Source organism: Balaenoptera physalus, assembly GCF_965194825.1.
Source record: "Balaenoptera physalus genome assembly, chromosome: 12".
NCBI classification, from domain to species: Eukaryota; Metazoa; Chordata; class Mammalia; order Artiodactyla; family Balaenopteridae; genus Balaenoptera; species Balaenoptera physalus.
In genome coordinates, this window is record NC_138897.1 from 49,886,138 (window position 1) to 50,030,316 (window position 144,179).

The 144,179-nt window shown below is 40.8% G+C and overlaps 3 protein-coding genes and 1 pseudogene across 14 annotated transcripts in view; 1 reads left to right on the plus strand and 3 right to left on the minus strand.

The window, feature by feature from the left end:
• Nucleotides 1–15,957: 15,957 nt before the first annotated feature.
• Nucleotides 15,958–23,511, minus strand: LOC309640308 (gamma-secretase subunit APH-1B pseudogene; annotated as a pseudogene). The gene is made up of 2 exons: nt 23,442–23,511; nt 15,958–16,503 (listed from the first exon to the last, which is right to left on the minus strand). The product of its transcript is annotated as a gamma-secretase subunit APH-1B pseudogene (transcript).
• Nucleotides 23,512–48,298: 24,787 nt separating this feature from the next.
• LOC309639190 (uncharacterized protein) lies at nt 48,299–54,063 on the minus strand (the record flags this gene model as incomplete). Of its 3 annotated transcripts, XM_082416224.1 has the most annotated exons (3): nt 48,299–51,206; nt 51,468–51,674; nt 52,674–54,063. In XM_082416224.1, the coding sequence occupies one exon, from the start codon at nt 54,061–54,063 to the stop codon at nt 53,278–53,280; it is 786 nt and encodes a 261-aa protein (XP_082272350.1). In that variant the 3' UTR covers nt 48,299–51,206; nt 51,468–51,674; nt 52,674–53,277. The 3 variants fall into 3 exon arrangements, with proteins under 3 accessions (XP_082272350.1, XP_082272351.1, XP_082272349.1); XM_082416225.1 differs by having other exon boundaries at nt 48,299–51,674; nt 53,178–54,063; XM_082416223.1 differs by having other exon boundaries at nt 48,299–51,674.
• On the plus strand, nt 53,611–121,248 carry B4GALT6 (beta-1,4-galactosyltransferase 6). 6 transcript variants are annotated; one of them, XM_082416183.1, is made up of 9 exons: nt 53,622–54,842; nt 72,773–72,889; nt 79,908–80,021; nt 97,140–97,264; nt 105,525–105,641; nt 112,060–112,247; nt 115,440–115,562; nt 115,854–115,955; nt 116,480–121,248. In XM_082416183.1, exons 1-9 carry the CDS (start codon nt 54,728–54,730, stop codon nt 116,625–116,627), a joined length of 1,149 nt encoding a protein of 382 aa, XP_082272309.1. In that variant the 5' UTR covers nt 53,622–54,727; the 3' UTR covers nt 116,628–121,248. The 6 variants fall into 6 exon arrangements, with proteins under 6 accessions (XP_082272310.1, XP_082272309.1, XP_082272311.1 ...); XM_082416182.1 differs by lacking the exon at nt 53,622–54,842 and adding an exon at nt 54,901–59,028; XM_082416184.1 differs by lacking the exon at nt 72,773–72,889 and having other exon boundaries at nt 53,611–54,842.
• A 12,828-nt stretch (nt 121,249–134,076) lies between these two features.
• The window catches only part of TTR (transthyretin), an 18,924-nt gene continuing 8,821 nt past the window's right edge, over nt 134,077–144,179 (minus strand). Inside the window, exons 1-4 of one of the 4 annotated variants that reach the window (XM_082416242.1) lie at nt 142,202–144,179; nt 141,053–141,183; nt 135,611–135,746; nt 134,077–134,341 (exon numbers count right to left, since the gene is read on the minus strand). The exon at nt 142,202–144,179 is cut by the window's right edge and continues 8,821 nt beyond it. In XM_082416242.1, the coding sequence (XP_082272368.1) occupies nt 134,234–134,341; nt 135,611–135,746; nt 141,053–141,183; nt 142,202–142,270 (444 nt within the window). In that variant the 5' untranslated portion in view covers nt 142,271–144,179 and the 3' untranslated portion in view covers nt 134,077–134,233. The other 3 variants (XM_082416241.1, XM_082416240.1, XM_082416239.1) reach the window with 3 other exon arrangements.

A 144,179-nucleotide genomic window follows, 5' to 3' on the forward strand; every position in this document is an offset into this window, starting at 1 on the left:
AAAGTGCTTCAATCATACAATCCGAATTAGTGTAAAAAAGGACTACACAGATTCCTCTGCTAAGAGGAAGTAAAGTGGTGAAGAAATTGGGGTAAGAATGCAGATCAGAAAATATTAATTTGAGGACATGTTGTGAGGCTCTGTAGGGGAAATGAGGGGAAGAGATGCGTAAGAGGGCAAAAACTACAAGGATCCAGGCAAATTGGTAAAGTTCTCTGTGTTAAAGGAAATAAGTGACGAAGAGGCAGAGGAGGCCACTACCCGAGGGAAATAAGACAATATGTCCTAATGGGAGTTTGCATGGAATGAGGGGCAGGTTTGAGAAGTAAAGAGAGTCAGCAAAATGGTCAGGAGGCTCAAGGGACAGCCAGGGCCATTGAGACGTTGGAGTAGCCTCCAGGGCGGGCACCAGGAAGCTGCTCTTGCTGGACCGGAGGGTAAACCCACGGGAACACAGGGCTCTGCTCCCCACGATGAAGCCTGAGCAGTCCCGTGCAATGAGCTGACCTAAGCTATCAGCTACACAGCTTCTGTAGCAATGGTCATTGTCAATGCCAGCTTGAATTCTCATGCTCCACCAACTTTGTCTCCCTTGAAAATATCCCTTCCCACTTCTGTGACCAGACATACCCAATACCATGGCTCAAGTTCCCCACCAAAGAGTGGCAGCTAATCTGTCATTATTCCTTGAGCTGCAGATGGCTTTGATAGAGGGTGTGGAGTCCAAATCTTGGAGGCGGAGGGGGTAAAGAGACTTTGGTGTGATATAGGGGGAGAAACGTCAGTAAACTCCCAAGCTTTTAGGTCAGCAGGTAATCTGCAGAATATCAGTTCTCAGGCCCTAGCGCTGAGCCTCAAACCTTTGCTAATTTGTATCCGTGGGGTGATAAAGAGTGATGGGGTGAGGACTGAGGTGGCTCCTGGTGGAAGTAGAGGAGGTGTTCCAGATACTGATAATCTGGAGAGGGAATAAGGGCCACAGCTGGGGTGTGACTCTGATCCCAACTGGTTGAGGGTTGGGAAGGGACGAGGGTCAGCAGCGTTTGCTAAAGTTCTGTACTTGATATGAAGCAGTTCTTTAAAGAGGTGATTTTATGCTTTGCCAGGAACCTTTGATTTGGCAAAATGGCAAAATGTATCCTCTGTCAAAATATCTGCAGCAAAGTTATGTTTTAGGAGCAAATCTTGTGGCAGTTTCAAGAGAAACTGAAGACGGGAAAAGACAGACTTGTTAGAATAATCTAGATATGAAGTGACTGGGGCTTGCATTGGAGATCCAGCAGATGGCATGATAACAGCTTATCTGAACAAATCATGGAGGATATATGAGAGGAGAAGTGGAAATCCATTCTGGCGCCTCCCAGATGCTCGTCCAGGGCTCAGCTGGATCATTGAGCCATACAGATTTGTGGGCTCCATGCCAGAAATTCTGATTCGGGAGGTCTGCGAGGGGCCTCGTGGGTGATTCTGCTGTAGACTCAAGGTAGGAGCCGTTTACTACCAGTTCAGAGGTCTCAACCTTGTCTTCCCATTAGAACATCCTGATGAACTTTAAACAAATGCTGCTATTCACAGCCCACCCTGTACCATCTACACGAGTCTTTGGGAGGGGCTCACGCATAAGTACGCAAAAAGAATCTCCCAGGTGATTTTAATGTGCAGCCAAGATTGAGAACCATTGCTCAAGACCATAACATGGTTGTTAGACTTCAGACTTAATGTTCTCAGAGCTTAGACAAGGGGCAGGGAGGAGCAACCCCCTTGCCCCCCACAAAAGAAATATCTGGCTAATGATAATCTAAGGTCAAATATTTGGCATTTGTTACTATCATTTTTAGGAAGAACATAAAACAGATTGGGGGGAAAATGGTTGAATACCTAATTCAGAATATTAGGATAGTGACATCTAGTGTTGAATTTAGATGCTTACTCAGAATTTCAGTGCTCTGCCCCCACCCCGCCCCTTGGTGAATATTATTTAAAGTAAAATGCAGAGAAATAATTTCCAGTAGTCTTTTAATTCAGAGTCTTCAAGGCTGTAGAGTGGATGATTTGGAGATCCGCGTGAGGGAGTTAGTGAGTGGGCGTGTCCCAACTCAAGAAATATAATTATTCCTCTTCTTGCTTTCTAGTAAATTTGGAAAAAAAAAAAAGAAAAAAAGAAAAACCAGAAACCTGACACAGTAATTAACTGAGCCTTCCAAAACAACATCAAATAATTATCTCAAACAATTACCTGGTGTGCTGAGTTGGAGTAGAGCTTTTTACACTCCTGTCTGACCCCAAATCTAGAGCTTTTTCACCCACTCCCCTGATCAGAGGTGTAGACGCTCATCTTTCCAGGAAGACAGAGAATCCCAGCCTGCCTCAGCCCCAGCCATACAGACCAGAGCGTTCTGGGCCCCCAGGTTCCCCTTTCTCCCCGGTACGTCCATTGCTGGCTGTTCCCGGCTCACGGTGAACTGAAGGAGAAATGGAGACCCCGCAGGAAGACCGAGAAAGAACCACACGGGAGCCCGTTCTTTGCCTCCACTGTCTCCAGACAGGTGAGTCCATCCTTGCTTCCAGGCAAGCAGGCGGGGAGGAGGGGCGGGACGCATCTTCAGTACCCTTCCTTCCTCTCTATGGAAATGAGAGCAGGAAGAAGATAAGCACCCCCTTCCCCCAGCGGCACACAGATACTTTTCTGAGTAAAAGTGTCATTTTCTGCAAATTAATCTCTTTTGAATTTAAATAATGAGATAATGAGAAGATAATAAACCTTCTTCAGCATTTTTTTGGAATCTCAAAAACTGATGCAAGTAGTGGACAAGTGTATAGAGAATATACAATATAAAGTCTTAATGCAAATCTAACCTATTACACAGGAAGGAAGGATCAGCACCATTTTCAGTAAGATGTGGGGCCCATATTAGAGAGAGAGCATGGGGACCGCATGGAAATCACAGCTTGCAGTTTCAAACTATGTCCAAATGGTCTTTATTTTTAACAATGGTTTTTTAGTTTGTGATCAATAGAGTCTCCATTTCATTTAACTTGTAACTGGGGTAAGCCATCATGCAGTAACTTGGATCTTAATTTTTCACACTGAGGAACAAGCCATTTTGCTAATTCCATAATCATATCAACAAACAAATTAGTGTTTATTCAATTTGTGAGAAAATTGGGGATCTCACTTGAGCAGCTGGCAGTCTTGGCTTGACAAATTAATTGTAGTGAACGACCTAATTTCTTAAGTAAATGAATTTGAAAAAAATCTCAGATCAAATAGGTTTGTCACTAAGAGGCAGAGCTGTTAGGTTACCGTGTTTCCAGTACCAGAGAAGTCCCATTTTTTTTTTTTAAATTTATTTATTTATTTATTTATGGCTGTGTTGGGTCTTCGTTTCTGTGCGAGGGCTTTCTCTAGTTGCGGCAAGTGGGGGCCACTCTTCATCGCGGTGCGCGGGCCTCTCACTATCGCAGCCTCTCTTGTTGCGGAGCAGAGGCTCCAGACGCGCAGGCTCAGTAGCTGTGGCTCACGGGCCTAGTTGCTCCGCGGCATGTGGGATCTTCCCAGACCAGGGCTCGAACCCCAGGGCTCGAACCCGTGTCCCTGCACTGGCAGGCAGACTCTCAACCACTGCGCCACCAGGGAAACCCAAGAAGTCCCATTTTTGGGTCTGAAGCTCTATTAACAAATGACATTTTCTAACGAGACCTTTTTTTTTTTTAAGATTATTTTGATGTGGACCATTTTTTAAAGGCTTTATTGAATTTGTTACAATATTGCTTTTATTTATTTATTTATTTATTTATTTATTTATTTATTTATTTATTTATTTATTTATTTATTTATTTATTTATGGCTGTGCTGGGTCTTCGTTCCTGTGCGAGGGCTAGTTGTGGCAAGCGGGGGCCACTCTTCATCGCGGTGCGCGGGCCTCTCACTATCGTGGCCTCTCTTGTTGGGGAGCACAAGCTCCAGACGCGCAGGCTCAGTAATTGTGGCTCACCTGCCTAGTTGCTCCGCGGCATGTGGGATCTTCCCAGACCAGGGCTCGAACTCGTGTCCCCTGCATTGGCAGGCAGATTCTCAACCACTGCGCCACCAGGGAAGCCTTGCTTCTGTTTTATGCTTTGTTTTTTTGGCCGCGAGGCTCGTGGCATCTTAGCTCCCGGACCAGAGATCAAGTCTTTTTTTTTTTTTGGCCGCGTTGGGTCTTCGTTGCTGGGACTACTCTTCGTTCCCGTGCACGGGCTTCTCATTGCAGTGGCTTCTCTTGTTGCAGAGCACGGGCTCTAGGCGCGCGGGCTTCAGCAGTTGTGGCTCGCGGGCTCTAGAGCGCAGGCTCAGTAGTGTGACGCGCGGGCTTAGTTGCTCCGCCGCATGTGGGATCTTCGCGGACCAGGGCTCGAACCCGTGTCCCCTGCATTGGCAGGCGGATTCTTAACCACTGCACCACCAGGGAAGTGCCTCTAATGAGACCCTCTTTGGTCATCAGTCTGCTCCCAAAAATAGCTGGATGAAGCAAGCTGAGAATAATACAGCAGTGTGAATTTGAGGGCCAATGCTACATTTGATAAGTAAACATGGGACTGGATTTTCAGTTCCTATTTTTAAAGGATTGGAAAGTTAGACATGTCCTGGCAGCTCAGGCCCTGAATGCCTGGCCTGTCTACTTCTGATCACATCCAGCTGTCCCCATAAAGAAAGAAAGCTCAGTGGCTTGTCTTTCTGGGACAGCCTGTGGTAATAAGACATGGCCCTAGTATGTGCTGTCTTCAGATCTTACCTTTTGAAGAACCTGAGCCTGCTTATAAGCAAAACAGAAAAAGAGATCAAAGGGCTATTTTTAATAATGATGTTATGAACAAGACTATCTGTTGTCAGTAATGAACAGAATCTAAGCCCTCTTTTTGAGGCCGAATTCACTAACAGTTTCAAATCCGCCTGTCCCACGACTTTCACTAGCTTGCACTGCCCCCAGGCAGCGTTTGCAGGCACGAGCCCTCCCATGTGAATTCCAGGTTTGGGGATATAAGCCTTTCCCAGGCTCGAACACGCTCAGGTGGTCTGCAGCGTGCCTTCTGACCCAAGGCCTCTCTATGCCTTCCAGGGCAGCTCCTTCCAGAAGTTCTCAAGGTGTATGAAAATGAAGCCTGAACATTTCTTTCCTGCTCTGGCCAGTAACTAGTTCTTTGAATTGAGAATGAATCACTAGCAATGAAACTATCTGATCAGGAGACTTTATCTTCGAAAAACTGCTCTCTGGGGAAAAATGGCCGTGTTAATACACAAGCAAACAAACGTCTTCCCCACCATCACTGAAAATACCCCAAAGAGGCAATAACAGAGCAGAAAATTATAGCAGGGCTGAAGCTAACAAAGACTCAACTGCAGACGATAAACTACAAAGAGGGTCTTCCAGGTGAAGCACAATTTGAACTAAAATGAACGAAGACTCTGGGGGTACATTGCTGTGTGATAGACGGTAAGTGGGTGTAATACAGAAGCACCAGCTGATTCCTCACAGCCTAGAGAGCAAGGGCTGGATGCATGGATGGGTTTCAGCAAAGATGGGAAATTCCCTGAAGTCTTCTTCATGAAGGGTTGCCAGGAGTGGCAGAGCTGGAGGGTAAAAAATTTCCCTCAGTTTTACTGAGGCATAATTGACAAATAAAATTGCAATATATTCAGTGTGTACCATGTGATGATTTGACATACATATACATTGTTAAATGATTTGGAGGACACATTTGTTCACCAAACAGTGTTGGCAGTAACAAGGGCCAAGCAGGGTCAAATTTTTTCTCCTTTCAACCAAGAGAGCAGATAGAAAGAAATGCCCAAAACTTCAGGAATACCAACCAAGGCTTATCGGGTACACGCAGCACAGAGAACTCTTGGGGGCAATTCTCTACAGAGGAGAGATGGAGGGAGAATAGGAAGGAGCAAGGCTTCGTGCAGGGAACTCTGATGTATGTGATGTCTGAGCAACGCCTGACCAGCTTCCAATTCCCATGGTCCTCTTTTGGTGGCTCTCAAATTCTGCGGCACAGAAGAATCATCTGGAGAAACTGTTTAAATACATGTTCCTGGCCCCCATCCCAAGAGGATCTTGAAAAAGCCTTAAAAATATGCTTTTTTAAAAAACCTAGTGCCTGATATTCCACCAGCCACATTTGGGAAACGCTCGATTGCTATTTATTCAATTGGGCAATAAATGAAAAATAATGAGGTACTTGAGCCAGACTAGCAATCAGAGAGCCAGAAAATTAGAGCAAATGACCACCAAAGAACCAATTTCAGAATCTAGCAAATGAACAACAACCCCAAACCACTAAAAAGTACATTTTGAATGGTAAGTAAAAATTTATTAACTAAGAAGCAAAGCTCTGTGCATGTGAGCGTATGCCTGAAAACACACACACATACCATAGAACTATAAAACCATGGGCTTAATGATATTTAAGCAATAGGCAGACACCATACTAAGAGCTTTATATGCATTAACTCATTTAATTGTCATCACATCCTATGAGGAAAATTCTTTTGTTACCTCAATATTATAGATGAGGAGTGGAGATTTGAGAGGTGAGATAATTTGTTCAAGGTTATAAGGCTAGAAAGTGCTGGGGCCAGAATTCCAAGCAGATTCAGGGCCTGTTCTAACCACTGCATTATGCTTTGCACCACCATGTCCTTTGAAGAGATCAATTAGACAGTCTAACAAATCTGACTAAGAAAAGAGAGAAGACATCATATTAAGAATGGCAAACTAATTCGTTCATTCCTTGAAATCATATATTTATTGTTCTAACAAATCTGACTAAGAAAAGAGAGAAGACATCATATTAAGAATGGCAAACTAATTCGTTCATTCCTTGAAATCATATATTTATTGTTCTGTGTCTCCTATGCATCTACCATGTGCCACGCCGGGCACCTTGGGTTTCAGCAGGGAAGATGAGGAACAAATCCCTTGCCCCTGTGAGTCTTACATTCTAGTTGAAGAAGCAGAAAAGAAGCAAACAAACATATCTTTCAGGTAAATATATATTTTAAAGAAAAATAAAGCAGAGCAAGGGTGTTGGATGGGAGCCTATTTGAAGCTGGGTTCTCAGCTATGGTGTCATAGGGAGAGGACAAATGTAGCTGTGGGGAGAGTCAAGCAGAAATCTTGGGAAGCGTATTCCGGACAATGGGGGCACACAAAGGTGGACCTGACCTTGGTGTTTTCAAGAAACGCGGTCAGGCTGGAGCAAAGGGGCAAGAGGAGTAACATTAGAAACCGACTTTGGATACAGATCATTGTCTACACTATTCCAATTCTAAGTCTGACCTCAGTGTACCCGATTCCAGGAAAATGGCCCCTCCTGCAAACAGCTGAAAATACACATATTAGTGAAGATGGATATTATATAATAGTTCAAGTGTGCATTGCCTCCAATGGATTTTTAAACATTAACATGATTCATTTATTTGGGCTCAACTATCAGCTGATTACACTCCAAGTGTTCCTTTCTAAATCAGTTAAGCATGCATTTTCCAACAGCCACAGTGCTTATGTAGTAGTGTAATTTTCTAGAATGACCCTTAAAGTCCTATTTAGCACCTCTGTACTTAATTACGGTATTAATAATAGTACATAGCCGGGATGATAGCATTATTTCTGTGAGGAAGTCAATTCTGAGTTCCACTCAGTGGGGTCAGTTCACATCTCCCCACTCTCCAGTTCCCATACAGCCCACTCTGGTTCTGCTGCTTTATAGCCTCAGAAGCAGCGGTTAGCAGTGAGGTTTCTAGGATTCTTGTGGCATCAGAGGGAGTCCTGGGCCATTAAAGAGGGCTCTGATGATCAAAGTGGCAGTAGGGAATCACACAGGCATCCCGAGAAGCAACAGGAGGGGCGAAGATCGCACTTGTCCTCAGCAGTGGAAGGAAATGGGAAGTAAAGGTGATGGGAAAGCAGGCAGCAGAGAAGAGGCTAGAATCCCCGGTGATTCCAGCGCAATAGGGAGAAGACATCCAGTTAGTACCGCTCTGTTGCCAACACTAGGGGGCGCCGTTGTCATTGAAGGGGTGCCCCTCACACTGACTTCAATAACCTTGGAGTTGTACAATGGGGAGGCTCTGTTTTCAGCAGGATATTGGAGGAAGTGAACTCCTGAATGAGACACCCGTGTCTAGGTAAGAGATGGTTATATGTCAGGCATTTGTAAGTCGAAAACGACCTTACAAACTTTTATTTATATGTTATAAAGTTCTCCATATATTAGAAAAGTATAAATTTAATAAACCAGGAGATACAGTAGGATTATATGGCTTCATGCTTTTTCATAGACCAAGTTGTGTGACCTCAACTGATAATTTCTCTCCAGAAGTGCATTTCGAACGCATCCTTCCGACAGCATTGTGGATGAATGCAGAGAAAGCTAAGAATGAATACAGGCAGGATAATTAGGAAGTGATTGAAACAATGCAGGTAAGAGATGTTCAGAGCCCGATCTTGGGCAGGAGATTGAGAACACTTAGGCTGTAAAATTGGACAGGCTTGAGAAATCTGACATGAAGGCAAGGAGGGAGAATAGCAAAGGGTGCTCAGTGGGTCCTGATTGACTAAGCAGGTGCCAGTGAACGCTGATGAAGGAACAGTTTTGGGGGAACGACGGTGAGTTCACTATTAGACACATTGAGTTAGATGCACCCGGGGAATATACGTATGGAAAGATCCAGCAAGCCTGGATCAATGGGGAGTCCAGTGTTGGAGATAGTGATCCAGGTGTCACCAGCCTGCAAGTGACAAGTAAACCAGGAGAATGCAAGGAACTGGTGCTAAGAGCTTATAGAGGACACACGTCCAGGAAAGAATCTTGAGGATCAACAGCATTTAATGGTCAGAGAGAGGAGAGGTCCTAGCAAGAGTTTATATTCTGGAAAATCAAAGGGTGTATCTTTAACTGGGTTTACAAAGCACCTAAACCAACCTATCTGCTCCCTGGCTACTTAATACTGTTCAATGATGATTGTTAAGAACACGTACCATGAACATAAAATAGGTGGCTCCTTCCTCCTTTAAACTCTTACTGAAATATATCATGTAATAATTTGCAAAGAATTTAACATTGATTAAAACAGGGTTAAATAAACAGTCTTTGGTGATCTTTTATTTTTTATTTTTATTTATTTATTTATTTATTTATTTTTGGCTGTGTTGGGTCTTCGTTTCTGTGTGAGGGCTTTCTCTAGTTGCGGCAAGCGGGGGCCACTCTTCATCGCGGTGCGCGGGCCTCTCACTATCGTGGCCTCTCTTGTTGTGGAGCACAGTCTCCAGACGCGCAGGCTCAGTAGTTGTGGCTCACAGGCCTAGTTGCTCCACGGCATGTGGGATCTTCCCAGACCAGGGCTCGAACCCGTGTCCCCTGCATTAGCAGGCAGATTCTCAACCACTGCGCCACCAGGGAAGCCCTTTGGTGATCTTTTAGAGGAGACTTTTACAGGTTATAAATATGTGCGTTGACTTGAAAATTTTTATTACAGAACAATAAACTTATTTCTGCCAATTTCATATTGGTTTGGTTAGCCCTAATAACATCGTTAAAGTTTTCATATTTTAACACTGTCAGTAATGATTATGTCATCATTTTCTAATTGGAAAATACATCTTAGGTTTTTTTAGGAAGAAATTAGAAGCAAATATGAAAAATATTAACAATGACTGTGTGATGGTAGAAGTATATTGTTGTTATAATACATATTGAAACTTCAAAAGATTAAATAGTTTAAAAAAACTGTTTATTTTCCATACTTTCCAGCTGCAGCCTGCAGTGAGAACATGTGATTACAAAGTTCTTTTTATACATGTTGAGTGTGCCAGGATTTAAAATCTGACCTCACGATTTATTATGTAAGTCATTTTTTATGTAAAAGGCTACATTCATAAATAGAAAAGTCATTCTACAGTTTTATTTTCTAGTTTTATATTTTTAACTATAATAAAGAAGTATCAGTATTTCATTAGTGACTGAAGACCTGCCCTCATTTCTGTTTCAACATGTGTGATTCTAAGAGATTTCAGTAGAGCTATGGTTTTAATCAAGTTCTGATTCCTTCCACTCTAATAGCCATTGACACCACCATTACAGGCACCACTGCTGCCAGCTGAAATGAAGGCATTGCAGCCAGAGGAAAACCATCCTGTAAGCAGCCATTGCAGGCCTGTGCCCACAGACTAACTGGAGGCCGGCTGATGAGAGGTCCACAGTAACGGTTTTGTCAAGTTCTTCTCAAGGCAGCCTCTAGAGGGCAGAGAAATCACAAGCCCGTGAGCAGTTCTGTGCAGCTACCCAGTATTCTGCACCCCTTCTTTAACAATGTTATGTGGTGTGCTTTTTAAATTTCATTTCAAATTGATTTGTTTTCGTAATATATTTGACCAAATTTCAAAGTTATGAGAGAATATTCTTGTTCCCCAGAAACAACCAATACTACCCAACATCACCAATTCCTTATATGTCTTTTCAGAGACAGTGGGGTGTGTGTGTGTGTGTGTGTGTGTGTGTGTGTGTGTATCACCCTATCTTCTCCCTTATTTTTATACAAATGGTAGCAGCCATACACCTTATTCCATGTCTTGCTTTTTTCACTTAATATTGCCTTGGGTAAAATTCAATGTAAGGATATAGAGAGCTTTCTTGTTTATGGTTGCAAATTCTAGCTATGGGTGTGCCATAATTTTCCAACTAATAGTTCAGTGAAGGGCATTTAGTTGTTTCTGCAGTACTACTGAGCATTGGACATGCATAATTTCATTTACACATTGAGTACATCTGTAGCTTAAAAACAGGGAATTGCTTCACACAATTATGGGGGCTGGCAAGTCTGGTATCTGTAAGGTAGGCTAGCAGGCTGGAAACTCAGGCAACAGGTGATGTTGTAGTCTTGAGTCTGAGCTTCGTAGAGCAGGCCAGCAGGCTGGGAACTCAGAAAGGATTTTTTTGTTTTTTAATTTATATGGTTAATTCATTCATACCTTCGCTTTGAATTCAGCCAACGAATATTTAATATGTTCCATGCTCTGCACTAGGCATAGGGTACATAATGTGAGCAAACACCATTCTTGAGGTGTTTTCACATGCTTGTGACAAATCTGTCACATTTCTGGCAGTCGCCATATTTTCCCTGCCAGAACCAAGAAGACACTTGCTTCCTCTCTCTTCATCCTCCCCCAGATTGTTTCCCACTGCCCTGCTCCTGCCTGCCAACCTGTTTTGAATGGCTTAGGTGTATCTGTCCCCCTCCACCCCCAAAACACACACACAGACACACACACACATACTTTCATAGATGGGCAGAGCTGCTGGCCAGAATCTCTGCCCAGGCTCTTCTGCAAGCAGGAACACAGTCTGCGTAGATCTGAGCTTGTTGTAAGTCCTCTTCTTCTTCTCCATCTCTATCTGATACCCAGTGGTTGAGGCCCACAGATTTCCCCCTGTGATCTCCATGAGGAGAGACCCAAGTGGGCCTCCTGAGAAGTGTCTGAAATGCTGGGGAAGCTGGAGGTCCACCTTGGGCTCTCTTTTTCCCCCTGGGGAAACCATAGACCAAGGGGCGGACCTCTTGGTGCAGTGCTGTGCTGGCCTAGGGGAGGGGCAACAAGCTCCAAGTGAAACTTCTCTTACCCGTCAAATGTGGTCCTTCTCCATCTCTGTGGTCCAGGGTGAGGCTTAAGCCTCAACTCCTTTCTCCACCCCGGGTTCTGGGATTTTCACAATGGTGTCTCCTCTCTGGATAGCTGCTAGCTGGTCTTCCTTTGAGGGGGCTGAAGTCAGGAATGACCTATGGTGCCATCTTCATGACGTCACCCTCCAGAATGGATTTCTATTTCACAATATTGGAGCAGAACTCCTTTTATTCTTTCTCTCTCTCTCTTTTTTTTTTTTTTTTGCTCTTAAGGTCTTCAACTGATTGGATTGGCTGCACCCACATCACTGAGGGTCATCTCCTTTACTCCTTTAAAGTCAACCAATTGTAGTTGTTAATCATGTCTATAAAATCCTTCACAGCAACATCTAGACTAGTGTTTGATCAGACAAATGGGCACCATAGCCTAACCAAGTTAACACAAAACATTTAACCGTCATATCTAGTTGCTCTCCACAGAGGCTGTACCGATTTACTCTCTTACCTAGAACATTTGAGAAGGGCATGCCCAAGGTAGCATTAGAGGATAGTTATCAAAGCGTTTTGAAAGAGGTTCCTGTTTGCCTCTGTAAACCATCTTATACTATTACACTAGTAATAGCAATAACTCCACTTGAATTATCTCTTACAATGTTTTGGAGGCTGTTCTTAATTTTGCTGGGGAAGGTGGGGAAAATGATATTGAACTGGATTTTTAAAAAATTCTCCTTTAATCTTTAAATTCCCTCTGTAAACAAAGTCTTTCCGAAGAAAATCTCTCTCTCCCCCTAGGACACTGCTTCCTCTGCAGGCTTCTCAAAAAGAGTGCTGAGAATCATCCTTGCTCTTGTGTGTCTCTTCCAGGTCATTTCATCTCCTCCCCAAAGCACCCACTCTTGAATCTCAAGTCACCAGGCTTTTCAACCCCTTCTCTTCATTGCTGGTATTCTCCACCAACTCCCAGATCACATTCCTTCGTTTCTCTCTCTCTTTTTTCTTTTAGTTCCTGGATCACTGTTATTCTCTTCAACTCTATTTCTGTTCCAATGATTGTCTATTTGAGTATCTACACAGGTGAAGCTTTCACATTCTGCTCTGGTTGAACTGGATTTTTAAGGATGAGTAAAGATCTAGGCAAACAAGGTGCGAAAGGGCTAAAATTAAGGTTTTGTGAATAGGGAACTACAGAGTGAGATTCAAATTAAGTTGGGGCAAGATCATGGCCATATATAATTTTCTTTCTTTCCTCCCTCCCTCCCTCCCTTCCTTCCTTTCTTCCTTCCTTCCTTTCAACTGAAGTATAATCGACATACCTTATGTTAGTTTGGGGTGTACAACATAATGATTTGGCATTTGTATACATTGCAAAATAATTTATTTAGACTCTAGTGAGTATATGATGAAAGTCATGAATATTTTAATTGTAGGAGTAACAGGCTAAAATTTGTGTATGTAAAGATAACTTGGATTGTAATGTAGAAGATCAGTTGGAGAGAATTGTTGCCAGGGATTCTACCAGGCTAAAGAGGTGTGTCTCTTGGTGTCATATTATTTCTTAGGTGATATTTTTGTTCATTGTGCCACATCCTGGATTTCGGAGGCCAAGGTAAATATATCCTGATTGGCAATGTCACCCCGTCACCCGGGCTAGAGTTGGGCTCACTGGTGAAACATCTCCAGGGTACCCAAAAGAAGTTAGGTACTTGGGATACCATAGCCTTATTGGTCCTGTCCTTTAAGCTGAGTAGGACAAGGGGGGGATTTTACTTTAATTTCTCTGAAGATGGATGGGAGTAGAAAAATGTAATTTAGTGGATAAGTGTGTAATTTTGGAGCCAGGAAACCTGGGGTCGAATCTAAGGTCTGTTTTGCAATTGGTTATGTGATCTAGAGAGGCCACTTAATCCCTAAATGCCCTTTTCCTTACATAAAATGTAGCAATGAAAATAAAAATAGTACCTTTGCCACAGAATTATCATCCAAAGTACACATAGGGCAGTGCCTAGCACATACTAAATCTTAATAAATGTTAGCTATTATTGTATTTGTTTATATTACTTTGTAGCAAGCTAACTCTTTGGGAAAAGTCCTTTATTTAGTGTTTCAAACTCCCATTTGCAAAGCAGGGGTAAAGAAATAATCTTAGTAGGTTAGAGACATATAGAATATAATGTTGCAATTAAATAATCATAAAATCACATTTATATTAGCTTTGTTGCTTTTTAACTTTATCATATGGAGTAAGGGTATTACTTGATAAAATATTTTTTTGTGTCAATATGTGTGTTGTGTGTGTGTGTGTACTGGATCACCATGTAAAATGTATTTTTACTCTAGCTCACAATAAAAATATTTTTAACAGTTTGAAAAGAAGCAGTGAGGCTAGAGCCCTGAGGCACTGTCAAGACCTGAGACCCCCAAATGTTGCAATTGTTCTACCCTAGGAAGAGGAAAATTCAAAACACCTAAGCTTCTACCATGTTCCTGTAGGACCTTCCTGGGATCCTTGGTCGGTAAGAGAATGCAAAGGGGAGATCCTTAGCTTATTTACTGTCTGCCCTTCTAGACACGCCTGGATTCCCAAGATCCAGCAGAGGTCCAAGTTGCACTATTAAACAAAACAAAAACAAAAACAGAAGCACAAAATGAAAAAAAGCCCTATATAATATATCCTTCACTCTAGTCAGTGTTTGCCTCTTTTCTTCTGGGTCCCTGGGAAGCCTGAGAACTTCCTGAAAGGGTGGTCAACCTCCTGGTATATAAATGGGTGGGAAGTAGCACCAGGCTACTGTGAAAAGGCACCAGAAACCTGCTATCTATTGAATATCTATTGAGAACTATTGAGAAGTTCAATGCCACCAGGAGGCATGTGGCATGGTAGAAATTCCATACCATAATAAAGTGTGAATAATGGATAAGACTTTCTAGAAAATTGTCTTGTGGCCCAAAAATAATGTAGGAGGCTGAGAAGAAAATTTCCATTCTCTCCTTTTAGCACTTTGACCCTTTCTTCTGCTGCATGCCCCTGTTTTTTCAACTTTGCCATATAAAGATGGAATAAAAGATTTGGGGGAAGAGTATAAAAATTAAGAATTTAAATAAATAAGTCTAATAGATATTATGACAATAAATAAAAATTTAAAATAGATTTAAAAGCTGAAAGCCTAACAGGTAAAAGATAAAAGGTAGAACTAGAAAGATAAATTTTAAGATGAAAGCACAGCCTGTGAGATTATAAAGTTAAAAAAGTAAGGCAACCAAAGTTAAGAACAGGAAAAAAGAAAAGAAATACAGGACAAGAATTTTTTTTTTTATCATAGTAAGTCAGTGCAATTTATTACTGTAGTTAGAAGCACAGCCTACCATGTTCTCATAATACAGAGTACTAGTGAAGTACGAGAAAACAGTTCACAGAGATGATAGCCCTTTAGCCTTTTGTGACTTTAGAACTTAAAAATACAAAGGCCAACTAGACTTCTATTTGACATTCAGATAGTTACTTGCTCAACACAAACTGAGTTAGGAGATAGCTAAACATCTCATTCTTATTTACTTATGGTGTTCTCAGAAAGTTCCTATTTGGACATGGATAGTTCTCAACTGGCTGCACATCGGAGTTTTATCTAAGAAGCTTTAAAAAATTACCAAATGCCCAGACCAATTAAATCTGGAGGGTGGAGCCCAGAACATTAGTCTTTTTTTTTTTTTTAAATAAATTTATTTTATTTATTTATTGTTGGCTGTGTTGAGTCTTCATTTCTGTGCATGGACTTTCTCTAGTTGCGGAAAGCGGGGGCTACTCTTCGTTGCAATGCGCAGGCTTCTCATTGCAGTGGCTTCTCTTGTTGCAGAGCACGGGCTCTAGGCATGCAGGCTTCAGTAGTTGTGGCTCGTGGGCTCTAGAGCGCAGGCTCAGTAGTTGTGGCACACAGGCTTAGTTGCTCCGTGGCATGTGGGATCTTCCCGGACCAGGGCTCGAACCCGTGTCCCCTGCATTGGCAGGCGGATTCTTAACCACTGCGCCACCAGGGAAGCCCCAGAACATTAGTCTTTATGTTTTCCCAGGTGATTCCAACTTGCAGCCAGGCTGCACACCACTGATGTATCCCTTTCAGAAAGCCGTTGCATGAAAGCCATATCGTATCTAGATAGTACTGTTTATTCTAAATTTCACCAGGAAAATGGACTTTCAGAAGAAGACCCAGCTGCGCTTCTACTAAAGGCGCAGCTTCCTGTTTCAGAAGCGCTGTCCTTGGAGGTTATCTGGAGCGCTGCTTGAAGAGGAGGGAGCCCTAGTCTTGGCAGAGGAGGCAGACTTTCAGGCTCCGGCAGAAACGAAGAATGTCCAGACACCCATGAGCACCAGGATGATGTATGCAGACACCAGCTTTAATCCACAACGAGGATTTATGAAGCTCAGGGCTGACACCAGCAGACAGGGGAGAAGAACTACAAGGAGGGCGGACCACTTTGTCTTCTCACAGGCATCCAAACACACAGTGCCCCAGAACACGTGCAGCAATATGATCACCAGCGTCATGAAAGCTGAATTTAGGAAGCACTGGGGAGGGTCTCCATGAATGCCCACCGCGCCCGGCCCCAAAGAGTCAGACAGGGTATTTACAAAGGAAAATACTCCACTCATGATTCCAAAGCTCAAACCAGAAACATAAGCCATTAATCCCACAGAGGGTGCTGTCCCACCTGGGTTTATACTCTTCAAGCCCACACGGGCTTTAAAAAAAAAAAAAGTTTATAATATGCAAAACGGCACATTTCTTGGATAAGTACTGAGACTAACTCTCCAAAGATGAGCAGATATTTCTGTATTGGTCCATCTTAGGACAAGAGTTTTTCATTGGTAAGATTTTGTGTGTTTTTTTTTAATTAAAACATTTTCTAGAGTTGTTTTATTCCTTGCAAACTAACCATTTTAAAACAAAAGCTTTAATTGTGTGTGTGTGTGTGTGTGTGTGTACATGCGTGTGAGTGTATAAAACAAAAGAAAGACACGGGGGATGAGCTCTACCAGCTCCCTCCTCTGGCTTCTGGCTGAAGTCAGAGTTACTCCTTCCGACAAAGCCCAGACACAAGTGGGGACATCTCACTCTGATTCAGTTTCTGAGGAAACCCCGAAAAGGTGCAACACATTTACAAACCACTGCTCAGATATGGAAGCAAACGTAGGCTTCTCAAATATTCAATCACGGACTTAACGGAAAGTGGGCAGGGGGACACACTCATGTCAGCTCACTGATTTCAGTCCTTTTCAATTCAAATAGTCTCTTTCAACTCCATCTTCAAATTTCTTCTTCTCTCCCCATCTCCAAGATGGCATCTATGGGGTTGGGTTGGGGGAGCTTTAAGGGTTCTCATGGTGACAAGGAATTGAGGGACTTCTTATCCACATAGGAGAGGAACAGTCCTTCTGAGCCCTCTCTGGTTCCTGCTCTGGGGTTTGGTGTCCTCTGAAGGGTTAGTGGCTGGTGATACCTGGTGGTGTTTGGTACTGTGATGGTGTCCATAGCCAAAACCCACCATTTGCCCATCAGTTTTGAAATGCTTGACATCTCTCTATCCCGGGCCTCAGAAAGGCCACTGGTCATCTCAGTGTTTCTTTGCGACTTCCTAGGGCACACACTAGTGTCTGGAGGCACTGCACCCCCCACTCAGGCATGGGCAACCAGGCGTGGTATTTCAGCTTCATCTACCTGTTCTCTTCCTGTCACATATGATACAACCTCTTCTTGGAGGTTCTCAGCTTTCCCAGGTTCTGTATGGTGAAGGAAGCAACTAGCTCCAAGTTTCCCTCATATTTGTCTAGATACATCTACTTCTTTGTTCCCTCTGGAATTTGGTCTGGAGCAAGTTGCCAGAACACATATATCATTTGCTCCCCTTTTCTCCTTTCCCTTTCCACCTTCTCTGGGAATGAAAAGTATAGTCTTTAACCTTCCTTTTCCCATGGCAGGGATCCCCCTTACAGCGTAGCCTTGCTTCTCCCTATCCCTGGCTTAATGGTAAAGTCGGCCAAGTTTGAATCTTGATGTACTAACTGAAGCTTAAAGAATTTAGAAAACCATTTCTCTTCCAATAAACCTTATCTTAGTAATCTCTTGCTAGGGACTCAAAAAAAGGTACTTTGGTCATCAAAAGCCCAACATCTAGCTCTATCTTCTGGGAAGCCATTGGTTATGAGGGTCCACAGGGAGGTTAGAACTGATCTCCCCCATAAGCAGTGCCTTCCCACAGGCAGGAATGGAGAGGAGCAGAGTGGAAGGTCACACCCACCCTCCTGGCCATTCACCTCTATCTAGGAGGATTCTGCCTGTACAGCTGTCCTCTCCTGACTTGGAAGTTAGGGTTGCCTCTCAGTGGTTTTGCAAGGCTGATTCTACAAGCATCACCCTTCCAGCTCTGTGGAGGCCACGGGGTTAGGTGCAGTACGATGCTGGTTCCCACAGGGATATATGGAGATGTGAATGTGAGGCAACTTCCGAACAGTTTGAAATAGTTCCTTGAGATTTCTGATGTGGGCTAATCATAAGACATTAAGTCAACACAGCATCTTTTCACTACTTCTTTCTTACAAATAGGTCCTGTCTTATTTCCATCTAGGTCAGAGTTTCTCAGTCTCAGCACTATTAACATTTTAGGTCAGATGGTTCTTTTCTGTGAGGGGCTGTCCTGTGCGTTGTAAGATATTAAGCAGCGTCTCTGGCCTCTATCCACTGTTTGCCAATATCAGTTCTTACTAGTTGTGACGACCAGGAATGTCTGCAGACATTGCTGAATGTGCCCTGGGGAAGCAAAGCAGCCCTGTTGAGAAAGATTAATTTAAACCTTGGTGTTATTTTGATGTTGTTGTGATGTTTTAATTGTGTGCTTTTAAAAAATGTAGAAATATTTTACTTATTTCTGATTCCTGAAGTAGTAAAACTCATCATAAAATATTTTCCACATAAGTTTTAACATTCTGACAGTTTCATCCATGCGTGGCTTTTCCCCCCAGTTTGTACCCATACAAATGTTTAAATAATTTTCTTTATAAAAATGGCATTTGCCATTCTGTTTTGAATTTTTCTTTTTTATTTAGTAATACTTGTGTTTCTTATTTTTGACTTGTCTGTTCATATCCTTTGACTTTTTTATGTTGAGGTGTTATATGTTTCTTATTAACTTGTAAAATATATGTGTGTGTGACTAAAGAATATCAACTTTTGTTTGTTATGTATGTTTCAAATGTTTCCCAGAATTTAATTTATGTTTTTCTCATATACATAAATTTTAATTTTAATATAATCAAATTCATTGATATTTTCCTTATTGTTTTAACTTTTTTGGGGACATGTTTAGGAAAACCTTTCTGATCCCAAGATTCTAAAAATATTCACCTATATTTTCCTCTCTCTCCATTTTAGTGTGTTTAAATTTTTTTGATTATTATTTTATTCTCCTTTAAATTTTTCTTCATTTCTGTAAATTTTTTGTCTTCTGTTTCTTCTAGCTCATTTTTTATTAAATTAAGGTAATTAATTTATTTATTAAATTATTTTACATCTCTGAGCTTTTGCAGTTTCTGCTTTGTAGTGTTTCTTCATAGAGGCACTTCTCTAAGTTTAAAAATTCATGTTAAATGTTTGGTCACAAATTTCAAGTGCTTCATAGTCATAGTTTTCTGACAAGTGCACTCATCTATTATTGTTTTGTTGTTGTTTTTCACAATTTTTTTCCTGTATTAGCTTTGTGTCAATGCTGTGCCCATCCTTCACCCAATAAAAATGGGCTATTTTAGGGCTTCCCTGGTGGCGCAGTGGTTAAAAATCCGCCTGCCAACGCAGGGAACACGCGTTCGAGCCCTGGTCCGGGAGGATGCCACATGCCGCAGAGCAACCGAGCCTGTGCGCCACAACTACTGAGCCTGCGCTCTAGAGCCCATGAGCCACAACTACTGAAGCCCGCGCACCTAGAGCTCGTGCTCCACAAAAGGAGAAGCCACCGCAATGAGAAGCCCGTGCACCACAAGGAAGAGTAGCCTCTGCTTGCTGCAACTAGAGAAAGTCCGCGTGCAGCAACGAAGACCCAACGCAGCCAAAAATAAATAAATAAATAAATTAAATTTATTACAAAACAAACAAAACAAAACAAAAAAAGGTTTATTTTATGACCCATCAGTAAATGATTTGAGTTTTCCTAGAAAAGAAGTTCCTGGGGGTAGAGATTGGGCAGAAAGATCAGGCTAGTTGAAGGACTTTTTTGCAACCTCAGAGAGAGTCCACCTCCTGTAGAGGGGGCCTGTGTGCCCCCATTTGCTGTGCAGCCCTACCCCCTTTCCTTCTTTGGACAAGACATGGTTCAGGGAGACTCGGCTGCCCCCTTACCCCATCCTCCCCCTTTCTCAACCCATTTCCTCCGCTTGTTGATGCAAACAAGGGACATGGGCTTTTGCCTCTAAGAGGGGCTCCCCATTTTCAAGAAATGTGTTTTTGCTACGCCCTGTAGCATTCTCCATGCTCTCTTCCCCAACACAGGCATGAGTTCTGACTGATCTCTGCTGATTTTGGCAGATCTTATATGTTTTAGAGTCTGCATAGTATATCTGACTCCTGGTTTTGCTGAAAATAGAGTTTGTGGAATTTTATTCATTCTCCTTTTTGCTTTTATGTGACTTCCACAAAGTGAACAGGGAAAAATCCTAACTTAGGTAGCTATGTTTATCCTGGAAGTCCTGAGTTTAGTTTCTGGCAATTTTAAAAAGCTGTTGTTCAGTCTAGTAGTTGTTAGTACTACTTCCAGATTTTGGAGGAAGCAGTATGTCATCTGCAAATAAAGATAATTTTTTTTAATCAGAATGTTTTTTTTGGAGTATAGTTGCTTTACAATGTTGTGTTAGTTTCTGCTGTACTGCAAAAAACTTTTGTCACTGCCTCTTCAATGTTTATAGCACTTAATTCTTTTCCTTGGTCTGTTGTTTGGCCAAAACATTTTGGAAAATATTGAGCACCACTGGTGATAATTTCCTTCTTTTTCTTATTCCTCACTATAAAAAGAATGCCTTGGGATTTCACCATTAAGTGCATGTTATGTACTAGATGCTTTGTTAGCTTCATGTTTGACCTTATTCTGCGTTCCAGCTCTCTCCCCTCCACACCCATGACAGAGGCACTCATCCATCATGACGCTCGTTCCTGCTGAGCCTGATGGGACTTCATGTGTGCCATCCTTGTTCTAAACAATAAAGCATTTGCATTTCATTTGAAGTAGGTCACCTGACTAAGACAAGGTTCATGATTCTAGAAGAAATAACAGTTGGCGAGAAGACTATTACAGCCAATCCCAACATGTATTTTCTTCTTCATCAGCGTAGAGTTGGTATCATGACAGTAGACAAAATCACACTGGGCAGTGATTTTTATAAAGAGAGAAGTAAGTATTAAAGCTTGGGAGAAAATAAGTAAGCATGAGTTGTGCCAACCTAAAGACTAGCATTTATCTCCAGCAAATATTGGGGCATCTATGCCCAGAGGTTTCTTAGAAGCCCTCCCTCCTTGCCCTTCTGCCTCAGTTCCTGATGCCTACCTCCCATGGCGGGCTATGTCCTCTGTCAGTCCTGTAGGTCTGACCTCTCGCCTGCCTGAGCACACGCTCTGTTACCTGGCAGCTTCGACTGCCACCCCTGAGACTAGCTGGTGATCAGTCGTCATCATCATTATTATTCTTGGCACAATATCAGAATGGACCTAGAGGGAAATTGTCCTCAAAAGAGATAACACATTCGTTATTTTCTTTCATCTCCCGTTTATGCTGATTTAGCGGTAGGAACACATATTTGTTGTTTAAATGTTTTATTTTGGTAAGTGTACATTTGCTCATGTAATATGGATCTGGAAATGAGTCTGGAAATAACTTCTGAAGCTATCTGATCTCTAACCCTTTGATTTCCATGGGAGACTACTGTTAAATCAACTAGCACATAAGCTCATGGACCTATTTTTACCAACTCTGATGGCTTATTAAAAGCAAGAGCATGATGTTTTAAGCCTCAGTCAAAACAGAGAAAATAAGTTTTAGGTTGTTTTCACTGTTTTTGGAGGAGGTCATTGAGAGGACATGACCGTCGGTTGACCTACAAGCTGGACCTGGGCAATCAGAGGCCCCTCACCCCCTCCCCATCTTTGGAATGAATGTTCAGCCCACTGTTCCCACAGGGGTAGCTGTTCCAAGGGCACAGATGTGAGAGAGGAAGGTGTTGTTGAGACCATGTGGATGGTATACAGCACAGAACCCCATTAAGCCCGCTACATAAACCTCTAAGATTCTGGTGGGCAGTTGTGGAGATCTACTCATCTTGCAGTGCCCAAGACAAGCCACATCAGTAAGTTCCCTTGCTTATGAAACCTGCCACCTGCCAGTCTGGATGGTCTGTCTCTCCTTGCCCTCTGTGTACGGAGGCCAGTTTGCAAGCCAACACTTGTCAGGTGCAGAAAACGATGCTTTTAGGCTTCTTGTGCCTCAAACTCTTGGCATGCTTAGAAATTCTCAATCTCATCACCGTGAGGGAGTGAAAAAGAAAGCTGATTGCAAATCTAAGTATGTGGTGCCTTTTGCCGTGCGCAGTATCCATAGTATTATATATAATTCAGGAGCACTGTTTGAGTGCTTTGGAGGTTAATAGAGAAAGGCACTTCCAAAATGATTCTATGTCTGAGCTTTCCTCATGAGGGTCGCATGTCTATAATATTAACTCATTCACTCTGCTACAACCTAATAAGGATGAATTGTTTAGTTATTAAGAATATTAATTGAGTTACAACATGGTGCTGAGCGTATGATCTCATCCCATGCTTGGTGTACTGATAGAGCACAATATCCAGCCTTATGTGTCTGTAGTGGGGACCTTTCAATCAAGTGTCAGTATTCAGGGATATTACAAGATTCAGTATATTAATAGCTCATAGAAAAGATTGAACACGAGGCATGTACTAAAATGGATAGATGCTGCTTCAACTCCTCTAATTCTTTTGGAAGTTCACTTTACCAATTGTATTTCTTAGAACTGAATGGATCTCTTCTGGTAGCACATTAATGTTGGATGTCATTGTGGATGTGTGATGACTTGCGGTACCTCCAAGGAATCGCTCTCAACGGCAGAGAGCTCAAGGAGATGCTCTGGAAGCAGCTCAGTTTCCGCCATCCCCTCCGCGCATTTATTGGGGATGGGGCAGTTATCTCTCCTATGTTGCCTAAGAGCCTAGGTTCATGGTGTCTCTCTACTTCCTCTCCTTCCCCAGTGGTAACCCCTCTCTGACCCTGTTTATGGCAGTGCAGCCCATAGGGTCAGATCAGGTGCAGAGCTAATCATTATGTTACTGTGAGGAAATTCTAGGGTATGAACTAGGTGGCTGAGGTTAATTACAAGCTGAGTATCTCATTACTCAGTTCAACAATGGTACTGAGCATAAAACATTCTTTCAGGCATTCTCTGTAATCACTCTCATTACTAGTCCCAAAGCCAATTTCTAGACCATTTTGATTGTTTTACCCAGTTCTGAATTCTCTCTGAGACCCCTAGATTCCTGGAGACTTGGGACCTTTTGAACTCTGGGTCCCAGGTCTGCCCCTTCAGCCTCCTAGTTGACTGGTGGTTAAGAGAGCCGTGAGTTAACAGTGGTAACTGGTTAGTTAGCCATACTTTTGATGAAACATTTTCAGAAGCTTCTGTCTGAATTCCTCTCTCTCTCCGTGTCTTGTATTATTCCCACCCCCTTTCACTCACAGCACTGATGAGTTGAATGAGCGTTGAAATTGGAACCAGAAGACTTGAGGTTGGGTCCTAGGTTTGCCATTTACTAGCAGTTGTGCCTGGGAAATTTCTTTAAGTCTCTGAGCGTCAGTTTTCTCATTGACAAAATGGAGAAACTTTTGCCTTTCTTACTTTACAGGGCTGTTGTGAGGTCAGATTAGCATAATGAAGGCCACCGTCATGTGTAGTTTGATATTTCACCATAGGAGGCTGTGATTCCATTAAAAAGACAGTTCTAAACATGACAGGGATTTGACTAAGAAATGAAACACTACTGAGAGTCAAGTGAATTGACTATGATTAATGGTTCCTATATCTGAGTGACTTAGAATTAGTGGGGTCAGAAAAACAGTATTTTTATAAGAGCGCCATAGGATTTCCAGATAAAACACGCAATGCATGGCACATGGGACATCCTTATACTAAAAAGTTGGTCATTGTTTATCTGAATCTCAATTTAACTGGGGATCTTGTATTTTACTTGCTAAAGCTGGTGATGCTACACGGGTAATTCTCATGAGCGAGCTGCTTTTGAAACTACTGACCCACATCCTGCGTAGGGCTTGATTGAAAACGAGGGAAATGAGCTGACTGCTGTATGGAGGATTTCAGATGCTCCCGGGAGAAGACCATGGTCTTTTCTCATGAGAATAAAAAATCCTGCCTCACCACCTCCTCTAGGCTTGACATTTTATTCTTAGAATTGTGTACATTGCAAATGTAACTATCCGAGGGAAGGGGAGAAACTTCAGGTAAGTATCCATTATTTACATTTTACTGTAGTTGAACAACCTAAAAATAATTTTTGAGAGTAAGTGAAGAATATGAGGCCCTGAATCTCTCTGGAAAGGGGAGGATGGTGGCCTGATTTTAGTCCCAGAGCCGGGATGTGGGAAAGACTAAAGACACACATTGCCTAATCCCCAGGCCTGCCCTGGATCTGACTTGTTCTCAGTTACAGTGAAGCCCAGCCTCGTAGGTGGCCTGTGTGACCTCTCTCCGTTCAGGCGGAAGGCAAGTGGCAGGAATGGCCTTGGGGGAGCAGTAACTCAAGCATTGTAGTACCAGTGGGAAGATCCTGACAGCGGACAGAAAAACAGCTCGGGTTTTCTTCTTGCTCTAGTTCAGTGTTGTCCAATAGAACTTTCTGCAATGAGGAAAATGTTCTGCACTGTCCGTTACTGTAGGCACAAGCCACAGGTCACTACTGAACACCAGAAATGTTGCTAGTGTCACCTAAGAACTGGATTTGAAATTTTATTTAATTAAAATTAAAATAGTTGTAGGTGGCTAGTGGCTACCATATTGGACATGTGGTTTATGGGTCAATATCAGTCTACATTAGAGTCACTCCTTGGCCGGCAACTTGTGGGCTGTGTAGACACAGTTTGCACAGTTAGAAAAACAAACTAACCTGATTTAGTTGCCAACATTTAATAATTAGAACATTTCCAATGAAAAACTTAATTTCTGGCTTCTTTGGAAAATATCAGGATATCTGAAAACACCAAGCCAACAGTCCTTTAAGGCACCAATTAACTTGAGCTTATCAGCGTTATTTTGTTTTGCTTTGTTTTATTTTACACCCCACCTGTTTTCCTCTTTTATTTTATCTGCCTGGCTGCCACAGGAATTTGATTTGGGGATCCCTGTTTGAGAAACAACACTTCAGTTTCACTTTTATGAAAACGAGTTAATTAAACGCCTAATTTTGAGGTGCCTTTTACAAATATCAATTAGAAGCTGCCTCTCTCAGACTGACTAAAAAAGGGGCCCACGTACAGGAAAGCAGTAGCTTCAAGCTCCGTCAGAGCAGGATTGCAAGCTGGATTCATCATGTTCTAAGTGGACAACTTTGTGACAGTCCTTTTGCCTCTCAGAAACTCAGTTTCTCCCTCTATAACATGAAGCCAATAATGGTAGCTACCTCATAGTGTTGTTATGAGGATTTTCTGCAGTGAGGTGTATAAAGCACTTAATATCCATGATCAGTAATAAGCTTAAAATTTAGAAAGTAACATTTTCATTTGAGTTATAATTTTTATACTTAGATAACATCAATTTTGGAAGAAACTGGTGAGAACTAAACAGTGCTTGGAAAAAAATGCACTTTTTTGTTAATAAATGAAAAAATACAGTGCTGCAGCCTACACAGAGGAAATAAAATGTTCTTTTCATATGTTTCCTGGGTTAAACTCATTGTCATAATCTAATATATCCCACAAGAAAATAACTGCATTTTGAGCCTGTCAAGATAAAATTGGCTTATTAACACACTTTTCCTTGCTTAGTGGCATTGTTAATTTGGAATTTGAAAGGAACCAAAAAATAGAAAAAGAAATCAAATTCAGGTGGATTTCAACATCACCAAAAGCCCTTAAACATGGGACAATGAATATAAATGTGAGCACAACAAAGGAATTTAGGAAGGAAGAAGTGAAAATGGTCTTGCTGAAAGATACTATGTGAGGAAAGCAAAAGGAAAGAACATGTATCAATAGAAGAGCAAAAAACAATGACAACCACAAACTTTTGCAGAAATCCAGTGGTAAATAAGAAAAAGACTGTATGTTTTAGACTAGTGTCTACACCATCAGGAGAAGCAATGGCCAGCAGAACTTTTCAAACTTTTAAGGTTACTGATGTTTGGAAAGTGGCAGGAATCTAAACTTAAGTGACTATAATCCTCTTAGGATATTTGGTTATTAAAAATTACTTAGGAAACAAACATTTGAGCATGAGCTGAATGCAGGGTGGTGGGAACAACCAGTCAGGGCTCTGCTGTCAAGGAGTTACCATCAAGTTGGGAGAGGTAGGAGAGAACAGAGGCTAGTATATGGGAGATAGATGAGGGGCATTGCATAGTCTTTACTTTTTAATAATCCCATGTCTTTCATTTTGAAATGGGGTTTGAAAGATGAATAGATGAATAAGAGCTTACCAGGTGGACAATGGGAGAAAGTGATCCCAAGCATAGGGACCAGCATGTTCAAAGGCTCAGAGACTTAAAATACTGAATAAAACATGGAGAAAATTTTATTCTCCATAATATGGTGCACAGAGAAGGTTGGTGGGATGGCTTACATTACTAGCAAAATCGTGTGTAAGGATTTTGGGATTTTGGAAAGGAGAGGGGACCATGAAGGGAAAACTGAGCATGATGTTGAAATTGTGTGGTATGTGATGTAGTTTTTCCTCTGTGCTACCCCCAATCTAGTAATCCTAGTAGGCTTAAGAGATGCTTGATGTTTGGGAATTATTTGTGGATACCAGTCTTGGGAAAGAGCCAATGTCATGGGACCAGGGGCAAGAGGGCAGACACAAAGAACCACCAAGACCACTGCTGATGTTATGTCATTCTTGTACAAATGTTACAAAGAAACCTCTTTGGGACTGGGTGGTGGCTTTGTGCAAAAATGAGGCATTTGCAGCCCCACAGCAGGTGCACAGCTTTGAGGGAAAATTGCCAATGTATTGCAGTTCCCACTCATCTCCCTGGCTGCACACCCTTCTGCAGTGCACAGCCTGCTCAACCCTATGTGGCAACCCCATCATGAGAAAGTATGCATGGGGAAGGATTTTTGACCGTCACAGGTCATGGAAGTGGTGTTTAGGCCAAGATCACCTAATCCCTAAGGGATTCGGAGATTATATCACATGTGCATGTGTACAATTTGTTCAGGGAACTCTGAGCAGATCAGTATTTTTGGAAACTATGTTTTTAAAGGAGTGTATTTGTTTCTTGGGGCTGCCGTGACACGTTACCAAACCTGGATGGTTTAAAAAAACAAAAATTAATTCTGTCACAGTTCTGGAGGCCAGAAATCCAGAAGTCTGAAATCAAGGTATCAGCAGGGTTGGTTTCCCCCGTGTCTCTAAGGGAGTTTTCATTCCATGTCTCTCTCCTGGCTCTGGTGGGTACGGGCAATCCTTGGCGATCCTCAGCTTATAGACGCCATTCAATCTGTGCCTCTGTCTTCACATCATCTGTTCCTCTGTTATAAGGACACTTATCATTGGATTTAGGGCTACGCCTATTACATTTCCAAAGACCTTTTAGCACATTAGGTCACAATCACAAGTCCTGGGTGGACTTATCTTTTGGGGGCCACCATTCAACACACTACAAGGGGAGTCATGGGAAGCCATTAGGCCAGCAAACAGGCAGGAATCTCCCATCTGATATTGTGTGATCACCGCATTGCTTATTCATACAGTAAGTCCCCTACATATGAACGAGTACCTTTCCGAGAGCACATTCGTTAAGTCCAATTTGTTCGTTAAGTCCAGCAAAGTTAGCCTAGGTACCCAACTAACACAATCAGCTATGTAGTACTGTCTGTAATAGGTTTATAATACTTTTCACACAAATAATACATAAAAACAAACACAAAAAATAAAGAAAACATTTTTAATCTTACAGTACAGTACCTTGAAAAGTGCAGTAGTACAGTACAACAGCTGACATACAGGGGCACGTTTGCATCTTTGAAAGTTCTCAACTAGAAGGTTCATATGTAGGGGACTTACTGTATCAGCTTATGTCTCACTGATATTAAAATATTTGTCACTTACTTGATGTTTATTTCAGCCTAGACAGTCTTTCTTCATTTTATACTGTGTGGCTTGGTTTTACCCTGACAAGGCAATTGTTTCAATCAGAAAAACATAGTTTACATTTTTGCATTTCTTATTTCTGAAAGATGAAAACTCTCTGAGTTGTTGCTGGGTAGTCTGAGTTTAAACCTAAATTTTCTATTTGCCTAGATCTTGTTTTAAATTGTTGGTATCCTAGAGATATCATTTCCCTACTTATTAGTCTTTGTGGATTGATTTCCATTGAAGTATTAAAACTTTCCCACAATTGATGAATTCTCTTTGGCCCTCTGTGTTTCAGAATACTCATAGTCACATGAGCATTCTGAAACACAGAGGCCCATGGGTTTTAAAATTGGAATAAAGAAAAGGCTCTTTTTCTGAAATGGGTTTAATCGCAAAACATAATAAATTCCTCTCTCATGGAATTAAAGAACGTTAGAGGCAAAAGGTGCTTGTAGATTAATCTAATCTAGCTCACACATTTTACAGACAAAGAAACTGATGCAAGAGAGCTTGGCTTGTCAAAGATCACACAGCCAGAGGGTGAAAGAGAACCCATTTACTTTTACTGCTTACATTTGTAACAGTTGTGAAAACTGAATGCATAGGTAGATGCTCTAATGAAATGAAAACTAATTTGAAACAGGCATTTCTATTTCATAAGGATGCATCTAGAATAACCCACCTGGTCTCATGTTGTTTCAGTCACTTAATTCCAAAACCTGAAGGTGGTCTCTCTCCTATATTACGTCACTATTTTGCATCTTTCTAATTAAATATATCAGTTGAATTAATGAATGCTTTGCTTTTTTGACATTATTTTCTTTCCTTCTGACAATATCTTCCAGTATCTTCTGTTGAACTCCCCTTTATTTGTCCTAGCTTCCATCAGCTCTTTATTTTCTCCTAAAATCTACCTAATCTTTTACTATTTTTCCTTCCATGGAATAAATGGGAAGGTCAGAGGCCGGGGGTAGGGGGAAACAAGGAGGAAAGATGGAAGGGAATAAACGGAGGGAGAGAGAAATCAGATTCTTCCTAACTTTCTACTTCTTCTGTTTTCAGATGTCAATATTCTTACAATGTTATGAATTTAAAAAATGAAACTAAATGTCCACCAACAAGAAAGTTGTTAACTAAGTGGTTCTCAAATTTTGGTCTGTATTAGAATCTCCTCTGAACACTCTTAAAAATATGGATGTTTGAGCCAAACACTAGATCTTCTGAATCTAAATATGTATAGGTTTGGACACTGGCAGCAGGACAATCGCCAAACTTCACAGGTGATCCTGATGTAAACTGCAATTTGTTGATTAATACATTAAATTACTTCATGATACAGTCATGCAGAAGAATACTAGGCAGCCATCAAAAAAGATAATGTAGATCTATATGAATTGACAGTGATAAATGTCCATAATATGTGAGTGAAAAGGTCAGGTTAAAGAATAATACGTTTAAGATGATTTCATTTATTTTTGTAATATATATCATACGTGTAATATTTGCAATATATAGTATATTATGTAATATGTATGTATATAAGTATAATATCTAAAAAATATAGAGCCAGTGTTCTATGGTGGTATTAAGAGACTTCTACTCTTTGTTCAATATATTTCTGTTTTCAAATTTTTATAATGAGTCTATTATGGTCCATGGATAGTTGGGGGAGAATATCAAAATAAGAAACTGCCTAGAAGCTCCTGTCCTTAAATGACAATGTCAGGGAGCCTTCTGCAAAGGATTAAGTTACTTAATACCATTTAAATAATTTACTACTGTGAAAAATGTTTTATTCATCTCTTTCCCGGCTTACCCTTTTCAAATATTCTAAATCACGGATAGCACATGTTTAACTTATCCTGTAAATTAACCCTTTCATCTAGAACAGGGAAGAATACAAAATTCTCTGCCCATCTTACTCATTGTGGTAAAAGCAAAAACTCTTAATGAGGTCAGTTGATCAGCTTCTATGAGTGAGAAAACAATAAAATGGTCGTCTTTCAAGGCAGATACACTGGGTCACAGGCACTAGTGAAGTATTTTACCATGTACTAACACTATAGTCTCTTGGAACATGAGTGAATATTTTATTGAAGAGGGAGAAATAGATTCTGTTTTCCTAGGTGGCATTGAATGTTTAAAAAATTTTTTTAATAAATCAATTGATCATTTCTCATAGATAGATAGAGGTACAGTTAATCATTTTGGGTGCCTGAGTAAAAAGTTTAGGAAAAGTTGACTTACATATTTTTATTTGCAAAGTAAATAGCTTCCCAGACACTTTCCTGTGTTGCCACTCCTATGAAGAGAGAAAAAGTATGGACTAGTAGTGCTTATTTATGTTTCTCTGTGCTGTTTCCTCCTGCCTTTTATCCATTTCCCCTACACACACCAGGGCCACATGAATAAATGTCTGTTCAAGATGGAAGTTCATAAATAAGCGACTCTCGCAATTTACTCATGTCACATGGTTAGTATTTCTCACGGAGCAGTCAGTGAGCGCCTCTTACTGAATTAGTACAGTTCTCAGAGTTACCTTTATGGTACTGCTGTTGTTTCTGATTTGTTCTGTTTAAGCACTTTCAGCTCAGGGATATTAAGCCAAAGACAGGCTTGAGTATATTGTTATTGGTTATTAACATTAATATTTTCTAAAAAACATTAAAGTCAATTATAGGAATATGGAAATATGGAGGTTTCTTAAAAGTTATATAAGGTTCCTGATAGTAAATGTTTCATGTATATGATATATATAATAATATAATAGATGTATAGTATGGATGTATATATACACATACAACACATTTATACACACCATATGTATGTATATTTATTCCCTCTGTGAATAGTGTTACATTTTTCTTTTACAGGGTATGAAACTTAATAATATCTAATACTTATTGAGCACTTACTATGTTCTAGGTATGTTGTCTCATTTAACCATCATAAATAACTGTCTAAATATAATTTTCAAGAAGCTAAAGACATGATTATCATTCCAATATAGTATGAACACATGCTAAAAGATTTATTAGCTCATTAATGAGAGAGTCAGCAAGATAATAAAGCTGTTCAAGGAGTATTTTGAAGAACTAGGTATTTATAGGCATTTAAGAGGAATGTTAGAATAAGATTGATCAATAGGGCAATTTAAAAACCAAAAAAACCTTTGGGGCCATCTTTTCTACCCAACAGAAATTACTTGTGGTTCTGCTGTACCTACCTTCAAGTTAGCACTTATCTCCAAAGAGTCTAAGATCTTTTTTTTGGTTTGTTTGTTTACAATGACAGATAATTTATTATTTAACAAAAACTGAGGCATAAGGACTCAAGTAAAGAAATTAACAGAAAATATTTTACAAGGGACCTTGAAGACAGAGCCCAACCAAAACAAAATTAATGCTTTACCATATACTACAATAGGGATTGAAAAAACAAATTTTTCCATTCCACAAGGAGTCTAAGATCTTAATTCATGTAAAAATCATGCAAAAAGGGCTGTGCAAAAATCAAACAAAGGAATGTTACCGTAGATAATGAAATAATCCGTGAGTGGGCTGATTAAGCAGTGCCCCAGTATGACACTGAAAGCACATGCTGAACCCTTTGCCTTACAGACAAGTTTTAGATAATATCTTTTAACACACCCCGTTGTGTAAGTACTTTTATTATCCTCATTAATTTGGTAGAGTTAAGAAGATAAATCAGATTCAAATATGCTAAATCACATCTAATTTATAAGGCAGTAAAACAATCTGTTTGTTTTTTGGTTTTTTCTTTTGATTGCGTTGGGTCTTCGCTGCTGCACTCGGGCTTTCTCTAGTTGCAGCGAGTGGGGGCTACTCTTTGTTGCAGTGCACAGGCTTCTTCTTGCAGTGGCTTCTCTTGCTGCAGAGCATGGGCTCTGGGCACGGGCTTCAGTAGTTGTAGCGCTTGGGCTCAGTAGTTGTGGCACCTGTGCTTAGTTGCTCTGCAGCATGTGGGATCTTCCTGGACCAGGGTTCAAACCCGTGTCCCCTGCATTGGCAGGTGGCTTATTAACCACTGTGCCACCAGGGAAGCCCACAATCTGAGTCTGAGCAGGTCCGCTCTATTCTATATTCCCATCAATAAATTGAGAATAGCTATAGTCATAGAGTTTCATATTTATTATTTAGCTTTTGTCTTGTTTGAGTGATTTTGCATTGTTGTATCTGTGAGTTTTTTTAACAGAATTGCTTAAACAATGTCATTTATTTATTTATTTATTCATTCATTCATTCATTCATTTATTCATTCATTCATTTATTTATTTATTTATTTGCTGTGCCGCACAGCATGCGGGATCTTAGTTCCCTGACCAGGGATGGAACCTGTGCTCCCTGCAGCAGAAGCCTGGAGTTTTAACCACTGGACCGCCAGGGAAGTCCCTATCTGTGATTTTTAAATGACAGGCCATGCCAAATTCTTTTGGTGGTTAAACAGAATATTAATATAGAGTTATAGCTGTAAAGATTTAACTTTGTATGCCTATGTACATTTCTCTAAATATCTCTTTCAAATTGTAAATTAATTACAAATCATGGGGCTCTTTTCACTTCGCCAAAACCCTGGGTCACTTAGCCCAGTTGATTATTTAATGTATTGTATAAATGAGGTCGATATGGATTGCTTGACTTTAACATGAACAAACTCTTCAATGACCATTGCCTGTATCCCTAAACCGATTGGTTAATTCACAAATATGTATTAGTGGTGAGAAGAGAGCAAAAGCCTACGTATAATGTTTTCTAAAGATGCAACCCATTATCACTCTTAGAAAAACAAATCCAGATACCTGACTTTATCAGATTTTATATATTTGGGATAAGGCATGTCAAAAACTGTACTAAGGATGGATACAGGCCATTTTTGATATGAAAAAGCTCTCTTATGTCCCTTTATAAAAGATCTTGGTTATGCTTACGCACTTCTATGATTCCTATATATCTTAAAGTCCTCAGGGTTCTTCAGATTATTAATTAATTATAAAATTATTATTGATGATGACTATTATTTGTATTTGATGTTCTGATTTACCATTTACTGCAAAACTTGTAGGACTAGATTTTCACATTCAGTTTTCGTTGTCATTAATGTTGTTTTTGTTGAAAATAGAGAAATCAAAGAAGGATTAAAGTCCCAGGCCTGGGTACATGATTTATTATGACAGAAAAGTTTGATAGTTAGTTGTCCTGAATCATAAAGCACTGATTCTGAACTCTCAGAAGAGTATTTAAATCTCTTAACCCTGCTGATACACAAAAAAGCCAGTGCAAATTAGTTGCTCAGAGCTCTACATATTTCTCCATATGGATTCTTAGACATTTGCGGAACATACCTGAGTCAGGTCTGTCCTCAAATACATTTATTTGGCTCTTGTCTAATTCTATTTATATCACACAGCTTCCCCAGGTGTCCTCAGAGCTCTAGTTATTTAGACTCCCTCTTTTCTTAATACTGGCGTGATCTCCGACCTCAAATATGGCGAAAATCAGCATTCCTCCTACACCGCTGAAGACTTTCTAGGGGCTTATGCTTTTCAAAGTCAGGTTCTGTCCCAGTTTGTGGTTTAGGATGAAATTTGTTTTTTATGTCTGTCCAACTGTAACTCTTCTTTACTCTCAGGCCTATCAGGAAGCAGGAAGCAGAGCTCCCGCTCCTTTAATCTCTCCCACCCACTCTATCCAGTAGCATAAGCACGTTTTTCTGAAGGATTGGGGTAACACAGAACTGTGTGTACAGAGCCCATTCTTCAATTCTGTGTCGTCCTCGTCTTCTTTCTGCTCCAGGCTCAGTTACCCAGCCTTTTCTGGGCCCCTGTATCTCCTCAAATTCTTCACTTCTCCCCACTTTCTACCCATTCCTGGGTTCCCTCGCCCTCTCCATTATTCTTAGTTTGTTATGAAAACAATTTTTTCTTTTGCTTTAAATCCTTTTTCTTTCTTTATTGCTTTTCCAACCCCCTTTTCTTCAGCCAGGATGACCTACCAAGAGGCTTTGCTAAACAAGAGTTTTCTGCCTAAATTCTGCCACCAGCTAGTTTTTAAATAATTAAAAAAAAAATATATATATATATTCACACACATATATAGTTACAAAAATTTCAACAATAAATATATACATTTATAAATAAATTTATAAATTTATTTGTAAATTTATAAATAAAAATAAAAGAATAAATAAATAAAAATTAAAAATAAAATACATAAAAATAAAAATAAAATAAATAAAAATAAAAAGAATGCAGAGAAAGTATGATTTCCTTTTACCCCATACTTCAAAGACCCCTATTCTTATATGATTCTCTTTCCCAAAGGCCCCTCATGGCAGATTTTTGGGTGCTTAAGTATGTGTATAACCCCACTTTTCAAAAAATAGAGCGCTGTGTATCTTCCATTTTCTCCTCCAGATCTACTCTCTACTTTCGTTCTCTGATCAGAGCTCCGTAATGGATTTATCCCTGGACTCCCTCACCTCTGGCTTCATGTTGGAAGATCTAAGTGGGAGAAGAGAGAGGTGGGCCTTGGCCTGGCTTCCTAAGGTCATCCTGGTGTCTCTCTCCAACTACCCTCTCCTTCCAGTTCTGGTAACTGGGCCTTTCCTTCACCTCTTCAGGCCTATTTGTGGTTACTATGCCTTTGTAGTACTACCTCTAGAGGTTTCTCCACAACCCACCCAGAACTTATAAACAGTTTCCTTTGAAAACTCCTTAGATATTCAGTTTGAGTGTTGCCTCCTAGAATCCTAAAGATGTAAATGGGAGCACCAAATGCACAATTTTCTGGAGCTTTAGATGTCAGGCTGTATCAACTCATATGAAATTTATCTTAGGCCTTTACAAGCATAATTTTCAATTGCACTGATGTGATTTATCTACCCAATCCCTTATTGTTGGCAGTTAGGTTGTTTCCAGTCTTCCTATGTTTATAATGTTGCTGCAAACATATAGCCTTGTGTTTATATCTTTGCACATATGTACAAGTAGGATTTCAGGATAATTTTTTGAATTAGTAATTGCTGTACCAAAAACTATATGCATTTAAAACATTAATAAAATGCTGACAATTGCCCCTTTAGAGGTTTGTACAAGTTTATACTGCCACTGATAGTATCTTGCCAATGCAATTTATTCTTTGCCAAACCAGTAAGTGGAATATGGTATCTCATTGCCATTTTAATTCACATTTTTAAAATTTTGAGGAAAAGATAACAACTTTCTGTTTATTTAAAACTATTTTTTTCCATGAGAACTTCCTTTCCCTATATCTCTTATTGATATGTAAGTGCTTTTTAATATACTAATAGAATTAATCCTTTGTTTCTTTTGTGCATTTCAAATATTTGTTTTCAGATTGTCCTTGATTTTTAACTTTGCTTATGGAACATTCCAATGGACAAAATTGAAATTTTGTTTAGCAACATTTCTCAATCATTTCTTTTAAAGTCTTAGTTAGAAAGACCTTCCTCATTCTGTGACAATAAAAAATTCACCTGTTTTTCTTCTAGTATTTATTACCATTTCCCTTTTTATATTTTTATGTTTAAAACTTTAAACTCTGGAAATTTTTAGTGTAAAACATTAAGTGGGTCTAGTTTCTTCCAGATGTTAGCATTGTTCCTTCTCCATTTAATGACTAATCTTGTCCATTTTCCATGACTTGAAAAATGCTACTTTTATAGGTATTGAATTTCCACTTTCATTTGAGTCTAATTCTGAATTTCTATTTTGTTCCCTTGTTTTGTTAGCCTAAGTTATTAGTTGTAATAGTTTCTGTTATGTTGTAATATAAATTATTCTTGAAATATCAGTTGATTAATAAAACAAAGGTTCATTTCTTGCTCAGACTTCATGTCAGTGTGGTTCGATAGGTTCAGATGGGTGTGGGGTGGGACTTTACTCCACAAGGTGACTCAGAGATCAAGGCTGATGGATGCACCCCATCTTATGACACCAGAGATAATCTCTGGAGTGTAAAGTATGATCAGTTTTATAAATGTCCCATAAGCACTTGAAGCAAAACCATATTCTTTATTACAGAGTATGGAGTTTCATATATATACTTTAGTTAAACCTATATTATTAAGTATATCATTTTGTTCCTCTATATTTCTATTCATGTCTACATGACTATCTTAGGCTTAGAAGAGCAAATTAAAGTATTTTTCTTCTCTTCAATTTTTCTTATTTCTTTAGTTTTGGCTGAATAATTTTTTTTCAATACTTTTTAATTGACGTATCGTTGATTTACAATGTTGTGTTAACTTCTGCTGTACAGCAAAGTGATTCAGTAAAATAAGTTTTTAAACATAACTTCTTTAAATTAAAAAAACTATTGAGTTATGCATATTGTAAAGCACACACATATTAGGTGTAGAGACTGATGATTCTTTACGTATGTGACCACCAGGATCCCACAAGGCATTTTCTTGACCTCTCTTAATTAGTACCCTGCCAAAAGTAATCCCACAGAAACTAATTTTCCTGACAATCTATCACCAGATTAATTTTGCCTGTTTTAAAATCTTTATGTAAATGGGATTATATCATTTCTCTTTCTACTTTATCATCTGATTTTGTTTGGCTAAATTATTAATTATTTTAATGATTACCTCTTTTTTGATTATTTTATTTTATTTTTAAAATATTTTTATTGGAGTATAGTTGATTTACAATGTTGTGTTAGTTTCTGCTGTACAGCAAAGTGAATCTGTTATACATATACCTATATCCACTCTTTTTTAGATTCTTTTCCCATATAGGCCATTACAGAGTATTGAGTAGAGTTCCCTGTACTATACAGTAGGTCCTTATAAGTTATCCATTTTATATATAGTAGTGTGTATATGTTAATCTCAATCTCCCAATTTATCCCTTGCCCCCCCTTACCCCCGGTAACCATAAGTTTGTTTTCTACATCTGTAACTATTTCTGTTTTGTAGATAAGTTCATTGTACCTTTTTTTTAAGATTCCATATATAAGCAATATCATATGATATTTGTCTTTCTCTGTCTGACTTACTTCACTCAGTGTGACAATCTCTAGATCCATCCATGTTGCTGAAAAATATGGAATGCTTCATGAATTTGCATGTCATCCTTGCACAGGGGCCATGCTAATCTTCTCTGCATTGTTCCAATTTTAGTATATGTGCTGCTGAAGCGAGCACAATGATTACCTCTTTATTTTCAAACACATTGGATCTCTATTACTTGATTGAACAGATTTTTAAAAAAATTCCATTTCTTCCCACTGTGAAAGATGGAAAAATGAATATACTTATATAATTACTGCCCATCTTCTCCTTGCTTCCTCCTACCACTTTTATTTAGTTGAGTCATTACAGTATACATCCAGTGGCCATAGTTTCCACAATTGTTTAGCTTTTGTCCTACATTTATATTAATGGTCACATCATTCCTTCCCCAATCATTTCTTCATTCAGCTCTTTGATAGCTAAAGTTCCCTGTACAGCAAATTTTTCAAGAAAGGGCTCATGGGAAGTACATTTCTTGACTTCTTCCATATTTGAAGGTATCTCTGTGTTGCCTTTATGCTAAGCAATAATTTGTATGGGTATAAAATTAGTACATGGCATTTTCTTTCCCTGGTGACTTCTGAAAATTATTGAAGAAGTCAGTGTCCCTGTGGAGAAGCCTGGAGCCATTCTTTGAGCTCTTGTAGCTTTCTCTATTTATATTCCAGACGTGTGTGTGTGTGTGTGTATAAACATTCTTTTTAATTAAAAAAATCTATATTGATCTTTCATAGTATAATCTTTCTGGTATGTGGTTGTTATCTACCTTTCTCACGCCATGCTCTTTTACCTCCTGTTTCTGTTGTGTTTTATGCTGGTCCCTTCTTGATTAACCCTCTTTTGAGTGAAGTTACTCCCAGTCTAGTAGGGGTGAGGGGGCCAGGGCGCGCACCTGAGGAGGAGCTGCATGATGAGGTGCTGCCTTGTGAAAGCGTTCTTATGGGCACTTTGCCCTGTGGCGTGACTCTAACCCAGGTTAGGAGAAGTTGCGCTGCTTTTTCATGAATCTCCATATAATCTAAGTTCCCCGTATCCTTACTTTTGGCTTAGCTTTCACCACTCTTAAGCTTATAAAAATTGGCAGCTCGGGTCTGCAAGGCATCCAAGGTTTTATCTCCACAGGCCACACTGATAGCCTGCTTCTTAGAGAAATGGTGTGTTTGTACTTGGCTGGTTGAACGATTCCCCTGCCACGTTGTGAAAGGAGGTCAGAGAGGTTCTCCAGGCAGCTGGGACACCACCTCTCCTTCTGAAGGAGGCTGTTTTGCCCCTCAGGGCTTCAGGCCTCAGAGAACTCCGAGCTCTGACACCTCTGTCACAAATGTGCTGAGCAGGAATGCTCTACCAGCATTTTCTCTGACGGGGGATCATCTGCCCAGGCTTTCTTCATGTAGGCTTGTTCAGAGTTTTAGGGCTTTTCCAGCAACTGTGAAGATTTTTCTTGTACTCCTTGTTATTTTTGGTTGATTTCAGGCAGGAGAGGTGGCAGAGTGTTTTCATTTTATTGGTTTACACTGGAAACTACTTTCTGCCAACCTGGCCTTTAATAACAAGTTTTCTTCCTGCTACATGTGTAATGTTTTTATTGTTTCAGCCCCCTTTCTTTGTGGTAGTGGAGAAGGTTTTACCAGAATTTTTTTCTTAAAGATAGGAAAAAGTCGCCCCCTACCTCATTTTAATGAAATTTAAATTTCATAGTAGTAATATTCCTTCCCCCAAATATAGCATGGTTCTCGAGACTTGCCATACATGATAAAAGCTCCTAGGAGATTTTAATGTTATTTAAAACAGGGTTGAGTCAAGAACTCAATCAAAAGTGTTTAAAATTAAATGTCTATTTATTAATCACCATGAAATTCATACTGGTAAAATTATTCTACCATTTACAATCTAAAGATATATGAGGTCTGGGGATGACTGGATGTAAAATGTGGAGGGGTACAATTTATTTCAGTTGTTTCAGACTATGAATTTCACAGTTATGCATATTATTGTGGTAGTGTGGGATTTGGGGTTAAGCAAAAACAGGGAGATTTTTTTATTGAAATAAGTTATTCTAAAAAAAAACTTATATCAGGACCAGAACCTAAATCAGCTGTAACTCAGTAATAATGGCCAGTTGCTGTGCATATCAATGTGAACAAAAACCCTACAGATGCTTAACGTTTGACTAGGGAAGAAGATCTTACAGCAAAGGACTCTGAAGTCACTCAGGTCCTCTCCTTGGTACTTTGGCTCTTTCAACCCATTGGAAAGTTTGGCGAGACCCTGAGCAATCATTCTCTGCCTAGTACTCTATCCTCCTGAAGAGGTTGGTGTGTTTAAAGATGTCCAGTCTTGCTGGGGATGTATCTGTGCTCTGGGTAAGCAAAGGGGTGTTATGTTTAGTGCAAGCAATACTAATGCTTCCACCGAGGAAGGCAAAGTCTTGTTTACAAGTGCCGATCCTCTCCTCAGACACCTTAGCTGACTAATTTGGAAATGCTTCCTGTTTACCTTACATCTCCCTGGAGGAAAGACTTCATTTATTTAAAGATAGATTAATCGTCTTTCTCACCCTGACGATAACCATATTTTTCATGCCTTGTCAGATGAACAATACTAGAAACAATTGGTAGTGACTTTGAATATTGTTACATTACATCTAGAGAGTTGTCTCTTGCCTTGGAAGCCTGCTTACTGCTGTGTGTCCTGTCTTAAAGCATCTATTTTTGGATAAGTGATTGTAACTCTCTAAGAGCTTGGTCATTCTCTAACATTCATGGTCACATTTAGGGAAAATCCGTATCTTTATAATATTGAATTTCCCATCCTTTCCATTTTCAAGCCTTCTATTTGATCTCCATGTTTTGGGAAGTGAATTAATTTTAATAAAACATCTGATTTTTAACATGAATTAAACGTATTTTTAAATTGGCCCCTTATTTTAAAAGATTTGCTTTTTTTAAAATTGTTTTTTAAGAGCAATTTCAGGTTTGCAGACAAATTGAGATGAAGGTACAGAGACTTCCCCATGTACTTTCAGCTCCCACACGTTCACATCTTCCCCCATCATCAACATCCTCCACCAGAAGTGGTACAATCAATGAACCTCCACAATCATTATCACCCAAAGTCCATAGTTTATATTAGGGTTTACTCTTGGTGTTGTAGAGTCTGTGGGTTTGGACAAATGTATAATGACATGTATCCATCATTACAGTATCTTATAGAGTATCTTCACTGCCCTAAAAACCCTCTGTGCTCTGCCTATTCATTCCTTCGCCTCTCCCCACCCCTGGCAAGCACTGGTTTTTTCACTGTCTTCATAGTTTTGGAATCATACAGTTTGTAGCCTTTTCAGATTGACTTCTTTCATCTAGTAATATGCACTGAAGTTTCCTCCGTGTCTTTTCATGGTTTGATAACTCACTTCCTTTCAGCCTAGAATAATATTCCACTGTCTGGATGGATCACAGTTTATGTATCCATTCACCTATTGAAGGACATCTTAATTGCTTCTAAGTTTTGGCAATTATAAATAAAGCTGCTGTAAACAGCCGTGTGTTGGTTTTTGTGTTGACATAAGTTTTCAACTTCTTTGGGTAAATACCAAGGAGTGTGACTGCTGGATCGTATGGTAAAAGTGTGTTTAGTCTTATAAGAAACTGCCCAACTGTCTTCCAAAGTGGCTGTACCATTTTGCATTCCCACCAGCAATGAATTCGAGTTCCTGTTGCTCCACATCCTCATAGGCATTTGGCATTGTCAGTGTTCTGGATTTTGGACATTCTAATAGGTTTGTAGTATTATCTCATTGTTTTTTCAACTTGCATTTCCCTGATGACATATGATGTGGAGCATCTTTGCATATCCTTATTTGCTATCTGTAATCGTCTTTGGAGAGATGTCTGTTAAGGTCTTTGGCCCATTTTTAATTGAGTTGTTTGTTTTCTTATTATTGAGTGTTAAGAGTTCCTTATATAGTTTGGATAACAGTCCTCTATTAGATGTAATTTTGGCAAATATTTTCTCACTGTCTGTGGCTTGTCTTCTCATTCTCTTGACATTGTCTTTTGCAGAGCAGATTTTTTTTAACTTTAATGAAGTCCGGCTTATTATGTCTTTCATGGATCATGCTTTTGGTGTTGTATCTAAAAAGTCATCACCAAATCCAAGGGCATCTAGTTTTTTTCCCTATGTTATCTTCTAGGAGTTTCATAGTTTTGCATTTTAATTTTATTTATTTATTTATTTATGGCTGTGTTGGGTCTTCGTTTCTGTGCGAGGGCTTTCTCTAGTTGCGGCAAGCGGGGGCCACTCTTCATCGCGGTGCGCGGGCCTCTCACTATCGCGGCCTCTCTTGTTGCGGAGCACAGGCTCCAGACGCGCAGGCTCAGTAATTGTGGCTCACGGGCCCAGCTGCTCCGCGGCATGTGGGATCTTCCCAGACCAGGGCTCAAACCCGCGTCCCCTGCATTGGCAGGCAGATTCTTAACCACTGCGCCACACCAGGGAAGCCCCCAGTTTTGCATTTTACATTTAGGTCTCTGATCCATTTTGAGTTAATTTTTGTGAAGGGTGTAAGGTCTGTGTCTAGTTTCATTTTTTTTTTTTTTTCACGTGTATGTCTAGTTATTCCAGCATCATTTGTTGAAAAGACTATTTTTGCTCCATGTTATTGTCTTTGCTCCTTTGTCAAATGTCAGTTTGCCTATTCTTTGGCAATTCTTTTCCTATTCTTCGGCAATTTCAAATTGCCTATTCTTTGGCAATTTCAAACTGTCTTGATTATCATAGCTTTATAGCAAGTGTTGAAGTTGGGGAGTATCAGTTCTCCAATTTTGTTCTTCCCCTTCCATATTGTGTTGGCCATTCTGGGTCTTTTTTTTTTTTTATAATATTCTCTTACTATTTTTTTTTTTAATTTTTATTTATTTATTTATTTATGGCTGTGTTGGGTCTTCGTTTCTGTGCAAGGGCTTTCTCTAGTTGTGGCAAGCGGGGGCCACTCTTCATCGCGGTGCGCGGGCCTCTCACTATCGCGGCCTCTCCTGTTGCGGAGCACAGGCTCCAGACGCGCAGACTCAGTAATTGTGGCTCATGGGCCTAGTTGCTCCACGGCATGTGGGATCTTCCCAGACCAGGGCTCGAACCCATGTCCCCTGCATTGGCAGGCAGATTCTCAACCACTGCGCCACCAGGGAAGCCCCATTCTGGATCTTTTGCCTCTTCATATAAACATTAGAATCAGTTTGTTGATAACCACAAAATAACTTGCTGGGATTCTGATAGGCATTGCATTGAATCTATATATGAAGTTGGGAAGAACTGACATCATAATATTGAGTCTTCCAATCCATGAACAAGAAATATCTCTCCATTTATTTAGTTTTTATATTTCATTCATCAGAGTTTTGTAGTTTTCCTCATTCAGATCTTGTACATATTTTGTTAGATTTTATACCCAAGTATTTCATTTTTGGAGATGCTAATGTAAATAGTATTATGTTTTTAATTGCAAATTCGACTTGTTCATTGCTGATATACAGTAAAGTGATTGATTGACTTTTTTATATTAACCTTGTACCCTGCAAACTTGTTATAATTGCTGATTAGTTCCAGGAATTCTTTTTTTTTTTTTTTTTGGTAGATTCTCTCAGATTTTTTTACAACAATGATCACGTCATCTGTAAAAAAGACAGTTATATTTCTGCCTTCCAATCTGTATACGTTGTTTCCTTTTTTTGCCTTGTTGTGCTAGGTAGAACTTCCAGTATGATGCTGAAAATGGGTGGTGAGAGGGAACACCTTTGCCTTGTTCCTCATCTTAGTGGGAAAGCTTCGTGTTTCTCACCACTAAGTATGATGCTAGATGTAGGTTTTTTTGTAGATAATCTTTATGAAGTTGAGGAAGTTTTCCTCTATTCTTAGTTTACTATGAGGTTGTTTTTTATTTTTATCATTAATGGGTGTTGGATTTTGTCAAATGCTTTTTCTGTATCTATTGATATCATCAGTAATTTTTATTTTTTAGCCTGTTGATGAGATGGATTACATTAATTTGTTTTAAATATTGAACCAGCCTTGCATACCTGGGATAAATCCCTCTTGGTCATGGTGTATAATTCTCTTTAGACATTGTTGGATTTGATTTGCTAATACTTTGTTGAGGATTTTTGCATCTATGTATGTGAAAGATATTGGTCTGTAATTTTCTTGTTTTGTAATGTCTTTGGTTTTGGTATTAGTATAATGCTGGCCTCATTGTACGAGTTAAGAAGTATTTCCTCTGCTTCTACCCCTTGGAAAAAATTGTACAAAATTGGTGTCATTTCTCCCTTGAAACTTTGGTGGAATTCACCAGTGAACCTATCTGGGCCTGGTGCTTTTTGTTTTGGAAGGTTATTAATTATTAATTCAATTTATTTAATAGATATAAGCTTATTCAGATTGTCTATTTCTTCTTGTGTTTGTTTTGGTAGCAAGTGTCTTTCAAGAAAATGATCCCTTTAATCTAGGTAATCAAATTTGTGGGCATAAAGTTATTCATAGTATTCTTTTATTATCCTTTTAATGTCCATGTCATTTCTGATATTAGTAATTTGTGTTCACATTTTTTAATGGTTGCCTTATAATTTACCATATACATTTATAACTAATCCAAGTTCACTTTCAGATAACAATATACCACTTCACAGGTTGTGTGAGTACCTTAAAATAATAAAATAATCCTAATTTCTCCCTCCTGTCCCTTGTATCATTGTTGTCATTCATTTCACTTATATATAAGCAATGTAACCAAATACATTGTTGCTATTATTATTTTGAACAAATTTTTATGTGTTAGATCAATTAAGAATAAGAAAAACAAAAGTTTTTATTTTACCTTTACTTATTCCTTCTTTGGTGCTCTTCCTTTCTTTATGTATGTATGGGTTTCTGACCTTTATTATTTTTCTTCTTTCTGAAGAACTCCTTTTAACATTTCTTGCAAGGTAGGTCTACTGGAAACTAATTCCCTCAATTTTTGTTTGTCTGAGAAAGTCTATTTTTTCTTCACTTTGGAAAGATAATTTCACAGGGTAGAGAATTCTAAGTTGGTGGGTTTTTTTTTTTTTTCTCAACATTTTAAATATATCACTCCACTCTCTTCTTGCTTGCATGGTTTCTGAGCAGAAATCAAATGTGATTCTTAACTTTGTTCCTCTATAGGAAAGGTATTTTTTTCCTCTGGCTCCTTTCAGGATTTTTTCTTTGTCTTTGATCTTCTGTAGTTTGAAAATGATATGCTGAGGTGTATTTTTTTTTGGCATTTATCTTGCTTGGTGTTCTCTGAGCTTCCTGGATCTGTGGTTTGGTGTCTGACATTAATTTGGGACATATTCTCAGTCATTATTGTTTCAAATATTTCTTCTACTCCTTTCTCTTTTACTTTCCCTTCTGGTATTCTCATTATGTGTATGTTGTCCCACAGTCCTTGGATATTCTGGTTTTTTTCAGTCTTAGTTTTCTTTGCTTTTCAGTTTGGGGGGTTTCTATTGACATATCTTCAAGTCTAGAGATTCTTTCCTCAGCTGTGGCCATCCTACTAATAAGCCCATTAAAGGCATTCTTCATTTTTGTCAAAGTGTTTTTTATCTCTAGCATTTCCTTTTGCTTCTTTCTTAGGATTTCCATCTCTCTGCTGACATTGCCCATCTGTTCCTGCATGCCGTCTACTTTATTCAATAGAGCCCTTAGCATATTAATCATAGTTGTTTTAAATCCCCTGTCTGATCATTCCAACATCCCTGCCATGTCTGTCTCTGACGCTTGCTCTGTCTCTTTAAATTGTGTTTCTTACCTTTTAATATGCCTACTAATTTTTTCTTGATAGCTGGACATGATGTACTGCATAAAAGGAACTGCTATAAGTAGGTCTGTAGTAATGTGGTGGTGAGGTGTGGGGGAAGGAGAAGTGTTCTATAGTCCTATGATTAGCTCTCAGTCTTTTAGTGAGCCCATGCCTCTGGACTGTGAACTTCACAAGTGTTTCTCAGTTTTTTTCCTCCCCCTTAGGTGGGACCAGATGACTAGAGCTGACTGGAGTTGGATAGCTCCTTTCCCCAGGTCAGTTAGGCTCTGATAATGCCCCAACCAGTTAGGCTCTGGTTAACTAGTTTCTCCTGAGGGCAGGCCTTGTTAAGAACAGAATGCTCTCCTGGAATCATGAGGAGATTTTCCTCTGATATTTATTATGAGAACATGTTTGAGCTCCTGGAGATGAAATTCACAGAAGGGTGGGGTCCTCCATGACTGGGTCCCCTGAAGTTTTTAACTCTCAGACTTGTTCATACTGAGCCCCCAGCAATTTGTCAGTTATGGTTCAGGTTCTCCTACTCCAGCACTGATTCCCTTGGTGGTTTCTGTTCATCACTTTCTGCTCTGGGAAGCCGTGGCTGTTTCTCCAAACTTGGGGACAGCAGCTTGTCCTGTGTCCTCATCTCTCTTAAGGATCCAATAAGAGTTGTTGACTTTTTTCAGTCTGTTCAATGTTTTACTTGTCTTTGGGACAAGTTTTGTTTTGTTTTGTTTTTCTTTCATCTTGGTTTTGTGCATTTCCTTTTCAGTTTATTCATGGGTATTATTTATATATATTTGCTGCTGTTCTTGTGATCTTTTTGTTGTGGTTGTTTATTGTATAATCTCACAGGTTAATGTTTCTGCCAGGTAACTTTATCAAATTTTATCAATTTTATAATATAATCAGGTAATTTATATCTTCCATTTGCTATATGTCTTATATTTTATTTTATATTAATTAATTAATTGTTTTGGCTGCACCACACAGCTTGCGGGATCTTAGTTCCCTGACCAGGGATTGAACCAGGTCCCTGGCAGTGAAAGCGCCAAGTCCTAACCCCTGGATAGCCAAGGAATTCCCTATCTTTATATTTTAAAAGATAGCATATGCTATATGTATAACAATGAATTTATATATTGACTATTCTATCATATTACCCTATTACTAGGGTTATTCTCTATGCTCTGAGTGCCATCATATGTTCGACCCATGAGGTACCAGTGGAATATACTGCTACCAAACATAAACAGTGAGTAATGTCCTAGCCATCCAGAGATGAGTAATTCTATAATGTGTGTTGTTTTCTCTGCTCTAGTTTCTCCTGGGATTTATTTATTTTATAAATTTATTTATTTATTTATTTAATTTTGGCTGTGTTGGGTCTTTGTTGCTGTGCATGGGCTTTCTCTAGTTGCGGAGAGTGGGGGCTACTCTTCATTGTGGTGCACGGGCTTCTCATTGCAGTGGTTTCTCTTGTTGCAGAGCATGGGCTATAGGTGTGCGGGCTTCAGTAGTTGTGGCATGCAGGCTCAGTAGTTGTGGCTCAAGGGCTTAGTTGCTCCGTGGCATGTGGGATCTTCCCAGACCAGGGCTCAAACCCATGTCCCCTGCATTGGCAGGCGGATTCTTAACCACTGCGCCACCAGGGAAGTCCATCCTGGGATTTATTTTGAGTTCTGGTAAATAATTCTGACACGAATTGACTTCCAAAGTTATGGTACCATAGCACTTTACCTACTACAAAGGAAAAGGGTGAAGGACCAGGCACTAGGTTAGAATACAAATTTTCTGGCAACTTGTGATGTTTTTAAGGAAATGCTTTAGGAAGCAGAGGATAAAGAAGATTAGGAGATTGGTAGAAATCTTTTGACATTTTGAAGGACATCCTAAACATTGTTAGAAGCTGAGATGATTGGGCAATTGCTTAAGTACAATGCTTAAAATACTTCTCCATAGGAACTATAGGACTCTGTATAATTAAGTCCAGTTAGAGCTCTAATTTCTAGGAATGTATCTCCATGCTGAACTATGTATGTATATATATTTTTTTGAGTGGCTCTTTATTAATCTCTCCTATTAGATCTAATGTGTTTTCCAGTTAATGCTCTTTATGGTAATCATAAACTTATAAATAACAATAATTTTTTATCACTTTCTTTCCACTATTTTTACCCTTTAATTTTATTTTCCAAGTGCATTGGCTAATTCCTTCCAATCCATATCTTTTTCATGATTCTAATGAGTATGATTCTACATTAATCATACCGATGCAATTTGCTTGAGATAGCTCTTTACAAAATAGAACATATCCTCAACCCTATTTTATGAAGAGTTTCAACATCAGAAATTGTTTAATTGTATCAAGTGCTTTTCCAGCCTCTATGGGAGATACTGTATGCCAATAAATTTATGAAAAATTGCTCAATCCCACTAGCCCTCAGGAAAGTACAAATTAAAACCAAAATGAGACACCATTATATTCTACCTGAAATGCTAATATTAATAAGGTTGACTATACTAAGTGTTGGTGAGGTGAGCAACTTGAACTCTCAAATGCTGCTGATGAGGTTGTGAACTGGTATAATCATTTTGGGAAATTGTCTGCCATTATCTCTGAAATCTGATCATGCACATATCATAAAACCGAGAATTTTGACAACTAGGTATATAACCAAAATGAAATTCATAATAAGTTTATAATATTTTTATTCATAATTGAGTCAAACTGAAAAGCCATGTCCTTTAACAAATAATAAGATAGGTAAATAAATTGTCCTATATTTATACATTTACCTACTTAAAAAAAGACACTTGTTTTTTTTCTTTGACCTAATACGTTATGCTAATAATTTGCCTAATGTTGCCAGGTTCTTGCATTTCTGGGGCATTCCTTACTGCTCATGGTGAATTGGTATTATTCATACTTTTCAGGCTGAAAATATTTTGGTTTCTTTCTTTCTTTTAGTTAGCTCTGAGGTATCTAAAGTTCTTATGTTTTCATGTCTTGTTACAATAACTTCCATCAAGCTTGTGAATATGAAGCTTGTGGATTTTAGCAAGTCAGGACCTTAGTATTCCAAAATTCCCTTTCCAGACACAGAAACACTGAAATCCTTTGTCAAATTTACCTGAAACCTATTTCTCACTTCAACATTTACCCATTTAAGCTCTGAAACCAGTATTTTTCCCAGAGTGATTTAGTCACAGACTGAGAAAATCCTATGAGACTTATGTTAAATATGAAAATAAATGGATAGAAAATGGCCTACCAATGTCCTTCACTAAAAGCTATTCTATATCGTAATTCCATTTCTTAAAATGCTTTTGTCTGCCACAGCTATAGGATTCTTAATGTGATAGAAGAACACTGTCATAGGATACTCCTTTCACCTACATATTTTATCCTCTACTTTTATGAGTCATTCACCTATGAAGATGGCTCTTTTGATAAAATGCTCTGGATGAGATAAGGTGAACTAACTTGTACTCATTGTTACACTAAACCCAAAAGAATATACATAATAGTGTAAAAGTTAAGACTGTGTTAATTAATTCATTCAATAATTATTTACTGCCCTGCTTTTGTACTAAGTTCTGGGAACTACTATATATCATCAAAATAGAATCCTGTTCAGGAAATGACTTCTTAAAAAATCCAGTGACTGAGGGTAGGCTATTTTGATTGTAACAAGCAGACTCTTTTAACTGCATCAAGTAACAGGAGTTTTTTCCCCTTCTTTTTATTATGGATATGTGTATTAATAAGAAAGATCTCTCTCTCGGAGTTACCTAGGACTAACTGCTGTTTAGAATTCAAGGCTGCTCTAGGAATGTGGATATTTGTTTTGTCTGTTCAGTAGCCAAGTTTATTGGCCTTCTCTCTAGGGTTGAATAGTCCAGCTGGTGTGCACAACACCCGAGGTGCCTGTGTATCTGCGTTACATATGTGCAGAGACTTTGATTTCCCTCAGCTTTCAGGCAGGCTGGATACAGACGAAGCCTCAAGCAAGTCAAGAGGCAGCCTCTATGCTTAACCTGGAGGGAGCCTGAATACCATCCTCTCCATGTAAGGCACAGGGCACTGCCTGGTATGTGAGTCAACTACTCTTTCAATCTCCTATCTCTCCTTTTTATTGTCTTTTCCTCTACCCTCCAACCTCATAGTTTTCCGAACAGATTCTCATTCCATCGCCATTGGGCAGGCTTCTTTTTCCAGGGGGCAAGTCAGTGGCTAGTGCCCGGCAGCTCAGATTCCCTTGAAGGGGAAACTAGCAATCTGTTGAATATACCTAGCATTAAGCTGAGAAAAAGAATGGATGAAGCAAACACAATCTATTCATTTTCTCATTTTGACTTAACAACTGATGACAAGCAAGAATTAAGACAGTTGGGGTTCTAACTTTATGTACCATGTAGTACAATTTATTTGGTTCCTGATACAGATGTCTGAGACAAAATTGGTAGAGAAAGTTTGAAAAATGGATTGCATATATTTATTTCTGGAAATATTTAAAATATACACTAAATCAAATATTTGCCCTGATAGGCAAAGGAATCCGTGTGAAAATGAGAGCCTGGTGTTGTTTGTGGAAAGGGCACTGAATGCAGCTGATAACATCTTGGCTCTCTCCTCAGCTCTGTTACTGATCACCATGTGACCTGAGGCCAGATATTGTACCTCACTGCACTTTAGTTTCCCCATGCCCAAATGATATAATAATACTTGCCATATCTCCCCCAAAGGGATGTTATGAAATGATAGGAAAGTGGTTTGAATACTTGAAAATGCTACAGGGCATTCTTATGATAAGGAAGAATGATCTTGGATTCAGGATGAAAGGATTAAGGCAATTTAAGATGAGTATGAAATTTGGGTCAACTGCTGAACTGAGGATTGTTGGCGCTACGGTGGTTTTCTTTTTCAAATTTAACTATAATAGAGTATTATTAAGTTCTGGATTATTTCATATATGTAAGATTATTAAAATCTAGCTTTAAGGTGATTATGTTTGATCTCAAATGTAAGAAATTTAAGATTTCTTTAATATAACTTAAATAAGAGATCGGGACCAATATTTTTTTCTCAGCAGAACTCTATATTTACAATGGAAATCAGTGGGAAAATGGGCTTTATTTAAGGGAAGTTTTTGTACCACAACAATATTTTGGAATACATATTCTATTTTATGAATCATGCCAATGTCTAACTCTTATACAATCTACGTTCCAATTATGTAAGTAAAAAAATTCAACTGTCTAAGCACAATCTATCAACCTAACAATTTTCTTTAACTGAATCTCAGATGCTGAGACCATGTATTTAAAAATATAAAATTACTATATTTAATCAGTGATTATAATATGGAGGTCGGAGCCCTAAGCAATCATAAAAGTGAGATCTACGTGCTCTTTCATTCTCTTTTTTCCCCAATTCACAAGGAAAAAAAGCTTACTGATTTTTATTTTACCAAGGTTACGAGCAAGTCCAAAACACTTAACAGATATTGTTTATCCTAGCCCAGGCCAAGTAAAATGTCATCCATCTCATTAAACAAGTACATTTCTTTTTTTTAAAAAAAATTATTTATTTATTTATTTATGGCTGTGCTGGGTCTTCGTTTCTGTGCGAGGGCTTTCTCTAGTTGCGGCAAGTGGGGGCTGCTCTTCATCGCGGTGCGCGGGCCTCTCACTATCGTGGCCTCTGTTGTTGCGGAGCACAGGCTCTAGACGCGCAGCCTCAGTAATTGTGGCTCACGGGCCTAGTTGCTCCGCGGCATGTGGGATCCTCCCAGACCAGGGCTCGAACCCGTGTCCCCTGCATCGGCAGGCAGATTCTCAACCACTGCGCCACCAGGGAAGCCCCCATTTCTCTTTTTTTGTGGTAATTACAATCTCAGTAATGTATTTCTTTTTTAAAAATATTATTTATCTATCTGTTTTTTAAATGTTTTGCTGCCTTGGGTCTTTGTTGCTGCACGCGGGCTTTCTCTAGTTGCGGCGAGCAGGGGCTACTCTTCGTTGCGGTGCGCGGGCTTCTCATTGCAGTGGTTTCTCTTGTTGCAGAGCACGGGCTCTAGGCACGCAGGCTTCAGTAGTTGTGGCACGCAGGCTTCAGTAGTTGTGGCGCACGGGCTTAGATGCTCCGCGGCACGTGGGATCTTCCCGGAACAGGGCTCGAACACGTGTCCCCTGTATTGGCAGGTGGATTCTTAACCACTGTGCCACCACGGAAGTCTCTCAGTAATATATTTCTGATTAATATAAATAGAAAACCATTAGTTGTAACTTATTCAGTTTGATACCCACATATTTAAGGGCACGGGGTCTCTAGTGGACAGAAAATAATAAAAGGAATACTTGGTGTTACTAAATGTAGAACAGAGCAGGTAAATGAAATTTACTGTGTTTTGCTACTGTAAGTTACGTCTTATGATTTTATGTTTAAGGTCTCTTTGATATAAAATGAAACTTAGTAGATTTCTGTAAGGTCACTCCTCTGCTGTGGGCCTTACCTGGCTCCTGAGGAAGTATCAGGTGATAATCTGGGCTTGAAAAGGTTTGGCTCTGAGTATTTCATTGACCTTTGCTTTACAAATGAACTGAGACCCCGAGGCATCCTTCAGACCATTAGAGACTGACACTTCATGGCTGAATCAGTAGGAAATTTGGTTTTTAAATAGGAAGAGACCAGCATAACTTGTTAGTTGGCAGAGAGTGATCTAAAGGAGAGATTAAAAAAAAAAAAAATTAACAAATATTCAAATAGTGCTTACTAGGTACCAGGCTCTCCCAAGCTTTTCAGAAGCATTAACTCATTCAGTTTAATCCTCACAACAACCCTAATAGGCACTATGGTTATCTTCTTTAGCTGATGAGAAAGTGGAGGCACAGGGAGCTTTAAGTAACTTTTGAGGTCACTTGACCTGAGTAACTGGTATCCAACCGCAGGCTGCCTGGCTCTAGAGGCGTGGCTCCCTCTCTCTGTGGCTGGTGAGCAACAATGCTAAAGGGTGCATCGACTAAACTGGTTTTCTGGTACTTGCTTAACTCCAGGGGAGAACTAATCATTTTTAACAAGTACCATGTTAAGAGATACCAATGGCAGTCATCTATGCCAGCCAAGCACATCTGTACACAGACTTCAGATTTCTTAAAATCAGATTAATCATCAATTTCTAAGATGTTAATACTTCCCACTTAGTTTCATAGTAAACTTTCTTTTCAAAAAGCCAATTTTTCCTTAGAAGAATTATCCATTGCCAAGCCAGCACGGTGGTATTAGCAGTATAAACAACAGTTGAACTGGTGCAAATAGACATAAAAGTCAGCAGGGTCAGAGGGGGAAGTACTACAACTTTGCTTCCTCATCACTCATGGATTTCTTTCTCTTGCATACGTATTTTTTTTACAAGTGAGTTTTATCTCTTATTTAATATGTTGCTCCATTTTGTATTTCAGCTTTTCCTCAAGCATCTAAAAATGTTACAAAACAGTGTCATTTCCTTTCACATTAAATATCAAATTAGCCAGAGAAGTTCAGTAACTTGTAAGTACTCCAAAAAGCAAAATATTAAGAAATGAAGTTGAACTGGTGATTCCATCCAGTCAACTGTCTAAAGGGAGGTAAGGAAACCTCTTAGGTGCCAGACATCATGTTTAGCATTTTACACAGTTACCCGGTTTAATCCCATAGACTTGAAAGCTGGTATCACACCCACCATTTGAAGGCTGAGAAGAGAGGCTTGCAGAGGGTAGTGGCTTGGCATGAGTTTCACAGTTAATAAAAGGCCTTGGTGGAATTATAGACTCAGGTGTTACAGGCTCCACAAAGCATAATACTATCTCGGAGACGATAGAAGGCATGGGTCTCTTGCTAAGAAGGTACCATATTTGCTGGCAATCAGGTGGTGTTCAGTACCGCTGCATCTGGAAATACTGAGCAAATAATGGCAGTAGGGGACATCCAGCCACTTTCTACATGATTAGCTGCAAAAGAAACAACTGCAAACACACGTTGGAAAAATGCGATATAGCTAAGGACCAGCTAGTAGAAAAAAGTAGCTTTTGAACAAAGGGTAGACCACGATCTAGGAGGTGCATTAAAGCAATTTGCCCATTGAAGCTGGCTGGTGCTGCAGCGCTCAAGGGCCTATTGGCTGCACAGAAGTCTTTTCCGCCCCGTCTGAACGGATACAGCTAAAGTAGGGCTACCCAGTGCTCACCTTCAGATGGGAAGGCAAGTCCTATTATAGGAGATATACATAGATCCGTACCACATCCTGACAGTATGTTTCTATAGGAAGTGCGGGATGGGAGGTTCCATTAATCCAGTACTGGAAAACACCTCGTTCCCGGAGCGTGTATTTTGGGAGGAACGCACACCACACCACAGAAGCTTCCTCCTCGAGATACAGACACAGCATCTTTCATTATCGATCCCCAGAGTGGAACGTAACCGAGGCTCAAAACGCGTCCCTCAGCCCCCGGCAGCACTGGGAGCGCCGGGGTCCCCGCCCGGGCGGGGACTGCGGTGACGCAGGAGGCGCCCGGGGCACCGGTCCCGGCGCGGGGAGGAGGGGGCAGGTTGTTCGGCGCGGTGCGGCGCGGGCCAATCAGGAGGCGCGGTGTTTCGGACGAGGGGAGGGGAAGGGTGGGCTGGAGCCTCCAGGTTTCCTCGGGGCCGGCGCAGCGCCGCCTGCAGTTCCGAGCTAGCGCGTGGGGCAGCCGGGGGTCTCCGGTCCCGCCCGCGTGCCCGGTGTTTCTTCGCGGCTCCCCCGCCCTCGCAGGTCCGCCTCTTCTGCGACTCAGACGCGGCTCCGACGGCGTCTGGCCTCCCCGTCTTCGGACTCCTCGGCTCTGCCCGCCGCGCGAGTCGCCCCGCGGCTCTTCGCCTGGTGTCCGCGGGCCGTGCGGGGGCGGCGCCGGCGGGGGCGCCTCACCCCGGGCCGGCGGCGGTAATGCTGCTGCGGTTGCCGCCCTTGCGGCCGGGCGGACAGCTGGCGGAGGCAGGAACCGGAACCGGAGCGCCCTCGCCGCTGGCCGGGACACCGCCCTCGCCTGCGCTCGGCTCCCGCGGCCGCCGCGGGACGCCGGGGCCCGGCGCGGCATGAGGAGGAGGCTGCGCGCTGGCGAGCGCCCAGCTCCTCTGCCCCTAGGGCCCCCGCGGACCCCGGCGCGTTGCGCGCGCCGGCGGCGGCCCCGGCGCCCACGCTAGCCCCGCGCAGGCACGAGACGCCGCGGCCCCGAGGAGGAGGCGGCGCAGGCCTGCCAAGCGCGGGCTGCCCGGACCCTGAGCGCAGGGGCTTCGCGACTTGGACCCCGGCGGGCGCGGGCAGCCGGAGCCGCGGGGGAGCCCGGCGTGCTGCAGTCAGCCGGCCCTCTCCGCAGGGGCGCCGGGGCGCGCAGCCCGCACCTCTCCCCACTTAAAGCCCCTCCTCCCGCCGCTACCTGGCGTATCGAACGCGGGTCCTCGCCCTTTCACGGCCTCCTCGGGTCATTTGGTCCCCTGGGCCCCCCCGCCCTGCGTCCCCTCCCCCTTTCCCGCGCGTCCTCCCACTCTTCCCCCTCCCCCGGCTCCCCCGCCTCTCATTCATTCCGTCTGCTCCCTCCTCTCTCTTCCTTCCCGCTCTGGCCCCTCTATCCCTGATCCTCCCCGCGCGGACCCCGCTGCAGTCTCGGGGTTTTTAGCACATTCATGGAAGTTTAGGGCCTGGACGGTGCCCCCAAGTCCGCCTTGAGAGCGCAGCCCGAGCTGCCGGCCGGGAAGAGGAAGATGTCTGTGCTCAGGCGGATGATGCGGGTCTCCAATCGCTCCCTCCTCGCCTTCATCTTCTTCTTCTCCCTCTCCTCGTCTTGCCTCTACTTCATCTATGTGGCTCCGGGCATCGGTAAGCACCGAGACACACCCTCACTTCCCACGGTCACAGTGAAGGAAACGCAGCATGTTACTTACGGGATTTGGAAGCTGTATAAACAGGGGCCCGGCAGAAAGCATTTTATTTGAAATGCGATTTCAGACCTGTCACATAAACTGCTTCGGGGCATGGCTTTGGCATGTGAGTTTTGTCAATGCACGTTTAAACAACTTAAAGACTGCGTTACATGGACAGAGCAAAATAAGGTGTGATGGCCCGAGATACCCTGGTCGCTTTCTTGAGTATTCATGACAGCTTTATCCATTTAATATTAAGTTTTTAAGCTTAAACTTAGTAATCGTAATTTTATTCAAACACTCTGAGCTATATTAACTGGTTGTAAAAATACGATGGAGAAATCCACAGTAGGGAATGTGATTGAGTTCAAGACTGTACTGTTCTAGTGTTCTAGGTCGCTTTTTTAGAATGGGGTCAATGAACATTTGTGCCACACTTCAGGAATTTTTAGGCGATGAGTTGTCTAGTAAAAACAATGCTCCATTATTTAGTGTGCTTGGGTCTGCTTTTCAAGGGTAGGTAGCCACTGCTACCTGTTAGGATGAATTCTGAGATAAAATGATTGAATTAACAATTATGCAAGATAGTTTACAATTTGAACCTATTTACCATTTTTTCTTTTGGTTTCTAGTCCAGAATACACTTTTGTATAATCGGCTTGAATTAGCCTCTTTAGTAAACATCCTGGTTTCTCAGCCCCTCTGGTTGAAAAGGTGCCAGTATGGCATTCTCATGACCGAAAAATCTGAACTTCATATGGATATTAAAACATTGTATTTCCAGAACTTTTCTGAGTTCTTCCGGGTTATTATGTATTTAATGTTAAATTAGTTAGTAACATTGTGTATCTCCTATCATTTCTTCTTAGACATTAGTAGTTTTTTGAACCAGTACCATTTCTCCCCTGAGTGAGCTAAAAATGTATGTATGGCCTCTTACAGAGTGAAAACACCTGCAGAATTTTAAGATGGAATTATTATCAGGGCATTGTCTCACATGGTAGTAGATTATTGCAGTGGATTGCAGGGGGGAGGGAAGAAACAGACCTCACCAAACCTCATCAAGACTGTTGCGTTTCCTAAAAATTATGTGACTTTTCTTGATTAAATTTTCAGGTTCAAGTAAGACGTATAAGCTCAGAATGATGCTTGAGAAGGCATAAATTGTCGAAACCTTGATATCCCAAAATAGAAGTTTGGGGTTAAAGTTTGAAAAAAATATGAATATTTTAACATATTATTTTCTTTTAATGCAGTTTTTTTCTTTGGGCTAAATTGGATACCTCTTGAAGCCTGTAGTAGAAATGACAGTGATAGCTCAGTGGATTTGAGAGTAGTTAGCCAAAATATTCAGCAAGCTTTTTCTTAAAATTCTCTGCCATTTTGGAAGTCTTATCAATTAACTTCTCATTCTATAGCAATTTTTACTTTCTCATGTAACTCTTTAAAGGTTGGACATCTTTGGGGGATGTTATTTTATCAGATATTTTAACTTTGAGAGATTCTGGAGAAGTTTTTTTTGCACTTAGATAACAATTTTCTTACTTTCTTGGTATTTTGAGTAACATATTAAAATTATGTTACTCCAAAAGCTAACCAAAGGAAATCAGAATTCCAGCTTTCACTTGATAGCCATTTTTTGTTATTGCATTAATATATTATCTGTAGATTCTTAAAATTCAATTGATGTGAGATAGTAATATATCTTTCTTATTTCTATACTTAATGTTTGCCATAGAACAATCACTGACATGGCATAAAAATTTTGGCAGTTGTCTTCTAGGCAATTAGGTTGACATGATTTAAACTACTCTGTTCTTTTGGGTCTTCTAATTTATAACTTTAAAAAATTGATTGAAGCCAGTAAGAAGAATGAAAACCAAAACTTGTGAAGTGTTAACAATTTGTTAAACTGAATCTGTTTCTCAAACTAGCATTATTTAGCAGCAAAAAAACCTCCTTACTTACCTTTTAATTATTGAGAAGCAGTTTTCCAAAACTCAAATCTTTGCTTGAAAGCTTGAATTTTGTCATTGGTAACACATACTGTCAGTTTTTCTTGAAGCGTCAGGCTCATTTTGCTCTTTTTTGGGGAAATGTAGGTCAAATACAGAAGTCTAAATGACCATAGTTGTTCAGTTGTACCTTTAAGTAAAAATGATGTTCTGTGAAAAAAATGTGGCTAGTTCAGCTCACAATGCAATGATCTGTTGCACAATTTGATTTTCAAGACAACCACAGTACTTTGGTATGCTGCAGAAATGCCTTATGCATACTTCTCATTTCATCACAGATTTCTTTTTTTTCTTTTTTTAATTAATTTTTATTGGAGTATAGTTGATTTACAATGTTGTTTTACTTCTTAGTTATACATATACATTTATCCACTCTTTTTTAGATTCTTTTCCCATATAGGTCATTACAGAGTACTGAGTAGAGTTCCCTGTGCTGTACAGTAGGCTTTTATTATCTGTTTTATATATATTAGTGTGTATGTGTCCATCCCAGTCTCCCAGTTTATCCCTCCCCCTGCTTCCCGCTTGGTAACCATAAGTTTTGTTTTCTACCTCTGCATCACAGATTTCTTATGAATGAGACATACCCCAAACTAATTAGGTTCTTATAACTAGTTTACATTAGATATACATAGAATCTTTTTGAAATAATTCATATTTCAGCCTGAATTACATCTTGGGGCAGAATTTTCTTATGACTAAAATACATGTTGTGTAAGAGAGCATTTTTTAGTTGATCTTAAATAAATGTTTCAAATCTCTTCTGTTAAAAAATCCATATTGATCCTATCCACATCAACCTGTTTAGTAGACATCGATTGTATTTTCCTACGTTTTTTGCCCGGAGACCTATTTTTGTCGTGTGTCTTCCCCCAGGCAGTCAGTCCTGTCATTTTAGTTACTCGTTAGTCTCCTTCCTCAGTGTCTCCTCTCCCTCTCTTCCTTCTGAGAAGATAGTACCACACAGTTGTAGATAGCAGAATATGTTTAGTTTCCAATGTTTTCTCATGTGGCTCAACAACTTTTTGACTCTTTGGATTTTAATCTGCAATGAATTCCAGCAAACTCAAAGCTCATTATTTTAAGAATAATTTGAAACACTTTCCTTGAAATTTCTAATTCATGCAAGAAACACAGGAACTTTCTTTATATTAGGAACTTTAGTACTAAGGGAAATTGGTCTGCAGACCACCCTCCACCCTGGAAATCCATGGACACATTGCTCTAGCCCACCCAGTAGAGGCTGGTGCACTGAATTTTTTCTCATTCTCTTTCTACTTTTGTGCATGATTGCAAAAAGGTGAGTGCAGTCTTCCCCTAAGGTCTTGCCTTGGCTGAATTGAAAATGGAGTTCCATTTAGTGTGAAACTGTTTTCAATATAACACAACATAGTCATTTACCTGCTGTTGTATCAAAGGAGTAGGTGAACTGACTTATAGATTCATTCAGCAGACACGAATAGAGCACCTCAGATAGGCTAGACATTGTGTGAGGAAAATAGATGACCAAGACAGAGTTCCTTCCCTCATACGATGGGATGAGCGCCGTGCAGGGGCTGCATCAGGTCCTCAGAAGGCATGCCGTGGAGAGTGAGGGCTGGTTAAGGGTTTCCAGAGGAGGTGATGGATAGGATTTATCTGGACTGAGCAAAGGGGCTCTAGTCAGAGGGAACAGCATGAGCAAAGGTGGGTTCCAGAAAATAGGAGTATTTCCATCTGGCTACCATCGAGGGCGTGGGTTGGTAGATGGGCCAGATTGGGAAGAGTCTCGGGTCTCCCCTGCCCAGCCTCGTGTTCTGGCACTTGGGGTCGCTGAACTTCCTGGCCGAGAGAAACTGGCCTTGGTTCACACAGCTTTATTAAAGCTGTCTGTGGTTAAGAGAGAAGTTGATGAGCCTTTAATCAGCGGGGCAGTACTGTGGGGGAGATTGCACAGCTCCCCTGGCAGTGGGAGATTTCACTGTCCATTTGACTCACCGACGGTCCTGACCTTTGCTAGACTTGCTCTCAGGCTGTTTTATTCTTTGCGCAGAGGTGGAGTCCGGTTGGGCCACTTTGGCGTGAATTCCTGTGGGCCCGTTGAGGAATCACCTGGCCATGTGCTTTGCTTTTTTGGGCCTCAAGGAGGTTGGTGCCCTGCTGGGTCAGGTGGAGCTGGGGATGGGCGGGCAGGGCGTGGGGGTGAGTTGTGGGAGCGGGTGGCTTGGTAGGTCCTTGCTCAAAGTCCCCCCGACTCTCTGGCTGGGTTTCTCTCAGTTTGCTCAGAGCGTAGCTTGTTAGTTGCCTGCATATTTCTTATCGCAGCCCTTTAGCCTCCTGGCTGGGTGAATCTGGCTGTGCTCTTCTGAGCTGTTACAGTTTGCTTTGTGTTTCAAAGGTCCTTCTGGTTTCTTTCCTCGCCAAGTTCTCTGGTCACCGTGTCTCTTTTGCGGGGTTCTTTTGGTTTGGGCCACCGTGTCGGGTATTTCTTTTTTCTGGGCCTCTCTTACTGGTCAGGCTTCCCATGCTAATATTTTTGTCTTGTGAGTAGCAGGAAACATCAGAAGTTTTGAAAAGGGGGATGCTGGAATCCTTTGTTTCAGAGCAATTCTTCTGCATGGAGTGTGGGTTACAGAGGGCAGAGCCAGTGGCTGGGAGACCAGGTGGGAAGTTTTTTCAGTAGCTCAGGTGATAGAAGATTCGAACCTGATCAAGGTTGTAGTTGGATCAGGGCAGAGTGGAGAGGATGTGAATAGTGGGATTGAAGGAAAGGGAGAAGCTTGAAGACAATGCTTGTATTCTGGCTTAGACAACCAGGCTGTGGGTCGTAGGGACTATAGAAAGGCAAGTGCCTTGAGGGGGCGATTTTGGTTTTAGAGATACAGAGTTGGGATGCTTATAGGATACCCAGGAAGAACTTGTCAGTAGGTAGGCAGATGGACATAAGGGCTTAGAGCCCAGGAGAAATGTCTAACTGGAGAGAGATTTGGGTGTCTTCGGCATATAGGTGAACAATACATATCTATTTTTCCCCTGACACACCTGAGTTAATAAAACTAACTTGTGCAAGCAGAAGTGACTCACTAAGTTAGTTACTCTTAAATGTGGAATGATAGGGGTTAAATTGGAATATGAAGGAGGCCCAAGTGTAGTTTGAAGGGTTTCCCATGAGGCTCTGTTACCTTTTTCACTCCCCAGCCCTAAATGGGAAGCAGTGTGATTGACACTGTGGAAAGTTTAGATGGCTACCCAAGGAGAGCTGGTGGAGGCTGAAGACAAGGTAGCCACAGATGAAAATCATCAGCCTAAGGCAAGTAGAGAAATAGGAATAGGAAAATGAAGGGAGAGAGAGAGATCATGAAAGTGAAGAGAGACCTTCGCAAAAATAAGTAAATAACTAAAAATGATGATCAGCAAAACGAGCATTGCAGTGGGATATATAGTTCAGTGGGGTAAAGTCTGGAAGGAGAATCATGGATTTGGTAAGTAGGAGCTCTGTGACAGCCACTACAAGAGCTGTTTTTGTGGTGTCATAGGGCACCAGCCAGATTGCCCAGCCTTGGATTGGATTGCCTTGGGTTGGATTGTTAATCAGAGGTCAGATGAAAGTGGATCAAAGGAGCCTTATAAGATGGGAAGACCTGAGCTTGTGTGGATGCTTAGGGAGTGAGGGCACGGTTTGAAGATTTGAGGAAGGGAGCAAATGACAACGTATGATCTAGGAAGACTTAATTCATTTACTTTTTCATACATGTTTGTCTGTCTGTGGTTCTGCACTGAGCAGGAGCCACATGGTCCCTGCCCTCGTAGAGCTCATAGCCGGTGGGAAATTTGCATAGTTGCAGAGCAATTATTCTGGAAAATAGTGTGGAGTGCAGTTTGCTATGGGGCACCGGATGGGTGGATGGGGGCACTAGACTAGGCGTCAGGGAGAAGAGGGAGGTTAAGCTGAGGCCAGAAGCTTAAGTTAGGTGATTAAAGGGTGGGCCTGGGGAAGAGTACTTCAGGTAGGAATGGGATATTTGAAGGCTAAGAGATAAGAGAGAAATGGAAAGTTTAACAAAAAAGAAAAAGGGTAGGGGGCTAAAGCATAGAAATCAGAGAGGAGTGTGGGCCGAAGCCAGAGAGAGAAATACGGGTCCGGTCATAGAGAACCTTGTAAGCTGGGTTTGAGAACTTGGACTTCAGCCTGAGGACAATGTCAGACCACTGAGCTTAAATTTTAAGTAGGAGAGTGACATGATCCGGTTTGCATTTTAGAAGTACTTAGGCTGTACTGGTGTGGATGGATTAAAGTCAGCAATTCTGGAATCAGGGAGACCAGGTAGAGGGAGTGGGATCAAGTGTATGGGTAGATTAATTTTGGAGATGGGAGAGGAGATAAAGACGTTCATGGTAGCAAAAATTAGATGCATGTGGAGAGGGAGGTTGAGGACATGCATATCTAATAAGGTGGGTGACTGAGCTCTTAGAGTGAGCGGCTCTGTTTTACGTGAACAAATGTTAGTGTAAACTGTTTCCTAGACTAGGTTAAGAGATTTGGTTTCTACCTTGGCGCATACTAGAGGCTTAGTGAAGAGTTGTTGAGTGACTGTTTCCGATTAAATCACTTCTCTTGGTATGGCAGCTCCAGTTCGTTCTCTTCCCTGCCCACTCATCAATACCATTCTAGTGTTGGATGTTAGACCCCTTGAAGAATGTGGAGGGGCTGGCAGGGGATGAGGAAGAGTGGAGAAAATGCCAGGATCAGTCAGTGTATTAGTTATCTATTACTTTGTAACAAATTACTTCCAAACTTAGGGGCTTAAACCAACAAACATGTATTATCTCATAGTTTCTGTGGCCAGGAATCTGGACACGGTTTGGCTAGATGCCTCTGGTTCAAGGTCTCTTACTCGGCTATAGAGTGCAGGTCAGGGCTGTGGTTGGAGGCTCCACTGGGGGAGGATCCGCTTCCAAGTTCACCCACATGCATCTGGGCAGGATTCTGTTCCCTGAGGGTTGTTGGACTGAGGACTTTGGTTCTTCGCAGGTTATTGGCTGGAGGCCTCACTCAGTTCCTTGCCCTGGCGCCTCTCCATTGGGCAGCTCCCAGCCCCATCGCTTTCGCCATATTTTCTTTGTCAGAAAAGAGTCTCTAGGTCCAGTGCACACTCAAGGGGCAGGGGAGCCTTCTCAGAGACTGCTTACCGCCGTCTGGTTGCCATTCTTTTATTTTTATTATTTTATTCTCTGGTTGCCATTCTTAAGCGTATATGTTAACTTAGCTATATTGTTTCAGCATGAGTGAATCTAAATGCTATGACCTTGTGGGAAATTAGGTATTTTTGAAGGGGATATTGATTCATTGAAATCTGACAATGCTAAATACCATTCTCCATGTTACTATTTTATAAGTAAATTTGATGTCTGTTAAACAACGTGGCAGAATGAGGTAGTGACGCATTTATTCTGCAGCATTGTTTATCATTACTGCTTTTTAATGTTTATTAAGGGTAAAAATAGCCGTGTCTGTGGATACCTTAAAAAGAGAAATGCCTAATCTAGGTTTGTCTAGGTTTTAAATACTGTTTGGAATTTGGTTGGGAACAGAATGCATTTTCCTCTCGGGGCAGTGTTACATGTGTAGAGGGTGAGTAATTTCCTTACCCATCTTGTGACCAGCCTGTTTATCACAGGATGTACTGTGAAGCTTCTCGGGACACATACGCTTGTGCACGTGGCGTTAGGCTCTGGTGGTTGCAGCTGTGGCTAAGCCTCTCCCCACCGGAGCCCCTCTGTCTGAGGGCCCCGGGCCATGGGAACTTTGGACACAGAGGCCTTGGCTCTGGAGCCAGAGCTGTGTGCAGAGAAGCCCCAGGAGCAAGATCCCAGAGGTCTGCTCTTGGAGCTCCACACCCCCTGCCCCATGCTAGGAGAAAGGCCTTGTTGTAAAGAAAGAGAAGGAAAGGCTCCTAAAGATCACCACTTGCCCAGAGTCTCATGCATTGTTGTTAGAAGAACTGAAGTGGATGATTTTTGGAAAAGCTGAACTGTGCCCCTTGGGATTTCTGTTCCTGAGTTGCCCTGGAACATTGAAGATTTGGGGGACATATGACCTCGGTCTTCTTCAGCTTTAAGGAATACCCCGTAGAGAAGAGAGGAAACTCTTCTGGATAGTGTGAGAGCAGTGAGCGTAATTACGGGGCAGGTTTTCCGCTCTTTGTAAAGAAGCCAAACCAGACCATTCTAACTGAGCTGTAAACAACGTAATAAGCGGCCTGATAAGCGTTCCTTTCATTACCTGTTCTCCAGCCGAGAGTAGATGACCACTTGTTAAGGCTGGAGAAGGTGCTTTGCTTGGGGGACTGGACAGGCTTCTCACAGCCCCTTGCACTTGTTTTCTCGGTGCTGTGTTCATCTCTGCAGCCCTCTCGCTCTTCCCACTTCTACCCACCTGCCTTTGTGACTCCTTTTCCCTTTCAAGCCTGCCCCTCATGTTTGTCTTAACCTGAGTGAAAATGTGGAGGTGGTGAGAAGGAGGTGCGTTGTGGAGAGATTTTTCTAGAACTTGGATTTCCTAGGTCCTATTTGGGAGTTCTGGCGAATGGAGAGCCCCTCCAGCTTTGTCTGTTTACAGTTTTCTCCTTCCGGTCCATTTTCCTGGCCGCCTTAGACCATGCTGGCTCTTGTCACCACTGCTTGGACTGCGCTTTTTTTTTTACCAGTTTAATCAGAGCAGCCTGCCCCCAGCTCTTTCCCCCTTGTCTTCTCTTTTTTCTCCTTTTCCGTCTGAATCTCTTTCTTTTTCTTTTTTTGATTCCCAGAGGCTCCAGTGATTGAATATTTATAAAGTCTTTTCTTTCCACTTCTGCCTTTTGTCAGGATAATAACAAAGAGAATAATATATGAGTAATATTGTGATTCGAGTTGAAGATTGGGTCCATTGAAGGTTAAAAGGTTTTCTGAGGATACCTACAATGCCATGGAAAATTGCTTACTCTAGTTATTACTAGGTATTTTTACTCATGTCTTGGGCCCACTGGAGAGTTTCAGGTAGCACCCCAATTTTATTTCTCTCTAGCATGTATATCCTATACTGGGCCGACTTAATTTGTTCTATTTCATGGGCATACTTGTCTTCCGTCATAGCAGAACTTGACAGAGTTCAGTTTAAACGACAGCAAAAACCCTCAGTTAAAATAGGAAAGATAGCTTAAAGGATGTTTGTCAGTTTTATTTTTGGCTATGTGGCACAGCAAAATGTTTAGGAAGACATAACTTAGTGATTTTAAATCTCAAATTTGTTAATTATTTGTTTTCATGATTAATTTTCTCGAGTTAGTAAAAGTCTTTGGCTCTACGAGGTCTTTGTGTTGTATGTTCGTTAGGGATGAGAAACATAGATTCTTCGTTGTCTGAATGAATTGTTCATAAATTAGAAAGCTATATAAAAGAGGATGTATTTGGTATAAGTTAAACTAATTATGAAAGGAAGCTTCTACTTTTTTGCTTGTTACAAATGTTAATGATGTTTAGAGAATGGTTTTTCAATTTTCAAACATGAAGGTGCTTAAGCCTTACCTAAGGCAACCCAGGTCTTATCACCAGAGATTCTGATTGCGATCCTGGTTGATTTTTAATTAATACTTCAGGTGATTCTGGACCCTGGGAACTTATTTCTTTTCTTTCTTTTCTTTTTAAATTTATTTATCTTATTTATTTTGTTTTTGGCTGCATTGGGTCTTCATTGCTGCACGCGGGCTTTCTCTAGTTGTAGTGAATGGGGGCTACTCTTCCTTGCGGTGCACAGGCTTCTCGTTGCAGTGGCTTCTCTTGTTGCGGAGCACAGGCTCTAGGCACGTGGGCTTCAGTAGTTGTGGCACGTGGGCTCAGTAGTTGTGGCTCACAGGCTCTAGAGCACAGGCTCAGTAGTTGTGGTGCACCGGCTTAGTTGCTCTGCAGCATGTGGGATCTTCCTGGACCAGGGCTCGAACCTGTGTCCCCTGCATTGGCAGGTGGATTCTTAAACACTGCGCCACCAGGGAAGCCCCTGGGAACTTATTTCTGACAAACACCCCAAATGGTTGGGAAATAATTTAGTGCTAAATAGTTTTACTTTTTAGACCGGTTATCTCATATCATTTGATCTTTCATAGAACTAATCTTACCTGTTAAAAAACGGATTAATTTGTTTATAGCATCATGTTTTACTGGAGACAGAAATGGCTATCACGGTGAAGAATTTTTTTCCTCCAGAATGGAAATGGGCAGAATGGACAGACAGGTTGTTTAAGACAACCAGGATCATGTATTTCTTTATGAGTCTGCACTGACTATGTGATTGAGTTATATAGGTTGATCCTAAATTTGTTATTTAGTATTTTTAATTATTAGAAAGATACACTGTAATTCACTTAACACGGTCAGTAAAAGTTATTAAAGCACGTGGCCTTACATGTTAGCCAATGGAAGTAATTTCAAAACAAAAGACTTATAAAAGTCTTTATAATATTTTCATAGCTAAGCAGCTCTGTGAGGTTTGTTACTATACCATGATATCTTAATTGAAATATTATCTCTTTATTTTTAAATATTTGGAGCTTGCTAGTGTTAATAATTCTTTACTGAAATCATGTTATATATGTTGCCTTCTTGGTAATTAAGTTAATGGCTTAGATATTATGACTTCTAATAATAGTGCAATTTCCAGTTTGACTTGGAGGAAGAGAACTTGGACTTCATTTTCATTTGAATCAAGAGACCAATGGTAGGGACTTCCCTGGCAGTCCAGTGGGTAAGACTCTGCACTCCCAACGCAGGGGGCCTGGGTTCGATCCCTGGTCGGGGAGCTAGATCCTGAATGCCACAACTAAGAAGTCTGCATGCAGTGACTAAAAGATCCTGCGTGCTGCAGCTAAGACCCGGCGCAGCCAAAAAATAAAATAAAATAAATAAATAAAAATAAATCTTTAAAAAGAGACCAATGGTAGAGAATGAGAAGATGCCTTGTTTTTTGATTTGAACATATGCTCTAGCTTTGGAAATCTTTGAAATTCATTTCCCATGCTGTGTCCCCTTTTTCCTGCCTGTTATACTTACTTTCATGATTAAGTAAATTGAAATTATGAAAGGTATTTTAATTGTGAAAACACAGGGAAATTGGGGATGGTTGTAAAACATAGTTCAAATAGGTCTCCCTTTTATTTTTTCTCAAGATAGCATTCTTAAGTGGGTAGAGGTTCATTTCGCATCCACTTTAAATGTATTCTGAAATCATTCATTTTCAGCAGATTTATAATGTTTCCAGGATGTGTTTATTTATGGTTTCATCTTTTAGTCTGTAATTTCATTAGGTAAGTTTCCTTACTGATTAGATTAAAAATGTAATTGTCTGCATTTTTCCTTCCCTGATTCCCTCATTTCCTCCTGATTCTACTTTTCTCTAATGTGGTTTATAGCTCAACTCTTCAGGATCCTGTCACGCTTTAAAGAGGCTCTGTGTTTAAGTGAATAACAGTGAATTAACAAATGACAGTGCTGAGAGCTATCGTGTGTTAGATCATGTGTTCAGAGTCTAGTTTTTGAATTTTCAGCTGTGTTTAAACTAGGCTGAACTGATGATTTGGTTGTTGTAATTCCGATGTTTTAGGCAGTTTATTCTTTTTCAGGATTTTGGTTTTTACAGAGGAACCCCCATGGCTTCTTAGTTTCTGGTACTGCTTGGCAGTTGTTAGTTATTCAACAAATATTTATTGAATAAACACATCTCTACCCTGAATGTCTTTAATAAGACTGTTGAAAAAGTCAAATTTTATTCAAAAATATTTAACTTTGATCAGTATTCAAACACAAGTAATACCCTCAAGGAACTGAAAACTGTTGAACTGCAGAGTGGAAGTGGTAAAAGTGCCTGTTGGAAAGAATTTTTTGTTAATTTTTGGTGTCTACATCAGCAAAGCTTGAGCTGTTGGCTAAGATCTGAAATAGATCTGTACTGTATGTGATCATTGTATTCATTATTGCTTGATAAAGTGGATTTTGACCACAGAATTCTTTCATTCTATTTATTAGTCAGCCTGTGACTTACTGGAAAGATAGGGAGGAGGATATTATAGGCTAGTAATTATATGCTCTGCAGATTTTCTTGAGCCCATACCTGACTTTGAATTATTATCACCATGGTAAGATACTCTGTTTAAATAGTGCTTTGACATAAAGGGAGTCATTTGTTTTACAGCCTGGCACAGCCTAGAAGTCTGTTTTTTTTGTTTTTAACTCAAGCAATACTTTGGTCCTAGGCAAAGTATAAACTATATTTCACATGTCGTGTGGCCTCATCCTGGGGTTTACAGCATTATTATTAGAGATAATATATTTAGCTTTTACAAACTTGCATGAGTAATGTCTGGAAACTTGTTGCACAAGGGGCTAGATGTGGAAAGAAAAACACTTACAAGCATGTGAAATAGATTATTGTTAGTTCTTAGAAATTCAGAGAATACCTGATTCAGGTATCTGTGGTTACTGTCAAGGGATGTCTATATGCAGTGTTTTGCCTTTTTCCATATTGTTTATTTCCTTACATGTTCTGTAGATTATATGGGAAACTGTTTTCTCTCCTGTGACTTTGAAGTACCCCTCTGACTTCCTCCTCGCATTAGTTGAAATCTGTTTATCCCTCCTATTGTCACTTCCCTCATAACTTTTTACATTGAAGATTTTTCTTTTTCTTAGCCCCTCTCTCTCCTCTAGGACTTTCAGCCATTGCTTCTTCCAAATAGCTGCCCCTCAGAGTCATTCAGACCAGTGCTTGAATCTTGATTTTTAAAAATTCCAGCTGTGTAACTTCTGAGTTTGTTTTCTGATCTCATAATGGGGAAAGTTGTACCTGTATCCTGGGGTGGTGTATTCGTTTCCTAGGGCTGCCGTACACATTACCACACTCTGAGTGGCTTAAAGCAGAAATTTATCACCTCACAGTTCAGTTGGTCGGAAATTTGAAATCAAGGAGTTGGCAGGGCTGTGCGCCCTCTGGAGGCTCTAGGGGAGAATCCTTCCTTGTCTCCAGCTTTGGGTGCCTGTTGGCATTCCTTGGCTTCCTAGGCTGGTGGCCAGATCACTCCAATCTCTGCCTCCATCCTCACATTGCTTTCTCGTGTGTGTGTGTGCGTGTGTGTGTGTAAAAATCTCCCTCTGCCTTTCTCTTGTATGTGCACTTGCCGTTGGATTTAGGGCCAACCCAGATAATCCAGGGTGATCTCCTCATCTCGAGATCCTTAACTTAATTACCTCTGCAAAGACTCCTTTTCCAAATAAGATAACGTTGACAGGTTCTGGGAATTAGGATGTGCGCACATCTTTTGGGGGCCTCCATTCAACCTGCTACATGAGAATTAAATGTAATTATGTGTGTGTTTAAGTATATGTATATATGGCATTTAGCTCAGTGCCTGAGGAACGTAGTTACTCAGTCAATGTTAATTCATTTCCCGTCCCTCTAGAAATCTATGCTCTCCAACATTCTGCCCCCCCGGGATGCTTTCGGCAGTTATGCTCAATTCAGAGCGCTCCTGTTCCACTTTGCCGCCACTGACGTCCTGTGGTGACCATCAGGAAGTCTGCTCCTCGTCTTCCATCTTTCCTTGCTTGGCCATGCCTGGGTGTCCTCATGTCTGTGCTGTGCTCTCTCTCCCGACCCCAGTCTTTCTAACCTTCCATATCTGGCACTTTCTCCCCTTCATTAATGTTACTTCTCATCTTCACAATGAGCTCTAGTCCCCTTATCTCCTTTTTTTCACCCCATTTGTCCATTTGGACCTTTACAACTTATTTTCCATTGCTGCCAACACTGTTCAAGTTGGATCGCTTATCCCGGTATATCCTTTGCAGCTGTGCACCTCAGAGCCTCTGCTTATACTGTCCCATCGATGGAAATGTTCTCCTCCCTCCTTCCTCCACCTTCTCTCAGTGCCTTCGCTTTAAATTTCATCTTTCCTCCTTCCACTCAGGCCACAGTCATGCTCAGGTCCCTCCTGTTACAAGAAAACTTCCCTTGACCTTGCTCTCACTTACCTGTTCTAAAACTGGACTGCTTTCACTTTATGCACTCAACTCCTTACTAGTTTCCTTTTGTTTCCATTATTTGGGTGAAACTGCTCTCTTGAAGGTTGACCATGATCTAATAGCATTTTTAAAGGCTAACTGGGATGGTGTTAAGAGCTGGGTTGCTGGAGCTGACTGCAGGGGGTGAATTCTAGCTCCACTACTTGCCAATAACTGTATGACCTTGAGCAAGTCCCTTAACTCCATGCTTCAATTTCCTTATCTGTAAGATGGGAATATTAGTACCTACCTTATAGGGTTGCTTGTAAGGGTTGAATAGATTAGTTTATGTGAAGAACTTCTAAGGATGCCCAGTAGAGTATGCACTAGGCATTAGTTTTTTTTTTATTTTCTAAGCTATTGTGTTTTAGTCTTTCTTGTTAGCCTTTGTGGTGACATTTGACATGGTTGACCGTTCCCTTTTCTTTTGTCCAGTGACTTCTTCACCATGTTCAAGCTCAGATTAATTCATCTCGGGGTCTTTTATCTTTGTGTCTCCTATTTGTGGTTTGAACTTCACCTTCTTATCTCCTTTCTAGATAACTTTTCCTGTGGTAATTCACCACCATGGTTCCTACTTTTACTTTTGTGTGAGTGTCTCCCCAAATTGTATTTGTACCTTGTCTTTCTTAGCTCCAGCGCTGCGTTTATAGCTGCGTGTGAGAATGACTAACCAACACAATCTCCCTCACAATCAGCTCTGTAGTTGACTTCCTTTTGTTAAAGGACCTGGAAATTGTGGCGATTAGAAGCATGGATGTCGGGATCAGAGGGAAGTTGTATTTGAGTCCTTCAGTACTCAGGAAGCCTTTCCAGATCACTGCAGACTGCACTGTCTCCTTGGCTTGAATACATAGTGTGCTTTCAATGAGCAAAGCTGCGTGTGGAAAGAGGTAGAGAGACACAGCTTTATGGCAAATGTACTCCTTAGTTTTATTAAGTTGAGAATGAGGCACGTTCATAAATCTTTCCTCACAAACCCAGGGTAGGATGCCTGGAAGCTGTTGTAAACTGTTGATTTTTGAAGTTTTTTTTCCTTAAGTTGTAGCTTTTCCCCCGTGGAAAACAGACTAGGTAAAGAAGTTAAATTTATGTCTCACAATGCAGAGGCAAATAGCAAATGAACTAAATTAGAGAACATGGCATCATTTTAATTAACCAGTGGTAGTTTTTAGTGTGTTTCTGAGTTGTCTTGAGACCAAAGGGCAAGGATGGGAAAGATTTCCCTATTTGTTTTCTGAAATGTAGTCTCTTGTAAGTTGGAATAGAAATTTTAGACAAGGATTTCCTGGCTTGCCAATAAGATATTATATTTTATAGTCATGATAATTAGCAGGCAAGTATAGTTATTTGACTGTGGGTTACTGTACTTTTATGATGTTTGGTAATCAGACAGTCTGGACCATTCAGTGCTGGTTTCTTGTGCCTTGAAACACTGACACATGGCCTTCCTCCTGTTAACAATGCCTCTGTTTAAACACAGCTTCATTCCTTAATGGGTTTTGATCTTTAGGGACTAAACCCGTGAGGACTAGTAACCTAAGGAATGTAACTCAATTAGCTGTGAATGATTTAAAATAAACTAATAGATTTCCATTTGGAGAGCTTGGTGTCTCACTTTCCTTTATTTTTTCTCCATCCATCTAATGAATAGTAAATGCAGTCTTTTGGTAAATGATTCACCTTTGTCACAGGTGCCATCAGTAATACATTTTCTTAACAGTTTTGTTACCTGATATTTTGAAAGTTTTTAGGAAAATTTGATTTTGATTATCCTTTTCTATACTGGATATTTTCCTTGTTTCTTAAATTTGACTTGGTTTCAAGATTCAAACCATTTTCTTTATAAGAGTAGATGTGTTAATTAAAAGTAAAAGCTATATAGTTTTTAAAAGTTCTGTTTCCAGGACAGACAGTGAGGCACATGTGTTCTCACCTAGTATATCCTTGCTTAGGCCAGTACTATTTCTTCCAAGTCTGGGAATCAGTACTGGTCTTGGCTTAATAACCCTTGGCTCAGTCCTGCTTCTCCATGACAGGTCTTTTTTTTTTTTTTTTCAGTTTGGTGCATAACAAATATTTAGGATATTTACACCACTGATAACAGATTTCCTGTATAACTTTAGGATTAAATGATCCGAGAGATTGTAAATCAGTTGGCATTCATAATCTACTTCATTTTTTTTCCCCTGTATCATTTCACTTGAACTTGAGATCTTGGTTTAGGTAGAGTTGCTAATGTTACTTCGGCTTTTCTTGAACATTTTCCCACATTTTTGGTTGGCTGGCTGTTCTCTTTGTTTTCATTCTTCACTTGTCTTGTTTGTCTTTTAAAGTCCATTAGAAAGCAAAAATGTAATAAAAACTTGTGGGGCTTGTAACCCTGGTATAATAAATTCAAGCCTAAACGAGTTAAATCTAATTATAGGACTGCTTTCTAGAGAGGATGTGGACAGTCTCCTAAATATGATTGAGGTAAAGCTTATGTGAAACCTGGATTTCTGTTTCTCTCTGTTTTATGGCTTGAAGGTGAGAGAGTGTTAATTCACTCTGCTTCTCTGCTCTCGTTATCTATTTTCTGTTCATTTGTACTTAGAGCAAGTTCAAATTTCAAAAAAATGGGAAAGGAGGTAGCAAACGTTTTGCTCATCTCTCTGTACCATGTCGAAGAAGCAGAACTGCGCCCAGAAAATGAGTCGGCATTTTTGATTTTTTCATTCGGCATTCATTTTTCGAGAGTGTCATTACTGTGTTGGGAGACAAGCTTATCTTAAAATTGAAAGAGCCATTAACTGAGCCTTGCAGTTTCTTCGTTTTGCTATGAAAATGAGCTTCCTCCTCTTGTCTGAATGGAGTTTATGATTTTTAGCTTCATGCTTGGAGAAGTTAGAGTAGAAGGGCCTTTAGAGAAACCTAGTGCAGTACTGCCAGTTTTAGGTGAGGAAACTGAGATCCAGTGAGCTGCCCATGGTAGCAGAATCAGGACCAAAAAAGAAAAGGTCTTTTGACTTGACTTCTGTGCCTGTCTGAGGAGGCTTGCCATCTCAAAAGTCAGGGATTTTTGTAATCTTTGTCAAATTACCAGTTTCTCGCAAAGGAGGAGATTAGAAATTATTTTTGAAGCACTTACTCTGGAGAATTAAATTAACAGCTTGAAAATGCCGCATTGATTTTGATTTTATCTGCTTTTACAGTCCTGGTAGGTAGATTTGTGATTGAAAGGGAGTGTAAAAGTTCAGGTATTTAAGAGAAATTACCAAAAGTGATATTGATTCTAGATCTTTTTACACTGTGCCCCACCAACGCCTTGAGAATTTGCAAGATCCATACCCATCGTAGATATGGTGATTTATGATATATTTATGATTCAAGAAGGAATCCTCACCTTTGTGGAGTCTTTGGTTTGAGGGAATTAATATAGAATTAGAGAAAGTGAATTTTAGGAGTATGTGGTTGAATACTTATAAAAAAAATGCCTCTTTGAAATTTCTAAGTATATTTTATAGTAGAAAATCATTTATGGATAAAGGAATTACGGTATTTCAGTTTGTTCATTTAGTCTCATTCTGTTTGATGGATGGATGTTACTACTTTAATTTTTTCATTTTATTGTGTTTTTAAAAGAGTTTGTTTTTGTAAGATTTTGATAATGGGAAATAGTCATTTTATATTTCTGTTTTCCCTTTGGACGTACTAATTGAGTCAGTTTGGGTCTATTGGGCAGTTCCTCAATTCTGAATATTATTTTTAAAAATTTTAAAAAAGCTTATTGAGTCATGACATTCTCTCTTTTTTTTTTCTTTTATAGCCAACACATATCTCTTTATGGTACAAGCTCGAGGAATAATGTTGAGAGAGAATGTAAAAACAATAGGACATATGATCAGGCTGTACACAAATAAAAACACTACACTCAATGGTACAGGTAAGACTGCGTCCTGTTTAATTTTGCTTTGCTTCCACTTCTTACCCTTAGAGTCATAAATCAGTAAACCAAATCTCTTCAGCTCTGGTTCTGCCTCCAAGTAACTTCCTGTTAAAGATGAAGGTCTCCTACTAAGTACACTGGGAGGGTCTTTCACTGCTTGAGTTGGGACTGTCATGTATTCTAGGATATATAAGGGTATGATCACCAAGGTGATGAGGGTTTTGTATAAAGATACTTAAGTTAATTCTTGCAAACATAACTTAAACAAAATATGAAACACAGCTTGTACTTTTGCAGTTTCCCTACTGTGTTGAAAAGAAATTAACCACAAAGAGAGTAATTTATTCATCTTAGCCATACCGCCATCTTCTTTATGCCCATTCTAATTCCTAAGATGGTTTTCCAGCTATGTCTAGAAAATACTTGTTTTTAGTTATAGAAGAGTCTTAATAATTGTATGGCCTTTTTAGGGGCTAACGGTGAGAAATCATATAAAATTGGAAATCAATAGCTGCTCTTGTCTTTTTAAAATATAATCTGGAAGAAGAATCTCCGTCAGAATCACATGAGGTTAAAACCTATGTAATAGGCCAAACTAATGATTTAATGATGTAAATAGATTCAACTTCTGTGGGAGGAGGCTTAGTGCTCCTCTCTGGCAGTGTTTTCCACATTGTCTTCCTGAAGTAGAATTGGGTGTTATTTTAAAGGGTTCAGTGGCTGATTATCAGTTGTTGCATCCACTGTATTCTCATTTTAAACAGTTAAAATGAAAGAGTTATGTCAACAGTTCTTCCTTCACTGTGCCACTGTAAATCACACACACATATCCCCACACCCTAATAGGAAGTCCCTATCTCCCAACCATAGGTATATTTTCTTAAAATGGGTGTTAAGATGGGTAATACTTTTTTAGACCCTTCTAAAAATTCAAGACTGTGACATATTGATTCTTAATTTAATGTCACACATGCTTCTGCAAAATCTGTCCTAGGCATTTGCCTAATTTGTGTTATGATGCCGCCAATCAAACACTCTTAATTTTCTTCTTCCTTTTAACTTTAAAGAAATTTCCTTTAGAAAGACTGTCTCATCTGAGCTGATATTTTAATAGTACGTTAAAAGTCTCATGAACTGGTCTTCTGCATTAATTGGTCTTCTGAACAGTAGGTCAATTTTAGGAGAAGTTTAAACATTTTAAAAGCTTCGCTAGGACTTGTCCTGGTTGAATAAGTTGATGTGAAGGTATTCATTAAAAGTTCATTCAGCTGAAGTAGTAAGCATCTTTAAGTTACTGTATTTGTATAAGTGAGTGCTAATAAAATCTGTGCCTAGTCAGGTTCTTTTCCTGGAGTATGAATAAGTTATATGTGTGAATGTTGCGTTTTTGATTAAGAGAACTGGTTACTTGGGCAAGACAGCCCTGCCCTCAACCCCACTGCAGCATCCCACAGCTGAAAAAAAGGAAATCCTCTCTTCCCCTCACCAAGTCATAGTTTCAGTGAAGATCGAACAACCAGTGCATCCTTTGATGAAAGTTTGCTTTTTATGAACCTTTGGAAGTTTTTCACATGGTTCCTTTACTGATGGTGCAACTCTTCTCAGGAGACCGTCAGTTATTGTATCAGTTAGGAATTAGGTTTGGTTGTAAGAGAAACCTGCCTGTAGTGGTTTAAACCCATGAGGCTTCTTGTACAAAAGAAGTCTGGATGGAGGACTGTTTCTGTTGTGGAGAAAGTCTTCATACGCTTTCCCACTTGTGCTCTGTCATGTAGCTTCACAGGCTAAGATAGCTGTGGGTCTCCAGTCTCTGTGTTTGCCCTTGGGTCATTAGAAGGAGCGATGGAAGGGAGGGAAGAAGAAGAAATAGAGTGCCCCCTTTGTAAGGACCCTTCCCGGAAGTGCCACGTAGTAGTTCCGCTTACGTCTCATTAGCCAGAACTTAGTTGTAAGGGCACCTGGGAATGATAGTCTTTGAGCTGGGCTCCCTGCTGCCCTGAATGAAATTGGGGTTCTGTTACCGAGGAAGAGAGGGAAAATGGAGTTTGAATAGGCAACTGTGAGGTTCTGCCGTGTTCATTTATCTTGAGTAGTTAGTGTAGGTATACTTAGCTAGATATGAGAGATACAAGATGAAGAAAAACATCCTCCTGAAACTGTGCCTTTAAACAGCATAGTCTTTCTTCTACGTTATCACATTACCTTTTTTTAGGGAAAATAATCTTGGAACTTTAGAACTAGAAGGACCATTAGAGATCACCTACTTCAACCCCGTTATTATACAGCTGGGAAAACTGAGGGCCCAGACGAAGTGATTGACCCACGGCTGCACAGCTAGGAACTAGTCAGCCAGGACTAGAGCTTGTCTTTCAGACTTCTGATGATCTCTGGTTTAGGGGTCAGAAGACTCTGGGTCTAGTACTTGTTCTTACACCAGCTAGCTATTGTATATTTAAAAGATTCAGCAAGCTCTTTATGACCCGCTTTTTCATCTACCCTGTTTCTTAGAATTATTAGAATAAAATGAAGATCTGGCATTTAGCATTCATTGTAAAAGGCAAATAGTACTATTCAAAAATAAAGGATTCCTACCAGAAGAAAAAAAAAAATCCTCCCTTTACATGGAGATCTCTAGGTTTCTGAGAGAGATGGAAATGTAAATAGCTACTTATAATGCAGTGATTTATTTCTGCACAGACTTGTACAGATGAAATCTGCCAAAGAGGAGATAATGGACACTAAGGTTTACAAAGAGCTAATTGAGCTCCAGGGGAGACTTGATGAACATGTATTGACTCATTTAAAATTTATCACTTGGACTTCCCTGGCGGTCCAGTGGTTGAGACTCTGTACTTCTAGTGCAGGGGGCGTGGGTTCGATCCCTTGTCAGGGAACTAGGATCCCAGATGCCACTCGGCACGGCCAAAAAAAAAAAGAAAACTATCACTTAGATTAGATCTTAAAAATTCTCATCACAAGAAAAAAAAAACTGTAACCATGTGAAGTGATGGATGTTAATTAGCCTTGTGGTAATCATTTCACAATATATACATGTATCAAATCATTATGTTGTACACCTTAAACTAATACAGTGTTATATGCCAATGAAAATAGTTTGCAAAAAACATAATATTTAACACTTAGTGGCAAATTGTGATATTTCTAAGTACATTTGATTCCAAAAAGGAGTTTTTAACCCTGTGCCTGAACGTTCTGAAGCACCAAGTGTAAAGAGATGTATGTAAAATTTTTGTAAAGAAACCATGTTCTTTTATAATCAAATGGTACCTTGCCTTGTAGCCCATTGAGTCAGTCAAATTAAGAAAACAAAATGTATTCAGTGAGCAGTTACCAAAACAGATGACAAGGGTCACGCAGTGTTAGAGCTGGTAGGTTTGTTAGAAATAACCCAGCACACTTCCTCATTTGGTGGATGCATGGTCGGAGGCCGTCAGACATCGCCAGACTGACACGACAGGCTAGCAGTAAATAGACTGGAACGCTCATTGAGTTTCTATTACCTGCTTTAAGCCGCCTTTTGCAGCGAAACCAAAGCCCTGGAGAGGTCTCCTTTGGTCCTCTTCTCCTAAGGTCCAGTGAGAGCTGAAGAGGGGACTTGTCCAGCAGTTTTCATTCTGTGTTTCCTTTTCGTTTGGTGTGGCTCTGGAAGGAAGAAGGCAGGGGCCAGGTCTCACTGTGTTTTCATCCATTCTCTAGATGAAATAACGTCTACATTTTACAGCAGTTGTGGTGGATCAGCCTTCAGTGAATCTGTCATACATCACCTTTTAAAACTCCTGATTTTGAAAGCAGTGTGTTATACTCCATGGGCCTCACCACTTTTGTAGGAATAACGATTTTGTGGGTTTATTACATCAGAGTCTCCAAAAGTTTAAATCATTGTTGGCTATATTATCAGTTGTGAAGTGTTTATTTGCAGTAAGTTTCTACTATGTTGTAGGTCCTTTATTAGATGCTAGAAATCAAAGGCAATTTGATTTCAATTAAAAGAGGTTTATAGACTAATGGCAAGGGGGTGGATAGCCTTATATACATAATACTTTGGGATGACGTAACTACCACGGGACACAGTACTCAAGGGATACAGATGTTTTTATTAGTCTGGCAATACGTTGAGATCCTATGATCATTTGTAATGATGTAGCCAAGAATAACATGTTTAGCTCCAAAACTTTGTATTAAAAGGACATGAATATACTGATACCGCATGTCTTTAAGTTTTGTTTTGTTTTGTTTTTTTAACATTAGTTCTTTGAACACTGATGAAAGTGATCCATGGGTTCTTTTGTAAAAAAAAATTCAGTCATTTTAGCATGAGAATAAAAAGTGAAACAGTCCTCCAGCCCTCCTGTTGCCATGAGACTCCCCAAAGGGAGCTGCTGTTAACAGTTTGCGTTGCAGAGATGTCTGGAGAGCTTAAAATCTCTGTGCGTTAGGTGTGGATTTATAGAGTCATAGTGTGTGGCTAAGAGAAGGGGCCCAAGCTTTAATGACAAGAATTAATAAATTATGTACAGTAAGAAAATACGCTTATTTAAATTTAACTCCGTGACATTAAGAAATTAGGAATGCGTGAGTGTTAATGTTTATCTTCTTCAGGATTATATGAAAATGAGCACACACACTGCCTTTGGAACACATAAAGGCAGTGCACTCCCAGGGACAAGCTTATCTATCTTCTATTTTCAGCTCCTACAAATGCATTGTGTAGAGTAGATGCTTGGCTAACATAGTGGGAATCCCCATAAAAGCAGAACTTTTTTTTTTTTTTACTATAACTTGAAATTTGATATATATCTAGATATATATTTTTAAAGGGATTTTGAAAAAAGAACCAGAACTTTATTGGACTTCCTTACACTTATTTTATGTTTAGTATCTTTAAATCTTTCAGATATCTATGGGTGAGATACGGAGTATGGGCTCCTAGAGGGGTTTCCGTGGTCTTAGTCCGTCCCTGTGTGTCTTGGCATACAAAACAGCTAATGTCCCCTGAATCCCTCCCCCTCCTTTGTCTTAGAGGATTTTCCTTATCAAAGGCTTTCCAGGGCTCCTCTGGCGAAAGGCATTGGGGAGGACTCTGTTACTGGGGCGTTCTCACTTCCTGGTGGAATAGGCCTTAACCATTGTACCATCACTGGTCCCTATTTATCATGTTGGGGTTTTCTGGTAACACACTTACCTTAAAGCCTTACTGATGCCTTTCCAAATTCATAAGGTGTTTCCACTTATTCATAAGGGGTTCCGCTCTGCAAGGCCCCTTCCAGAAGGTGGGCCTGAAGGTGGGGTGTTGTCTCTTTGCTCCAAAGTGCTATCCTGGCTCCCAGGCTGCATCCCCATCTACTGTATATATATATTTTTTTTAAAGAATTTCTTCAGTTTACTTTATTATTTATTTATTTGTTTGTCACACCACGTGGCTTGCAGAATCTTAGTTCCCTGACCAGGGACTGAACCCAGGCCCTTCACAGTGGAAGTGTGGAGACCTAACCACTGGACTGCTAGGGAATTCCTGTCATCTACTGTATTTTGATGATGAGTGAATATTTATGTTAGGCCAAGCCATGGACGGGAGGTGTTTAGTTTTCTTTGACTCTTCTCACATGCTTCATATTCAGTTTCCAGGATTCTACAGTGAGAGGGTTTAGCTCTTACAGTTCAGTAAGGCTGTGATTTTGACCTTCAGCCTTTTGCTAGCTGGTCTCTGGCTGACAGGCCTCTCTTTTAAGTCATATGCCCGTTCTCCCCTTTTCTAACTCTGCATGCAGGCCAGTTCTGATACGAGTACCTCTCTTATCAGAGCAGATTACTGAAGACTGAAAGTCTTCACATTTTCCTAAAGTGTCTACTAGAACTTCGTTTCCTGTGGGTACAGGGTTTGTGATCCAGAAGACAGACGGTAGTTTAATCAGCGGTTTCCATTTCTCATCTCTTACTCACCGCATGTTGGTCTCATTCTCTCAGACCAGCTTCCTCTTACATAGCAGGAAGCTGGCAGGTCATGGGTCCCAGATTTGCATCTCAGAACTTTGTTCCAGAAAGGGACTGAAATGTGAGCTCCTTGGTTCCAAGTTTAAAATTCCCAAGGCTCTGACTGTTCCAGGTTGAGTCAGGGGCTTATTTCTAAAGCAGTCACTCATAGCTGAAGTTCCTGAATATGCATATGGGCTAGGGATTGTTCTGAGCACTTTGTACACTTCTCTTTCTGAAATCTGAAAACGACAGCGTGAGGTAGGTGCAGATGAGAAACTTTGTTCTCTTGCTTTGTACCACAGAGCTAGTGCGTGTTGGGGCAGGATTTGAACTCAGCACTTGACTTTGGCGCTCTAAACCATACCCTCGGTGTTCCATGATTTGCTGACTCTAAAGATAATGGACCTAATGTAATAACAGCTCCAGGGCTCTCCAGAAACTGCAGCCCACGGGTTGGGAATGACTAATTTCAGGATTTTAAATGGGCTGTATTACAAAAGTCAGTTGAGTGGGTAAATCGCAGTTTCTCAAGTGTGAGGTGGTGAGAAAACATTACTCCCACCCTCTGCTCTGTGGATGTGGAAGCAGTGTGCTGTGGCTCTGTGGCTGTCCAGAACACCTTGGGCTGCTTGATACTGGCGAGGATCCCCTGGTGTACTTTCACTACCTCTTTCGAAGTGGCTCAGCTGGGGGAAGGGTGGGAGCACCTGTTCTCTTACAGTCGCAAATGGGCCTGCTCTGTGTGTACGCACGGATCAGGCCTTGCCGCTCCCCAAACTTGTCCCAGGTTCCCCCTGGGGAAATCATGCTGAGAGGTCCCACCTGGCAGCGGTGAAGGGTGAATGGGAGAGTAGTCACGGCAGCTGTATTTTGCTTTTCTCTAGTTCTTTATAGATAATTGCCTTTAAGTACTGCTGCAGATTGCAGATTGTAGTCTTTACACACTGACGGTGACACATTTCACACCAGGAGCAAAGCAAAAGGCAATTTTTTGGTTGTAACTTTTCTCTCTCTCTCTAAGATTATCCTGAAGGCAATAATTCAAGTGATTATCTTGTTCAAGCAACAACGTATCTTCCGGGAAACTTCACATATTCGCCATACCTCCCCTGCCCAGAAAAGCTGCCTTACATGCGTAAGTTTCATCTACCTTTGACTTAACTATTTGCTTGTATTATAATAAAACAAAATCGCATGGTTTGAGCACATCACCCTCAGGCCATCATTGGGGGTGCTCATATTCATATCACGTAGCATGTTGTTTGACTTTTTTTTGAGAGGGGTGCAAAGCAGTTTTTTGGGAGGGGGAGGAGGATTGAAAAGCTAAAGAGAAAGCTTATGCCTTACCCAGAAGTAACCTCACCTCTATTGTGAGTTTGATGTGTATTCTTAAAATTATCCTTAAAATGATTTTAACATTATCTTTTACATAGATAGGAAATTAGAACGTTTCAAAGGTTTTAAGAAATTATATAAATGATTTTAAAATTACATTTCATTCTGTAACTTGCTTTCTTAATTATTTTCTGAGAACTGTCCATGCTGATACACAGAGATCAGTTTATTTCCCTTAACTGTTCTGTAGTGTATCTTTGAATAATTGAATAAATGTACCACATTTCATTTACCTTTTTCTCTGCTGATGGAAATTTAGGTTGTTTCCACTCTTTGGTTACCACAAAGCAGTGCTGTAAGGAACAACATCATACAGATTTCCCTGTGCACGTGTGCTTGAGGGTTCATGCCTAAAAGTGGAATTGCTAGGTAGGCTGGCGTGATTGCACTCCACAGCAGCGGTACCAGTTTATATCCCCAGGGGCAAAGCATGAATGCACCACTTTGATATTGACGGACTTTAAAAATTTTGCTATTCTTATAGATAAAACACTTTTTGCTCTTATGACAAATCAAAAAAAGTATCTTGTTTCAGTTCTTACTTTCTTCATTACTGGTGGGTTTGAGTGACTTTTCCTGTGTTTGTGAGTAGTTTTGAGTTTTCTCTCCTGTGACTCAGTTACCGTTTTATCAGTTCCTTACTGGTTAATTAGATTTTTGTATTGATCAGTGGGAGTTCTTTATATATATTCCAGCAGTGACCTATTGTCTGCAATATGTGTTGCAATTGGCTAGTCTTTTCATTTTGTTTATGGAGTCTTTTATTTTATAGACGTTTAAAATTATGTTTCTAAGTGTATCAATCACATTATTTAAGGTTTTTGCTTGTTTTGGTCTTAAGAAAGCTTTCCTTATTACCCAAAAGCCATACGAATACTCTTTTATTTCCTTCCAATAATTTTACAATTTTGTTTTGAATTTTTGTGTATAATATGAGGAAGGGATCAAGAAACTGTATTTTAAACATATTTTATTCAAAATTATGAAGATAATACATTATCGTTTAAAAAAACCTCTATAATCACTCAGAAGCCACACGGCTGTTATTTTGCAGTTTTTTATTGTTTGTGTCTCCCTCCTCTGATTTTAAGCATACTTTGTACATATAAGTTAGTATCTTGATTTTTATGTAATTAAAATTCAAATATACGTTATTTTGAATTGCTTATTTATCCACGTATCTTAATGTCCTCAGTGTCTAAGGTGTGTTTTTTATGTCTTTATGTAACTTTTCTTTATTGAGGAAGTTCGTCTTTGCCTGTCATGTTTGTAGGATTTTTTCAGTATGTTGTTGATAGATATATCTGTAATAAAAAGTACGATTCACCTTTTATTATCACCTAAGGCCATGGTTCTCACGCTTTAGGGTACATCGGAATCACTGGACAGCCTTATAAAGCACGCATTGCTGGACCCACCTTCAGAGTTTCAGAGTCAGTAGATGTGGAGTGGGGTCTGAGAATTTTCATCTCTGACAAGTTCCCAGGTCATGCCGATGTTGGTGATCCCTGGGCCACAGACCCACTGATCTAGAATTGATCCTGGCTGTACCATAGCTTTCATAATTCTTGGGCCCAGCCGCTGAGTTTCTGATTTTATTAATTGGATGCAGGGCCTGAGTATTTAAAAAAAAAAAAAATCCTCAGCTGATTCTAATATTGTTATCTCCTTGCTGTCCCATAATAGAGAATGAAGCTATGGTTTTTGTGGCTATGTATTTGTCGTTACTTTGTCATTGCAGCCTTGGCTTTCTAAAAATGAATGTTTTTGTCTGTGTAGTACTGAAACCATTGGGTGTAATGTTCTGTTGAAATATTGATTGCAGTAGTTTCATTTTCATAATTTGCATATTCAAAGCTTTATAGTTTTAGGAAATCTTTCTGTTCTTGGTTTAGTTGCCATTTTCTTAATTAGTGCTTTGTGGGTACTAATTAAAGTCTGTTTCAGAGCATCTTGCCTGCCGGGCCTTCCTGCTTGCCCTCCTCTCCCCCAGCCCCGTAACTCGTAAATGCTCCCGTCACATGCTTGAGAGATTGTGTCACGGCTGCTCCGCACTGCCTTTCGCTGAATGTCTTGGTTCTCCTGCTTCTTCTCTCTGCTTCCATTAGTCTTGCATTCTTCTGCAAGAGAGGATCACACCCGTTTGGCCAGCTACCTTTTCACAGAAGGCCTCGTCACGGCTCTGCCGGCTTTGGGCCCAGCACCGATCCCTTGGCCAATTAGCTGTGGCCAACCTGATGAGATTGTTTAGTGGAAAATATGCCCACATACAGATAACTCCTTAGGAAGGGGCCTGGCACGAGCCATCCTGGAGAGCCCCCCCACTAGTCCTGTGACCACTGCAGAGTAGAGCCTCAGTTTGCCTATCTGTAAAATCTGGGATTACATGCCAGCGTCACAGTGTTGCGAGGATAAAGAGAAGCACAGCGCTGGAAGCTTGGTAGACGTTAATTTGCTGTTCCCTTTCCTTTTCCTCACTTCTTTGAATGATGGAGCCAGATTTTACAATGATCAAGGGAGTGAGAAACCCAGGAGAAATGTGTGGAGTTAAGGCATTTTTTACTTAGCTACGCATCCTTAATTTGTTTTTAATTAACAGAATTGTTTCCCATTGATGAAAGAGAACAGCATAGTAAAATACCTAAGTATAAAAATCTTATTGTCCTATCACACAAAATAATTGAATACCATACCTCCCCAAATAATAGTCAAGGAGAGTCTGTGTAAGAAGATGATCTACTTAGATGAAAACCATTCAAGTATGTATGATACTGAATTCCTATAATCACCAGAAGTGAAGTTAAGGCTTAAAATTGTTGTTTGATTATCTAGCTGTAACTTCTTTTTGATTTTTGCTGGCACTGGATTACCATAAAGATGAAGTTTGAACTTCTCCAGTTGGAATTCACATAAAGTTGATTTCATGGATTTCAGCATTATTTCACATTCAATCAATTACAGTATAAAATCTATTTTAAATGTTATTTGTACAATATGAGTGAATACTTCTTTGTTACTGTTAGTATTTATAGATTCTGTGGAGGGCAAATCCACTTTCAGTGTTATTATATTTATGTGACACTCTCCGTGCTAACAGTTCACTTTATCTAGAGCTGAAAAATAATAAGTGCTTAGCATGGATGTTTTGATTTTCTGGATGAGGTTAGAGATGGAAAATGTCAGTTGTGCACTTTGCATTAAAATGAAGATGGACTTACCCGTAGATTTCCTATCTTTTAATTCCTATTCAAATAGAGTGCACTTGTAATGACTTTTATATATTTTGTCCTTAGCATTTTTGGAGTAGTTGCCTTTGTGGTTTAACCCTGATAGTTTCTATAGTTGCTAGCCTTAGGAGCATAACAAAAGCTACAAGGACTCTTTGAGATGAATTTATAAACTTCAGAGAAGCTCAGGTAATGCTTAATGTAACAAACCATCATGCCCACATTTATTGTAGAAAAGAGTGATGGGGGCCATTGTAGAGTAACGGAGCAGTCGTGACCCGCCTTCTGCTGCCCCTGTGTTGTTCGCAGGGGCAGGTGGGGAGAAACACAGCTGAGTACGTGCCTGCCGGCTGGAGCGGGTGACACATTCGGAGGAAGGGTTGTTATGTGACGAAAGGGAGACAGCAGTTCCTTCTGGAAGGAAAGAGAGACTTCAGAGAGAGGAGACATTGGAAGTGGGTCTTGCAGGACAGTTCAGCAGGTAGCTGAGGGGGCAGTGTCCTAGCACAGGAGGCCCTGTGTTCTGAGAATGGGGAGTGGTCCGCTGTGACCGGGGTGGGTGTGTAGTGGGATGTGTGCTGCGTAGGGAGGTGAAGGGCCCTGTGTAAAGGACTCACCAGCCCGAGGGCTGCCTGGGTTCCATGAATCTGTCAGCATCTGTGAGGTGGGCATCAGAGGGGACGGAGCCCCTGAGAGTGTGTGCAGAGGGTTGATTTACAGCCCGGTGTGTATCTCTCTAAGATAAGGGCACATGGTTTTCCAAGGGTCTAGGGACATAAAAGGGTAAAAACAAAAACAGAAAACACTGCTTTTTAAAAATAATTAATTTATTTTTGGCTGCGTTGGGTCTTCGTTGCTGCGTATGGGCTTTTCTCTAGTTGAGGCGAGCACGGGCTACTCTTCGTTGCGGTGCTCGTGCTTTGCATCGCGGTGGCTTCTCTTGTTGTAGAGCACGGGCTCTAAGCATGCGAGCTTCAGTAGTTGTGGCACATGGGCTCAGTAGTTTTGGCTCGCGGGCTGTAGCGCGCAGGCTCAGTAGTTGTGGCGCACGGGCTTAGTTGCTCCGTGGCATGTGGGATCTTCCCGGACCAGGGCTCGAACCCGTGTCCCCTGCATTGGTAGGCAGATTCTTTACCGCTGCGCCACCAGGGAAGGCCCAGAAAACACTGCTTTAGGGAATGTAACCTTCATCTGCTTTAGGTAGATACATGGTGTGACGAGGACGGTAGTTTGGAAAGAAGATCCTGATGAGAAGTTGAGAATGGATGAGCATGGGGAAGTGCCGGGATCTGGAGGGGCTGTGAGGAGCTTCCTGCACGGGCCCCAGAGGAACAACGGGCACGTGCCGGGGCTGTGGCGCCGAAGAGAAGAGACGTGGTGACCAGCTGAGGGATCAGGGTTGCTTTCCAGGTTTCTGGCTCGGTGGCCGTTAACTGAAACATGCAATGCGGGGTAAACCTCACATTTGGAGAACGGGGAAGTGAATGAGTTCAGTGTTGGGCCTGTTCTATTTAAAGCTCAGGAGAGTTCTTTTGGCGTCTGAATTTCTTCAGAGGGTTCTGGGCTGGAGATGAGAGGAGGTGAGGTCCTACGAGTGGACCCCTGGAGAACATCCGTGTCCGAGGGGCGAGGGGTGGTCAGCAAAGAAGGGAAGGCAGCCAGGGACATAGGGGAGTCAGGGGACGGTGTTCCAGAGGACAGCAAGGAGAGACCTCCACCTTGTCACATACCTCAGAGCAGGTAGAATGAGGGACTGTGAAAGGCCATTGAATTGGGCGCGAAGAACACTCACGGAACCACAGTCGGCACAATCCCAGTGGGGCGGCAGCGTGAGAAGCAAGGTATACTGTCCTGAGAAGTGACTCAGAAGTCTGTAAAAACTAGTTGGTTTAAAACAAGGACGTTTGGGACTTCGCTGGTTGTCCAGTGGTTAGGACTCCACCTTCCGCTGCAGGGGGCCCAGGTTCCATCCCTGGTCGGGGAACTAAGATCCCTGCAAGCTGCGTGGCGTGGCCAAATAATAATAATAAATGAATAAAACAAAGAAGTTTGGTGGGAAAGGGAAGGAGACTGGGGGGAAGGAATCTGTGGAGGAGGTGGGGTTAAGGGGAGAACGTTTTAGGAAGAGATGGACTTCAGTGAACTTTAAGCGCTGCGGGCGTGGAGGGGAAGACTCTGGACGGATGGGGAGTGAAGGCAGGAGAAGGGAAGCACCCAGGGAGCCTGGATCCTGGAGGAAGTGACAGGACACAGAATGTGCTCAGTTCGAAGAACTGGCCTTGGAAAGTAGTAGGGACACATCCTGCCCTGAGGCAGGAGGGACGTTCATTTGGAGATGGGGGGGGGGGAGGTTAAGGGGGTTCAGGCCTGTTGCTTCTGTGTTCCTAATAAAGTAGGAGAGGCCACAGACATGTGAGGGGGCGGCCAAGAAGGATGGAGCAGCTTGTAAAGGAGGAGTAGGTATTTAGAATGTTGCAGGGCATGCAAAGTGGAGTCAAGCATACATACATGGAAAGGTGCTTGCTAACCGGGCAGCCAAGAGAGCCCTCTCCCTACCCCGTGGGGGTCAAAACGTACAGAGAATATAACGCTTGTTTCTGCTGAAAGCTTACTATGTTTAAGGCAGTAGATTAGGTACCGTCACCTCAGTGGTGGGATTATGTGCTTACGTGATTTTCTTCAGTGGTATTTCTTGGGTGAAGAATTTGAGCATGGAGAATTGTTGATCAGGTGTGGCAGGTCAGGAAGGGAGGGAAAATAACAGTGTGTGTTGAGTATATGGGTGTGTCTTAGTCTGTTCGGGCTGCTATAGCAAAAATACCATAGACTGGATGGCTTAAACAGCAAATACTTATTTCTCACAGTTCTGGTGGATGGACATCTAAGATTAAGGGGTCAGCAGATTCGGTATTTGGTGAGGGCCTGATTCCTGCTTCATAGATGGCTGTCTTCTTGCTGTATCCTCACATGGTGGAAGGGGTGAGGGATCCCTCTGGGGTCTCAAGGGCACTAATCCCATTCATGAGGGCTTCATCCTCATGATGTAATCACTCCCCGAAGGCCCCACCTCCTAAAACCATCACATTTGGGGTTAGGATTTCAAAATATGAATTTGGGGGGTGGGGGGAACAAACATTCAGTCCATTGATGTGATTGGGTGAAACTCGTGGAGCTGGGTTTCTCTAAGTGTGGTCCAGAGATGATCTACACCAGAAGCCCCGGGGATGCTGGTTAAAAAAACCTGGGTCGCCACAGAGGTCGGTTCAGAGGCTGAGCCACCAGAGCAAGGCCCAGACCACTCTGGGCAGCATCTCTGGTTGCCACTTGGCAGAGATCACAGCTCCGACCAGCCGTGCCCAGAGGTGCCACTCCTGGGGTCCTTAATGCCAGAAGCTTCTGCCAGCACTTTTACTGAAAGGCAGTTTTGCAGAGTGCCCACGTCCTCATGTTCACTTCTGTTTCAGAGTCACCTTCGGGTGCATCTTGTCACTTGACTGCTTCTCTTTGCTGGAGAGGTTGGGAGAGTGGAGAGGTTGGGAGAGTGGAGAGGTAGCTTCTTTCCTCTGGGAGGCAGGACTCAGTGGTGGGCAGTTCAAGCCCCTGAAATGTGTTCAGGTAAAGCTGGGTGCCCACAAACGTGACCCAAGCATGTCTACTGACACAGGGGCTCTGAAAATGGGCCCGGGACTTCCATTCTCAACAGGCAGGCCCGGTGAGTCTTAGCCACTCCCCCAAAATTAATCAGCTGCTTTATTAGGAGACCATAGAGACAGGAAAAATGTGGAGACAGCAGAGAGAAGCTGAAGCCAGAACTGACTGGCTTTCAACTCTGACACTGCCACTCATTCTAGGTGACGGTGGTGCTCAGGGTGCGAATATGGAGCTGGGTGTTACATGCAGGATGTCCAGGGAGAGGAGGGCACCTCTCGGTGAATGTGGTTCGGCTGAAAGTCGTAAACTTCAAAGGAGGTAAATTTATGAAAGAAGGGAGTAATTATTTTTTGTGAGGTGTAGGTATAAGTCTGCAGAGTACCTTCTTATATGCCTCACTCCCAAGATTGTGGACCTCAGAAAGTAACACTGAGCACAGTTTGAAAGGAAGAATAGTGTTTCACTTAAGATGAGGAGTGGAGGTGGTATTCTAGAAAAGACATTGAGATACAGTATATGGAAACTTCTTGGCAACTGAATGGGTCGAGAGAACACATTTGAAAAGGCCAGAGGGGTATGTGATATACCATATTTTCTTGACAAACCACATCATTAATTTCATAATGGCTTCTTGGAAACAAGAAAGAAGCAGTACGTTAAATGCACACACTGTAGGGTATGTCCCTAGGTCGGAATGCTAAAACATGAATGACACGTGTCTCAGAACTGAGGAAATATAGTAAGAGTGGTGGTGGGTTATGACATTAAAGGAGATTGTCATTTTTTCAATAGTCAGGGACTAGAGAACAATTTGGAAGAATGTAATACAGGGTATGAGGCCTCCAGATGTGGACCAGAGGTTCATTGGAGGGATTACAAGGCAAAGCTGGGAGCAGATAGCAAAGACTGTTAACTAGAGGTTACAGATAGTCATTCGGAGTAAAGCAGGAGAAAACAGTGAGCCAGGGAGGAAACTGGGTGTTAGAACTGTGTGTTGTGGCCAAGATTAGGCGATGAGAACTTGGACTGTCCAGGAGGCTGGGTCATCTACATGTGGGACTTCTTTTGTACGAATGTCTTAAAGGCATATTTTAGCACCTCATGGAGCCAAGGATTGGAAATGCAGGGAGGAAGGAAGCAGAGAGAGAGGTGAGACGGGATTCGACATGGCCAGCTCTGCCATTCCTACTCATCTATTCATGCATCCATTCGTTCATCCATCCATCCATTTATTCATTCACCCATCCTGTGTCCAGGCATTGCCCTTGATATTGGAGATGTGTGACTAAAAGACCACTTTGTTTAGAATACTAGGATTTGGTCACTTCAAGAATAATTGAGTAAGAAGTTGTTTGTGTACGTAGACGTTATACGATTCCAGAAGTTGAGAAGCCAAAGGAAAGCACTGGACGTGGGCAGTTTCTAGTGGCGGCTTCAAAGGCGGCTGTGTGTGACTGGGGGCAAGATGACTCATGGAACCTTTCAGCCTCTGAGCTGCCCTTGGTCAGCCGCCCAGAGGGTGGGGGAAGGGATGTGCCACCTTATCGTAAAAGTCATTTTCTGACTTTGGAAAAGAATTCACCTGAAGGGATATTTCTAGAGGAAATTCAGGGGTTTCTCTGACAACGTCATCAGGTCTTTGGGCTGTGCACGCTGGGAACCCTGAGGGTAAAATACTGACAAGAGCCAGAGTATCCAGAATTAGGCTTTAGAGACCAAAAAATACAGGTAGGCCCCAAACTGAGTGAAGTAGTCACTGAAACTTGTTGATTTATGGAGAAAACAGCTCTTTGGCTAGAGATGATATGCCTTACATTTTTTTTCTTACATTTCAAGTAAAATTTAAATGCAGGTAATTCATATGTATTGAATATTTGCTATTTTAAGAATTATACTTTAATAGAAAAAATAATATCCTAAACCATGTCATGTGACATGTTGTAACCTACACAACCGTAAACTTTTGATTTGGGCCTGTGCTGTTCCAAACGGATCCCAGGCCACTCAGTTCCCGCTTCCCAAAGCAGGAGGCATTGTTGCACGTCTTGCCAATTCACGCTGAACTGGCATTAGAGTGAATATGCCGTGTAACCAGTGGTACAGCCAAGTTATTCCCTCCCACACAACACAGAAGGGGTTGGCACCCAGGCTTTGGTGCACAGCCTGAGAGGTAGCTCACCACTGACTGTCTTCTTCCACTTTCCTTCTCGGTAAGTGGCAGCCTCTCGTCTCTTAGGCGTCCAATTTTCCTGCTCTTTCCTTTCTAACCCTGGTCCCACCTTCCAAAGAGTGAAAATCACTATTTACATTGTTTATATTTGTGTGCTGAATGATTGCACTGCAGGGTAGATAGATTTCAGCCAATAGATATGTTTTCTGACCTTTTAATTTCTAACTGGGGAGAGAGAGTGTGTGTCCCCACTGGAAAACCTCAGGTGCAGCACAGAGTGGAGGTGGGGATCTGTCCCTGGAGCTCACTGGGTCCTTCCTCTTCAGTTGCCCTTGAAATCTCAGCAGGTGAAGTAAAGGGGGCTGGCCTGGCTGATTGCTTACTTCTTTGCAAGTAAAGCAGGATGCCTCCTCTCCTGGCTTTAGAGCGCTGGAATGCTTCCTTTTTTTTTTTTCTTTTTAAAATTTTTATTTTATATTGGAGTATAGTTGATTTACAATGTTGTGTTAGTTTCAGGTGTACAGCAAAGTGATTCAGTTATAAATATACATATATCCATTATTTTTCAGATTCTTTTCCCATGTATGTTAATACAGAATATTGAGCAGAGTTCCCTGTGCTATACAGTGGGTCCTTGTTGATTTTCTATTTTATATATAGTAGTGTGTAAATGTTAATCCCAAACTCATTTATCCTTCCCCCCACCTTTCCCCTTTGGTAACCATAAGTTTGTTTTCTAAGTTTGTGAATCTGTTTCTGTTTTGTAAATAAGTTCATTTGTATCTTTTTTTTTTTTTTCACATATAAGTGATGTCATGTGATAGTTGTCTTTCTCTGTCTGACTTACTTTACTTAGTATGATAATCTCTGGGTCCATTCATGTTGCTGCAAATGGCATTATTTCATTCTTTTTTATGGCTGAGTAGTATTCCATTGTGTACATATACCACATCTTCTTTATCCATTCCTCTGTCGATGGGCAATAAGATCGTTTCCATGTCTTGGCTGTTGTAAATAGTACTGCAATAAACATTGGGGTGCATAAGTATCTTTTCAAATTATGTTTTTCTCTGGATACATGCCCGGGAGTGGGATTGCTGGGTCATATGATAGCTCTATGTTTAGTTTTTTAAGGAACCTCCATACTGTCCTCCATAATGGTGGTTTACATTCTCACCAACAGTGTAGGAAGGTGAAACACTTTCTTGAGTGAAACCTGGAGGGGACACCTGGTAGGTAAAGGAGATGAGAGTAGCCTTAGTGGGTGCAGTAGGGAGGAAGGACTTGAGGTCCTGACCACAGGCTCACCTCGAGAGGTTCTTTCCACCGAGGGTAGTTTGGAAACCGTGTCACCACTAGTTCTTCTTCTCTGTGCCTCTTCCTGGCCACTCTCTATAATGTGCCCCTTTCCCTTCACTTCCTATGCACAGGAAATAAGTATTCTTTCTAATACCATGTGTTGACTAGCTGGAGCTGGTGTATTAAATTAAGAATATGCAGATTATGACCTGTTTGAATAAAGGGGCATGAGCCCCCCCACACGTGGTTGGCAGGTAGCTAGCTCCCTCAGCATCTGAGCTCCCGCTTTGGGGAAGTGGAACCCCCAGGGTTGTTTTGTTGGAAGGTGCAGTTTCAATACACCCACACCAAGGAAGTAGAGTCATAAGCTTTCTTACTTACGGATCCTGGGAGCTGGGGAGGAGGGTGCAGAGAGCTGGCGGGAAGGGCAGTCTTCCGTCCCCGGAGATGAGAGCAGGGTACCAAGCATCTGTTTCTTATAAGGTGGTTGGGGCAGAGGTCACAAAGTTTTCTTGGCCTTAATTCTAAGTGGTTGTTTTAAAAGGTGCCTCTGGAAAAGCAAGGTGGGAACTTATGGCGGGAATCCTAAACTCAAGCCCTTATCTAAATGTCCAGACACTGGATGTGAGCAGGGATATCACACCGTGAAATGCCTAGGCAGCAACCCAGAAAAACAAAAGTTGTTTTTCTCATCACAGGTGATCCCGTGATGCCTCAGCATTAATCTTTAGGGAAAATCATACGCACCGTCTGGACGGTGGAGATAGTAAAAGCCCCTGGCAGGGTTTTGATCACCCAGCACACGAAACATTTGAGCAAAGCAGAAATGCCATCAGCAATATCACTAGACAAATGACAATTTGAAATCCCGTCTGTAACCACTCTCCCCCCATTAGCTGGGGTCTAGCCAAGAAGATAAATCAAAGCCCTTGGATAAGGTTAAGATAGGTATTTGATTTAAAACTTAGGTGAGATTGTGGAACACTAGTACCACATCTCGGGCCATCTTTTGTAAATTTGTCTGAGTTTGTCCAGAACTATTAATGTACACACAGCAGGTGGTGCCCCTTACAGCACGTACACCTCCTTCCTGGGCCAGTGAGTAATCTAGAGCTAAACGGTTACCCACGCTGTCTGTGCTGAAGAATCACACTGCTGCTGCTGCGCTAAGGCTGGGCTTTGGTCTAACAGCCCAGAGTGCTCGGCCGGCGTGGCTCACAGGTTGGGGTTTGCTGTAATGTTGTTTTATGCTCAGTGCAGGGTCACCTCGAGGCGCCTCAGTCCTGTTGAGGGTAGTAGCAGACCTACTCCCAGTATAATGGGGGTGAATATGGCAGGCTTCGACATGAGGGGGCAGAGAGCTGAATTGGGGGGGTCTGTTCCGTGTTGTGGGTGTTCTCAGGGAGACTGAAGTGCCCTGGTGTGAGCAGACAGGGCTCCGGGGTGCGGGGAGGTGGAGAGAAGGAGAAACGCGTGGAGAACCACGTGTGTGACGACACCGGGGCCTGGGACCCACAGTGGGCACAGGCTGCGGGATCAGGGAAGCCAGAGGAGTCAGGGTTCCCCCCCGGGTGGCAGAGCTGCAAGGCCCAAGGTGGTGGGGATTATACTCCTTGGGACCAGGTGTGGGTCCGGTTCCTCCATGTATGTGGTCAGGGCACCCATACCCATGTCAGGAAAAGGTAAGGTGAAGGGGCCACCACTAAAAGACTTCTAAGAAAGGTTGTTCCAGTAGTGACTTCTGCTATCCTACTCGCTATGCCTTGTAATTTACATGATGCCCTTCATTTATGTTTGGAGGGGTTCGGGGAAGCAACGTAATTTGGGCTCCAGTGTCAATGAGAGCATCCCAGTGGATAATTAGAGAAGTGAGCAGGTGATTGTTCCCAAGGGGAGGGACAAGCTCACGGAACTGCAGGGTCCCTAGGACAGGGGCCTTGGTGGCTGTCACTCTCACAGATCAGGGCGTGGGATCCTGGGTTCTGCTGCTGGGGCGGGAACATCCTGAGAAGCGACAGCACCATCCTTTGGGATGGGACCACCGTCTCCTGAAGAGCCTGCAGCACCTGAACAAAGGCTTCTAATTTGCGTTCAGCTGTCCCGAGATTAAGTCATCAGGGACCCTGATCTCTGGAGCTGCCAGTGTGGAGAGCTTGTTGCTCATCTTGTGAGGGAGGCCGAGCTTCTTCCTTCTGTCTCTGTGGGCTCGGAGGCTTGGAGGGGTCTCTTTCTCTGTAAACAAAGCTCGGAACCAGTTCCAAAGACCCCTAAGAGCCAATCAGCGCCCTTCTCCCTCTTCTTTTGAACGAATTTTTCTAAAAAACCTTGCATTTCTATCATGGTGTAGTTAGGTGTCTCTGTTCCTTATTCACACTGGCCATCGTTGGATGTTTTGGTATGATGGCTTGTAACAGGGAAGGCCTGGGACAGAGGTCGCCTCTTCCCCAACTCCCGTGCTGCCACCTCCCGTTCTAGGGGGTCCCAGTCAACTGCTGAGGGTCAAGGTCCACCTCCGCCTGCACCGGTGCAACACTAGCAGATGTATTTGGGCAAGCTCCAGGCCCCGAGAACGCAGCCTTCACGACTTGCCATGTAGATATGCCACTGTGCTCCATAACGCCCAAGCCGTGGGGGTCTCACAGGCTTCTGGTAGTTTTCTAACCTCCTCTGGGGACGTGAGAGGAGCCGGTCCCAAGCGCGTGGGGCCCAACGTTTTTAGCAGCATGTGATGCACTTGCAGCGCTTTGCCTCCCGGCTGCCAGGATGGCCCTGCTAGCGCTGCCTCCTCAGGGGTTAGGCCGGCTCCCCAGGTTCAGCACCCGGTCCTGACCCGACGCAGTGGGCCCAGCAGCCGGCCTGCCCCTCCGGCTCCGGGGCCCTGGGGAGCTCTCCTTGGCTCCCAGTACGTCATAGCCTGCCCCCCAGCCCTGTCCCTGCGTGGGGGAAAGAGGCAGAGCCTGACCGTCCAGGTTAGCTCGCCTTGGCCCAGTGCCCAGACTTGCATATGCGATGGTAGCCCATCACCTCCCCACCTGACACCGAGTGGGGTCTCCTTTGGAGAATAATGGGAGACAGGGCTGCTTCCGACCGGGGCCTGCTGGCTCGTCTCTGCAGCGGAGTCTGACCTTTTACAGCACCAGCAGTTTAGGGTGGGAATTCTCAGCAGAGCCGGGCGGCACGACACACAACAGCAGCGCAGCGGCACTGACTGCCAGCCAGCCGTGGACCCTCCCAGGGAGACTGAGCGGTCTGGAGGGGGAGGAGAGTCACCCGCAGCTCCAAGGCGTCGGATGGGCGTACGGGCTGCGCCCACGATCCCATCCTCCTCTTCAACTGTACTGAGCAGCTGGAGCTGGTGTGCTGAGTTAAGAACAAGCGGATTATGACCTGCCATGTGAGGGGGCACCAGCCACCCTTACTGGTTGGCAGGTAGCTCCCTGAGCATCCGAGCTCCCACTTTGGGGAAGTGGAGCCCAGCGGGTCATTCTGATGCAAGGTGCGGTTTCAGTACACACGCAAAGGAAGTAGAGTCTCAGGATTTACTCACGGATCCCAGAGGGGGCCAGGGCACAGTGAGCAGGGGGAGTGCCGTCCTCCGTCCCAGGTCACCAGCCAGCAGGAGATGGAGAGCAGGACAGCAAGCACCTAGGACTTACAAGGTTGCCGGGGTGGGCAGGTCACTGACTTTCTGCGGGCTTAACTCTGTTTATTTTAAAAGGTTCCCTGGGAGAAGCAGAGCAGGTACTTAAATGGTGGGAATCCTAAACTCAAGTTCTTTATTTATTTTTTTAAAAATAAATAAATTTATTTATTTATTTATTTTTGGCTGCGTTGGGTCTTTGTTGCTGCGCGCGGGCTTTTCTCTAGTTGTGGCGAGCCTGGAGCTGCTCCCCACTGAGGTGCGTGAGCCTCTCACTGCGGCAGCCTTTCCCGCTGCGGAGCACGGGCTCTAGGCGCGTGGGCTTCAGTAGCTGTGGCTCGCGGGCTCCAGAGCGCAGGCTCAGCAGTTGTGGTGCACGGGCTTAGTTGCTCCGCGGCATGTGGGATCTTCCTGGACCAGGGCTCGAACCCGCGTCCCCCGCACTGGCAGGTGGATTCTTAACCACTGCACCACCAGGGAAGTCCCTAAACTTAAGTTCTTATCTAAATATCCAGACCCTGGGTGTGAGCAGGGTTATCACACTGTGAAATGCACAGGCAGCAACTCGGAAATAAGTGGTTGTTTTTTCAGAGAAACAAAAGTTGTTTTTCTCATCACACCACCCCACTGCCACCTCTACCTCCACCAATTAGTGTTTATTTTTCTTTCTCTCTCTTTCTGATCACACACTTGCTGTTTCCAGCGGTTGTGCTGCCTGTCCTGGAGCCTGTCCCCCATCTCTTCATACCCACCCCCAGTAGTGATGTTGCTATTACTCCTGGCATGACAGCCTCATGCCACTGGGTCGTCTTTGGCCTTCAGCCAGTAAGATATTAAGATTTCAGATCAAAGAGCAATAAGCACATAGAAAAGCTGCTAAGGGTCTCTGAGGAATGTGACTGGGGGTGCCGATGGAGAGGGAGGTGAGCTTCGGGTGCCTTGGGCATCAGGGATTGTAAGTGATGGACACCAGAGGCCCTGTTTATTGAGGAGAAAGATATAAGGCCTGCCTCTTAATTTGCTGGCACATGTGTGTTCAAGATGAAAATTAAACTGCAAATGATACTGGAGAAAACTGCTGACAATAATGTTGGTTACAGCTGTTGAAGCTATAAAGCTGGAAAAAGGCAAAGAAATTGGTTTAAAAGTGCATAAGGAATACCAACTTCAGTTCCTTATATGAATGGCTTATTATTTAGCCTAATTACTATCATTTTAGGAATTATGCATACCATTAAATGCATCAGATTTATTTGTGTGAATTTTGTCTTATTACAGTGCTAGATTCTGTTTTGTCAGCTGAGTCATGGTAGTCTGTACTCACATTGACCGATGGATCTTACATTTGATCTATCCTTTCTCTGTAAGTTCCTAGGTTACTCTTTAGGTAAATCTGACCTTTCTAAGATTAGCTACTTTGCATATCTTGTCACACTAAAGGATGGGTATTTGGTTATAAAAGGCAGCAAACATTGTCAGGAGAACAGGCAGACATTAGAAGATCGCAGATTTTTTCCTAGCTTACTCTGTGAAACCTAGGCATTTACATTTTGAAATACTTCTCTCTAGTATGCCTAAGTGCTTAGTGGAAGCCACTGATGGACGTTCCTGCCTACTTAGGATGAAGAGTGGGGATGGGAAGATGAGTGGCTGTGAAACCTTATAGAATATAGAATAGCAGGAAGAGAGGAAAGGAAAGAGGCTCCCTCAAAGAGGAACTGAGTGTTTTACAGTCATCCCTCAGTATCCAAGGGGGATTGGTTCAGGGGCCCCCAGGGTACCAAAATCTGAGGATGCTCAAGTCCCTTTCAGTCAGCCCTCCGTATGTGGGCTCTGCATCCACAGATTTCAGCCAACCTTGTGGATATGGAGGGCTGACTGTATGTGTGGAATCATGGCCACTGAGCTCAGAAGACTTGAAATGGGAAACCTCAATAGTTGTTGGTTTGTATTTCATGAGACAAGGAGGTGAAAGAACTTAGTTCTGTTAGTCCTTAGTTCTCTTTTAATTCTTAGTTGGTTTTGATTGAGGTAATGGAAATGGTTTTCCATCCAAGAGTCATTCCTGTTTCCATGGTATACGTTAGAAAAACTGTTAGTAAAAACATTTCTAGGAATATCAAATATTTGTTAATTTGGAGAGTGAGTGCTTAGTAGACCAGGAACATCTTAGAAGTTTATAGTTTTTCAGTTTTGCCTGTCAAGGGGATGCATGGTAGGTACTCAAAATAAATTTGTTGAATTGTGTTTGTGAATTCTCTCTCTGAAGAAATGTCAGTAAAGAAGATGACAGTAATAGTAGCTAAATTTACTGAATGTGTACCTTTGTGCCCGGCATTGTTTCATCTAATGGATACAACCACAGCGGGAGGAAGGTATTACCATCTCTTTTTACAGATAAGGAAACTGAGGCACAGAGAAGTTATATAATTTCCCCAATACATAGAAGCTAAAATTCAGCTCCCCGTCAAACTTAACTGCTTAATTAACTCTTACGTACTGTGTGTTCATTGTCTCCTGTGTTGATTATGTTGAAATTAAAAAAGTTTTTAAATACTTGAATAAATTGGACTGATAAGCTACATTGTAATGACATGCAGACATTTCCCAAAGAATATTATAATATTCACCATATTACTCAAAAGCAAAAAAGTTTAAGTGCTTTGATTTTCTTTGGCTGATTTACCAAAGATAGTAGGATGACCATATAATTTATCATCCAAACTAAAACTGAAAGGTGATATTAACAATTATATGGTGATAACAGGAATAAATGGTACTGTCCCAGCAACTACATTATGCCATCACCCTACTGATTGTTGTTTGTCTGACTTCGTATTAAAACAATTCTTCACATTTTTGACCTTCTAGGGGGATTCCTCAATGTCAATGTAAGTGAAGTCAGTTTTGATGAAATTCATCACCTCTTCTCCAAGGATTTAGATATTGAGCCAGGAGGTCACTGGAGGCCTAAAGACTGTAAACCCAGGTGGAAGGTGAGGTCCATTTTTTCATAAGTAGTGTGACTGTTACTATGCATTTGAGGAAAAGTGTGTTTGATTCAGAATATAGAGTCAAATCCCTTTGTCTTGATAAATTTAAGACATCAAAATGTTTGTGTTTAATGTGTAAGTATTCCCAGTCCAAATGTGAGTTAATCGTGTTACCTGTGAAGATGAACGGCACCTGTGCATATACAGATACCTGCTCCTGTGTTCAGTCTCTTGGAGATCCTGGTGATAGGTACCTCGCTTGAGATTGGCTTGGAAAACAGATGATTTTTCCTGTTCTGTTTGGAAGAGAGGCTGTGATTTCTTTGCTTCCCGCTGCTGTCCCTAGTGGTTACTGACACCTGCAGGCGTAGCCCCACCAAGGCCTGGAAACAGTGGTTTCCAGTTGGGCCCAGCATTGGGGTTCCTGAGTCCTAGCATTCTAAAGACGCTGCTCAGCGGGCACTGCAGGACAGAAAAAGAAGAACTTTGGGCTCTTCTTTACCTCTGTTTCAGAAGGCAGGGCACAGGCTTTTAATCTTTTTGATATATCAGAATCCTACTTTTAATGTTTTGTTTGAAAAACTATAAGGAAGTAGGCCTGCCCCTGCTGCTTAAAAAAAAATTGAAAACCATGGTTTAAATCAGAGTTGTTCTCAATACTGTGAAATTGGTTAATAAGCGCGTGTTCATGTAATGTTACTTTTGAATAGGAAACAGCATTTATGTAATTCAAGTGAAAACTACATACGATTAAATCAGATATTACATCCTGAAGGATTGTGCTGTACCCTTAATCTGGAAACAGTTTTCAGTTCCTCTTTTAAATATCAGTATTTTGCTAAAATATTTGTCTTTTGGTACCAAAAAATGTCACTCCTGGGAAGGAGAATTGTATGCTGTTAAGCTTATGATAAAAGCCCTCTGACTTAAATGGCCTTGAACTCTTTGTGTTTGGAGATGTTGGGGATGTGTATTATTTACGTCTGCCTCCCTAACGTAGAGCTTACCCTCTCTTGTATAAAAGGGAAGCGCTAAACCCAGTTTTGTTGAGTTGAGTTTATGAGACAGATACATGTCTTGTTACAAATTATTAAATAAATGTTTGGGTTTTTTTCCCTCAAACAAGTTGTAAAGCTGCTGAAATGGATTCCAGTACAGACTTTGGCAACACATTCTATATTGCAGTTGTTTTATACTATTTCCCAGATCAAATTCGGATAATAAATGAATCTTTTCCTATTTCATGATTGAGTTTCCTCACATTTGTATATAAAATATGGCCCAATTTACATAATGTTACTTTAAAAAATGTCCTGGGCAAAATAAATTCTTTTTCTTACTTGGGTGATGAGTATATATGTTGAACGCTAACGGAAGAAAAAGCATACTCAATTAATCACAAAGGCTGTGGGGTAGAATGGAGGTTGGTTCTCAGATGTATATTAATACATGTGGTGTATACCTCTCACGTGTGCACTGTGTAGTATAGCAGTAGGATAAGTTGGGATCAGGAAAATTAAGTCTTCTTGTCCTCCTTTCTCCAGTGGTCTATATCAGATGTGGGATTTTAAATTTTAGCGTTTGTTTTCGTCTCATTTTTTAGGGGAGAGGTATTATCACACATAAGTAGTTTCTACTTACAGATTTTAGTAGACTGTAAACTCCAGTGAATCAGTAGGTAACAGTATTGAAAGGGAAGTTTCAGGAGCCAGCTAATTCAGGGATCTAAAAATTGGCTTATTTTATTTAGGAACTATATATGGTACTGTTGCTCTTATTTCAGTTATGCCCAAACCCTTCTCAGAATATAGTCTCTAGTTCTGAGCTACGCAGCTCAAGGTATGATAGGAAATTTGGAGATGGTTCAGAGGTGACCTATACCTGCTATACTTAATCAAATAATCTTCCCCCACCTCACCCCTGCCACCTGTTTACATTCTAATAATGCTCCACTCTAATCTTGGAACTGAGCTGAGAAGGAAACAAGAAGTAACGAGATTTATGTGAAACATCTGCTAGCAACTTGATTCTTAATATTTGAGGATCTTTTTCTTTTTAAAAAAATACCAACTAAATTCATCGAAGACCAATTAAGTGGAATTAATCTTCTAAAATAAGTGATTTCACCAATTGCTAGGTATTTTGAACATCGCGGGTCGCAGTGGAAGATTGAGCACAGGTCGGATGCCTTGTAGAGGCAAGATTATTTCTAAAAGGGAGGTTGGGATAGGAGGAAAGGGATGCTTTTCAGGTCATTAAAGTGAAGTGTTTACCTGTGATGTTGCCTGTGTTCCATTCAGAGTTCAGATGGAGGCCTGAACCACTTTGGTCTAAAACCTAAGGCTTTAAAGAGTCAGGCAACTGCTTGATGGGGTTATCTGCTCGGAGCCCTGGAGTCCTGTTTCTAGTCCAAGGTTCCTCAAAGATGGGCCTTAGTCACCTGTTTCAGAGGTACCTGGGGTGTTTGGTAAAAAAGAAGATTCTTGAACTCAGTCCTCAGACATTCTGATGCTGTTGGTGGAAAGGGACGCGAGCCTGCAATTTTTTTTTTTTTTAAACATCTTTATTGAAGTATAATTGCTTTACAATGGTGTGTTAGTTTCTGCTTTATAACAAAGTGAATCAGTTATACATATGTTCCCATATCTCTTCCCTCTTGCATCTCCCTCCCTCCCACCCTCCCTATCCCACCCCTCTAGGTGGTCACAAATCACCGAGCTGATCTCCCTGTGCTATGCGGCTGCTTCCCACTAGCTATCTATTTTACATTTGGTAGTGTATATATGTCCATGACACTCTCTCACCCTGTCACATCTCACCCCTCCCCCTCCCCATATCCTCAAGTCCATTCTCTAGTAGGTCTGTGTCTTTATTCCCGTTTTGCTACTAGGTTCTTCATGACCTTTTTTTTTTTTCCCTTAGATTCCATATATATGTGTTAGCATACTGTATTTGTTTTTCTCTTTCTGACTTACTTCACTCTGTATGACAGACTCTAACTCCATCCACCTCATTACAAATACCTCCATTTCGTTTCTTTTTATGGCTGAGTAATATTCCATTGTATATATGTGCCACATCTTCTTTATCCATTCATCCGATGATGGACACTTAGGTTGCTTCCATATCCTGGCTATTGTAAATAGAGCTGCAATGAACATTTTGGTACATGACTCTTTTTGAATTATGGTTTTCTCAGGGTATATGCCCAGTAGTGGGATTGCTGGGTCGTATGGTAGTTCTATTTGTAGTTTTTTAAGGAAACTCCATACTGTTCTCCATAGTGGCTGTATCAATTTACATTCCCACCAACAGTGCAAGAGTGTTCCCTTTTCTCCACACCCTCTCCAGCATTTATTGTTTCTAGATTTTTTGATAATGGCCATTCTGACCGGTGTGAGATGATACCTCATTGTAGTTTTGATTTGCATTTCTCTAATGATTAATGATGTTGAGCATTCTTTCATGTGTCTGTTGGCAATCTGTATGTCTTCTTTGGAGAAATGTCTATTTAGGTCTTCTGCCCATTTTTGGATTGGGTTGTTTGTTTTTTTGTTATTGAGCTGCATAAGCTGCTTGTAAATCTTGGAGATTAATCCTTTGTCAGTTGCTTCATTTGCAAATATTTTCTCCCATTCTGAGGGTTGTCTTTTGGTTTTGTTTATGGTTTCCTTTGCTGTGCAAAAGCTTTTAAGTTTCATTAGGTCCCATTTGTTTATTTGTGTTTTTATTTCCATTTCTCTAGGGGCTGGGTCAAAAAGGATCTTGCTGTGATTTATGTCATAGAGTGTTCTGCCTATGTTTTCCTCTAAGAGTTTGATAGTGTCTGGCCTTACACTTAGGTCTTTAATCCATTTTGAGTTTATTTTTGTGTATGGTGTCAGGGAGTGTTCTAATTTCATACTTTTACATGTACCTGTCCAATTTTCCCATCACCACTTATCGAACCTGCAGTTTTTATCGCGTGCCTCCTGTTTGAGAAGCTCCTGTACGCACTGGAAGTGAGGGGGAGGGGAGGAGGGACCTGAAACACTGCAGGAGAATGAAGGCTTGGCAGCTTCTACTCTGTTCTGTCTTAGTTAGTGGCAGACAGCTCGTGCACCCTTAAAGGTAGGCAAGTCTGAAGCCATGTCATTTAGGGACATCGTAGCGGTGGTGTGCTTCAAGTTTGAAACTAGGACAAAATCTTGGTGGGGAAAATTTATGTAGTCAACATTTTTCTTGCTTATCTCTTCATGGTGAGTATAGGAGAAAATGAGCAAGGATGAAAAATAGGTGCATAAATTCAGTAAGATTAGTGGTTTTGAAGTGGGAGCAAAGTGCGTGTGGATAATTTTGCTTGAACAAGAGGTGGCGAGGAGAGATTCATGAAGGTGACTCTTGTTTTTCCGAAGGTAACGACCAGATGTTTAGTTCTATCTCCAGTGGAGATGCTTCAACAGGAGAGTGGCTCCAACAGCAAATTAGGGCACATGTAAGAAAGAATGTCCTGAAACAAAGGCTATTAAACCTTGAGATAAATTACCACAGAATACTGAGATCTTCTCTTCCTAGGCAATAAATTGTAAACTGTTGACAGTGACATTCCACAGCCAAAGGAAGGGACATGCCAAATGAATTTTTAGATGCTATTTAGCTTTGTTTTAATAAAAACTTTACTTTAGGCATATTCAAAACCTTTGATAACTGTCTCATTAATATGTGGACACGCATTTGTTGTAAAAACGACAGTTTAGCTTCTTTGAACTTGCCATGACACTGGTCATTTCTTTCTCTTATGATACTCTCAGTTTCCATACAATATTAAGGAAAAATCAACTCAATATTTTAAATGTTTTATTGAAGAAATTACTGCATTAGGGGCCATGACTACCTTCGTTTATTCTTATATGTTCAACTGATTACTCAGCCTCATTGTATTTAATTAATATGGGCTCTCTTTAATATGGACTCTGCAGCTTTTTAATAGCTTCTTTCCTTATATATCTATAATTCGTCTTAACTGCTTTTATAACCCATTTACATCATAGGCAGCCAACTTGTGGCCAAATTCAAAACCAAGAAGGGCAAGCTCGACCCTAATTTTGCTAGAAGTTATCACACTGATACACTTCAGATAAGGTCAGTGGTAGGGATTTGTATTTGCCATCGAACTCCTTTTTCTCCTTTCACTTTCATAGCAGTTTCCTATCCTAAGAGTAAACTTAGGGGTTCCTGAACTGCTTTGGGAGTTGTATAGATGTGGGAATTCTGTGGAGATGCCAACAGCGGATACTGAGGCCTGTCAGCAAGTCTCCAAACTCGGAAGGGAGTGCTCAGCACCAACCGTGGCCGTTGTGTGGGGTACAGGAGGGACTCTTAGATGTGGGTTCCGTGTTGTTCTGTAGCCTCGTGGTCCTCAGGTTCATAAGCCAAGAGGCACCTTATGGAGCAAACCAAAGAAGAATGGAGCCCAGAGTGGGGCTGGCAGAGGCACCAGAGCCTCTTTGGTTCCCACCACTTACCAAATGTGAATCAATGTAGACATGAAAATATCAGCCTCGTAACAACCATTGTCTCTTTCTCTTTTCCACTATCTCATCATCATTAAGGGAAAATTAGTGGTGGAGCTTTTAGTTTAGACGTCTTCAATTTTATGAAACCATGTATTGTTCTCTTTTAAAATAAAACTATTTTAATAATTTAAAATTTTCTCTCATGTATGATCCTGGTAATGTAAAATACACAGGTAAATGTTACTATTTTCTATTGACTACTTCTAATGGCATGTCCTGAATTTACAAGTAGAATCAGATCCTAAACCTATGCATTGTCAATTATTTGCATTTATTCATTCATTAGTAAAATTTATTTGGTATAGTTGAAATTTTAATAAGTCCTATGTTTAATGTTGTTACATAATTTTCTGTTTAACCAGTTTATTAGGCTGTATTTAAAAATCCAAAATATAGAATGACACATAGACATTGTTATTAGACATATTTTGATTCTTATGTTCTTCGAAAATCTAATGATTTTGGAATTTATTATTTTTTTGGCATTTTTTAATTGAACTATATTTGATTTACAACATTATGTTAGTTTCAGGTATACAGCAAAGTGATTCATTCAGGTGTACAGCAAAGTGAATATATATATATATTCCTTTTCAGATTCTTTTCCATTATAGGTTATTAAAAGATACTGAATATAGTTCCCTGCGCTATACAGTAAATCCTTGTTGCTTGTCTATTTTATATATAGTAGTGTGAATCTGTTAATACCATACTCCTAATTTATCCCTCTCCTCCCCTTTCCCCTTTGGTAACCATAAGTTTCTTTTCTACATCTGTGAGCCTGTTTCTATTTTGTATATAGATTTATTTGTATCATTTTTTAGATTCCACATGTAAGTAATATCATATAATATCTGTTTTTGTCTGTCTGATTTACTTCACTTAGTATGATAATCTCTAGGTCCATCCATGTTGCTGCAAATGGCAAATATTTCGTTCTTTTCTATGGCTAATATTCAACACATCTTCTTTATCCATTCATCTGTTGATGGACACTTAGGTTGCTTCCATGTCTTGGTTATTGTAAATAGTGCTTCTATGAACATTGGGGTGCATGTATCTTTTTGAATTAGAGTTTTCATCTTTTCCAGATATATATGCCCAGGAATGGGATTGCAGGATCATGTGGTAGCTCTATTTTTAGTGTTTTAAGGAACCTCCATACTGTTTTCCATAGTGGCTGCACCAATTTCCATTCCCACCAACAGTGTAGGAGGGGTCCCTTTTCTCCACACCCTCTCAAGCATTTGTTATTTGTAAACTTTTTGATCATGGCTATTCTGACTGGTGTGAGGTGATACCTCATTGTAGTTTTGATTTACATTTCTCTAATAATTAGCGATGTTGAGCATCTTTTTATGTGCCTGTTGGCCATCTGTATGTCTTCTTTAGAGAAATGCCTATTTAGGTCTTCTGATTTTGGAATTTATAATCTGTAGAAAACTTATTTGTTTTAATTTCAGTTTTTAGAAAATTCACAATTATAATAAGGCTAGCTTAGCTCAGAAATTGCTAAGAAAAGCAATGGTTAGAAAACATTTTAGCTTTTTCAAGGGCAAAATCTGAATTGTAGGGTCAGTTGACTTGTATGATGAAGTTTGGATCCAGGAAAGAGGACTTGAGTAAGTGATGACTGATCATTATTCATTTATTCCCATATCATAGGACACACTTTGTAAACAGTTATTTTTAGTCTTGATTTTGAGAGTCTCGATCATTTTTTTTCTTATTAGAAGAAGGATTGATCTACTGAGAAACCATTTTAATTCCCATAAACGTGGTTTGTTTTTTTTTTTTTTGATTACATAAGAAACACATTTCTTTGGTTTATTTAAGGGATGAAATTCTCTGATGCTTGTGCTTGTTTACCTTATCTTTTTTGTTGAGCTTAACATTTTAACATAATTGTATTATCAATTTTAAACTGAATATTATCCTACCACTGAAATAAACATGCAGTGTATCAAAAATTTAATTGTGCATTTTGATTAGATGAAAAATATTATATTAATATAATTATCAAACTTCATTTATATTCCATGATATATCTGTTATATTTTTCAAAAGTATCTCTAGACCAGGTGAGCCATGTTAGATACTGGATATTCAGGTGGAATCTCTTTTAAATTCAATTTAAAACCCATAAACTTATTATTTATGATCTACTTTAAAACCTAGAAATCAGTCTCGACGCATCCCTCTCCCTCACTCCTTATATCCATTCCAGGAACAAATCCTGTTCATTTACCTCTTCAATGTTTCAAAAATTCATATACTTCTCTTCTTGTCCTCCACCCCGCCTCTGTTCAAGCTACCATTACCTCTTGTCTTGACTTTGCATTAATTTCTAACCAGCTCCCTGAGCCCACTTTTGGTTTTCTCCAACCTGCTTTACCCTGCTCTTCATAGTAGTGTTTGCCATCACCAAAGCTGATTTTATCACTCTTTTAAAATCTTTCCACGACTTTCATGGTTTTCATAGGATAAGGACCACAATCCCTAGAACGACCTTCAGAGCCCATTTATACCTCTGCAGGTTCACAAGAGCATAAATGGCACAAAGGCAAGGGCCTTGTCTGTTTTCGCTCACTGTTGGATCTCTGGTGAGAAAATTCATGAGTAAGAGAATCTCAACGGTCAGTTTTTATCTTTTACCTCTAGGGCTTACTGCTGTATTTATTTACATATGTGACTCTTTTGTTTTAAAGGTGGCAGTTCTCATTCCTTTCCGTAATCGCCATGAACATCTTCCAATTTTTTTCTTGCATCTGATTCCAATGCTCCAAAAACAGCGGCTGGAATTTGCCTTTTATGTCATTGAACAGGTGAGAATATTTTTCAAAATGGTAACTAGGTATACTAGAACGTAGTAAATTCTTAGATACTGTGTGATTAAAAGTGTGTAGTTTAAGGTTAATCCTTGGTTTTATATTTGGGTAAAATTCCATTTTGGATTGAGCCTGTTAATTGTGTGTACCACATTTTGTTAATCCTTTTATCAGTTGATGTGTTCCTATCATTTTAAATCATCTAATGTCTTACCTATTAAAGTGAAATATATATATAATTATTCATATTATCAGCTAATTTTTTCTCTGTAAATACTTTAATATCAGTATTCCGTATGTACAGTTTCTTTCAGACTTATTTAAACCCTTTGGAGATATTTTCTGTACTTCTATGTTTTTCTACTTCTGTCATCACCTGCTTTTGTACTTAAGGTGTCATCTTGGATTTCTTCCTTGGTCTCTCCCCAACCCCATTTCCCAAACACTAGGGTCCTTGCTGAATTTTGTCACTGATTGCTATATAGTATTTCTAAAGTGCATTTTGTTCATGTTTAGAATACACTGAAATTTGGATACTTTTGGTTTTGACATTGGTGACCTCATTTTATCCTGATCGGTCCTTCTTTTTACTAAATCTGACTAAAAATGTATTTCTTTATTTATCAGTAGACAGAAAGTGACCTAGCTTATATTAGATGCCTCTGGGATTTATTTTGTTTGTTTTTGAAATATTAGAAAATATTCAAATTCTCTTCCTAAGATTGTTACAGTTAGTGTGTTTTCCCAAGTCCTTTGTGGCTGATTTTACTTTTTTTTTTTTTTTTTAATTTTATTTTCTCACTCTTAGCTTTTTTGCCTCTATTTTTCCCCCTGGAAGTACTGGGTATTTAATGTAACTTATAGTTCTCTGTGTGTAAATCACCCTTTTAAGGTCTGTTTCCTGTTCATATAATGATGTATATAGGGCATATGTGCTTTTTAATGCAATCACCTATATTATGAAAATTAACTTTTTTTAACCTGATAGTAAATAAAAAATTTTAGCTACTTTCATGATAGCCATAGTTATAAACTTCTAGATCCGTTTTACCAACTGCTAGTTTCCTTTTTTGAAACTTCAGTCTTCATAATGTGTTGGGGGATGAGATATCTGCCTCTGTGTTTTTGAAGGCATTTTCTCCTGAGAGTCCGACACCATTGAATTGTTTTGTGTATGTGAAGAAGAAGTCTGCAGAGCAGCTAAGGTCCATATTTTATAAACGTCTTAAGTCTGAATCTTAGCCTTGATCAGTATTAATTCAGGCCTGTATGTTTGATAGTGTGTTGTGGTTTTGAGCTAGTAACATCTTTACCACATATGAAATAGAAGTCATTTTCCTGTTGGACTGGTGCCAGAAGGGCTAAGCCTTTGACAAGCAGCTCAGAACTCCCAGTTAAATATGGAAGGGGGTACAACATGTTTCCCTCTTTTCCTTTCCAGACTCCTAAAATGAATGAAAGAAAAAAACTTGTAATGAGTTATTAAACTATAAAGACAAAGAGATGGAAGTAGTTGAGCGATTTCAGCCCATCTCTGGGAGTCAAGAGGCAGGTGGAGGGCTTCCCTGGTGGTGCAGTGGTTGAGAATCTGCCTGCCAATTCAGGGGACACGGGTTCGAGCCCTGGTCCGGGAAGATCCCACATGCCACGGAGCAACTAAGCCCGTGCGCCACAACTACTGAGCCTGTGCGTCTGGAGCCTGTGCTCCACCACGAGAGAGGCCGTGATAGTGAGAGGCCCGCGCACTGCGATGAAGAGTGGCCCCCGCTTGCCGCAACTAGAGAAAGCCCTCGCACAGAAACGAAGACCCAACCCAGCCAAAAATAAATAATTTTTTTTAAAAAAAAGGCAGGTGGAGCCCTGGCACGCCCTCCCTTAGCCCAGCACAGGGGGCTCAGACCCATGTGCTGTCGAGGGGGATGGTGACAAGGACTGAGTCAGTCTGCTGCACAAAGCTCCCCTGCACATCTCAGCCCTTGAAAGACGAACTGAAGCACTGGGCTAAACTAAGGGATTGTTGAAAAGTTTGATTGCAGAGGAGCCGGATCCCTAGTTTCTTAACTTGGCTTGTGCTGCCAGGTGATTACTCTGTTGTATCTTGTAGAAAATGAAAAGTTTCTCCTCGGAGAAACCAGCGCGGGTCCTGCCGGTGCTGATGCAGCCGAACTCTGGCACCTCAGAGCAGAGGCTTGAGTCCGGTTGCCTGCCGACCCCAAGCGCCCTCTGTCCTTCTCCTTGTCTGGCTGTTTGAAGCCAGTCGTTCGGTGTGAATCCCCCCAACCCCTTCACCTGAGGCAGGGCGTGAGCGGCCTCTTCACTAGAGAAGTAGCTTAGCCCCAGGGAGACGATGCCTGGTCTCATGTTGGGAAGTCTCCAGAGCAGGAGGCCAGTTCCTCACTTTATCACCTCCATGAAGCCCGCTTTCATTCATTCAACAAAGGGGAGACAGCAGGGGACAAGCCAGCTGAGGCCTCTCGTTCTCGTGAGGGAAGGAGGGCAGTAAATAATTGTGTGGCATGTCAGGTGATGCCCGGAGCTAAGAGTCGGGGCAGAGAGAGCGGTAGGGGCAGGGAGATGTGCTCCTTCCTTCAGAGTGTTTACGGAAGGCTCTCGGAGGAGGTGAGGCGGGAGCGGCCCTGAACAAAGGAGCAGCCCGTGCTGACGTTCGGGGATGCGTGTTCCAGGCAGGGCAGTTGAGCGCATGGTGTGTCTGTGCAAAGTGGTCAGTGTTGCTGGAGCAACGAGCGAAGAAAGACATGAGGGAGGAAATCATAGGCGGGAGAGACGCAGGTAATGAAGAACCTGGGGGAGGACTTGGGTTGTCCCGCGTAAGGTGAGAAGGTGCTGGAGGCTTTTGAGTAGAGGAATGGCGTGATCTAATGGACTTTGGAGAAGATGACCGTGCAGACAGTAGACTGAGTGGGAGCTTCTGCCACTGGGTAGGAGAAGGTGCTGACTCGGGCTGCGGTGGTGTTGGAGGGAGGAGGTGAGCAGTGGCTGGGTTCGGGCCACACTGGGTTTAGAAGTCAAATTATTTGCTGTTGAAGTGGACGTACGTTGTGAGCAACGGAGAACGGTCAACCAGGACGCAGTGTTTTTGTCTTGAAGGAGGGTATCTCCATTTTCTGAGCTATGGCACGCAGAGCACTGGCGAGGAGGATGGGGGCTTCTGTTTCTGTTTCAGTTTGGCTTAGGGATTTGCTCGTGCCCATGCGTGTGCGTGTGTGGTGTGTGTGGAGCCAAGAGTGCTGTGCCACAACCTCACATACGTACGTGGAGGTTCCCCTCGGCTTTTTAGTGCCTTACTCTCAACCGTGAATGGGCGGCGAAGGGTTCCCACAAAAGGAGAAAGAACCAATCCAACAAAAGGGATTATAGAAAATATAGACAGTGGAGGGAACAGAGAACATTTTTTTAAAAAAGAAAAGAAATGAACAGTAATAAAAACTCATAATCACTATCCACAGAGAGTGAAGGAAAGATAATGCATCTGTGAAATGAAAACATCATAAAGAACAATCAGAATAAGAAAGTTATCCTAAAAGAAAACGTGATAAGTAAAACAAAACTTTCAATAGAATGGCTGGAAGATAAACTTAAGAAGATAACTCTTAAACTAGAGCCAAAGCAGGAGAAATTAAGAAGTATCAATGCCTCACAGGGGTAACCACCTCCAAGATGGTCCCCAAGGATCCTTGCCTCCTTGTATGGTCTCCTGCCACAATGAATAAGGGCTGACTTGTGTGGACAACCACACTGCAGAGTGACAGTGTGTGATGTGTGAAGCTAGGTCATAAAAGACACTGCCGCTTCTGCTTTGGTCTGTTGGATCACTTGCTCTTGGGGAAGCCAGCTGCCATGTCATGAGGACGCTCAAGCAGCCCTGTGGAGAAGAAGTGACTTGCCAGCGTCTTCTTGCTGGCTGTGTGACTGAGTCGTCTTGGAAGTGGATCTGCCAGCTGATGCCCAGACATCATGGAGCAGTGATCAGGGATCTTTGCCGTGCTGTCAGAATTTCCTATCACAGGTCCTTTGAGCATAATAAATGACTATGGTTTTATTAGCCATGAGTTTTGCTGTGATTTGTTACACATCAGTAGATAACAAATACACTTACTAATCAGAGTTCTGAAAAAATATAGCAGGAAAAAAACAGGGTTGGGGTGGAGTAAAATGACCAAAGAAATAATATAAGAATATTTCCCAGAAGCAAAGACATGAGTCTTCAGATTAAAAGGGTCCACATGTACACATGAATAAAATACAGAGCTTTAAAGCATATTATTTTGAAACTTTAGAATGCAAATTAAAAAGGGAAGGGATCAAAAAGGTTCTGTAGGAAAAATTACCAGTGATTATGTGTCAGAATCATATGAACCTTCTCAGCAGTGCTGATACCTAGAAGATTGTGGAGCCACATGCCTTTAAAATTCTAGGGGAAAGGAATTCTTACATAGAATTTTTTACCCAGTCAGAATGTCGGTCAAGTGTGAGGGTAGATTGATGGCATTTTCAGTCATTCATTGGCTAAAATATATATATATATGTATAATATCTATGTGTGTGTGTGTATATATATAGATATATATATATATATATATTTTTTTTTTTTTCTTCCATGGATCCTGAGATAGGAAGCTTCTAAAGGATGTTCCTCAGCAAATTGAGAGAGCCAAGTAAAGGACACAGATGATGTAGGGAATGAAAGAGGAGGCCCAGGATGATAGTTGCACATGGTCAGACCAGTCAAGACTGGAGCAAGACGCGAGGGCAGTGGCAGTGGCAGCTGGAGTTGGGCTTGGGGGGCGGCTGGAGGAGGAATTGATAAATAGTTTGATGTGTTTCAATGATTGCATCAGTTATTAAAAAATACAGGGCATGCCTGCTGGGGCTTTTGTACAAAGTAATAATAGTTATATAGAAAAGTAAGAAGACAGAAGACAGTTATGAATCTCAGTTTGAGAAAGAAAACAGAATCATAATTTACTCAACAATCATATGTATACAGTCACAATAATGCAAATACCGTGGACTTAACAAAAAATTATGACATAACTCTGTTGGGAGAATGGATGGAGGGGCAGTGAATGGGGCGGGGGTATAAATCATCAGTGACCATGGTAAGAAATCAATAGTGTCTAAAAAGTTAATGAGGCAAGGGGATATCAAAACTCTCATTACCTTGAAATGAGGAGATAAGTACCAGAATAAACTACTAGAGGTATGTAAATGTACTGCTTTTGGAAGATGAAGGTGAGTTAGACATAAAACTTCTTATTTTTATTATAAGCCATTAAGTGTTATGTTCACATTTAATGAAAACAGTTTTTTAAATCTTAAAGGAAAGTCATTTGTTCAAACTTATGATATATCAGTAATAATATTATAATTTAGCTGCCTTTCCTTTTTATTCTCCCCATTTCATTGGTGAGGAAAAGCTGTAAAAAGTAAAGTGATTTCTATTACCTCAAGTTAGTGCAGGACCCAGGACTAAAAATTAGTGATTTTTCACTTTTGAGGGAGCATCTGGTGATGGCTGCATTGTGCATCTCATTCACTTCTTTCATAATCCTTTGTTGTTTTATGTTTTGGAAATGATTTTGAGAAATATTGCCAAGGCATAGGTAAATTGCTCTTTAATTTTCTTTAGTTGTAGCATGAAACCTTTTATTGCCAATGCACCTTAATATAATTTTCCTTATAAGTAAAGGGAAGTGGTCATTATATAGGAAGTTGGGTTCTGTGTAATAAGTTCCCACTTTTTTTGTCCCTTCAAATGCTCTTGGTCTTTATCATAAACAAAAATAATAAAAATAGAAACTGTTGTCTGGACACTTTGTTTTCCCTAGTAATAAAGGAAAATGGTTATAATAAAGGAAATTGGGTTTTGTGTAATAAGTTCCAATTGTTTTTGTCTCTGAAAATGCCTTTGTCTCTATTATAAGCATTAGTAATACAAAGTTAGCCCTCCCTGGCCTTGTTATGTAAGAGAAGGGTTACTGCTTCTTGAGTCACTTTGTTTCCTGCTTCTTTTAGTCTGGACACCATATGGAAAGCTTTGCTAAAAAATACAACCTGTATTATTTTCAATGGCTTTATTCTTTTTCCTGGTCATAAATAATCTATATCCTGATACATTTGAAGTAAAACAGAAACATGAATTATATCATTATATAAATTTGATGATCTACCAGTGGCCCTGATAATAACAGTGTTTTCTTGTGTGTTACCAAAGTATAAAATTATGTAATAATTTAAATAGTATATTTGAAAATCCTGAAACATGTTTATTATTTTATCAATTTGGTTTGTATGTATTTATTATTAGTGTTTGACCATGATTCAACAAGTTATAAAGGTATAGAAAAAAGTCATGGCAAAGCGTGAGTACCTTTCTGTTTTTCTCTTTGAGAAGACTGGCACACAGCCTTTTAACCGTGCAATGCTCTTCAATGTGGGCTTCAAAGAGGCCATGAAAGACAGTGTCTGGGACTGTGTAATCTTCCACGATGTGGATCATCTACCTGAAAATGACCGAAACTATTACGGATGTGGAGAAATGCCACGTCACTTTGCAGCCAAGCTGGATAAATACATGTATATGTAAGTAATGTACACTCTTCTTTTGCAGCACACCTGCAAAATCATGTCATTGAAATGGTAGCAGCGTTATGTGCCTGGATCTGAGAGGGCTCAAGAGCCTAGAGAGTATCTTTAACTCCAGCCCATCCTCGCAGGGAGCCGGGATGTAGAGTCGCTTGTGGTCCATCCAGTTGCTTCCTCACATACGGGTTTCAGCGTGGGGTGGTGGGAAAGAGAGCCTGGTTTCTACGGTCCAGGAGATGTGGACCTAACTTCTGATTTTCACGCTCAGCAGTTAGAGGGCTTGGATTTGCATCTTAGGACTTGGCTCTCTGAACATTGGTTTCCTTGTTCAGGGAGCACTAGAGCCCATCCACGGGTTCTGCGAGATCCCAGGCGCTGGGCTGCCCCAGGTAGGAACACAGCACAGGCTGGCTCCCCTCTCTTCCCTTCCCCCCGGGGTTGTTCCCGTGCAGTGAAGGCCCGCTCTTCTGCAGTATATTTTCTTCTTCCTAAGCTATGGATTCTTGACCTGCCTTTAATAATAAGAAACAGTTTTTCGTTCTCTGACTGGAGATGCCTTGAAATGATACTGTCATCGGAGCTGTGACAGTGACTTAAATTGACATTAAAGGTATGATTTGGGAAAGAGATCACAGTTTCCATTGACTCATGGAAGTGGAGAGGAGAGAAAATAGCCTGGAGCAGGGGAGGTGTTGCCTTCATCACTGTTTTGCCTGCTGCCTGACCTGTCAAGTTAGAGAAGCAAAAAGTCTCAGTGATGAGACCAGGTGAATTAACGCTGAAACAGGGAGAGTGCCTTTTTTTTGTTTTTTGTTTTTAGACTGGTTGTTGTCATCATTGGAAAACCTTTTCCTTATTGCCATGGTATCTGAAATCCAAGTCTGGCGTTACCTTGGGAAGGTCATCCAGGTTCAGGATCTGATTCTTAGCACTTCTAGAAACTCAATTTTAGTCAGCCCACTAGAGTCAGATTAAATTTAGCATAATTGATTTTTACTAAAAGATGATCATAAATGTCATATAAACTAGGAATTCTAAATTAATTTTTTATTTGAAAATATTAATTTCTAATTAGTAAAATATTCATATCTACCTAGACTAATCCCAGGGTGCATAGGGTATCTTGGGAGTTGGAATAGAAATTAGAGAAAATGGCAGCAGAGCAGGGAACGGGCTGGACAGTGCATGGGCTGAAGTGTGATGAAGTGTCCCTGCCCACAGTGGTGCCCACGCCGCGAAGGCTGCTGACCAGAAAGCTCAGGTCCCCAGAGCAGTGTCTCTCTCCCTTTGGACAGTGTCAGGTCAACACTACTAGATTTGTGATTGTCAAGCTTCCGTTTTCTGTTCTTTATCTATTACACCTTCATTTTATCTAATCTTTTTCTATGCTGGGTATAGTGCAGTTGATTGTTTCTGCATTTAAGCAGAACACTAAATGGAATTAACGTGCTTGGCAACTTATACATGTCAGTGAACACACACACACTTATCCATTTTTACCTATCTACTGATTTCAGGTTTCTCCCAAACCACTAGCCTGGGCAAGCATAATGCAACTGGTGTGGGAAACACAATGGTGCCATGAGCGCTTATTGGCCCTATTGGACCCCAACTGGTATCACAACTAGAATCTAACTTCCCCAGTGCAAGCCTCGTGAGGTACCCTGGGACACCGTGGTAGACTTTAGGGTCAGTATTGCTGTTACTGTCTTGGGGTGCCTTTGGCCCAGTGTGGGACCAGGATTGCTTTGTCCTGCAGCCTAGAGTTCTCTGTGGGAGCTGCCTCTCTCATCTTCCGTGGCCACACAAGGTCCCAGCTGGCACACAGCACTTCCTCCCTGCAGAGAGTGAATCCAGAGTCCTTCCAAAAAAAAAGTGAAATCTGCCCCCTCTCTTCCTCTGAGGCAGCTTTGCTTTAGTCCTGGCCAGACTTCCCTCAGTGTGATTTTCAGAGGCTGCGTGTGGTCGTGTTTTCTCTGCTATTCCTCCACATTGGCCTCGTCTATTCAGGGGCTCTGGCACGTGGCTCCCCAGTAGCACATGTGGGGCCACAGGAATTTATGCAGGACTGCAAGTCTAGGGATGCTGCCTCAACATCAGAAAACCAGTCTGTTTCTAAACAAACAACTTTGACAAATTCCATGGAGGATGAGTTAGAGAAAAGTAAGGAAAATAAAATCCAGATTTAAAAATATAGTCATTTCTCAGAGAAAGGCAAGTACTGTATGATCTCACTTACATGCAGAATCGAAAAAAAAAAAACCCAGAACTTGTAGATAAAGAGAACAGATTTTGGTTGCCAGAGGCAGGGGCTGGGGGTGGGTGAAATGGGTGAAGGGGATCGACAGGTACAAAATTCTAGTTGTAAGGCAAGTCCTGGGGATGTAATGTGTAACAAGGTGACTCTAGTTAACAAATACCGTACTGTATACTTGAGAGTTGCTAAGAGAGTAGTTCTTAAAAGCTCTCATCACGAGAAAAAAGTAGCTATGCATGGTGATGGATGTTAACCAGACATATTGTGGTAATCGTTTTGCAATATATACATATATCAAATCATTATGTTGTACACCTGAAACTAATACAGGGTCAATTACATCTCAAAATATTGTCATTCTTCTAAATATTAGTGCATTAAAAATAAATATATTTGTAAATATCCATGAATATTTTGGGAGTGTAGTCCAAATAGAGAAGATCATTACAGGAATAGGCAGCTAGTTTTTTCAAAATTAAATGCTAGACTTGTTTTTACTAATTTATATTTATCCTAGTCTATATGATAAATAATGTATTTAATAAATTAAGATCAGTTAATTTAGGAAATCAGCTTAGTAACATCTAACATTGCCTTAGCAGCTATTGATCAAGTCTACTTTTGGTGTGAAAGTAGACCATTTTTGAACACGAGGTCTTGAGTCTTATAAAGTAACAATACTAAATATTAAATTTCAATTACCACAAGTGTTTTGCATAACACAGTTAGATGTACTTGTTTCACTAGAATGTAAAGATGTTTTGTTCCTTGGTGTACTTTACATTTCCCAGAATATGATTTCATCAACATAATTGTTTATATGGAAGTAGGGGTATATTTTGCAAAGCATGTAGAAGACTGAAAACTCGATTTCATATGGCAAACAGTTTTGATTTCATTTTTAGAATGCTATATTCTGCTTTCTTTTTTAGTCTTCCTTATAAAGAGTTTTTTGGCGGTGTAAGTGGACTGACAGTGGAACAGTTCAGAAAGATCAATGGTTTTCCTAATGCCTTCTGGGGATGGGGAGGAGAAGACGATGACCTTTGGAATAGGTATGTTGAGGTACAAATTGCTTAATAATGGAATTTCTATAAATTTCCTTTCTATTAAGTAAACTATACTTTTCTATTCCAGGAAAGGTTTCTTCGGGGTGGAAAATTTTTGAGGTTCCTAAATCCTATGTTGTGTTTCTCCCTTTTTTATTGAGAGTAGTACCCTTTTGAAATTACTGACAACACATACATTAGAGCATTCTTTTGCATTTTAAATTGAGCTCACATAATCTATTTTTATGTTAGATTTTATTTCTTAATGTATTTTCATTTCTGTATGTTGTATTGTAGGGTTCACTATGCTGGATATAATGTAACAAGACCAGAGGGGGACCTGGGAAAATACAAGTCTATTCCTCATCACCATCGAGGTGAAGTCCAGTTCTTAGGACGGTAAGTTTAATATCATCTTTAGATATCAAGGTTTCAAAATTATTTAATTATGAAAGAATTTTTTAAAATGCATTGCACTCCCCACAAAAAACTTCTGAAGGGAATTTTCTGTCGATACCATTTTTGTTTATAAAAGGAAAGCATTTTGTGCTTGTTTTGAAGAGATATACATATGCATATACCTACATACACACACACATATATGTATTCATGTTATATTGAAGAGCCCAGTTAATTATTTATGTAAAAATGTTTCCTTAACAGAAAGCATAATGCATTTTATTTCTTAAGCATATCTAATGTTTAAGAGTGCAAAATAATTTTTTTCAGGTAGCATTTTAAGACTAATAAAAATGTTAATTTAGAATAATGGTCTAGAAAGATTTTTAATTATGCGTAAGAACCAAAAATTGTAAAGAGCTTTAAGTGCTTTAATGATAAGAATGACCTTGTGCATATTCCTCATCAATTTTTCTTTTCAAACATGTTTCTGTTACTTTTAATTTTTTTCTCTAATGCTATAGGTATAAATTACTAAGATACTCAAAAGAGCGCCAGTACATCGATGGGTTGAACAATTTAGTATATATGCCAAAAATACTGGTTGATAGGTTGTATACAAATATATCTGTAAACCTCATGCCAGAGTTAGCTCCAATTGAAGACTATTAAAAGAAGTAGCTCTCATGGCAAGATAGACCACAATGCTGGATCGGGAACCTGGAGTGCACTGTTAATGGAGGTCAGTGAATGGATGTGTCACAGTGCCCTGGGTGGTGAGAAGAAGAGCCTGTGTTCTCAGTGTTTACTTGTGGGATTGTATACAGTCAGCCTTCTTCCACCCACCCATCCTCTATCCTGAGACACACCCCATGGCGAGCACTGCAGAGACCAGATGCTGTCGCTTAAGTCTGGCAGTCAAGAGAGCTCCCTACAAAGAGAAAATTTTTATACTAAAATCTATCATTTAATTCAAGAGAATGCTTTATTTCCATTTAAACATATTTTGTACATATGTGATATAAATTAATGTGTTCAAATTGTTGAAAAACAAGATGTGTTGCAGTTTTGCATGTAATGGGTTATGTATGCCTTTATGGGACTTTTATAAACATTTTTTTATTTGCATGGAATAAAACAATGTAAATCTATGTCACTAAACAAAGGTTAACCTTGTGTGAAATGAAGGAACTGTCAATTGACAGCCAACTAATACAGTACACTGTTATACTAGTTTTGAGCTTTATACCTTTAGCTTTTTGTGTGGAAGAAGTCACAGCTTCCTTAGGGTTTTAAAGGGTAAGAAGAAAGGACTTAGCTTTTCTTCCTACAGAGGATTACCTATTTTTTTTTCCTTGCTTGCAGTCTCATCAGATTTTGCTAAATCACAACCATATTGTTTATGTATATTGCATGAGTATTACCAAGAAAATCTTAAAAGTTATGATGTGACATGATATAAAGGACCTCTTTATGTTAAACGTCTCTCATGTACCTCTGGTGTAAGTGTCAGGGATTTTGTGCCTCAAAAAATGTTCCCAAGGTTGCGTGTGGTTGTACACTATATTTTTTTAATTCATAGTGAGCAGTGCTTTTATTATTTCCAGTTCAGAAGAGCCAAAAAAAAAATCTTCATTTAAAAAAAGCAAAACAATTTTTTAAAAGACTGAGTTATGGAAAACCCAGTAGTACTTAAAATATACAAATGAATTATACTATTAGGTAAGAAATTAAATGTTCTATTTTTATGAAGATAAATGCTTAGTAGATAAAAACAAATTTTAAGTTTGATTATTAGACTCATAGGATTTCAAGTTTGGAAGGGATCCTTTTTAATGTCGGCCAATTTCATTCAAACTACATGTATTTTTTTCACTTTTAAGATATCACATCTCTGGTGTTAATTTCCTCACAAAAGCATAAATTAGTAGAATTATATTAAAATACATTATCAGTTATTTAAATGCATTGGTGTTATTAAGACACTTCTCTAAAAACAGGTTTCTCTACCTGACATCAAGTATATTACTTAATCTTAAATTTGGATGGCACTTTCATAGCAAAACCAAACAGTATCCTTACTTTGAAAATTATCAATTATGGTTAACCAAAGATTCTTTAAAATATCTTAAGATATTTTCACAAATTTAAAACAAAAAATTATATATCTATAAAGTGAATCTTCAACAACATGAGGAACAATAGAAATGGATTATTCACCTAACACAGAAATATGGTTATTTATCTCTCAGGTTGTAAATTTAATTTTGAAGTTGTCATTTTCTATGGCAAATATTGGTAACACAAATGACTGCAAACCAAATCATAAAATAACTGAAATTCTTACACTTTGAGAAAACTGATAGCTCTCTGTTATGATACCAAACAGAAATTTTCTACATTTATTTCTTAGAAATATTTCCAAAATATTTGTTTTTCATTTTTTTGCTGGTACTCAGAATAATGAAAAATCAAACCTTCTGAAAAGCAAGGTATTTATTCTTAAATTGTGTATCTATTCACTTTCTGTTTCTCATAGCCAATGTAGTTTTTTAATTTGATGAAATGAAAGAAAGTAGGCTGGGAAAGTTAACATTTGATCACTAACCAGATAGTAGGGGCATAGGAGCATAATTAACCCAATAATACTTAAATATTTTAGTCATGGGGGAAATTAGGGCTGTTTTTGAGTCTTATTAGGAAAACATATTTTTCTCTTTAATATGTAGCTGCCCACATTTTGGAATCTTCTCATTTTGATACACATTTTTATAGTGTCAAGAGAACTCCATTGTACTAGTATTTGTCTTATTTTCTTGGATTAAGTCTAGTAGTAATTTTTGTTTTAGGAGTGGGGCCATGAATATTCTGCTTTTTTCAGTTTTGAATACGGTGTGTCATCCTGTGAAAGCCATCTCAGTAGTTTGCTTTATGTCTTTTGTTTGTTTTTGTTTTCTTTTTAAGTGCAGACCTCAAATTGATTGTTGCCTATAAATAGTAACTTTTATATGTTTGCGTATAAGTGACATAGCTTTGCCCAGTTATCTTCATTGTACAAAAGTAACTGTATTCCATAAAAATTAACAAACACATTGCAAATGCAAACTATCTTTATAGTTTGGTTGATTTATTAGTGAACATGTATTGATTACCTACTCTATCAGGTGCAATGCTAGGTATGTCTACAGAAAAAATATTATTTCATTTCTAAACAAATCAAGTCAAGCAAGTTGAAACCTTTCTAAAATTATGAAAACATCCTCTGATAACTTATGTGTTATATTTCTTAGTCTCAAAGTCAAGAAACGTATATATGTGGACATAGTTATGAGCTCCTTATGGCCCTACTGGGAAACTTATATAGTGCCTTTCAACTAGAGAAAGTAATAATGATTAATGGGCCTGTTTGTAGAAAAGAAAAGGAAAAAGTGTACACATTTGCTGTAACATTATGTCTCATTCACAGTGGAGATGGTCATTTAAGTCTTTGCCAAAACTGGGGTTTAATGAATATTTTTTTAAGTCTAATTATAAATTTCTGCCTGTATTTTGTGAAAAGGTGTTCAGTAAGAAAACCTTATTTGCAATATTATGTAAATACAAAAGTATGTATTAAAACTTGCTTATTCTCCTTTCCCAGCCAAGATGTTGATATCCATTTTAAAACAAAATGGGAAAATATCCAATACAATATTCTCCTTCTTTTGGAGGCTCTGTACACGTGAAAGCAGACTTTGTGTCATTTTATTTGGCCTTTGCTTATCTCTGTTGTATTTTGTTGTGTACTTTTCAGACAAATTCTGGTACTCTAGATGTATTATCTTTTATTTGCAAATATGCCAATGAGAGAACTAAAATGGTCATAGTGTTTATCAGAAAAAGGAAGTGTACTTAAGATTATTTTATTTATTAAGATCTGAAAGGCTTCTATATAAATGCACTGAAATAAATGCTAGTAATTTCTTGTACTCTCATTTTTTTTTTTTTTTTTTTTGCTTCTCATGGAAATGTTTGTACTTTTTTATCATTGTCTTTTATGAAATATAATGTTCTAAAGACCTGGTGTGATGATGTAATTATTTTCTCTCGGAAACTTTTTTTGGGTTATCTGGGGTTTTGTTGTGTTTGTGTTCCTGAATTCCAGGTGAATTGCTGGTGAATACCTTGGTTGCACTAGGATTACACCATGAGTATAAGGTGATCACATATGCCTTTGCAACAGTGTCTGTTAAATACATTTAGAGATCACCTCATAGCTTGGGCCTCAGAAGAGACACCGTGACATTTAAATATTTTTCATCAATGCAATTAGTAATCTACTGTATCAAAATGAATATTTAAGAAGTCATTTTTAGCATAACTTTCTTCTCCCTACACAACTTCAGCAAACTAAGCTGGTGTGTTGTGGGCAATTCCCTTCTTGTTTTTCAGGTATTAGGAGTCTGAAGATCGTTAAGGCAAATAGTCAAATCTCAAAAATACCTCAAGACTAGATTTGCATTTGGGACTAGATGGTGAGATCATGACTTTTATCAACTTTAGTTATTTGCGTAATGAATTCTCAGTATTATTAATTTGTATGCATAGTACGAGCTACCAGAATATTGTCCACTATATATCACAAATAAAGCCAATCATTAAGTCATAATCATGTAGTCATTCGAATCATGCAAAGCCATAAAATAGAGTTCGCTTAGTCTGCCCCAGGTTCCTACCTATGGTATTAATGTATCCTCTGATGAATCATGCCATGCCAACTTAATTTAATGGTTTTATAATTTTTTTGTTGTCTTTATTTTTTTCTTCCAGTTTGACTGAGATACAATTGACATACAGCACTGTCTGAGTTTAAGGTGTACAGCATAATGATATGATTAAACACCCATCATTTCATAAAGATGCAAAAGAAAAGAAAAAAAAAGTATTTCCTTGTATGGATTTAAAGCTGTGGAGATATCCTGGACCAAAATTGTTTTATTTAGAAAAGGCGTTTCTTAAGGAGTACTCTATTGCTATTGATTTAAGTGACTTCAGAAAAGATAGTGCTATATCACTCAAAATTATACTACAGTTAAAAGAAAAATATATGGATTGAAAATAAAACTTGTATTTTTCTCAGGACATTCCTACAACGTATTTTGGTGGGCCTGAATTCCATTGCTAATTTAATCTTCCCAACTCCATTAGTTGAAGTCTGTGCTCTGGAGAATCTCCAAGGAGCATCAGACATTACCTACCCTCAAGGAGTTTACTGTCCTCTGTGTGTAAAACTGAGAGTGGAAACACCTGAAAACCCACATCCTATCAAACGAGGTGCTCCTTTGTGCCCTCTGGAAACTCAGTTTTATATTTCACTCATGCAATATTAAAGAGCCAACAGAGCATCTTGAAGGAGCAGCTTTTCGCCACGTGCAGAATATTTCTCAGCTGGAAACACTACACTTCAGAAGGATAGTTGAGATCAGTGCTTTTCTGCAACAGACCTTGAGTATTTGCGGTTAATTCTTAGTAGAACTGTGTGGAAGGTGGTAGTTATAAGCAAAGACTCTGGAGTCAGACTGATCTGAGTTTGAATTCACAGATTCCCTATTATTGGCTGTGAAATTACAGCAAAATGTTAAACCTCTGTGGTCCTCAATTTCTTGGCCTCTCAATGGAGGACGATAGGAGCTACCTGAGGATTGTTCAAATGATTAAAGCAACTAATTCTAATAGAGCACTTAGCACAGTGCTGGATTCTGAGCAGAAGATTGGCTTATATCAAGTCAGTTTCAGCTTTAGAGTGACAAGTTTTTCTTTCATGCAAATTATCTTGGGTCATATTTTAAGAATGATACCACAAAATAAATGTTGTCACAAGGCACAGATACTGTGATGAAAAGAGTTTGAGAGCAGATCCTGAAAACACCTGCTTGATTTATCAAGGAGAAGGTGTTAATTTACCTCTGGGACATCATTTCCATCTGAGGTCGTTTTTAAAGCATATTTAATTTCCAAGGATTCAACTTCTTATACACAGTCCTTCCTCCCCTTCCTCCATTCCTTCGCCTGCTCTTCCTTCTCCTTTCTTCTACCACCACCATTGTGAGAATCAGGAACCATCGTGGTGGCTGTTAGTTTCCCTGGAGTCTTAACGAAATCCCATGAGTGCATTTGTTCAGGCAGAACAGGGTCACTATGGGTAACCAGATTTGCCCCACATTATTCCATTATCCCTTGACCTTGTATAAATGTCATTTTGTATAGGATAATTATGCAGTCTTTCAGCCTGTCTAGCAGCTTCTGGCAGGCTGGTCTCTAGTCTCTCCAACCCCAATATTTTAGGGCATTTATTTATTTATTTTTTAAATTTTATTTATTTATTTATTTTTATTTTTGGCTGTGTTGGGTCTTCGTTTCTGTGCGAGGGCTTTCTCTAGTTGCGGCAAGCGGGGGCCACTCTTCATCGCGATGCGCGGGTCTCTCACTATCGCGGCCTCTCTTGCTGCGGAGCACAGGCTCCAGACGCGCAGGCTCAGTAGTTGTGGCTCACGGACCTAGTTGCTCTGCGGCATGTGGGATCTTCCCAGACCAGGGCTCGAACCCGTGTCCCCTGCATTGGCAGGCAGATTCTCAACCACTGCGCCACCAGGGAAGCCCCTAGGGCATTTATTAAGCACCTGCTGTGTCTCAGGCACTGGGCTGTTCTGGTGGCATGAGAGTGACTAAGATACGGTTCCTTCCCCCAAGGAGGCTACAGCCAAGTAAGGGAGATGCTCGCCAAGGGCTTCTCATGGGAGCCAACCTCTTTTCCTCTGTCTTATAACCTACTTGGAAACCCAATAGAAAAAGGGGCAGACGTCTCAGGCCACATAGAAGAGGGGAGCTCCCAGAATTCCACCCACAGTCTCATCACCACAGAGGAGGTGGGGGTGGGGAGTGGGTGGGGCGATAGGGTTTGGCCACCACTGCTCCTCAGTGGGGGTGGGAAAGGCCCTGGCTCTTCTTAGGGCACCCTTCTGGAGAATAGACAGTATGGTTGAACGGTGCCTGCTGGTCTGCGCACCCTTCTAGGTTCTCAGGATGTGGAGAGCAGGCATTTCTTGAGGGGCTTTTTCTCTTTGGGTCAGTTATGGGCATTTCTGGTTGCTGACCTCTCTAGCACCCAGGCTGGGATATCAAAGAGGCAAGAAAAGAACTCCCGGGACTCATGGCTGTGTTGTTCCTCGAGTCTCTGTGTCCCTGGGCAGTTGGTCTTCCTTACCCCACCTTTCGGAATCTTCTGGTAGGCTTCGTTTGTTGTTGTTTGGTAATTAGTGGGAGACATTAATGGAATGCGTTTACCTGGTCACGTCCAACTCACATAAAAATGTCACATAAAAAGAAAGATAAGGAACTGTTCTGTACTTGACTGTGTGGATGTCAATTTAGTGGTTGTGACATTGCACTATAACTTTGTACCGTGTGACCACAGGGAGGAGGGCTGGGTAAAGGGTCCAGGGATCTCTCTCTGTTATTTCTTACAACTGAATGAGCGTCTACAATGACTTCAAAATTTAAAAATTAATTTAAAAAGGTCAAAGGTCCTATATGAAAGATAATCAACCCCACTCACAATAAGAGAGATGCAGATTCAAATTACATCAAAGTACCAGTTCTGACCTATCAGATTGGCAAAAATCCAGAGGTTTCACCAACACTATTGGTGAGACAGTGGAGAATCAGGCACTTTCATACATAGGATGCAAAAGGTCACAACCTCTGTGGAGGGGAATTTAGCAATATCTAGCAAAATGACCCTTTGTCCCAGAAATCCTTTTTTAGGCATCTACACTAAAGACACATCTCTACAGCTATGAAACCAACATATGTACAAGTTTATTCATTGAGGCGTGAGAGTAGCAAAAGTTTGGGAGCACCTGAATGCCTGCAGAGGAACAGCTGGTTGAATTGGCCCTGGTCACCATGCCCTGGGGCCCTCCACAGACATAAAAGAGGAGGCACAAATGCTGTGTTCTGATATGTACTGATTTCCAGACTAATAGTATCCTGTGGGAAAAAATAATAAGGTTCACACATATCTAAAATGCTACCTTTTGTGAATGAAAGAAAGGGAAGTAAAAAAGAAAAAAAAAAAAAAAAATATATATATATATATATATTAAACAAAGCAGTGACTAGCAGGAAAAACCAGAAACTAATAAAATGGCCTGGGGGGGAGAGGCTGGCAAGGGGTGGAGGGCACAGGGCTGGCAGTGAGACTGATTCTTTATGATTTTTACATAGTTAGGAACTGGAACCATGTCAATGTTTTTATATAATCAAAAAAGACAATTTAAAAAGCAAACCCTAAAATCGATCTTAAACAGAAACAAATTTTAAAAATTATTTGAGCAAAGCAGAACAAATGAGTTTATCCTTCATTAGCTAATGATCGACCTTAACAAGTAGAAAGATTCCTACTCAGTCATTGTTCTTGCTGCGTTATATAAATGTCACTAATGCATGTTTGCAGGGTCTTGTTTTCTTCCCATTTTTACTGAGTGTTTTTTTTTTTTTGTACACAGTTTAGTTTGTATTGTTAAGGTCTTATAAAAACCTTTCTAGAAACTAATTCCTGACTCTAGACTTTAACTTCAAAGTCCAACAACTTATTAAAGTTAAAAAAAACAAAACAAAAAACTAAACAGCAAACATTGCTTGTTCTTCCAAGTCTGCAGTCTGAGGGGTTTTGCTGCTTCGAAGTTACAAAAAATACGGCATTACTTTTATAGTGTGCTTTCGTGAGGGAAAAAACTATTCAAAGGCTTGTTAGTACACATCAGAGGAAATAATTGAGTAATTGTTTAATAAAAAATGTTAGTAGCTATTTATCTAAAAACTTCTTTTATGAGTCATTTACTGGGAGTACAGCAAATAGATATTTTTATTCTAAGCCTAGTAGCTAAAGTATTATAATTCCCAATCCCACTGGGAGAACAAATTGAATAAGAATCATGATACCACAGAACTTTAGATCAGGAAGGGAACTTTAAAATCATCTAGTTCTGGGCTTCCCTGGTGGCGCAGTGGTTAAGAATCCGCCTGCCGCAGAAGTTGTAAGGCATGGTGTTGGAGGGAGTGAGGTGCCCGGCTGAAGACAGAGTCCAAGTTCTTCAAGGAGCTAGCGAGTCTCCGGCCTCTGGGGAGCATTTATACCCCATCCCCAGAGGGTGTGGACACAGTAGGTAATGTCTTTTTTCTTTTTACTTTTTCACTGCTTTTCAAATGGCCTTCCCTTCAATCTGTTATTGGCCTTCCTCAGAAGAGTCCCTTGTCCCATAAATTTTTTTACTTGGCTTCTTGTTAAGTCAGGACTCCTCTTCAGGCTGTGCACCCCTGAAATCAGAGTTCTGTGGTAGACCTTCAAAGAGGCCACACGGTCTAGCCCAAGTACCTGCCCTTGTTAATTGGGAGTTAGTCCATCTAGTTACATTCTTTTGTGTCACGTGATCCGGTAAAACCATAATCAGACTCATCTCCTGGCCCACCTGGTGTTTCCAGGGAGGCACTAGGATTGAATCAAGGAACAAGTTGCATTAAGGGGCAGCAGTAGACTCCCTTTCCATCTGCTTTGAGAAGAGAATCCTTCAATGATTTAGCGTCCCAAGCCTTGGAAGACTTGAGCTGGATAAGGACTGACTTGGGCCATGGCTGAGAAGGATGGACAGCTGTTTGTGTAATGTCACCTGCCTATTACTTAAAAGGACTGTAATGGGAAAAGAATGTAAAAAAGAGTGGAGATATGTATATGAGTCACTTTGCTGTAGAGTAGAAAGTAACACAACATTGTAAATCAACTGTACTCCAATAAAAACTAATATTAAAAAATCAAAATTTTTAAAAAGGAAAAAAAAAAGAATCCGCCTGCCAATGCAGGGGACACGGGTTTGAGCCCTGGTCCAGGAAGATCCCACATGCTGCGGAGCACCTAAGCCCATGCGCCACAACTACTGAGCCCACGTGCCACAACTACTGAATCCCGTGCGCCTAGAGCCCATGCTCTGCAACAAGAGAAGCCACCGCAATGAGAAGCCCATGCACCGCAACAAAGAGTAGCTCCCGCTCGCCACAACTAGAGAAAGCCCGCGTGCAGCAACGAAGACCCAACACAGCCAAAAATAAATAAACAAAAATCATCTAGTTCTTTTCTTTCCATTTCTTTTACTAGCTATCAATTAAAAAAAAGAAATATAAATGGAATTTGCCACCCCTCCACTGGATAATTGTGAGCCTTCAGGCTCCCCGCATTCAGTCCACCCCAGACACAAGACTGGGCCCTGAAAAAGCTGGGTCAGAGCAGATCATTTACCTTCACTAGCTTCCCCATTGCCTACCGGTCTTCAACTTTTTAGCATAGCCCTTCAGTCTTTTGCTACTTAGATATGAAACCTCCTAGCCTCTAACTAAACCAAATTGCTTGCCTTTCTCTGCATATTTAATGCACTCTCAAATCTTTGTCCCTCTGCGATTCAGTCTTCTCTCCAGAAATGGCTTTTTCCTCCTTATTTACCTGGTGCCTCCTACTTAGCTTCTAAGGAGTAGCTCATCTGTCCTCTCCTCTGTGAGGCCTCCAGGCCCCCAGGAATCAGAACAAGTTTTTTTTCTATTATGCAACCACAGCATTTTAATATTTTTATGGCAATACTGACTTTCTTCCCTCCATCCTTCCTCCCTCCCTTCCTCCCTCCCTTCCTCCCTTCCTTCCCTCCCTCCCTCCCTTCCCTCCTCCCTTCCCTCCTTCCCTCCCTCCCTCCCTCCTTCCTCCCCTCCCTCCCTTCCCTCCCTCACTCCTTCCCTCCCTCCCTCACTTCCCTCCTTCCTTTCCTCCCTCCCTCCCCTTCCTTCCCTCCCTCCCTCCTCCCTCCCTCCTTCCTTTCCTCCCTCCCTCCCTTCCTCCCTTCCCTCCCTCCTTTCCTTCCCTCCCTCCCTCCTTTTCTTCCCTCCCTCCCTCCTTCTCTCCCACCCTTCCTTCCCTCCCTCCCTTCCTCCTTCCTTCCCTCCTTCCCTCCCTCCATCCCTTCCTTCCCTCCTTCCTTCTCTGTCTCTTTCATGCCTGTCTCCATTGCTAACAATGTGAGTTCCTTGCAGGCAAACCCTGTGTCTTAATGCATCCTTGTAGCTCCAGCACCAGGTCTCAATCAATGTGTGTTGGGTACATCAATACCCGTATGGTGTCACAGATTGAATAATGGCCACCCAAAGATGTCCACATGCTAATTCCCGGAATCTGTGCAAGGAACTTTGCAGGTGTGATTAAATTAAGGCTCTTGAGATGGATACATTTTCCTGGATTATGTGAGAGACCCAATGTAATCAAAAGCTTCCTTATAAGAAGGGGTGAGGAGCCAAGGAGGCAAGTGGCCTCCAGAAGTTTAAACAAGGAACGAGAACCACTTCTTGAGGCCAAGTACCCAGAGCAACACACCTCTGCCAACACCTTGATTTTGGACTTGTGGCCTCCGGAAGTGTAAGAGAATAAATCTGCGTTGTTTTAAGCCACTGAATTTGTGGTATTTATTGCAGTGGTAAGGGGAAAGTAATACACGTGCCTATATGAATTAATAAGTCACAGACATTTTAGACTATTAGACATACTTTAAAAACTTGTGTATTCATGGATGCAACCTAAATGTCCATCGACAGATGAATGGATAAAGAAGATGTGGTACACATATACGATGGAATATTACTCAGCCATAAAAAAGAATGAAATAATGCCATTTGCAGCAACATGGTTGGACCTAGAGATTATCATACTAAGTGAAGTAAGTCAGAAAGAGAAAAACAAGTACCATATGATATCACTTGTATGTGGAATCTAAAATATGGTACAAATGAACGTATCTATGAAGCAGAAACAAATTCACAGACATAGAGAACAGACTTGTGGTTGCCAAGGTGGGGAGGGAGGGATGGACTGGGAGTTTGGGATTAGCAGATGCAAACTATTATATATAGAATAGATAAACAACAAGGTCCTACTGTATAACACAGGGAACTATATTCAGTATCCTGTGATAAACCATAATGGAAATGAATATGAAAAAGAATGTATATATATGTATAACTGAATCACTTTGCTGTACAGCAGAAATTAACACATCGTAAATCAACTATACTTGAATAAAATAAAATTTTTAAAAACTTATCTATTAAAGGGACTAGACAATACACATAAAAAATAAATACAGGGGAAATGTTCATCCTTAGTAATCAAAGAAATAAAAAGTAAAGTAATCATGAGATATAATAATATATATATTAAAGTGGCAAAACATTTTTAATAAGCAGAACTAGTAAGGCTTCAGTGAGATAGAATTTATGACATTAATGTGTTCATATTCTATTATTCCAAATAATAATATCTGCAGTTACAGTTCTTGAGAACTTAATATGTACTGTGCATTGTTTTAAGCCCCTTTACATGTCTTATGACAATTAGTCTCTAAAATAACTCTCTGGAGGTGGTGCTATGATTATTTCCATTTTACAAAAAAAAAAAAAAAAAAAAAAACCAAGGCAAGGAAAGTTTATGTAATCTGTCCAAGATCAAACAGCTTGTAATGGTGGAGCCAGGACTCTTTCCCAGGAGGTTTGATGCCCAAGGCCCCACTCAGCCTAAGAGTTATAAATGCCTAGAAATGTTAGGTCATTCACTTAATTCAACAGAAGCAAAAATCTGCGTGCTTCATAAAGATGTTCATTACAGCACTAGCTACAAGTGCAAAAATTGAGACTAAGTATAATCACATTATGGGCGTGGTGTGATTAAACTGTAGTATATAAGGTGATAAATTTTTCAAAAAATAAAAATTATAAATATCACATAGAAATATGAGAAAATGTTCATGGGAAAATAATTAGAGCATGAAAATAATTTCACATTATGGTTGCAACTTTAAATATGTTTATCATATTCTATTAATAAATAACATTCTATTGTACAACTAGGGGTTACTATAATTTTACTTTCTTGGACATTATTACAATATCTTTGGAAAAACTGCCAATTTTATTCTTAACAAACCGTAGGATGAATTCTTTCAATTTAATGATATATATGAGAAAGCCTATTTTAGAACCATTCCTGACTTTTTTGTACTCTTTTATCAAGGGAAGGTGAATATTTCTACAGCTGTATCAACTGAGACATTCTTGGTCACAAGTAACAAAATAGCTAAATTAGTCAATCTAAAACTGTCCTAAAATTAAAGTTTGTTTTAAAAAAACAGTTTTAAAAAAGTTTGTTTTAACAAAGTATATATCATTTTAAAAAGTCATTGTTCTAAATAAAAATTGATTTATAGAAACTGAATCAAACTCTGTTGAAAACTAAGGAAACTACTGGTTAATGCCGTGAAAATTTGAGAAATATTAAATGCTTCAGCTGCTCCAGCTTGTCACCAAGACTGACCTGCCACATTTCTGGAACTGGCTCTCTCCTGAGGATCGCTCCCCACGTGGTCATAGATGGCTGCCAGCACCTCCCAGGGCTGCATTCTTCCAGGGAGGCACCTCATTTGATCTCACCATAAAAGAGAAGTCCCAGGTTTCCCTCTGATTGGGTCCCGAGTGGCCCTGGCTAAACACCAGGACAAAAATGATGAGGTTTCACTGATTGATTTAGGTGGAGAAGCTCCCACTCCCCTTCTCCAGGAACTAAGGGTGAGAGCTTTTCCATTGCTACCCAATGGAAGAGGGATGGATGGAATGGTTGCTGGAATATTCATTGTAGAGCATTCGTGGATTTTGCTGAGTGTTTGCATCTGCACAGAGGAAGTCCAGACAGGAAGGGTCTTGACTCCTGGCAAGGCCCCAACTTCCATGCAGGGTTCCGACCCCCCTGCAGTGCTGGCCCCAGGCAGGACCCCCATCCCATGCTGCTTCTCTGTGGGGAGGCCTGGAATAGCAGAGCTTCTCTGCCTTTCAGGACAATGAGGCAAAATCCACTCAGTAGGCTTTAGTTGTAGTTTTGAGTAAAGGAACCCTTTTTTCTTTTGGCCCTGGGCCTAGGCAGTGGCAACTTTAAGAGTCTCACGCTATACCAACTGAGCTAGCCAGGCACCCAATGGGACATTTTAAATCGACTGACTTTATGGTAGACATTCTCGGTGACTAAGTTCTTGAAATCAGTCCAAGGATGCAGATCCTGACACTGAATATTTGAACGAGGTTACTCCCAGGAGCTGGTAGTCTTTTAGTGTTTCCCAACAAACTGGTCCATTCCATGGTGCCATTTCTCACACGTCTGTATGAGAGGGAAAAACACCCTGGTAAAACCCAAGGGACTTTAAGGGCTCAGATGAGAGCTATTTGCCTACCTGGATCCACCCTTTCCATTCATTCCTTTGGCAAATATTTACTGAGCACTGACTATATGCTAGGGACTGTCCTCCACATACTTGGAAATATATTCCAGGGTATTTTCCAAATCACTCTCCTGAGGAAGGCTGTCGAGTCGTGTCCACTCAGCTCAGCGTGAGTCCTCATTTGGGCAGCTGCAGGGCTTGCATGCCAGCCCCAGTGTTCTCTCCCAAGCCCACCGTTGCATTCCTGCCTTATACGCAGTTTCCCAACCTTCAGCCTCCCGGGGAGTGACATTAGTGGCAGCGGCAGTGGGTGGGTCACTGCTGAGCCCCTGGGGAAGCTCCACATCTCAGTGTTTGTTTAAGCAGCTGCAGGTAAGCCCTCTCTCCTTGCTGGCTGACAGTGATTCCGGAACAGACCTTCAGCATTTGCACTGATTGCCAAAGATGAATTACCATCTGCCTTGGCTTTAAATTAACTGGGGCAGTTCTAACCCACAGAGAATGGGAAGCTAGGAAAATGGAATTGATTCTGAGCTTATTTCCATTTTGAAAGGCAGGAAGAAGAAGTCATGGGGCTGAAGCAGGGGCGGGAGTGTTGTGTTCTCTGAACTGAGAAGTAAAAGGAAGGAATGGTCATAAGACTGAGGGTTTGGGTGAGAAATAAAAGTTCTTAGAAGTGTCACCTTTGTGAACAAAATACAGGTTAAGGCATCAACACCCTAAATTTCCTTGTTTGGCAGGTGCTATCCAAATGTTTCAGGAGGTATTTTAATATTAGTGAGTTTTCTTTTCTGCCTGTATGTGTACACACAATGCTGACTTCCAAGGTATGAGACTGAAAACTGGCTTGAGGACTTCAAGCTCACCGTGGCTGAAATTGAACTCACCCATCACTGACTACAAATCTGCCCTCTGCCCACATTCCCGAGCTCAGTGACTGGGTGGTCCGTTCAATCTGCTGGCCAGGGCCGATTGCTGCCTAACACTTCATGGACTCCTCTAGTTCTCTCCCCTTTCACAGCAAAGCTGTCACCACTATTTTCTGATTTTTTTGTTCTCAACAGCTCTATAGACATTGAGGAAGAGGGTGGGAAAGCAGCTCCTGGCATTCGGGAACTGGCCTCATGTTTATTACAAGCTAGTTTGGGCCACTGTTTCTCTGTTGGATACGACAATCTCACAGAACATCAAACAAGGTCGGTCTAAGACCACGACAAAGCAAGAAAAAAAAAGAAATGGCTGAAACCCACAAAATCCCAAACCTCCCTTTTCATTAAAAGGAGTCACTATTTCTGCTTTACCAGTCACAGCTTTGTGTCTGCTCTGGTCTGCCTTCCCTACAGATGAACTGTTGAGATACTCAGTCATAGAATTGTCCCCAATTTCTCATGGCGTCCAATCTAGAGAGCGGAGTCCCACTTTCTTAGACTCTCCCCCAAGTCACACAAGCAAAGCCCAAACCCTGTGATAGGGTCTGTCTAATACTGTCTTAGTGAGAGTGTTGTGTGTATCTTGCCGGGATGAGTAGTAAGTCCAGCTGGTTCAGCTACACACAGTTCCTGGTGGATTTGGGCCGGAGAGTACTGACACACTGTCCTCTCTCCATTTGTTGAATCTTGTTTTCATCACCAGCCTATAAAGCTACAACAACGACATCATGGCTGTGTTTCCAGGTTCCAGGGTTCTTCCTCTCTGTCTCCTCTTTCTCGCTGCCATGAGATTTCCTTCCCACCCACACCAGCACAATGTGTGAGACTTTCTGTTGATCAAAAACAGGGCATAGAATATGACATATTGACAACATCAACTCCTAACTATAATGCACTCAGATGGACACTGATATCACTTCTGTGGTATTCTTACCAAAAACAATAATTTCAGTCCAATCCTGAAAAAATGCCAGATGAGTCCAGACTGAGGGTGGTCCTCCAAAATAACGGATATCAGTACTGTTCAAAAGTGTCAATGTCATGGAAGACAAGTGTTATGAGTTAAATTGTGTCCCCCTCAAAATATATGTTTAAGTCCTAACCTCCAGTACCTCAGAATGTGATTTTATTTTGAAATGGGGTCATGGGAGATGTAATTGGTTAAGATGAGGTCACACCTGTCACAAAAAGACAAATACTGTTTGATTCTACTTATATGAGGCTCTAAAGTAGTCAAATTCATAGACACAGAAGACAGAATGGTAGTCCCCAGGGGCCATGTGGAGGGGGCAAAGGGGAGTTGTTGTTTAATGGGTATAGAGTTTCAGATTTGCAAGATGAAAAAGCTCTGGAGATCTGTTTCACAATAATGTGAAAATACTTAGCACTACAAACTGAACACTTAAAAATGGTTAAGATGATAAATTTTATGTGTTTTTTTACCACAATAAAATGTATATTTAAAAAATAAAAGATGAGATTATAATCCAGTAAGAAGGCAGCCATATGAAGGCAGAGACACATGGTTCTCTCTCTCAGTTCTGGAGGGTAGAAGCCCCAAATCAAGGTGACATCAGGGCCATCAGCCTCCACTCCAGCCTCATTTCCCGCCACTCCCAACCCTACTGTGACAGAGATGGTTGTTGACCAACACAGATTAGTGCTTTTTTCCAGACTGTAGAGTTGTTCTGGTAAATGACTCTCACTTGGGGACCATATTGCTCAGTGCATCTGAATGGGACTGTGTAACTAGCTCTGGCCCATGAAATGTCAAGGAGAATCATGTGTGACACTTCAGTGCAGAGGCAGCTAATACCATAATTTCTTCCTCCAGTCTGCTGACTAGGTGTCCCTTGAAGCCACAAAATAAATCAAACTGGGGCCCTGAGTCACCATGTGGAGGAAAGCCACCTTGAGGGTCACCAGAACATGAACTTCTGCATTGGACTTAGCACTCATGAGAAATAAACTTTGTGTTCAGGTGCAGAGATTTGGGGTTGTTTGTTACAGCAGCACAACCTAGTGCACCTCAATACCCTCTACGATCCAGTATTCTAATCCCCCATCTGTTCTCTCAATTTATCAAGCTCTTTCCCTTGGCCTGCTCTTGCAATCTCTGCTCTCCTTACTTAGAATACCTCTTCCTTTTCTACCCGATAAATGGCTGAGTCAAATTTCAAACAAGTGCAATTTATTCTGAGTCCCTCTCTGACTTCTCCAGGCTGTTTGCTACTCCCTCTTTCCCACCCTCCCACCAAGGTATGGTGCCTTGGGCCATAGCCCTTGTCAAATCACATTGACATAGTTATCTTCTTAAAAGAATGTGAGCTCTTTATATGCAGGCACTGGATCTTATTCTTTAGGTTCAAAGCATCTAAAGGAATGCTTGGCGTACAGCAGTCTCTCAGTACATAAATTTCGGGTTAGTCCAAGTGAGTTGGGGGTGCGAGGGTTCTCTGATCACATCCCCTAGTCAGCTGCCTGTGGGCTGTGGTCATTCTGAACCGGATTAGAGGGCTTGAGTCACTGTAAGTCTGTCCCGGTGGAGCTGGGCTACTCTTGAAATCTGCGAAGCACTTAAAGGAAATGCACATAATAAAGAAGAGGACCCTTAGAATTTGCCTTTTGCTATTCACCAAAGGTGAGAGGAAAAGAAAGCTCTCTCATTTTCAGAATGTGTGTTTTTAATAGCTGCGGATGAGGTCGAATATGTGCTTAGCTTGGAAAACACTGGAAATTTGGATTTCCCCCAGAGTTCAGCCAGAGATGTTCTTTGAGTTCCTTTGCATTTCTGTCAAATTTGGATTCTTTTTTTTTATTTGAGAGGACAACAGGGGAATAAAAAAAAGCAAGTTCAAGTGGTGAAATGGGAAGTGCTTTAATAGAAATATTTTATTGTCTCTGCCCGAGTTTCTAACATAGCCTATAAAGTGAAAGCACTGCTTTAATAAAAATGGAATGCTGTTGGTTACATGAAGTCCTGTCCCTCATCCTTCAAGTCCACCGAAGCAGGTGCCCCTCACTCCTTGGGGCTGCTGATGAGGGCCGTGGTGGAGTAGGTGTAGGGGCTGAGCAGGGCCATGATGGTATAGTGGCGGTGGCCAGACTCGTTGGCTGTGAACACCACCTAGGAGGGAACACAGACAGGATTGCTTTTCAGCAGAGCCTCCAAATGTGAGTCACAGACAGAGAGACCACTCCAAGTCCAAAGAAATTATTTTTACTTTCTTATTTTGTTTTCTGGAACAGTGTGAGCAAAAGGCAGAACTCCAAATATGCTGGCCAGCTAAGCCGCTGGAGCCTTGCGCAGCTCTTTCAACCAGATTCTTTTCTCCCGCCTGTATAATCAGGTCTCTCTCTTTTTTTGGCAAATTTACACTAAAAATCAGGGTGGCCCTAACCTGACCGAGGGAAATCACAGAGCTCCTAATCGCTCATGCAATTAGTTGATCTTTAACGATGACCGACATGTCTGGATTCTATTTCTATGGCAGCCATCTGTTTTACATGACTTAAGGAATTATTAAAGACAAGGAAGACGCAAGGAGATTGGGCCCATGGATAACTCTGAGGTTCCCACTACCTCATAAGCAGAGGAATAGAGTGTGAACCAATGGTTACAAATGTGGCTTTATTTTTATTATTATTATTTTTTTTAGCGTGACTTGTCACAGGAAGAAAGCTGAGGCACACCTTGAGGCTAAACCCAGCCTGGGACCTGGTGGTAAATATTACTGCTCCTCCCCTTACTGGCCCCGTGACCTTGACAAGTTATTTAACTTCCCTGTGCCTTACTTTCTTCACCTGTAAAATAAGGGCAATAATAGGAATGGTTCCAATGGGTTGTTTACAAAGATTAAATAGGTTAAATATAGAAAACAGTGGTAGTATATGCTTGAAAAGCGTTATCTATTGTGTTGCTATTATTATTATGAATTTACTGTCTCTGTATGCATTGTCTGAAATCACTTATCCAAACCTCTGGAAGCCAGATGTGTTTTGGAATGAAAAAATTGTCAGATTTTAGAGACGTAAAATGATGCACTTATTTTTTTGCTGTATAACACCCTAAGTGGGGTCTGGAGGGTTGCCTAATAATCCAACATATAAATATTTCTTCAGCAGACAAACAATAGGATTCAGTGGAAGGAATGAAGTCTCTAAAGAGCATCTTGTAAGTTCAGGTCATGTTACTAAATGAGTTATCATCAAACAGAGAAAAAGTTTGCATTTCAGAGTTTTGTGGATTTCTGATTGTAGAAATGGTAAAGGGAAGCTGTGCTAGTCCAGTACGTTCCTTCTGACTTTTCCAAGGTGTGCAAAGTGCAAACGGTGCATTTTCTGGGATTGAAAACAAACAAAAAATAAAAAACAACACAAGCATCCATACACTCACCTCTGCATATTCATGGAAAGGGGAAAAGCCAAGTGACTTCCAGTAGGATTTGGTGTCTAATTCTACTTTGTATATTCCTTCTACAAGTTTTTCATCTGTTGTGAGCCCATGGAGCTCCCCAAATTCACTGGTTTTCCTAGAAGGTGCAAAAGTCCACGTTAAGTTAGGCATTGAGGGAATAAATGCCATTTTGAGGTGACACCACACACACACACACGCACGCACACACACAAGTGCAGTTTGTGTATGTGATTATATATATATATATATATATATATTTTTTTTTTTTTTTTTCTCAACTAGCTCAGGACAGGGAAAATTCTAGTAACTGTCTAAAATTAACTGACAGGAAATTTGTCAGGAATATTTCAAAACGCTCATTGTAGATTTTTTCTCTTATGAGGTTTCACTTCAAAAAAGTCATTACGCAAAAATACACTACCATGTGTCATAAATACACTGCCATGTGTAAAATAGATAGCTGGTGGGAACCTGCTGTATAGCACAGGGAGCTCAGCTCGGTGCCCTGTGATGACCTAGGTGGGTGGGATGGTGGGAGGGAGGTCCAAGAGGGAGGGGAAACAAATTGAAGGAGAAAAACCATATGATCATCTCAATAGATGCAGAGAAAGCTTTCGACAAAATTCAACACCCATTTATGATAAAAGCCCTGCAGAAAGTAGGCATAGAGGGAACTTTCCTCAACATAATAAAGGCCATATATGAAAAACCCACAGCCAACATCATCCTCAATGGTGAAAAACTGAAACCATTTCCACTAAGATCAGGAACAAGACAAGGTTGCCCACTCTCACCACTATTATTCAACATTGTTTTGGAAGTTTTAGCCACAGCAATCAGAGAAGAAAAAGAAATAAAAGGAATCCAAATCAGAAAAGAAGAAGTAAAGCTGTCACTGTTTGCAGATGACATGATACTATATATAGAGAATCCTAAAGATGCTACCAGAAAACTACTAGAGCTAATCAATGAATTTAGTAAAGTAGCAGGATACAAAATTAATGCACAGAAATGTCTTGCATTCCTATACACTAATGATGAAAAATCTGAAAGTGAAATTAAGAAAACACTCCCATTTACCATTGCAACAAAAAGAATAAAATATCTAGGAATAAACCTACCTAAGGAGACAAAAGACCTGTATGTAGAAAATTATAAGACACTGATGAAAGAAATTAAAGATGATACAAATAGATGGAGAGATATACCATGTTCTTGGATTGCAAGAATCAACATTGTGAAAATGACTCTACTCCCCAAAGCAATCTACAGATTCAATGCAATCCCTATCAAACTACCACTGGCATTTTTCACAGAACTAGAACAAAAAATTTCACAATTTGTATGGAAACACAAAAGACCCTGAATAGCCAAAGCAATCTTGAGAATGAAAAATGGAGCTGGAGGAATCAGGCTCCCTGACTTCAGACTATACTACAAAGCTACAGTAATCAAGACAGTATAGTACTGGCACAAAAACAGAAACATAGATCAATGGAACAAGATAGAAAGCCCAGAGATAAACCCACGCACATATGGTCACCTTATCTTTGATAAAGGAGGCAAGCATATACAGTGGAGAAAAGACAGCCTCTTCAATAAGTGGTGCTGGGAAAACTGGACAGGTACATGTAAAAGTATGAAATTAGAACACTCCCTAACACCATACACAAAATTAAACCTAAAATGGATTAAAGACCTAAATGTAAGGCCAGACACTATTAAACTCTTAGAGGAAAACATAGGCAGAACACTCTATGACATAAATCACAGCAAGATCCTTTTTGGCCCACCTCCTAGAGAAATGCAAATAAAAACAAAAATAAACAAATGGGACCTAATGAAACTTAAAAGCTTTTGCACAACAAAGGAAACCTTAAACAAGACCAAAAGACAACCCTCAGAATGGGAGAAAATATTTTCAAATGAAGCAGCTGACAAAGGATTAATCTCCAAAATTTACAAGCAGCTCATGCAGCTCAATAAAAAAAAACAAACAACCCAATCCAAAAATGGGCAGAAGACCTAAATAGACATTTCTCCAAAGAAGATATACAGATTGCCAACAAACACATGAAAGAATGCTCAACATCATTAATCATTAGAGAAATGCAAATCAAAACTACAATGAGATATCATCTCACACCGGTCAGAATGGCCATCATCAAAAAATCTAGAAACAATAAATGCTGAAGAGGGTGTAGAGAAAAGGGAACACTCTTGCACTGTTGGTGGGAATGTAAATTGATACAGCCACTATGAAGAACAGTATGGAGGTTCCTTAAAAAACTAAAAATAGAACTACCATACGTCCCAGCAATCCCACTACTGGGCATATACCCTGAGAAAACCATAATTCAAAAAGAGTCATGTACCAAAATGTTCATTGCAGCTCTATTTACAATAGCCAGGACATGGAAGCAACCTAAGTGTCCATCATTGGATGAATGGATAAAGAAGATGTGGCACATATATACAATGGCATATTACTCAGCCGTAAAAAGAAACGAAATTGAGCTATTTGTAGTGAGGTGGATGGACCTAGAGTCTGTCATACAGAGTGAAGTAAGTCAGAAAGAGAAAAACAAATACAGTATGCTAACACATATATATGGAATCTAAGGAAAAAAAAAAAAAGTCATGAAGAACCTAGTGGCAAAATGGGAATAAAGACACAGACCTACTAGAGAATGGACTTGAGGATATGGGGAGGGGGAAGGGTAAGCTGTGACAAAGTGAGAGAGTGGCATGGACATATATACACTACCAAACATAAAACAGATAGCTAGTGGGAAGCAACCTCATAGCACAGGGAGATCAGCTCATTGCTTTGTGACCACCTAGAGGGGTAGGATAGGGAGGGTGGGAGGGAGGGAGATGCAAGAGGGAAGAGATATGGGAACATATGTATATGTATAACTGATTCACTTTGTTATAAAGCAGAAACTAACACACCATTGTAAAGCAATTATACTCCAATAAAGGTGTTAAAAAAAAAAAGAGGGAGGGGATATAGGTATACATATAGCTGATTCACTTCATTGTACAGCAGAAACTAACACAACATTGTAAACCAATTTTACTCCAATAAAAAAAAAGAAAAGAAAAAAAAACCACACTGACGTTTTCTAGAGAGGTACACTTTTAATGTGGGATCCTTCATTGCATTCATTATCACCTATTTACACTCCTGTAAACTGATGCTCCCAGAGTAACCAAACTTTAAAGCATTAATATAAACACGATACCTCTTTTAATTGCAATAGACACATTCTTAAGTCATTCAATCCAACAGGACCCATTACTAATAAAAATAAAACACATTTTTGGCCACTTCCCCATACAGTACAAAGTAAGGAGGAAGTAAACGGTTTCCTCAGCAAGGGGCCTTGTCCCCTCGGTGTTTTGAGGGGGAAATTGTAGATGAAAACCCTGGTTCCAGGCCAATGGCAGGAGATAGAGGAACATCTAGAAACTCAGGGAAGCGTTTGAACTGGGCTAACTTGGGGCTTGTGGGTGAGGCGTGGGAAGGTCAAAGAAGCTCTAACCATCATGGTGGGGGAGGAGGGACAGCCCAGGACACTCAGGAAGGCAGTTACTGAACCTGTGACCTCCCTGGGGCCCACCTGGCACCCAGGTAGCCTGCAGCAGAGCCAGCCTGACTGACGGGCCCATAGTCCCCAGGAACCACCAAGTGCAGATTGAGCTGACTGCCGCTAATTTGGAGGACTTAAATGATGTGCAGTTTCAGGAAAATTTGTTTTTATTAACTTGTTGGATAATTTGATGTGACTGGATTTTGTTCATACATAGAAAACTGAGAGGAGTTCTTGCTGTCAGTTGAAAAGACTGTTTGACGTTTTATTGCAATGGGTTTCCTTTCCCGAAAGATAAAAATCTTTTCAACGTACTTCTGTGTCTACATGTTCCAATTTAGGTTTTAGTAAACTAATTACCAGACAGTTACCATTAAAAAAAAAAAAAAAAAAAAGAGTCATTACGATTCAGGGTTGGTGTTTGGGCAAAGGTTCGTAACTACCCTTGGAAGTGGCCATGAGCTTCTCTGACTGAGGTTCCCTTGACCCTGGGGCCTCACTTCTCTCCCCTGTTGTGTGAGGGTATCTACCAGAGGAGGTATCATTTGCACACATAATGGGAACCCCAAAATACAAGGAGAAACCCATATCTGACTTTTTCATTGTTTATATGATTAAGCTCCTTGGTAACTCTTTGCCATCAACAAATACTAGGCAACTCCTTTTTGTTTTTAAACTAGGCAATTTCTGTTTCCATGTAAGTACCTGCTCAATGGCTGGTGTTAGAAATCACTCTCCATTAGATAGCAAAAACTAAGACAGGTAAAAATGGAAGTTGTCTTTACTGACTCTGTTCATTACCCTCCCACCTTTCTTCCTTTCCAGGAAGAAAATACTGGATTTCCCTTTTTTGTCTTATCATCAGAAAAAAAATTCCCACAAACATCTGAATGTTGTTGGGTTTTTTCTGCCTTTTTATTTATTTATTTATTTATTTATTTATTTATTTATTTATATTCTTCTGAATGTTTTTGGCGTCCGTTCTGTCTCGTGCTTAGAATATTCTCTTAACTTGGCATTTCCACAGTGTTCTTGGCATTTTATAGACACATAAATGAACTAACAAATAAAAACTCAGTTGAAACCACACTAAAGAAAATGACCTTCCCAATGATGGATGGAGAATCATCATGTGATTCTTGGGATTCAATGAAAACCCACAGAAACTCAATCCACTTTCCCTCTGCCCACATTTTCAGTTTACTTGGTGGACTTTTAGTGAATGATGTTGTTAGGGACCCTTTGACCGAAACCGCCCGCCTTGGCCAGGTACGATAACAACTGCTTGCATGAGTTGTCTCACAACAGGAGGTCCCGATAAGGACCACGGCACTGCCTCAGAAAACTAATCGGGAGAACCCGAGGGGGGCCAAAAGGAGGGAGGAGACGCCAGCCCATAGGTCCTGCCGACCTCCCAGAAACCCTCGAGCTAGAATCCATCTTGGCAGAGAGATGTGCCTGCCACCAGGAAGGACCCTGAGTCAGACCAAATATGGGCACAAGCAAGATGATTGGCCAGAGACAGCCGGAAACTAACCCCATTACCGTAAGCCCTGAGACTGCGAGGCACGTGGCAGAGCAGTCCTCCTGGGTTCCCTTACCCTCTTGCTCTCCACCCGGGTGCCCCTTCCCAGTAAAGTCTCTTGCTTTGTCAGCACGTGCCTCTCCTCGAACAATTCATTTCCGTGTGTTAGACAAGAGCCCACTCTCGGGCCCTGGAAGGGGCCCCCCTTCTGGTAACAGTGTGAGCCCCTCTCTCTAACAAGTGGCGGGGGAACGGGAAGGTATAACCAAGTCCTCCGTCTGGGTTCCCCGGGCAGCTCACCCCGAGGCAAACGGCTCCCAGGTCTCGTCAGCAGCCTTTTTGAACACTTTCACGCCCACGTTCACAGCAGGAATGCCCTGGACGACATCTAGGACTTTGACCATCAGAGGACACTTGGATTCACCAGAGCCCTGGGCAGAGAGGAGACAAGTGGCAAGTCAACAAAGTTGGTCAGAGGGACAGGATGCGTCCTTTGTGGTCTTCGATTTGGAACAAGGCAGAAAGGACACGCGAATCCCATTTCCAGCTACGTACGGAAGTGTTGATGGTTAATGAGCTTCCCTCACTCAGTGTAGCACAGACGTGATTGTCTCCAAAGAAGGAATGGTTTCTGCCCCTGGACATGCTGCGCTCCAGCGGGGGCGTGTATAATGAACTTGAAGGGAGAAAATAGGCCCTCTGAGAACAGTTGCTTCAGTAAGCCTCGTCATTTGAGTGGAATTGCTGCAAAGATGTACTGTGCCATAGGACTAAATAGTTTTTCCTGAGAGCATTTTACTCAGTTGTTGCTGTAGTGATTCCCTCTTACTAGTTGCTGTAAAATAATGTCAGATGATTTCATGACCCTTTTTATAGTTTTAGTTAATTCTCCTAGGGGAATTTAAGAATTTTTTTTTTTCCTTTTTGGCCATACTGCATAGCTTGCGGGATCTTAATTCCCCAACCAGGGGTCAAACCGGGGACCGCAGCAGTGAAGGGGCCGGGGCCTAACCACTGGACCACCAGGGAATTCTCAGGATTTAAGAGTTAGTTAGATATCTGACTAGAACGTTGTCTGCCAAGCCTTTCAAAGATTAATCACTACATACTTTTTGATGAGCTAAAGGGAAATCAACTTTATCAAATGTCAAGCTTCTGAAAACTCAATAGTAACAGCTTCTGGAATATCGGATCTTTATTTCTACCATTTATCTGAGGAAACTGAGGCACCATTGCAAAGCCATAGAGGAGAGCGCCCAGGATCCAAGCCCCAGTTCAATGAGCTCTGCAGAATTTCATTCTTTGTGAAGTTTGAATCAATGATGTTTAAAAATAGATGCTGGGTGCCCTGGCCTTACTAACAAAAACTGGTTGGCAAAGCAGGAAGGAGTCCCTTCTACGTCATCCACAGGAGACATATGAAAGGACTTCAAAGAGTCGAACACTCACCACAGGGCTAGCCTCAGACACAAGTCCCAGTCCAGCGAGGCAGAGCAGGAACAGACGGGAAGAAGCCATTCTGCCAAGGACCGGTGGGTCTCTGAGAAGGCTGCTCCCAGCTTCGGGCTTTTATACTCACTTCTCCCCAGCCAGCCTCCTGAGCCCTGCCAACCTGTCTCCAAACCTGCTGATTCTGATTACTGACTTAGTCAACAAAGGGAGAATAAGTAACCCACACAAATATGAAACTTGCCTAGACAGATTAGAGCGTCAGAACATTAGCTCTATGAAATATTCTTAACAGGTCATTTGACCAGCTAGATCACCAAAACGAAACAATCAAAACAAACAAAAATACTCTTCTCCATGCGTGGCTGGATGCAGCAACATTCTTGGAGATTTTATTCCTCCCTACCTATTATTTCTATGCACGTTCTCCATTTTCTGTACATTTTATCATTCGTTTTAAATGATAGATGCAAATTGTAATAACTTATTTCACATGGAATGACATTTGGCTGCACAGGCTTAAATATAGTGCATCAGAAAGCATCGTGGCACTCGAGCTATATCCATGAGTCAACGAGGAAAAATCTTTGGCAGTGCTTACGTTTGAAAAGCCTATGTTTCGGCCAAACTAAGTCATTTGGAAGCTTAACTTAGTCAGCAATTTCTCCATGATTTTTGTGTTCTTCTGAGACAAGGTTCTCGACCCAAGGAATAATGACACATTTCAAACTGGCATCCACGAGCCTGAAATACAAAGAACCAGATATTTTTTATGGCCTCTTCTGCACTGAATGTGCAGAAACAAGGCTACCCAGCTGGCTTTTGTCAGAATCAAAGTTTCTGGAAGGAAGTAGAAATGGCTGTGAGAACTAGAAGCCGTGGTTGACAAAAGATTCTCTTTCTCCTGACCAGTTTACAAGTCCAGCAATTATAATCACTGGATGATTCATTGATCAAGTACCAGCTCTTGTGTGTATGTGTGTGCACATATGTGCACGTGGCTTTGTTACGGGTTAAGACAGGTTTTGTCCTGATAAAGACGTATATGTAGAAGACGCAAAGACGATAGACAAAAATTTTGGAGAATCACATGTCAAGGGTGAGTCCAGTTTGGAGCACAGAGAGTTGGGGGAGCATTCCTTTAGGTGACAGCTTGGAAGAAACTGAACAAGAGGTGGTGAAGGATAAGAGCTTTCAGGGGGTAGTGGAAGGGGCAGGAAGGCATTCCAGAAATACGGAAATGTGCAGGGAAGGAAACTGACCACAGGAAAACAACAAAGGAGCAATTCCAGTTCAGAGCATAGCTAGGAAGGGAATCTCATAGCCTTAGAGTCTGACTCTGAAGTAGCACTGGAAAGAGTTTTGAATTTGAAGTTCGATGACCTGAGTCCTAATTCTCTTGCCTGGTTTCCTGGATGACCTTCTGTGAATTATGTAATATCTCAGATACTCAGCTGATGCATTTGTAAAACAGAAATTCCTACTTTTCTACTTCAAAGAACTATTCTAATAACTGTTTACATGAGATAATACAAAAGCTCTTGATAACCTGTAAGCCACTATTCTGGTATAAAGTCTAATTATAATTTAGTTCAACATCTCTGCTAAGGAGAAAATCCTTTCTCTTATATCTTTCATATATTGTCATCTAATATTCTCTGGACTATTTCCCAATGCTCAGAGCTTGGGTGGAGAGTCTTTTTTCTGACTGTGAATTCTAAACATTCGAATGCGCTCTCATGTCCCAAGTCAATCTTCCATCTATGCATCTTTGCGCTACTTTCTGTTAAATACAAGAAATGTATCCCATAGACATCATGACCTGGCAACACTGGGCTGCCACCAGCCCATAGACATGTTACGTTTGGCCTGAGGAATCTGTCTTTAAAATTTTTTTTGAAATGGTTGTTAAAATTAAAAATTGAGACACATTGCATAAAAATGTGGATTTCTGGCTTCTCTTGAGAAATCAGAAAGA

Excerpts from the sequence above, each read along its gene's own strand:
- B4GALT6 (XM_082416182.1), top strand. The coding sequence starts at position 58,578 with ATGAGCAAAGGTGGGTTCCAGAAAATAGGAGTATTTCCATCTGGCTAC. Across the intron at positions 59,029-72,772 it reads CTTTTTTGGGCCTCAAGGAG|CCAACACATATCTCTTTATG; the intron begins GTTGGTGCCCTG and ends TTTCTTTTATAG. Across the intron at positions 80,022-97,139 it reads AGAAAAGCTGCCTTACATGC|GGGGATTCCTCAATGTCAAT; the intron begins GTAAGTTTCATC and ends TTGACCTTCTAG.